Source organism: Bos javanicus, chromosome 19 (genome assembly GCF_032452875.1).
Source record: "Bos javanicus breed banteng chromosome 19, ARS-OSU_banteng_1.0, whole genome shotgun sequence".
NCBI classification, from domain to species: domain Eukaryota; kingdom Metazoa; phylum Chordata; class Mammalia; order Artiodactyla; family Bovidae; genus Bos; species Bos javanicus.
This window is the reverse complement of record NC_083886.1, coordinates 55,397,661-55,534,180: the sequence shown is the minus strand read 5'-3', so window position 1 is coordinate 55,534,180 and position 136,520 is coordinate 55,397,661. Positions and strand designations below refer to the sequence as shown.

At 54.1% G+C, this 136,520-nt stretch overlaps 8 protein-coding genes, 1 long non-coding RNA gene and 1 pseudogene across 26 annotated transcripts in view; 6 read left to right on the top strand and 4 right to left on the bottom strand.

The window, feature by feature from the left end:
• The window catches only part of TMC6 (transmembrane channel like 6), a 17,769-nt gene extending 519 nt beyond the window's left edge, over nucleotides 1–17,250 (bottom strand). Inside the window, exons 1-21 of one of the 9 annotated variants that reach the window (XM_061392682.1) lie at nucleotides 17,161–17,250; nucleotides 16,872–16,928; nucleotides 14,387–14,528; nucleotides 14,090–14,232; nucleotides 13,831–13,926; nucleotides 13,341–13,499; nucleotides 11,485–11,590; nucleotides 11,268–11,361; nucleotides 10,780–11,037; nucleotides 10,303–10,493; nucleotides 9,061–9,205; nucleotides 8,274–8,429; nucleotides 7,696–7,850; nucleotides 7,518–7,599; nucleotides 7,263–7,360; nucleotides 5,618–5,713; nucleotides 5,271–5,346; nucleotides 4,127–4,260; nucleotides 3,810–3,986; nucleotides 3,653–3,731; nucleotides 661–728 (exon numbers count right to left, since the gene is read on the bottom strand). In XM_061392682.1, coding sequence (XP_061248666.1) covers nucleotides 661–728; nucleotides 3,653–3,731; nucleotides 3,810–3,986; nucleotides 4,127–4,260; nucleotides 5,271–5,346; nucleotides 5,618–5,713; nucleotides 7,263–7,360; nucleotides 7,518–7,599; nucleotides 7,696–7,850; nucleotides 8,274–8,429; nucleotides 9,061–9,205; nucleotides 10,303–10,493; nucleotides 10,780–11,037; nucleotides 11,268–11,361; nucleotides 11,485–11,590; nucleotides 13,341–13,499; nucleotides 13,831–13,926; nucleotides 14,090–14,232; nucleotides 14,387–14,445 — 2,372 coding nt within the window. In that variant the 5' untranslated portion in view covers nucleotides 14,446–14,528; nucleotides 16,872–16,928; nucleotides 17,161–17,250. The other 8 variants (XM_061392681.1, XM_061392685.1, XM_061392686.1 and 5 more) reach the window with 8 other exon arrangements.
• Nucleotides 17,251–17,280: 30 nt separating this feature from the next.
• On the top strand, nucleotides 17,281–28,655 carry TMC8 (transmembrane channel like 8). Its single transcript, XM_061392691.1, has 17 exons — nucleotides 17,281–17,364; nucleotides 18,761–18,964; nucleotides 19,598–19,839; nucleotides 20,059–20,207; nucleotides 20,584–20,733; nucleotides 21,032–21,117; nucleotides 21,648–21,784; nucleotides 22,050–22,197; nucleotides 22,567–22,737; nucleotides 23,046–23,185; nucleotides 25,504–25,627; nucleotides 25,961–26,058; nucleotides 26,253–26,436; nucleotides 26,652–26,782; nucleotides 26,872–27,030; nucleotides 27,458–27,536; nucleotides 28,122–28,655. Exons 3-17 carry the CDS (start codon nucleotides 19,688–19,690, stop codon nucleotides 28,377–28,379), a joined length of 2,166 nt encoding a protein of 721 aa, XP_061248675.1. The 5' UTR covers nucleotides 17,281–17,364; nucleotides 18,761–18,964; nucleotides 19,598–19,687; the 3' UTR covers nucleotides 28,380–28,655.
• Nucleotides 28,656–30,592: 1,937 nt separating this feature from the next.
• Nucleotides 30,593–34,189, bottom strand: LOC133232815 (uncharacterized). Its single transcript, XR_009731473.1, has 2 exons — nucleotides 33,830–34,189; nucleotides 30,593–33,547 (listed from the first exon to the last, which is right to left on the bottom strand). It is a non-coding gene; the product is annotated as an uncharacterized LOC133232815 (long non-coding RNA).
• An 11,679-nt stretch (nucleotides 34,190–45,868) lies between these two features.
• On the top strand, nucleotides 45,869–49,694 carry SYNGR2 (synaptogyrin 2). The gene is made up of 4 exons (XM_061392703.1): nucleotides 45,869–46,030; nucleotides 47,876–48,113; nucleotides 48,460–48,599; nucleotides 48,690–49,694. Exons 1-4 carry the CDS (start codon nucleotides 45,932–45,934, stop codon nucleotides 48,885–48,887), a joined length of 675 nt encoding a protein of 224 aa, XP_061248687.1. The 5' UTR covers nucleotides 45,869–45,931; the 3' UTR covers nucleotides 48,888–49,694.
• Nucleotides 49,695–50,711: 1,017 nt separating this feature from the next.
• Nucleotides 50,712–64,198, bottom strand: TK1 (thymidine kinase 1). Its single transcript, XM_061392702.1, has 7 exons — nucleotides 64,003–64,198; nucleotides 63,858–63,889; nucleotides 62,701–62,811; nucleotides 59,747–59,840; nucleotides 52,315–52,404; nucleotides 51,899–52,018; nucleotides 50,712–51,653 (listed from the first exon to the last, which is right to left on the bottom strand). The coding sequence occupies exons 1-7, from the start codon at nucleotides 64,150–64,152 to the stop codon at nucleotides 51,450–51,452; spliced, it is 801 nt and encodes a 266-aa protein (XP_061248686.1). The 5' UTR covers nucleotides 64,153–64,198; the 3' UTR covers nucleotides 50,712–51,449.
• An 82-nt stretch (nucleotides 64,199–64,280) lies between these two features.
• On the top strand, nucleotides 64,281–87,843 carry AFMID (arylformamidase). 7 transcript variants are annotated; one of them, XR_009731470.1, is made up of 11 exons: nucleotides 64,281–64,532; nucleotides 66,372–66,462; nucleotides 78,636–78,740; nucleotides 78,822–78,870; nucleotides 80,169–80,420; nucleotides 80,607–80,704; nucleotides 80,956–81,034; nucleotides 81,144–81,285; nucleotides 81,504–81,608; nucleotides 84,945–85,172; nucleotides 86,473–87,843. XR_009731470.1 is itself a non-coding variant. In XM_061392698.1 (11 exons), the coding sequence occupies exons 1-11, from the start codon at nucleotides 64,446–64,448 to the stop codon at nucleotides 86,503–86,505; spliced, it is 948 nt and encodes a 315-aa protein (XP_061248682.1). In that variant the 5' UTR covers nucleotides 64,281–64,445; the 3' UTR covers nucleotides 86,506–87,843. The 7 variants fall into 7 exon arrangements, 6 of the variants coding, with proteins under 6 accessions (XP_061248682.1, XP_061248680.1, XP_061248681.1 ...); XM_061392698.1 differs by lacking the exon at nucleotides 84,945–85,172 and having other exon boundaries at nucleotides 80,169–80,254; nucleotides 80,348–80,420; XM_061392696.1 differs by lacking the exon at nucleotides 84,945–85,172.
• On the top strand, nucleotides 66,472–78,625 carry LOC133232811 (uncharacterized; annotated as a pseudogene).
• Nucleotides 87,844–93,936: 6,093 nt separating the features above from the next.
• On the top strand, nucleotides 93,937–101,234 carry BIRC5 (baculoviral IAP repeat containing 5). The gene is made up of 4 exons (XM_061392704.1): nucleotides 93,937–94,138; nucleotides 94,473–94,582; nucleotides 96,068–96,185; nucleotides 99,987–101,234. Exons 1-4 carry the CDS (start codon nucleotides 94,028–94,030, stop codon nucleotides 100,074–100,076), a joined length of 429 nt encoding a protein of 142 aa, XP_061248688.1. The 5' UTR covers nucleotides 93,937–94,027; the 3' UTR covers nucleotides 100,077–101,234.
• Nucleotides 101,235–108,283: 7,049 nt separating this feature from the next.
• Nucleotides 108,284–116,533, top strand: TMEM235 (transmembrane protein 235). The gene is given in 10 exon segments (XM_061389886.1): nucleotides 108,284–108,466; nucleotides 109,863–109,943; nucleotides 110,468–110,605; nucleotides 113,569–113,786; nucleotides 113,789–113,825; nucleotides 114,060–114,088; nucleotides 114,513–114,609; nucleotides 115,472–115,523; nucleotides 115,590–115,625; nucleotides 116,485–116,533. Coding segments are annotated over 10 exon segments (915 nt in total). The 5' UTR covers nucleotides 108,284–108,288.
• Nucleotides 116,534–116,987: 454 nt separating this feature from the next.
• Nucleotides 116,988–122,989, bottom strand: LOC133232809 (uncharacterized). 4 transcript variants are annotated; one of them, XM_061392695.1, is made up of 8 exons: nucleotides 122,095–122,638; nucleotides 120,988–121,071; nucleotides 120,195–120,283; nucleotides 119,573–119,758; nucleotides 118,792–118,929; nucleotides 118,382–118,574; nucleotides 117,335–117,439; nucleotides 116,988–117,213 (listed from the first exon to the last, which is right to left on the bottom strand). In XM_061392695.1, exons 1-8 carry the CDS (start codon nucleotides 122,222–122,224, stop codon nucleotides 116,996–116,998), a joined length of 1,143 nt encoding a protein of 380 aa, XP_061248679.1. In that variant the 5' UTR covers nucleotides 122,225–122,638; the 3' UTR covers nucleotides 116,988–116,995. The 4 variants fall into 4 exon arrangements, with proteins under 4 accessions (XP_061248679.1, XP_061248676.1, XP_061248678.1 ...); XM_061392694.1 differs by lacking the exon at nucleotides 122,095–122,638 and adding an exon at nucleotides 122,664–122,989 and having other exon boundaries at nucleotides 117,139–117,210; nucleotides 117,335–117,666; XM_061392693.1 differs by lacking the exon at nucleotides 122,095–122,638 and adding an exon at nucleotides 122,664–122,989 and having other exon boundaries at nucleotides 117,143–117,213; nucleotides 117,335–117,666.
• Nucleotides 122,990–136,520: the final 13,531 nt, after the last annotated feature.

Sequence of the window (136,520 nt, the reverse complement as noted above, 5' to 3'; positions counted from 1 at the left end):
ATGTCTTATTAGATGGCTCATTCTAGGGTGGGGGGACTCCTGCTGCCCAGGGTGGGGATGGGGAGCCCCAAGGGCTTCCACCTGCAGACCTCAGCCAGCCCCCCTGGCTGGGCGGGGGCTGGGGAAGGGGGTGTGTGCATCCCTGAGTGTGTCTGTCTGTCCAGGCGGCAGGAAGATGTCTGAGTGTGCCTCCCCATCCCCGGACTTAAGCACAGGCAACAGATGCAGGGTGAGATGTGCGGCCGTGGGAGCAGGCCCTGCACTCCTGATGCAGCAGCATCTGGGGGCAGGATGTTCACCCCATGGCGAGAAAGGGGTGGGGCCTGAGGAGAAGGCCAGCTAGACCGACCCCTGACTCATCAAGACAGGGGATGCAGAGAGGAGGAGGAAAAGGGTGTGAGAGACCCCAGCTCAACCCGGCCCCCTGCACACAGTTCACTTCCTTTTCTCCTTTCTCACCACACTTAAGTTCTCCTCCTGCCCCAAATGCCCCACACACCTGAGGAGAAAAGGTGGGGGAAGTGGACAGGGGAGTCCCAAGAAGTTAAGGGCCACCCGGGGAGGCCAGCAGCCACTCCCCACCCCTGACCCCTGGAAGGAAGGGGCCTCTGTCCATTCCCTGCTCCCCCACCCTGCAGACTCCCCTCCCAGGCCCCTCACCTGCTCCTCTCCTTCCTCTCGTAGACACGCTGAAGCTTGTTGATCAAGAAGATTTTGTCCTCCCCCTCCTAGAAACACCAGAACACAGAGAGCAGCTGTCCACTGCATGTCCATCCAGAAGTGGCCTGCTCCAGTATGGCACTCTGAGGGGCTCTCAAAGATTTGACCCCGTGAACACGAAAAGTTTAAAGAAAGGAGACAGAGGTACCAAGCAAGAACGAGGGAAAACCGAGAACCCTACAGTGGGCACACACACACACACACACACACACACACACAGCTTAGCCTCCTAGCAGCCAATGTGAAAAGGGAAATGTGCTGATTCACACAGCGAGGGCTGCCACCAGAAACAAGCCTGACTCAATATATAACTGGTCCTGCTACTTAGTAAGTCTGCCCTGGGGAAATTACCTCCTCTCTGACCTTGGTCACTGTGTGCTTGGGTCATGGGGTTTGTATGGGTTTTCTATCATTGCGCTAATCGATTACAGAAAGTTAGTGGCTTAAAGCAACACAAATTCAACACCTTTTGGTTCTAGAGATCAGAAGTCTACAATAGGGCTTCTCTGGTGGCTCAGTGGTAAAGAATCCGCCTGTCAATGCAGGAGACACAAGTTCAAGCCCTGGTCAGGGAAGACCTCACATGTCATGGAGCAACTAAGCCTGTGCACCACAGCTATCGAGCCTGCGCTCTAGAGCCCAAGAACCGCAACTACTGAGTCCAAGCACCACAACTACTGAAGCCCGAGCACCCTGGAGCCCGTGCTCCGCAGCAAGAGGAGCCACCACAAAGAGAAGCCCACGCTGCAGCTAGAGAAAAGCCCAGCAGCAACGAAGACCCAGCACAGCCAGACAGAAGGAAACAAAATTTTCTAAAGTCCACAGTGGTCTCACTGGGCTAAAATCAAGGAGTGAGGAGGGCTGGTTCCTTCTGGAGCCTCCAGGGAGAATCTGTCCTCGCCTTCTTCAGCTTCTGAGTCTGCCCACATCCCTGGGCTCACAGCCTCCTCCCATCTGCAGAGCCAGCAGCGTCCAGTCAAGTCCTTCTTACACCCTTTTCTCTGATACTGACTCTCCAACTTCCTTTTCTAAGGGCTTTATCATGCCCACCCAAATGATCCAGGACAATCTTCCCCACCTCCAGATCAGCGGATGGAATTACAGCAACTGTAATTCCATCTGCAATCCTGAACCCCCAACTCCAATGCCAGGTGACATGGCTCATTCACAGCTCCTGGGTTTAGGACAAGGACATCTTTGGGGCAGCGATCAACCAATACTTTGGCCACCAGATACGAAGAGCCAACTCATTGGAAAAGACCCTGATGATGGGAAAGATTGAGGGCAGGAGGAGAAGGGGGCGACAGAGGATGAGATGGTTGGATGGCATCACCGACTCAACAGATATGAGTTTAAGCAAACACTGGGAGATGGTGAAGGACAGGGAAGCTTGGCATGCTGCAGTCCATGGGGTCGCAAAGAGTTGGACGTGACTTAGCGACTAAACAACAACAACAAATCAGCCAACCCAGGGCTCTTTCGACAAATGACTGTGAAAAGTGCATAAAGGTTTAAAGTCGAGAACCGGGTTAAACACCCGGCAGACTTCAGGGCCCATGCAGCTCCAGGGTCAGACTGGGTTTCTGGTAGGGAGCCTTCACAAAGAGAAAACAGCAATTCTGCTCGAATGCGTCCTGGGTGCCGGGGACCCTGGCTCACCCAGGAAGATGCTGAGACAGACACACCTCCAAGATGGGTCCTCCCCATTTTCTCTCCACCGAGTTGGTGGGTACAGAGGGCCGTGCGCCTGAGTAAGCCGCCCTGCTCAGTCCCAGGAGAAGATGCTCCGAGTGCTGGCGGAGCTCAGACCAGCAGCCCCAGACTCAGAACCGGGCCCGTGCTCAGCCTTGGTGGGAGACGCTGCCCACCACGAGGGCCGCCTGGGGAACTGTCCTTCAGCTCCTAGAGGAACGGCAGGCGGAACAAGGTGAACCAGGGGTTCCCCTCTCAATGCCCCTGTGCATCCCGCCGGGCACCTCAGGTCCCGAAGATCGACACAGCAGAGCACGAGCCAGTTGGGAAAAACAACCCATTTCCAACAGCTGGGGCCAGGCAACCCCCCTCAGCCAAAACGCCCAGCCTGAGCCCTGCCTGCTGTTTGTAGAAGCATTGCATTGCTTACAACCCAATAAAAAGTGGAAGCAGTCCCCAGGGGATCCTCCCACTTGGAAAGACCTGACTCTGAGCCCCTGCACCAACCAGCCAGCAGCAGGCTCACACGAGCTGCAGCCCAGCCCGGTCCCGCCTTGGCTGACCCCCGGCAGTGGACCCTCAGGTCACTTCTAACGCAGGATGGCGGGGAGCTACCAGCCCTGATGTGACTGCCTGGGGGACACAGGCAGCAGCTGGCCCCAAGGCGGGCTCAAGCATTGAGTACACACGGGAGAAACCGGGAAGGAAAGGGAGAAAAGGAAAAAAAAATAGCAGTGGGGAGAGCGATGTCGGGGCCCTGGGGACAGGGCCAGAGCCCACTGAGTATTCAGGGAGAACTGCTGTCACTGACACGTGCTCCTGAGCAGCCAGCCCAGACCTGGGCAGGGTAAGGCCCAGGCGAAAGGCTCCTGCCGTCCAGGCAAACGCCAGCCCGAGTGACCCTGACTGTCAGGGCAGTGACTTGCCCCAAAGGTGATGGGAGGTCCAGTAACTGAGCAGGGAGGAGGGAGGGACAGCCCACGAGGCAGGGCTGGGCGACCTCTGGGGGACGGGGGGTGGGGGGGGCGGTCGTCGGAGAAGCACCTCTGGAGCCCTCCTCCCAGCGGGCTCTTTGCAGATGGGCAGCCTGGCTGCCTCCCATCTACAACTCTGATGAATACAAACTATGTATCTCAATTGATATAATTTGCTTAGCAAACAACCCCTTTCCACAGCCCAGATCCCAGGGAGGTGAAAAGCCTGGAGGGATCCTGGGTGGAGGGCTCAGAGGGGCACTCACGTTGCTGATTTGCTCCTTGAGGAGGCAGATGACCTTCCGCTGGCCCTTCACCACCTGGATGTTGAGGTAGATCACAGCCCTGCGGGAGACGGGTGGTCAGGCTGGGCCCCTCGCAGGAGCCCCGGGGGTGGCAGAAGCCAGGGACCCCGTCACTCACAGCAGCAGGGCTGACACCAGGTAGATGGGGAAGGTATCTTCCACCAGGTAGCGGTGGATCCAGGGCAGCCAGGAGACGCGGGGGCCCGCCTTCTCCAGGCGGCGCACCCACACCTTCCCCGCCTCATACATGGTGTCCAGGGTCCGGAAGGGGCCGCAGGTGCTTGAGGGCTTCACCCTGGGGGCAGAGGGTGGGCGGCGTGACCCCTGAGCCCGGGCAAAGGGCCGCTCCACACCACCCGAACCTCGGCCAGCAGTCAGAGCCTCGCCAGGCGGCCCTCCCCACACCCCAACCCCGGAGGCCAGGCGCCCACTCACTGCCAGACAGCGTAGCAGAGGAAAACGGCCGCGCCCAGGAAGGAGGGGAAGCAGAGCAGGGAGATGAAGACGGTGCTCATGTGGGACGCCTTCCAGGGCCTGCGGGGTGCCTGGCAGTTGGCCATCAGGCTGGCCTGGGGACAAAGGCTGCGTTCGGCCACCACCACCCTGCCGTCCACCACCCCCACTCCCAGGCCTGGTGGGGCCTCCCAGAGCGAACAGGACCGAGGCCCGCCGTGGGCTGAGGGGGTGCTGCGCTTCCAGCACCCTGAGCCCGGCTTCCAGCCTGAGCCAAGACCTCAGAACAGCCCGACAGAGAGGCAGACGCTTGAAATCCTAAGCCCGCAGGCTGGGGAGGGCCAGTGGGGCCACCTCCCCGTCTGCAGAGGGGAGACCAATGGACATGAGGGGATGCTTGGCCAGCTCACTTGTAAGCAGGAGGGATGCTACTCAAAGCCACCTCCATTGACTAAAGGTCTCCAGTGGGCCAGACCCACGCCCTGGGCTTTATAAACATCATCTCCAGCAGTGCCCCCTAGGGCACCATCCATGGGGTTTTTTTGTTTGTTTTATTGTTTAGTCACTAAAGCATGTCAGACTCTTTGTGACCCCACGGACTGTAGCCTGCCAGGCTCCTCTGTCCATGGGATCTCTCAGGTAAGGATACTGGAGTGGGTTCCCATTTCCTTCTCCAGGGGATCTTCCCGCCCCAGGGATCGAACCCATATCTCCCACTCAGCAGGTGGATTCTTTACCACTGAGTCACCTGGGCAGCCCATATCCCCTGTGTACAGATGAGGAAACACGGGGAGCAGAGGAGAGGAGGTGCTGGTTCTGAGCGCCTCTGAGCCCCCGGCTGGAAGCCCTGACCTGTACACACGGGCACGTGGCGACAACCATAGACCCTAACGGGATGCTGCCAGCCTGCCAAAGGCAGAGATTCGGGGCCGGAAATCAGCTGGGGTCTGTGCGACTGACCCCAGAGGGTGGCCCTGGGCTGCCAGCCACATACCACCCAGGCCAGGGAAGAGTTCTAATGTCCTAGGGCTCCGTGTTGCCGGCCCAGTGGCCACCCTGGCTGCACACGCTCCCCAGGCCTGCTGCCCCCCGCGCCCCCACCCCCAGGACCCAGCAACACCTTTACCTTCTTAATGTAGAAGAGGAGCAGCAGTTTAATGATCTGCATGGCGGGCAGGAGCGGGGAAAAGAGGACCCCCAGCCTGAGGAGGGCGTGGAGAAGAGAGGGCTGCAGTCCAGGGTCTGGGGTCCTGACCCCCAGGCTGCTCCCCAGGCCCAGAACTGTCCCCCCAGGCCTGGCTCAGGATCAGACCTCGAGGAAAGCCCAGCAAGGGGACTGGAGCCTGGGTCCACTGGGGGCTGAGGGGTCAGGTCACTCCAGAATCCCAGGACTGGACCTTGCTGGGGCCTTGAGGGGGAAGGGGTCAGCCTCCCCGGGGGCTGGGCAATGGGACACACAAGGGAGATGCTCACCAAGTCAGGGTCTGCCCGTAAATCAGCTCCAGAACATTTCCTGCAATGTCGAACTCAGGCTTCCCCTTCCTCTTAAGCTGCTTCTCAGAGAAAAGCCTGGGGCAGAAGAGCCCAGGGGTCACTAAGGAGGACCGATCCCCGAGACCAGCCCGAGGGACGCTGGGACCCCACCCTGACCTGCACGGCAAGCTGACGAGCCAGCCCACCCCTCCCAGTGCCCAGCGATGTTGAGGGGAGATGGCGGACTGGGGTCCCACACGGAGGGGTCTGCACTGCAGCTGACTTAGTCTCTGTCCATTTTCTAAGCACGTGCGATACACCCCAGTGCAAACATGCACGTTGGCATCAAAGGTGTTACTGCTTTTTAAAAATCTTATTCCCTGGTGGCTCAGACGGTGAAGAATCTGCCTGTGATGAGGGAGACCCAGGTTCGATCCCTGGGTCAAAAACTTCCCCTGGAGAAGGGAAAGTATTCTTGCCTGGAAAATTCCATGGACAGAGAAGCCTGGCAGGCTGCAGTCCGTGGGGTTGCAAAGAGTTGGACACGACTGAGCAACTTTCACTCCCTCCCTGGTGAAAGTGAATTGAAAGTCGCTCAGTCGTGTCTGACTCTTTGCGACCCCATGGACTATACAGTCCATGGAATTCTCCAGGCCAGAATACTGGAGTGGGTATCCCTTCTCCAGCGGATCTTCCTGACTCAGGAATTAAACCAAGGTCTCCTGAATTGCAGGAGGATTCTTTCCCAGCTGAGCTATCAGATATGGCATCCCTCTTGGTGGTTCAGTGGTAAAGAATCCACCTGCCAGTGCAGGAGACACAGTTTGATTCCTGGCCCCGGAAGATCCCACATGCCATGAGGCAATTAAACCCGTGCGCCCCGACTACTGAGCCTGTGCTCTAGAGCCCGGGAGCCACGACTACTGAACCCACATGCCACAATCACTGAAGCCCCAAACCCTAGAGCTCGTGTTCCACGGCAGAAGAAGCCGCTACAGCGAGAAGCCTGCACACAGCAACGAAGACCCAGCACAGCCAAGGAAAAAAAAGATTTTCTAAAAAAAAAATTTTTATTATTATTGAGGCCTCCCTGGTGGTCCAGTAGTTAAGACTCCACGTTTCCACTGCAGGGGGCAGGGGTTCGATCCCTGGTCGGGGAAGTTCTGCATGCCACGAGGTGCGGCCAAAAATAAAAATCAATCTTGAAAAAATTTTAAGTAAAAATCTTATTATTTTTAAATTCCAATGTTCTCAAAGAAAACACAAAAAAGAGGGAAATGACACCTGCCATGCTAGCACCCACAGCCAGGACAGCTGAACACATTCTTCCACTTTCTGTGCTTCCTCCCGACCCTTTTTTCCCTTGACGGATTAGACTACATGCATCATTTTGAAACCTGTTTTCCTTTCCGATCTAAAAATACGCTACATCCTGTTTTCTCAGGGTTTTTCTCAGTTTAACGATATTTTACAGAAGAGCTGTCATGGGTGGAAATTTGTGGTCCCAGTGTGGGGTCAGGTCCTGATTTTCAGAGGCCTGAGGACCGCCCAGGTGACCCCATCTCCACCACACATGCAGGGGAGGACGCTAGGAGCCCTTCTGCACGGGACGCCCAGGTGAGGGGACCCAGCCTGCGGGCCTCACCTCCACACCAGCTCCCCCAGAAGCGTGTCCAGCAGCGTGAAGATGAAGTCCATCACCATGAGCCGGTACAGCTCCTGGCCCACGAAGTTCTCCCAGCACTGAAACGGAGGCGGCCTCAGCCCCCACCCTCCCCTACCACCAGGGTGCCCCCAGGACGCTTGCGGACAGAGCCAGGGAAGGTCAGGCAAGGGCTGGCTGCTGTGAGGGGCCCGGGGAGCCCCAGGCCCCCACCAGCACCGCCCGGCCCACCCTCACCTGGTCCTTCAGGGTGCCCACCCTGCGGCCCAGCCAGTGGTAGCAAAGAATCCCCAAGGTGACCATCTTGAGGATGAGGTTCCTGCGGAAAAGGGTGGGTGCATGGGCTGAGGGCAGGGCGCCTGGGAGACAGAAGTCCCGCCCCAGAAACCCGCACCTGGCCCAGCTAGCCTCGCACCTGCAGATGGCCACGTACACCTCCAGCACTGGGGAGTCGTGCCGCTCCAGGGCAGCCAGGATGCGGAACAGGTAGGGGCCCCCCAGGTTGAGGAGGCAAACCACCAGGGGCAGGAGCAGCAGGACAGCCTCCCGCTCGGCGGACACTGGGCTCTGCTGGGGCGGGGCGGGGCGGGGCAGCGGTCCCCGGAGGGGCCCCAAGGACAGGGTCAGGTCCACTGCCGGGCCCGGCCGTGGGGGGGAAGGGGCTGCAGGGAGGGGTCTGGGGGGACAGAGCAGGTGCAGATGCAGGCACACCTCCCCCACCCCAGGCCCTGTGTTCAAACCGCACAGGAAGGGGGGCGGGAGGCGGAGAAGGGAGGATGGAACGCAGGTGTCGGAAAAAAAGTGAAAAGAGAAACCAAAAGACAAGAAAACAAAAGGACGTCATAATAGCGTTAGAACTAGAATGAGAACAAGGCCCGGGAGGAAAGGGTCCTCTGGAGGGGGCCGGGGCGGAGGGTGTGGGAGGCCAGGGGTCCCAGCTAATAAAGCGGGAGGCCCCGGCCTCCTCGGGGGCCGCCCGCGCCCTCTCCGCACCTTGATCATGAGCTCCGAGAATGTGTAGACAGCTAGGGTGCAGCCCAGAGTGGTGCCCAGACATAGCAGCCACACGAGCCCCAGCACAGCCACCCGTCGCAGCTGCCCGCATGCACTCCGGCGGTGCTGGCGTGACTGCCATTCAGCCAGCAGCTCCTGCAGGTGACAGCGAGCCTGTCCCCCAGGGCACAGACACGCGGGGACCTGCCCACGCGCACACCACACCCCGGGGGGGCGCACGGAGCCGACACACGGGGAGGCTTGGGGTCGGGGGCGGCCAGGGCTCACCTCCCGCCTGCCCCCGGTACCACGGCCTGTGGCTCCGTCAGAGGCCCCGTCTCCAGGGACATGGCCTGCCCCCCACCTGCCTACTGAGCCGTGCTGCCTGCAGACAGCTGTTCCCTCACCGACTAGGAGCCATGGGACGCTCCCTGAGGGCCCGACAGCTGGGTCAAAACTGAGCGCCCGTGACTCGAATCCCACAGCAGGGACCCCCAACAGCAGAGAATCTTCCAGGAGGCCCAGCTCAGCCACCCTCTGGCCCAAAGGGCCATGGGCAAGGGACTGAGACCTCACTGTTCTCACTTGTACCCCAGGGCTACCGGGGGGGCTGGGAGTGCGGGCCAGCTGGCACAGTGGAGGCCTCTTCCTGCCAGGGCCGGAGGACACGGGGCCTTCAAGAAGAGGAAGCCCTTCTCGAAGGCCCACTGCAGGGCCCCAACTGGTGTTCCCCTGGACACGGGGGTGGCAGACCGTGGCCCCAGGGGGCTGTGAGCCCCCACCTCACCTTCAGCTGGGTTCGGATGTTGTCGTGCTGAAGCCGGGTGGCCCATCTCTGGGTCACTTTGTAGTCCCAGGAACAGAAAACGGTGATGGCGTGGACCCCCGAGGTGCTGCCCACTCGGTAGCTCTCCCCGAAAGAGCGGGACATGCTGGGAGAAGCAGAGCCAGGCTTGGCAAAAGGCGAAGAGGCCGGGAGAAACAGATCTGACAAAGTGCACCGGCCACTCACAGGAGGCCCCCCACCCCCGGCCAGTGCTGATGGGCCTCCGGCCACTCTCCCTGCCCCTCCTCTAGCCCAGAGCTCTCAGCCTCCTGGGGTGGACCACCGCCCACCCTAGGTCAGACCTGTCCAGCAGGATGCCCAGCAGCCACAAAGGGCTAGAAATGGGGTCAGCTCCACTCCCCACCACCACGCCGGCTGCCTCCCACCCAGACGTGGCTAGAGAAGCTTCTGGCTTACCTCAGGACCTGTGCACTGCCTCTTCTGAGAACCAGAGTACCTTCCTCTGTCTTTCCCTGGCTGCCCTTATTTAACCTCCCTCTGTGGTACTAGGGCCACCCCCCTAGGAAGCTGGTCTGACTCCCATGCTCCATAACACCTGAGCAACGCAACAGTTTCCCAGCCTCTTCACTGGCCTGTCTTCTCCTGTACACAGCAAGCGTCTCAAGGATGTGCACCGAGCTCATTTATCTTCCTGCCCTGAGCAGAGCGCAGCAAATGTGTGTGGAGTGGATGGGTGTGTGGATGAAAGTATGGATGGAAGGAAGGATCTACGGACGCATGGTTGATAGATAGATGTATGGATAGAGTGATGATGGATGGATTGTTGTTGTTCAGACTCAGCTGTGTCCAACTTTGTGACCCCAAGGTGGACTGCAACAAGCCAAGCTTCCCAGTCCTTCTCTATCTCCCGGAGTTTGCTCAAACTCATGTCCCTACCATCCAACCATCTCATCCTGTGTTGCCCCCTTCTCCTCTTGCCTTCAATCTTTGGACGGATGAGTGGATGGGAAAATGGATGGGTGGGTAGCTAGATGGATGACTGGATGGGTGGCTGGATGGATGAAGAGATGATGAATGGATGGGTAGCCAGATGGATTAATGGATGGACAGATGAATGGATGAATGAACGGAGGGAGTGATGACGGATGGATAGGTAGACAGATGGATGAATGAATGAACAGATGGATGCATGGGTGGGTCAGTGATGCTCGGAACTGGGTTCACACGGCAGAGAGCCATTACCTGTAGACCAGAGTGATGCAGGTGATAAAGAAAGCTGCCCCCAGGGTGAAGAGGTAGGCCAGCGGCATGCTGTAGGGCAGGCTGCCCGCCTCGGGAGTGCACTGGCTGCCATCCAGTGGGGAGGCACAAGGCTGGTTCAACGTGGCGTTACTGTAGTAGCCGTAGTACATGACACTGTGGGTGAAGTAGCCCTGCGGAGAAAACGCCTGGCAGGGTCAGGGAGTCTGCCCTCCTGGCAGCTGACCCACCCTCAGGCTTGCAGGGCACCCAGAAGGCGGAGCGAGGAGAAAGGCACAAGGGGAAGGGCCAGAGAGCAAGCGGGGTGAGGGGAACACGGAGGTGAACGGAGGAGCGCGGCTGCCCTAGGGCTTCCAGGGTCCCAGGGAAAGCGAGGGAGCCAGAGCCACAGCAGGAGTTGGGGTGGGGGTGTAACAAGAGGGTGCCCCTGCTCGCCGCCCCCTCCCCGCCAAGCCTCACCCCGCCGGTGAGGAGCTCCAGGCCCGTGAAGGCAGGCACCGGGCCCGTGGGCGCAGGTGGGAAGGCGGCCTGCACGCCCACGATGAAGGCCAGCAGCGGCAGCAGCAGCAGGGTGTTGAAGGCCAGCAGGGTCTTGAGGAAGAGGAAGTAGGACAGGACGCTGGAGCCGAACCGGCCCCCGATCCGCTTCAGGGCGTAGTGCCAGGGCATCAGGGCCTGCAGCCCCGAGAGCAGCGCCAGCCCCAAGTTGTGCGAGGCCTGCAGGGACAGCGGCAGCACGGCTCTCAGGTGGGGCCGGGGCGGGGAGCCGGCCCCAACAGGACCGCAGTCCAGTCTGGGGCCCGGAGCGCAGGGGCGCCGTGAGGGGAGAAGGGAGGTCAGTCCCGGCCCGGAGCCAGGCTGGAGGCGTCACTTGGAGGGAGAAAGGACCCCCCCATCGCCCCCACTCCACTCCACCCCTTCCCTCCCGGGTACCCAGATGCTCCTACCAGGACACAGCTGTCACGGAGCTGGTCGCAGCAGGAGAGGAGCCCGCGGTGCCGCTGGGCTCTCTGCTTGCCCCTTGGGGGCCGGCTCTCCTCCCTGGGGGCAGAGGCAGCGTCTGGGGTCGGTCCACTCCCTCCCCACCGGGGACCGCCATCACCCCCTGCCCCGCCCACCCGAGGAAGGGCGTCTGGGGGCCACCCGAGGTGGAGGGGCACTGACCGCAGGCAGCGTTTCTCAGCCAGGCTTAGGGGCATCCCCCGAAGCATGTGGTCCCGCTGGGCCGCTGTCAGGCCCTGGAGCTCCTTCACCAGGAGGCCCCGCTTCTCTGCAGGGGGAAGGAGGCGAGCTGAGGTTCCTGCGGCACCCTGCCCTCCCTCCTGCCGTGCAGCTGTCCCCTGCCACCCAGGCCTCTGCCTCCGGGCCAGGCCCACATGCCTGCCGGCCGTCACCCTCTCTTACCTCCACCCCCGGGAGCCCAGGACACAATCAAGTTCCCCGCATCTTCCAAGGCCCAGCCCAGTGCCCCTCTCCTTGACCCAAACTCCCCTCCTGGGGCCCCTCGAGCATCTTGCTCTGATCCCCCATGAACCGGAGCCCTATATGCTCCCCCTACTCAGCAGCAATGGGGTCCCAGCCCCCCAGCCCCCCACCACTTCCCACTATGCCAAGCCCCGCTGGGGTCAGTAGAGGACGGCGGGGTCTGGAGATCTGGCCACCCCTCGGCCTCTCTCCTTTCATCCTCACACCCACCCTGGAAAGGGGATGCTATTTTAACTCCTCTTTCCAGATAAGAAATGACCGGAAAGCAGACACCCAGCCTGGTTCGCACAATAAAACTGGAACATTCACCCTGACCCCTGAGCTCACATCACCCTGCACTGCTCCATCACCTACCAGCTGGGGGCCTTGGGTAAACAGGGAGGGGAAACACAGGAGGGCCCCAGGAAGTGCCCAAGGCCCTGGGCGCTGCTGCCAGAGATCACTTGGTTGAAGACTGACCTGTGTGCTGAGCCCTGCTCCTTCCTACAGCTTTTCTCTCTTGTTCCCCAACTCCCCCACACCAGCCTCCCAGATGCTCAGGAAAGCCAGGAGGCTCCCACCCCGGGGCCTTTGCACATGCCCCCATCAGCTCTAGTGTCACGTCCTCCAGGAAGCCTCCCGGGATTCCTCTAGGCTAGATGGGCGCTGCAACGCTCTCCTGCCAGGCACTTTTCCTCAGCTGCCCTTGTCTGAGCTTTGTTGTTGCTGTTCAGTCACCGGGTTGTGTCCAGCTCTTTGTGACCCCATGGACTGCAACACGCCAGGCCTCCCTGTCCCTCACCGTCTCCCAAAGTATGCCCATGTTCATGTCCATTGCATCGGCTACACCATCCAGCCATCACATCTCATCTCAATCTGAGTTTTCAGTTCAGTTCAGTTCAGTTCAGTCGCTCAGTCGTGTCCGACTCTTTGCAACCCCATGAATCGCAGCACGCCAGGCCTCCCTGTCCATCACCAACTCCCAGAGTTCACTCAGACTCACGTCCATCGAGTCAGTGATGCCATCCAGCCATCTCATCCTCTGTCGTCCCCTTTTCCTCCTGTCCCCAATCCCTCCCAGCATCAGAGTCTTTTCCAATGAGTCAACTCTTCGCATGAGGTGGCCAAAGTACTGGAGTTTCAGCTTCAGCATCATTCCTTCCAAAGAAATCCCAGGGCTGATCTCCTTCAGAATGGACTGGTTGGATCTCCTTAACCATCGCTTATCCGTTTATTTGGTTCCTGTTTCACCAGATGATAAACTGCACGAGAACTGAATGGATATGCTCACCACCATCACATCCCAAAGCCAATACCAGCGTCTGTGACACTACAAACACTCGACAGACATTGTAGAGTGCCTGGCTGCTGAGTCAGATCCTGTGCAGCCGAAGAGGCCCATGCTTCTCTGTCCCAATGGCCGGGACACCAAGACCCTCCTGCACGCCTGCAAAGGGACCTCACTCCAGGGGACCTTCAGACAGCCCGCTGCACCCCAGCCCCCACCCCGCCAGCAGATGTCCTCCCCAGTGAGGTCCCGCCCCACCCCCACTCACCCTCCTCCTCCAGGACCGCAGAGTCCAGCTCCAGGTCGTACAGGCGGAGGCTGGGCCGGGCTGAGCGGCCCATGTCCCTGAGCTGCGGCCGGCCGGCCCTGCGACGCAGCTTCACCGTGCGGCTGTAGTACTGGGAGATGATGGCCCCACGGCTCCGGCCTGCAGAGGCCACTGGTCAGTGGAGGGATGCGGCCCCCTCACGTGGAGCAGGGACCACCACCCCCCACACACACACTGCTTCCCAGGACCCAGGAAAGTCCCTTCATAAGAGACCTCAAGCTCCACCGGTTCCCAAGAGCCTATTTTTATCCCCATGATGACTCTGGAGTCATTTTTTTAGAACCCAGCGAGGCTGCCTGGGGCTGGGCTGGGTCTCCAGGCAGCAGATAGGGTGAGGTGGGAGCAGAAGGGGCCCAGCTCTGGGATCTGTAGATCTTCAGCCAGAAACCCCAGCCCAGCCCAGGGTCCGAAGGGAAAGGGTCCCACTCACCAATGGTGCGACTGGGCATGCTGGCCAAGATGCGGAGCGTGGCCATGCTGTAGACGGGGGCACCCTCAGGCCCCAGCATGGTCTCGTGGTCGCTGCCTGTCCAGCAAAGTTAAGACTTGTCCAGAGGTTCTACGGATCCTGCCGGCTGGAGATCTCCCCGCCCAGCCCCCTCCCCAGGCCGCTAGGAGGGGCTTCCTCAGAGGGTGAGAGGCTCAGTGCCCTGCCCACCGCATCCCAGCACCTGGACAGGTGGGCTCACCTGAGGCCCCCAGGGTGCCAGTCTCCGGCTGCCTCTGCTGCAGCTCCAGCCCCTCCTCGGCCACCCAGCGGCTCTGCTCCTGGATGAGCTGGTGGAAGGAGTCATGCACTTCGCTCTCATCATAGGGGCTGGGCTCTTGGCTGCTGGATCCAGAACGGGGGATGTGGCGGGGAGGTCAGGCTGCTGCTGACCCAGTCCTCACCCCAGCAGCCTTCCCCCTCCAAAGGGCTGAGGTCCAGCCCACCTCTCCCTGGGGGTGACACATCCCGGCCCCCAGCCCCACCCCAGAGCACCTACCCCTCTGGGTCCTCTGGGGTCTCGAGGACATTGAGGACAAAGGCTGGCGACTGGGACATGTCTGCAGCCCACTGCCAGCAAGTCCACAGCCCTAGCGCAGTTCAGAGCCTGGACACGGCCTCCAGAGCCTCCCGCTGCCCATCTGATGAGACAGGAAGCGTTACAGCAAAGTGAGCCTGGCACCCAGCCCCGCCACCCACTCCCTGGGGACCGTGGGAGGTGCCGCTTCCAGCCTGGGCTGCCTGAGCCCCAACCCTGCCCCCATCTACAGACAAACACCAAACACACAGTCACACGGTCCAGTGTTGTTAGTCACTCAGTCGTTCCCACTCTTTGTGACCTCCATGGACCGTAGCCCACCAGGATCCTCTGTCCATGGAATTCTCCAGGCAAGAATACTGGGGTAGGTGGCCATTTCCTTCTCCAGGGGACTTTTCCCAACCCAGGGATGAAATCCGGGTCTCCCGCACTGCAGGCAGATTCTTTGCCATCTGAGCCACCAGACAAACCCAAAGAATACTGGAGTGGGTTACCATGCCCTCTTCCAGAGGATCTTCCCAGCCCAAGGATTGAACCTGCGTCTCTCAGGTCTCCTGCATTGGCAGGCAGGTTCTTTACCACTAGCGCCACCTGGGAAGCACCAGTGAGTGACCCGAGAAAAACCGCAGGCAGGAATGGACTGACAGGGAGACTCCTCCACCACCAGAGGGGAGGAGGGCGGTTAGGGAGGAAGGAAGGGAGGGGAGTCTGGGCAGTTCCCCACCGGTTTCCTCAGTGGCGCCATTCCTGCAAGAGGATGGGCAGGTGGGGGCCTGCGGATGCAGCTCTCCATTCCTAAGGTTCTGACCTGGGGAGTCCCCCTCTTGGGGAGAAAGGTCAGGACAGCTGGGGCCTTTCCTGTGCCCACCCGTGACCCCGCAGCACTTCCTCCTGCCAGAAATCTCACAGGATCCAGCGGCCTGGGCCCGCGCCCCTCACCCCTCACCAGCGCCGGACAGAACAGCAGACAGCATGGCTTCAGCTGCACCCCAGACTGCGTCCCCCCTCCACGGCGGTCACTCTGTGCCAAGCTGGGCACATCAAGGTCTCAGCCCTCCTGAGAGTTCCTTACATTCCATCACCTCGGGGCGGGCCTAGGCAGCTGGCTGGGGAGGGGGCTGGGCCTTAAACAGGCAGCCTTTGTCCAGCCTTTGTCCGGGCTCTGCCGTCACCCAGGACAACAGAACCAGGGTGGCCTTGTCCAGGCTCTCCACCCTGTGGGAGTAGGGCGGGGTGGGGGGGAGCGGGCTCCCAGCCACCAGCTGACGCCTGCAGGACTCTGCCCCAGCAAGACTGGGCCCAGCCCTCAGTCTGCCCTGTCCCCCACCCCCGCCCCTCTCCCCACCCTTAACGCCAGGGAGCTCAGCACTTAGGAAAGCTGGCTCAGCTCAAGGGGCTTCCTCAGGCGAGGCCGGGGTGCCCAGCCCACTAGGGCTGTGCCCAGACAGTGCCCCCGCTTGGGGGTGTCCAGTCTCAGAGCCCAGGCCCCACACAGCCCAAGCCCCCTCCCTTTCCTCCCACAGGAGCACAGTGTGGAGAAACCAGCAGAGGTCAGGGGTGGACTCTTGACTCGGCCTAAAAGGAAAAGTGGCTGGAGCCGGGGCTGAGAGTGCCCCCACAGTCTAGAGCGGGAATTCCTTCCAGGAAACACAGACCTTCCCAAGTTCTGAGCTACAGGCCTCTCCCACACACCCCTTCTCCAGGAGGGAGGAGCAGGGCGTGTGGGAGGTGCTCAGAGGCTGCGTGGGGGCTGGGGGCTCACCTGGGCACTGGCACCTGGGCACTGCTTTGGACTTCTGCCTGGGTGGTACCCAGGGCCCTGGTACCCTTGCCCAGGTGGGGACAAGTCGGGCAGGAGTTTCCGGGGCGCACCATTACTGAGCCCTGAGCTGGGTAGGGAGGTGCAGGGCCGGGCCCAGTCTCCAGAAACTCCACCCCAGCCGGAAGCGAGTCCTCTGGGGGCAGTTACCATCAAGGCAGAGTGGCAGCCACGCCTGCGAGCCCAGTGGCGGTGACAGCTCTGAGAGCCCCTGGACCCTCATCTGCCAGTCTCCCACCCCCTCACTTTCGATCAGTGGTACCTACGGGGGCCTCTACCCCTTCCCTTCCGGAGAAACAAAAACCGCTGCCCTCCCCCTGAAGCACCTGCAGGGGCGAGGGGGAGGGGCGGGTGGTGCAGTGGGATCAGCCGGTCCCCCAGCGGGACCCTCCGCAAAACTCAGGGAGATACAGAAGAACCGCGGGAGGGAACTCAGTGCCTAGTGGTCTCAGAGTCCCAAAGGAACTTGGAGGGGGTCTAGCTGGTGGCCTCAAGGGAACTGGATGGGGTTGGGAGGGGGCGGGGACCACCCCTAAGCCGCAGAGTTATCGCTCCGCCCCACCAGGGTCGCACATCCTGGCCGCTTACCTGGGGGGCGCTGGGGAGCGGGGACGGGCGGCGACTCACCTGTCCCCCGCCCCTGCCCAGCAAGGGCCGCCGGGAACTGTGTTCGGACTCCACCAACTGCGGGAGGGACCGAGAGGTCAGAGGGAGCGAGTGGACAACCCGAGACGAGGCAGACCTGGCGGAGCCACAGAACTGCACCGCCCAGCCCGGCCCACGTGGTGACCCGCCTCCGATAAGTCACGTGACCCGACGGCGGGGTTGGGGGGGGGCGCCCCGCTTCTCCTGCCCATCGAGCCCTCGACGAACTGTGCCCTCTCCCCGCCAGCTTTCGACCCTTATCCTCACCCACCCAGAGGTCTGAGCAGGATGAAGGCGGCCGAGTATCTAGAAGCCTTCTAGTCTCTGGTCGAAGCCAATTTCTGTGGGACTCAGTTTCCCCAAGTTTCAAACGGGGACAGTAATCGCAGACCTGCCCGCTTCTCAGAGCGATGATCAAAATAACACCAGGCAGCAAAACCACACGAATGGGGCCGGCCCTGCCACACCAGATTGGGTAACCCCTTCCTCCTGCACAGCCTCCGGCAACTCCCGCAAACTGTCTGGTGGAACCTGGGGCTTATCTCCGCCCCAGTCTGGGCGTGGCTTTTGCTGTTTCTCCCGCCGAGTTCCGGCACACTTCCTGTGTGCTAGATGGGGACTGTCCCCATTCCTATTTGCTCAGTTATTCCCCCACAAGGCAGGGTGGGGGGCACCGGTGACCCTAATTCAGAGATGAGGAAGCAGGCTGAGTGGTCAGTCAGCCTCCAGGGGGGTCATCCACCACGACCTGAATCTTGTCCACCCAGGAACTCTACCTAGAAAGCTGACCTCGGGAGAGTCCGGGAGAGGGCCAGAGGAGAGTCCCCTGGGTTTGAGAAAAGGGTGGCCTCTGGACAGTGGTGGGAGCCATTCTTGGCTGGGAGAAGCCTGGGAAGGTGGGCAGTGAAAGTGAGCTGGAAGGCAGAAAGGAAGGAGAGGGCCCTCCTGGAGGGGAGGACAGGTAGGCCAAGCCAGGATGTCCGCACAGAGTCTTTACCTCCGGCTGGGTCTTGGCGCAAGCACCTCAGCATGGAGAACAAGCCCTGCCTAGTCCCTGCCTCTCCCTGCCAACATTGTTCCCCGCCCTGCACGCCCATGCTCCAGCTTGTTGTATCTGCACGATCCCAGGCCCAACTTGAAAGTCACCTCTTCCATGGAGTCTTCTGGGATTGACCCCTGTTGGAGCATGTGGCACTTTCTATTGACATGTACATTTGCCAGTCCATTTCACAGCTCTCGGGCCCCTCTCTGTGCTCACTGTGTGCCCAGCACCAGCACGCAGCCTGGGGCATAGAGGAGGGGTCTGGAAAACCAGGAAGGGGACTGCTCAGAGAGGCAGGAAAACCTCTGAGCTCCTTAGAAATGACGGGGTCCTGAAGGAGGTGGAGAGGGAGAAAAAGCAAGGGCAGGATCGCGGGGCCTCCCACGGGGTCCCAGCAGAGAGAAAGGGGCCAAGAGGGCTCTGAAACAAGTCGCTGGGGCGGGGCGTGAGTGGAGCAGGGGCGTGAGTGGAGCCGGTTCCTGAGCGCTTCCTACAGGCCAGGCGCCGGGCCGACTCGGCTCAAGTGCCGATGATGGGAGGCGGGATGTTGAGAAATACCGCCAGGGCCGGCAGCTCCAAGTGATGGGACCCACCCACTAAGTTTTTGTACTCTTCGCGCCTTGCGAGCCCAGCACAGCCCGCCGGGGCTCCCGGCGGATAAGAGGCGGGGCTCGCAGCCCGCCACCCGCAGCCCTGCGGGGTCAAACCCTGGACCCAGACGCCGTGTCGCCAGCCCGGGTGCCCGGCGGGAAGGGGCAGGGCAGGACCCCAGCGCAGCGCTCAGCCGCGGCGCCTCTCACCTGCCCGCCCGCGCCCCTCGCCCCGGCAGGAAGTGCGGGCCTCGGTGCAGAGCGGGGAAACTGCCGGAGGTCGGGGAGAGAAGAGTACAGAGGGGAGAGGCGGCGACCAGAAGGTGGGGAGCTACGGTTCCTGTCATGTGACCCCGCTCCCCTCGACTCTCGCAACCCTGCCCGGCGTGGCGGGAGCCGGTCGGAGGACGGTCTCCTCCGGGCACTTGGTCTCTGGGGCCCAGGTGAGTGGGTGCAGAGTTGTGTGTGGGGGGTCAGGCGGATCGTCAGAGGAGTGGGAGAGAGAATTGAAGCCCAGAAGCTGCTGGTGGCTGGCCGGGGGAGGGGTGAGAACCGCAGCTGAGCAGCAGAGGGGCCCCTTCCTTCCTCCCTTTCCCACCGCTGATGCTGTAGCCACGCCCCCCCATCTGGGTTCCTTGGAGAACCCTGGTGGCCCAGACCCGGGAGCTGGACCACCAGATGGAAGACAGAGGAGGTCCCAGCAGGTCCAGATTCGAGGTGCTGCTGCAAATGCTGAATCCTGGGAACTGTTGGGGTTCGGGGCCGGAACTATTTCGGTCCCAGTGGGAGAATCAGCACGTGGAATTGTCTCTTGCCAAAGGGTGCTGGTGAAGGCCTGTGGCCCCTGGGAGCAGGTTGGAGTAGGGCAGAGCTGGCCTTGTGGCCCCACCGTGCTTAATGGTGGCCCCACCTGGCCTTAGCTTCCTTTGTGACGTCCCATCTTTCGGAGCCCTTTGGACTCCTTTCTCCCCATTTGATAGATGGGAACACTGAGGCCATATGTTGCTTTGAGACGTGGCTGGACACTGAGCCAGATCTCCTCCAACAGTATTTCTCTTCATTACTGACCATACCAGGGCCAAGACTGTGAGGCTCCCTCAACAACCACCCCACATCTCTCCCAGGAAGGGGCGCGTTGCCGCCCCAACTTCCACCCCACCGCAGAGATGCAGAGGCAGTGGTCGGTGCAGGCCCCGGGGGAGCCAGAAGCGGAGCCAGGGGGCGAGGAGCTATGTGAGCAGGAGATGAAGCGGCTGTGCCTCTCCCAGCAGCCGGTGCGGGTGCTGCCCTACGCCATGATGGACAAGCGCTTTATCCGGTGTGTGCGCTTTATCCGGTGTGTGCCGGAGAGCCCTGCCTAATACTGCGGAGGCCAAGCAGTGGGGGTGGGGGTGGTGGGGAAATGCACCTGTTGGACGGGCACGGGGTGGAAACATCAGCCCTGGAAAGACTTTGGCCCAGGGTGCTGCTCTGCCTGGCCAGGTGAGCATGCTGGCTGACTCAGGGCAACCCCCTCCCCATCACCACCCCATCCCAGGCAGCTACGGGAGCCCGAGGGGGTGAAGACCTCCTGCTGGCAGCAGTGGCGTCGCAGGCGGCAGACTGCGGGTCGGCGACTGGGGGAGGCAGCTCGGCGGCTGACCCGGGGCTGTGGGCTCTGGGAGGGGGCTCTCTACGAGATCGGCGGTACGACCTGAACCCCAACCCCCACCTTCCTCCTCCCCTCTCTGGAGTCTCAGCGTCTAGTTTAGAAACCAGAAGAGGGCATCACCCCCCTTTGCCGTTGCACCGTTTCCACCCCTCCACCAATCACCCCTCAATCACGTGGCTTTGAGGTCACACACCCGCCTCTGCCCCCAGAGCCAGTCCCCCAAAACGTTGGTGGACGATGGCGCGCCCTCGTGGCTGTTAGAGGTACTGCTAGGCAAGCCTGCGGAACTGGCCATTAAACTGAGGTCCTGGGGAGGCTAGTCACCCACACCCTCCCTGGGTTGGTCAGCCCTAGGATGACCAGTCGGGCCCACAGCTGGGCGCCTCCTGACTCCCCTGCTGTCCCCCGCAGGCCTCTTTGGCACTGGAATCCAGTCCTATTTCACCTTCCTTCGCTTCCTGCTGCTACTTAACCTGCTGACCCTGCTTCTGACCAGCAGCTTTGTCCTGCTGCCCCTGGTCTGGCTCCGGCCCCCTGACCCAGGACCGGCTCTGAACTTCAGTGAGTGCCCGGCCCATGGAGAGAACAGTTCCCCTGAGCCCACCTGAACCCTGGGGGCTGGTCCAGCATTCCCATGCTGGGACAGCCCCAATCCTCTGTGTCCCAACCCTGGGCATCAACCTGCTTGGGTCCAGCCCTGAGACTCTGCCTGACCTTACTATTTGCATGCCAGCCTCCTGACATGCCCTCAGGACCCTTCTCAGGCCTCCCGAGATTGGGGGCTATGGAGTGGGAGGGGCAGAGCCTCCCCTATGCCTTGGGGACCCTCCCCTATGGGACCTCTCTCCCTTCTTAACAGCTCTCCAGTGTCCTGGTAGTGGCCACCTACCCCAGACCGGTGTTTCCAAGTTCAACAATCTACTCTGGAATGTTTTTACCGGCAGGGTGAGTGAGTCTGTCCTGGCCAAGGATTAGGGAGGCTGGGAGACCTGAGGATATGGCCTCAGGAGACCCCAGTCCAAGATGACCCCCGACCCCTCCAAGGGCATGTTGGCTTCTAGGGGGACAATCCTTCCTAGACAGGCTGTCTGGGTCAGCAGCCGAGTCACGAGAGAGGCTGTGGCCACTGTGCACCATCCAGGCCTATGCATGTGCCCATAGCCCTCAGAGCCCAGGTGGGGTGGGGATACGAAGGACAAGAAGGGAAAAGTGTCCGGGCTTCTGGGATAAGCACCACCTTACCCTCATTCCTGGAAGCCACGGCGTGGTTCCTGTATGGGTTGCCGTGTTCCAGTTCTGGCTTTTTCTTCCAAGCTGTGTGTCCTTGGGCAAGTTGCCTAACCCCTCTGGGCCTCTGTGAAATGAGGATACTCTTATTCTCTACCTGATGGGGTTATTGTCAGGGTTACTGTGTTAATAGCAAGAAAACGCTCAGCACACAGCCTGGGTCTGTTATCGTTGTCTGACATCCACAGGCCTTCAACAACACCTATCTCTTTTACGGAGCGTACCGGGCGGGGCCCGAAAGCAGCTCGACATACAGTATCCGCCTGGCCTACCTCCTGAGCCCACTGGCCTGCCTGCTCCTTTGCTTCTGTGGGATTCTGCGGAGGTGAGAGCAGAGCCCCGGGTCTCCCCTGATCATTCCTCCTCAGTGTGGTACCCTCAAGCTGGTGGGGAGTCCCTGCCGGCAGACTCCAGGCCCGGAACTCTGCATTCCCAGCTGCAGAACTCAGGGGCAGAGCCACGACTCCTGTATCCCCACCCCACCCCCAGTCAGGCCAAGGTCCAAGCCTGCCCCTGGGGCTGCCCGGGGCTTCCCACCCCAGATCAGGGCTGAGCCAAGGCTGAGCCCTGCCCCCCACCGCCCCCTCCAGGATGGTGAAGGGGCTGCCACAGAAGATGTTCCTGGGCCAGGACTACCGGTCGCCTCTCAGTGCAAAGGTCTTCTCGTCCTGGGACTTCTGCATCCGGGGGCAGGAGGCCGCCACCATCAAGAGGCATGAGATCAGCAATGAATTCAAGGTGTGCATGAGGACGTGCATGAATGTGAGATGTGAGTGTAGGTGTGGATGAGTGTGAGAGCACATGGGACTTTGTGTATGAGTGTGTGGCTTGAGTGTGGGAGTGTAAGAGTGTGTGCACACAGGATTTTCCAGCTTGAGGGAAGTGGGGTGCTGGGCCATGTTGGGGTGTGAGCACGCACCTGCATGGTGCTGGAGTGGGGGGCTCTGGATAAAACCAACCCGTCTGTCCCCAGCCTACTATCACCCCAGCTTTGCCTAGGGCTTGCAGCCTGTCTCCCCACCCACACCAACCTGGGGCTGTTTGCTGGCCCCGCTGCCCTTCCACCTGGGCCAGCCCTAACCCGTGCCTGCCCTGCCCCCGTGACAGATGGAGCTGGAGGAGGGGCGTCACTTGCTGCTCCTGCAGCAGCAGACCCGGGCTCAGAGGGCCTGCCACCTGCTCACCTACCTTCGGGTCAACGTCCTCATCGGGCTCCTGGTGGTTGGAGCCATCAGCGCCATCTTCTGGGCCACCACGTACTCGCAGGACAACAAGGAGGTGCCAGGCGGCTGACATGCATTTATTTCATCCCAGCCAGATCTGGGGGAGGGGATGGGATGGCCCCACTCTGCAGGAGAAGAAACTGAGACTGCAAGAGGTTAAAGCAATTTGCCCAAGGTCACGACCAAGTCCGACTGGCTCTGCCTGTGGCTCTCCCCCCACCACCACGCTGTCACTGGGAATAGTCCAGGAGCTCCCAGATGCCCGCCCTGCCTCAGAGCAACACTTGAAGGGGTCGTAGGGCATGGGCGAGCTGCTGGGGGCCCTCCAGCCCACAGCACCCCCTTACCTGCTTCTCCCCACAGGAGTCCTTGTTTCTGCTGCTCCAGTACCTGCCCCCTGGGGTCATCGCCCTGGTCAACTTTCTGGGTCCCCTGCTGTTCGTTTTCCTGGTCCAGCTGGAGAACTACCCTCCCAACACTGAGGTCAACCTCACCCTTATCTGGTAAGTGCCACCTGGGGGGTGACAGGTGTGACAGTGTGTGGAGGGCAGGGGAACACTGTGTCCTGCCACCTGTCTTGATTATCGCCTAGTACTGGGGGCCCTGAGCAAGGGAAGGCAGGCAGCCACCCTCACACACAGTCTCGGGGGGCCCGTCTAAGGTTCTTCTGTCCCCACCATCCAAAGCAAGCCAGTGACTGTTTTTTCAGGGACACAGGGTACTACAGTCACCGCCCTAGGAACACAGCTCCCTCCCATGTGCCCTGAGGGTTTACAGGCCTCACCTTGATAGCCCTCCCATGACCTGTGAAGTTAAGACCATCCTCGCCACCACTGGATAGATGAGGACACTGAGGTTTGAAAGGGTCAAGTGCCTCAGTCAAGGGAATCTCCCCACGCCTGCTGAGTGCAGGTTCACTCAAGCCCACCTCCACCCCCAGGCTCTGCTCTGTCTCCCTCTTCAGGACTCAGGTCCTGCCTTGGACCCAGCCACCGCCTCCCTAGACCCCCCAGCTCCAGCTCAGGTTCTCTGCCACCCACCAGTCATTCAGCAGGGCCTGCTTTTCCTCAGCCTTCCCTGGCACAGAAGCTGTCCGCAGCCCATTCCGAGTCCCTCCAAGGTAGACTGTGTTTGGTTTGAAACTTTATTATTGGAACGGGTAATAACACGCACACATAGGTAATCAGTTCAGTTCGGTTCAGTCGCTCAGTCGTGTCCGACTCTTTGCGACCCCATGGACTGCAGCACTCCAGGCCTCCGTGTCCATCACCAACTCCCAGAGCTTACTCAAACTCATGTCCATCGAGTCAGTGATGCCATCCAACCATTTCATCCTGTCATCCCCTTCTCCTCCTGCCTTCAATCTTTCCCAGCATCAGGGTCTTTTCAAATGAGTCAGTTCTTTGCATGAGATGGCCAAAGTATTGGAGTTTCAGCTTCAGCATCAGTCCTTCCAATGAATATTCAGGACTGATTTCTTGGTTGGATCACCTTGCAGTCCAAGGGACTCTCAAGAGTCTTCTCCAACACCACAGTTCAAAAGTATCAATTCTTTGGTGCTCAGCTTTCTCTATAGTCCAACTCTCACATTCATACATGACTACGGAAAAAACTACAGCTTTGACTACAGATAGGTAATAGCACATGCAATTCAAAATGCTCAAAGGATGAAAGATAAAAATAAGCCCCTACCCACCTGTGCCTTCCTCGACAGGAGAACCACTGTTTCCACCAGCCTCTTGACATGCATCAGCATTCAAAGTCCACACTTTGTGAGACTTCCCCGGCGGTCCAGTGGTTAAGACTCCCTGCTTCCAAAGCAGGTGACGCAGGCTCAGTCACAGAATACAGAGAAAAAGTAAAAAAAGAAAGTGCACACTTGTATATAACATGCAGCGATGGTTCTGGGTTGGGCCACCCTACCTGTGTGATCAGTTATATATTATTCAGGAGCATGCATGCACTGGTTTGTGGTATATGGACAGTGTGAATAGTATGCTCAGTCGCGTCCAACTCTTTGCGACCCCATGGACTATAGTCCGATAGTCTCCTCTGTCCGTAGGATTCTCCAGGCAAGGATACTGGAGTGGATTGCCATTTACTTCTCCAGGGGATCTTCCTGACCCAGGGATTGAACCCGTGTCTCCTGCATTGCAGGCAGATTATTCGCCCACTAAGCCACCTGGGCGGAGAAGGCAATGGCACCCCACTCCAGTACTCTTGCCTGGAAAATCCCATGGATGGAGGAGCCTGGTGGGCTGCAGTCCATGGGGTCTCGAAGAGTTGGATACGACTGAGCGACTTCACTTTCACTTTTCACTTTCATGCATTGGAGAAGGAAATGGCAACCCACTCCAGTGTTCTTGCCTGGAGAATCCCAGGGACAGGGGAGCTTGGTGGGCTGCCGTCTATGGGGTCACACAGAGTTGGACACGACTGAAGTGACTTAGCAGCAGCAAGCCACCTGGGAATAGGTCTTAGAAGAATGATCTCACCTGCATTAATGACATAAAGGCCCATGTGTGCCTCCTGTGACTCTCCAAGCTGGGTGTTGTGGGAAGGATGGCTCGACTGTGCACTGTTTGCCATACTGATCTAAACAGAACCATTCTCCTGTGAGTCGTCTGGGGAACACACTTTGGGAAACACTGCCATGGATGGAGCAGGTTGGAAGGAAGCTGGGCCCTGGGTTTAGAGGGGGCTGGTCCCAGGAAAAAACTTGAGGTTGTGCAGATGTCAGCCACACCTGTGTCCTGGGTAGATGTGCCCTGTACCTGGGCTACTCCCCTGACACAGTCTCCGCCCCCACCCCAACCCCCAGGTGCGTGGTGCTTAAGCTGGCCAGCCTGGGAATGTTCTCCTTCTCGCTGGGCCAGACCGTGCTGTGCATTGGCAGAAACAAGACCAGCTGTGAGTCCTACGGCTACAACGCCTGTGACTACCAGGTGGCTGGTGGCTCCATCCGGGCCCCTCCCTTTGTCCTCTGCAAAGCCCCACCTCTTTGATCTCCTTGCCCCTCTCTGGTCTCACCTTTGTGAGAGGCTGTAGGCAGAGCTGTGCACTCAGCAGTCACCTCCAGGCAGTGCCATTCGCATCACACTGCCCTGTGCAGAGGAGGCAGCTCCAACTGGCTGCCCGTCTTATTCTCCAGGCCTGGATTTTAACTTAGCTAATCATATCAGACTCCAGGCATGGCTCCTATACTTCAGGGTCCCCCTATTGGGTGGGTAAGGGGTGGTTGGGGACCGAGGGTAGTGATAGATACCCCCTCTGATCAGTGCTGGGAGAATTCGGTAGGAGAGGAGCTGTACAAACTCAGCATCTTCAACTTCCTCCTCACGGTGGCCTTCGCCTTCCTTGTCAGCCTGCCTAGGAGGTGAGCCACGTGGGGACACCACGGGGGCGGCGTGGGTGTGTCTGGGGGGATGGCCAGTGGCTACGGCCAAGGCTGTGAGCAGTTCTACACTCGTGTGTCCTGTGTGAGTGCGTGTGTGCGAAGGTCCAGGGCCCGGACCAGTGAGGTTCACACACTCCTCTCGGGTGGTGGGAACCTGTTCCCTCCCTCCCCAGGATGTTGGTGGAGCGGTTTTCTGGCCGGTTCTGGGTTTGGCTGGACCGAGAGGAGTTCCTGGTGCCCAAGAACGTGCTGGACATCGTGGAGGGGCAGACAGTCACCTGGATGGGCCTCTTCTACTGCCCCCTGCTGCCCCTGCTCAACAGCATCTTCATTTTCCTCACCTTCTATATCAAGAAGGTGAGGACTCTGGGGCCAGCAGGGCGCAGGGGTGCACCTGCGTGGGCACCTTGAGCGCCATCGGCGGGGCAGCCCTCACATCCTGCGGCTGCCCTGCCAGCCACTTCCAATCTGCACACTGCACCTCTGGTCTGCAGACTGCGCTGACCAATCACTTCCAGTCTGCACACTGCGCTGAGGATGCCCCCCTGTGTCCTTTTTCCCTCTCCCCCCAGTACACTCTGCTGAGGAACTCCAGGGCGTCCCCTCGGCGATTCCGCGCCTCCAGCTCCATCTTCTTCTTCCAGCTGGTGCTCCTCCTGGGCCTGCTCCTGGCCGCCGTACCCCTGGGCTATGTGGTCAGCAGGTGAGCGGAGCAGAGGGCCCGAGGCAGCTGGGCCGGGGCTCCTCGCCTGGTCGCTGACCCTGGCCCTCCTCTGTCCATCTCTTTCCCAGCATCCGCTCCTCCTGGGACTGTGGCCTCTTTGCCAACTACTCGGCCCCCTGGCAGGTGGTCCCTGAGCTGGTGGCCCTCTGGCTCCCACCCCCCAGCCAGCGCATCCTCTACTACCTGGGTTCCCACGCCTTCAGCTTCCCGCTTCTCATCCTACTCAGGTGCCTTTCAGGGCAGCGGAGGGCCAAGGGAACGGGCACCTGGGAGGGGAGGATCCTTTTGTCCATGGGCACCCCAGCCAGTCTCAGGGGATCCAGGAGCCAGACAAGGACAGCCAGGGATGGAGAGGGGCCAGGTCTGGCGGCCTGGAGGTTCCCCGATGCCCCTGGGCAAGCGCCCTTACATCCTCACCTGTAAAAGCCCCTGAAATGACCACTGGAGCAGTATGGTGCCTGGTGCAGACGCACTGTGAGCCTGCCGTCCAGAGGAGAGGGGCTGAGCGACACGCGGGAGGAAGGAGAGGAGAAAGAAAGGCTGTGTCTGGGATCCTGGAAGAGAGAGGACCCCCAGGGGGTGTTTTCTAAGAGATTGAGGGGGGGAAGGAGGAAGTAGGGGGCTGACTGACCATACCTCCCCTTCTCTCCAAAGCCTTGTCCTGACCGTGTGCATCTCCCAGTCCCAGGCCAGTTCCAGAGCCATCCGGAGACTGCGGAAGCAGCTGGTGTGGGTAAGTATCCGCAGGACTGGGGCCAAGGGGACTGCTGGCGAGACCCTGTTGGGGCCGCGGGCCGCCGATAAAAGCAGGGAAGATGGAGAGAGGGAACCGGGACCTCAGGCTTGGCCTCAGGTCAGGCGGAGCCTGACAGAAACGTGGCTTTAGGCCTGGAGACCCGGTTTAACACGAGTGTGGGTTTGGCCTAATGTCAGGGAGGCGGGACTCTGGTGGGGGCGTGGTCTCATGCCCGGGCGGTGTGATGGGCGTGGCCTTGAGATAGGGCGGTGTCTGACGGGCGTGGTCTTTGAGAAGGGGCGGTATCTGGTAGTCGTGGTCTTGAGGGGCGGTGTCTTGGGTGGGCGTGGTCTCTACCGTACGTGGGCGGGTAGGGGCGGGACCTTGACGGGGCGGAGTCTAGCGTAGGGCGGGAGATTAGTAGGGCGAGGCCGCAGCCGGGCGGGGAAGCCGGGCTAGCTCCGGTTGGGGCGGGGCCTCAGAGCGGCTACTGCTAGCCGGGCTGCATCCTCCCCCGCCCGCCTGCGGGTGAGAGGAGTTGCGGCTCCTAACCGGCCTGCTCGCCCCCTGCCTCGGCCTCAGCAAGTCCAGGAGAAGTGGCACCTGGTGGATGACCTGTCGCGGCTGCTAGCGGAGCCGGGCTCCGGCGACTCTCTGGGGCCTGAGTCCCCTGTGTCCCGAGGATCACGCCCGAGATCCTTCTGCCCCGGATTTCCGTGCCCGGGCTCCCCGGGACCCAGGCCACGCAAGCCAGGACCCTCCCTTGAAGACCCCGCCGGGTTGCGCGGTGTCTCGGTCCCCGCCCATAGATTCCGCTTCCCCAGCGGTACGGAGCTGTAGCACTGACCCCCCGCCCCCGCCACCACGACCACCACTGCCCAGAACTTCACCAGGCCCCCACGTGCAGCACCCCAACCTCCTGCCCCCTCGCCCCACGTTCCTGATCCCTGGTTCCCTCAGTGGACCCTCCAACAGGGCGCCCTAAGGTGGGGTGCATACACCCAGGGGCAGCAGGAAGAAAATATGGGAACTTGTATTTATATTTTTATCTCTGTCCTTTAAAGTTTTCTATTTTTGTTAAAGTTTTATAAAATACATAATATATTAGCATAGCGACCCATGAACGTGCTTTATGAATACGCATCCACCGGGGGTGCTCAGGAGTTGTTTAGTGTGTGGAGTACCCTTATAAAGGCTCGGAGACCGCGGTCTGTCAGAAGGGAAAGGCCTGGCCGCAGTGAAAGCAGACCTGCAGACGCACTTGCCGTGCTCTGACTGCAGGCACCCGCACAGCCTCCTGTAACTCCTCCGTCACGTGTGGGGCCATTAAGACCCACAGTCGTTATGAGTCCCCAAGGGGCAGCACTCAGAACTGATCTGCACCCTGAGACGCAGAGTGTGGGCTCCAGGGAGGTAGAGGAGCCCCCTGCCCAGGCAGGCAGGGCCGTGTCCAAGATTCCCAAGCCTCCAGTGCTGAGGTTGCAGAGATTCTCAATCCATGGTTCTCAGCCTCAGAGAACACTTGAGAAGCCTGTCGAATGCTGGCTCTGTGCCAGCAATTCTGATGCCAATGATCCAGGTGCAACGAGCAGCCCAGCATCGGGACTTTCTCAAGTTCCCAGGTGACTGTCAACAGCAGCGAGGGTTGAGAACTGCTGGCCCAAAGACCCAGGAGGGAGGGTCAGGAGAAACCCCAGAACGTGCTTGACCAACCCAGCCTCTACTTCCAGCAGCAGGGGCCCAGTGCCTGGCTGGATTCTTGGCCTGGACACGGCGTCCAGGCGGCTCTGGCCTGGCGCCCTCAGTCCAGAGGCTTCCTGTGGTCACTGGAGGCTTGGCTGTTACAGCTCCTTCTGTCGCTGTCCCTCTCTCTCACCCAGCGTCACATGACCCATCCATCTGTCAACAAGTGCAGGGCCCTGTTCTGGGGCTGGTGATGAGACTGCAGGAGACACAGGGAGCTGTGTGCTCAGTCTGGAGAGGGCAACCAGCCTGGCCGCAAAGAAAGTGACACACACTGTGAGACACATCATCAACTAGCAGCTTAGGGTCAATGTGTGGTCCCCAACCACCAGCACCAACAGCTCCTGGGGACTTGTCAGAAAAGCCTATTCCCAGGCCCTACCCCACCTTCTCGAACAGAATGGAGCCCAGCCCTGTGGTTTAAGGAGTCCTGGGGGGTGGGGAGGTAATGCTGATGGCCACTAAGTGGGAGAACATCAAGGTCACCTTGAAACCTCACAGTCCTGATCACCTTCATGTGCCTTCAGAGAACCAGCCAAGTGCATCACCGAATGTGAGGGGGATGCGCTTTGGGACTTGGAGGAACTCAAACCCTGAGCCTCAGTTTGCTCAGCCAAAACCTGGGGATGACGCCACTCTCCTCCGTGTGGTTACTTGTATAGCGTCCTGATGGGTGTCCTGCCCTTCCTGGAAGAGCAGTTGAGGTCCTATTATAACATAGTCATTGGCCTAAAGGAAGTGGGAGAGGCAGGAAGTGGCCGTACGACCGTGCCCGCCCTGCAAGGCAACCTGGGGCTCAGCGGGGAGCCAGCAGGAGGGTTTTGTGGACCTGGGGGCCTTGGAGGAGAGAGGACGCAGGTGGGAGGTGAGGCAGAGGAGCAGGCTGAGCCATGGTGTGGGGATGGGCCAGGCGGGGTTTGGCTGCACGGAATGGGGATCTGAGGCCTCTACACTGGGCTTTGGGGCCCACGAGGACCGTCAGTGAAGATGGAACCAGTATGCCCGGGGCTGGGCTTGGAGAGTCAGGGGGCAGGTAACGACTTTGAGCCTCCCCACCAGTAGCAAAGAAAACATACGTGGGCAGGGGGAGGCCATGGGGTTACTGCAGTAGGTGAAGCCCGGGTGTCTCCAGGTGCAAGAGCCCAGTACAGATGCAGGAAGGCAGAAACCCCAGCACCTCCACCTTGGGGGCCCCAGACTCTCCCTGCCCAGCCCTGAAAGGGCTCCCAGCTACACCAGCCAAGGGAGTCCAGCACAGACTCCCACTCAGGGGACCCTCCCAGGAATGGGACGCGAGGCAAACAAGGAGATGCTGGTAAGGCCGTCTTTTATAGGCGAGATGCCCTCTGTGGGCAGAAATCACAAAATGTCAGTCCAGTGGATGACAGGAGAGCTCTGAGGACACCCCAACTCTGCTCCATCTGGGTGACCCGGGCTCACCTGGGGCGCCTGTTCAGTGCTGTCACACCTGCAGCCCGTAGCAAAGGGGCGCAGAACAGCCTCGGCCCCCATCTGAGGGGCACACAGGTGATGGCTGGAGAGGGGCACCCGGGGCGGGGCGAGAAAGATGGCCCTGGTTCCACCAAGGCCTGAGGGAAGTGTCCTTCGAGGCCACCCGCCGCTCTCTGCCCCGGCTCCTCAAATACATCGATAAAAGGGGGAGGCTTTTCATGAGCGGCCTCAGCTCGAACCCGATGCCTTGAGCACAATGTAGAGGAAAAACCTCTCAGCCTTCAGGCCACAGCCTGCCGGCAGCTGAGACCACCCCTCTGTCTGGAATCCTCAACTCCTTCCCCCACCCCTCTCATCAGAGTGAGAACAGACTCTGGGAGGGAATTCATTGGGAAGCTAAGAGACTGTTAGCTCTTGCTCCCCAAATGCAGAGACGTAGATGGGTCCCCAGGGCACGTCCCCAGGGGTACAAGTCAGGATTCTGAGTAGCAATTCTTGCCCACTGGGGACAAGGGACGACCAAGATGACAGATAAAGCTAGTCCCCAGGGGAGCTCCAGGACACTGTGTCCAGGTTCTAGTTCCCACCCCCGAACCCCCCACCCCACCCACATCCTTCCTGCTGCTGGCAGGTGGGCTGGGTCATCCTGCCAGACCAGCTTCCTGACACGCCCAGACCTCATGGGCCCCAGCGGCTGCTCCCGAGCCACACCCAGGGGCCCAGGCAAGGGTAGCTGGCCTTTCTTGGGTCAGGTGCCCCTTCCGGGGCTGTGCTGAGGTGCGAGTGTCATTGACCTGTGAGGTTCTGGATGAGAGAAGAGCCTGCAAGGAAAGCGAATGGTTCCCTGGCGTCAGGACATTGTCCTCGAGGAAGGCATCTGTGTACAGATCAAAGATCCACATTCCATGAGAGCAGAAGAAAAACGCATGCAACTACATCAGTGTATAACAGGGAGTGTTTCAGTAAAGTCATTTCATTCATTAAAAAAAAGCCTGGTTGGGGAGGTGCCCGTCCTCCTTGGGGACGCTGGTGCCACTGTGGGATTGGCTGGGTGCTGGCCCCCACCTCACCCGTTCCCTCCCTTCTCTCTGCCCTGAGCCCCCAGCCCTAAGGGGTCCATTCCTTCAAAAGGACCCTCATGATTCCATCAGGCTTCCCAAGTGGCTCAAGAATCTGCCTGCCAACGCAAGAGACACAGGAGACGCAGATTCAGTCCCTGGGTCAGGAAGATCCCCTGGAGAAGGAAATGGCCACCCACTCCAGTATTCTTGCCTGGAGAATCCCATGGACAGAGGAGCCTGGCGGGCACAACTGAGCACGCCAAGCACACAGCGTAATTATATCAGGCCCCCCTCGCTACTCTGGGATAATCCCCTCATCCCAAAACCAGCAGGTTAGCAAATGCCATCCCCCTGGCCAGCTACCAGAACGTACTCCAGGGTTAGGATGTGGGCATCTTCTTCCCAGGGTCCTAGAGTGGTGGCAACCGTGAGCCCTGGATTGGCTCTGAGCCCCTCCTAATGCCCTTGGGGTGTGGGGAGCATTGCTGTTCTGGGCCCAGCCCCGGGGTGCTGTGGTCTCCAGGTTATCTCCCCACTGCCGGCATGCACCCACCCAGGGAGCACCCAGGGGCTCTGGGTAGAGGGCTTCGATCAAGGAAACTCTTGCTTGCTGGGCGGAGGGCAGTCCGTCAGAGGCCTGAAGCTCCTGCTGCTGCTCTCTTTGGCGGCCCTAGGTGAGCTGCTCAGGGACATCGTGGGAGGGGCTGCTGCCAAGGCCTTGAAGTGGCAGGCTCAAGGTCCAGGGGTCTAGAGAGCACAGAAGAGGGGGACCCAAAGGCCCAGACAGCTCCAGAAGCGCAAGACAGAGAGGGGAGGATTTGGGCTCAAGTCACAGACCAGCCCCTTATTGAATGCAAGTTGGTTTAGTCACTAAGTTGTATCTGACTCTTGCAACCCCGTGGACCACAGCCCGCCAGGCTCCTCTGTCCATGGGATTCTCCAGGCAAGCATCCTGGAGTGGGTAGCCATTTCCTTCTTCTGGGGATCTTCCTGACCCAGGGATCAAACCCAGGTCTCCTGCACTGCAGGTGGATTCTTTACTGACTGAGCCAGCGGGGAAGCCCCTATTGCATGCATATGTACCCCAATTACTGCCATTCTGGGCCCACTCTTTACTCATCTGCAAAATGGGTTCGGGAGACAAAATGCTCTGGGCTTCAAAGAGCTTCTGTGAGCGAAGATGTTTGTGAGGTCCTGGGCCTCCTCTGAGCTCAGGACAAGGCTCTCTGGGCAGGCTCTGGCTGTCTCTCCTTCCTGGGTCCTCCTGACCACGCTCACCTCTCCTACAGCCACCAGCAGCTCCTCACAGGAGAGAGGAGAGTTACCCAGCACACTGCGGGGAGGAGTACCCCCAGCTGGAGACCCTGGAGTCAGGCCCCCACCCATGGTAGAGACCTTGGCTGGCAGGGTGAGAGGTTGTTGCTGGTGAGTGGCGTCTGCTACCAGACAGCTGGACAGTTCTGGAACCCCAACCTCAAGCCCTGCAGGGCCCTGGGGGGTCGGAGAAGAGACGGCTCAGCAGGAGGGTGTGGGCAGGGACAGCAGAGGATGGTGGGCACAGTGACATGGAGCCAGGAAAGTATATGCTTCCCCTTGGGCTGTGGGGGCATTGCCAGTGGCGGGGGGCAGAGGGAATGTCCCCCCGGGGGTATATCCAATCACTCTACCCCAGTGACTGACCTGTAACAGGAGTCCCTGTAGGTGGGGGTGACCCCAAGGCAGGCGTGGGGCATTCTGCTGGGGTCCCTTGGCCTAGGAGGAGGGCAGTGAGAGAATGAGGAAGTCTGGGCTCCCCACACCACACCCCCGCCCTGAGGTGCAGCAAAGGGGAAGCTGCCCGACTCTCGGAGGCAGCAGGAGGGTGTCAGCGCCCCCGCCACCCCACTCCCCACAAAGCTGCTTGATGGTACAAAGCCAGGGAGAGAAGATGCTCCTGGTGCCGCCTCCACCCCTCTGCTTTCCCCCTCCCTTCTCCTGCCATCTCCTATGCCCCCTTCTGTCCCTGTGACCCTTAAGGTCAAGGTGATCAGTCACCTGCTCCTCTCCATGTCTCCGAGCGGGGCTGCCCTCCTCTGGTGTCGACTGGCCCTGTCCCTTCTCCTGTCTCAGGGCTGTGGCCACAGCTGCCTCTGCTCCACTGAAGGGTGGGTCTCACTTGAATGCGGCAGAGGCTGAACTATCATTTCCTCATTTGCTTTAAAAACAAACACATCATGGTGTTTCCGATAAAATGAGAACAAATCTCAGCCCAGGCCTCTGGGTCTCTGGGAAGTACCTGGGTAGACCCAGTCCATCCCCCTCCAGCCCCTGACTTCTGCTCAGACTCTTGGCCACAAAGCCCTGCTAACTGAATTCCTAAGGGACCAACTGACAAATCACTCATTCAATCATTCAACAAGTACTGGTTGAGCCCTTTTGGTGCCAGGTGCTACTCGGGGCCCCAGGATGGATACACAAGGTGGGGAAACAAATCAGAGACCCCTTAAAACAAAAGAACGGATCCTTGCCCTCAAGTAGCTTACATTCTAGGGGGGCCGGGGGGACAGATGATAATAAAAATTAGCACATTTGGGACTTCCCTGGCAGTCCAGTGGTTAAGACTCCACTTTTCCACTGCAGGGGGCACGGGTTGGATTCCTGCTCAGGGAACTAAGATCCCACAAGCCTCTGGAGGTGCAGCTCCCTCCCCCTAAAAGCACATTCTACAGCGCTCTAGAATGTGGTGGGTCCCAGAGTACAGCAAGCCGGAAAGAGGGGAAGGGAGGGGTCGGGGAGGGAGGGTACCATCTACCGGGAAGTCATCTCTGAGAAGGGGACACACAGAAAGGACACGAAGGAGGTGGTGGCACAGTATGTGTCCAGACAAGGGCCTGCGTGGCCAGAGCCCAAAAAGCAGGAGGGGAGGGGAGGCAGTGGAGTGGTCGTGCTGAGTAGGGGCATGGCGTTGTGGGCAAAGTGTTGGGAGGATGTGTAGCAGAAGGCTTGACCTGATTTACTCTTCAGAGGGTCGTTCGGCTGCTGTGTTGAGAAGAGAGGGGATGTGGATCAAGGGTAGAATCCTAGAGAGTCATTAGACTGGTCCTGGGATCCAGAGGAGAGACTGGGTGATAGCCAGGAGGCCTGGCCAAGGGCTCAAGATGTATTCTGATGGTCAGGCCAACAGCCATTGCTGACGGATGGAAGCGGGTGGGAAAGAGGGAGCTGTGGAAGATGACTTCTGGGTTTTTGGTCTGAGCAACAGAAAGATTGGCGAAGTCAAGGGCAGCCTTACAATTACTGATTACTATCAGTGGGAGCAAGAGGTTGGGCCTGAAACATTGGATGTTAAGGAATGGAAGAGCCAAGATTTTGGAAAGGTTCTCTCTGTGTATTTGAATTCCCCAGGAATCATGGCAAGTGCAGTATGGAGTGTAGCAGGAACCAGCTGCAAGAGTCTTCAAGGGAGGGTGGGTGTTTTCTAGGTCATTGCAACTCAGAGGACAGGGTGCAGTATCTGAAGACACGGAGTTCCAAGCTGGTGTTTAGGGAGGGAGGGGGAGAGTGGTCCAGGAATGTGAGAGGATGCCCACCCTCGCCATCCACAGCCAGTGCGGGGAAGGCTATAGGTACGTGCAAGCACCGCCCAGGGAAGGGGAGGCTGGTCCATTCGGTGCAGAAGGTGAGACGTGGGAGGAAAGCTAAGGGATTTGATGCTGACTGCGCCTACCATCCTTCAAGAGGAGTGGTGGCATACAAAGGAGGACTTTCAGAGCCTTAGAAAGGGTGAGCCAGGAAAATGAGGGTGACCTGGGAGCCTGGAGTCTTCTGTGGGGCTGCCATGAACAGAGGACAATGTTTGGAGGCAGTCATCTGGTTGACGGACAGATGCAAACAGAGCACACACAAAGAAGTCTTGATGACTGTTCCTCCCCTCTCCACTCCTAAAACCCACTTTGAAATCCCCAGGGTGAGGCTCTAGACCATTCATAAGCATCACTTGGAAGGGGGCTGCTCTAAGGAAGCACAATGCAGAAAATGATTCTCTACTGGTTCTGGAGGCAGAAGTCTGAAGCCTTGCTTGTGGGGGCTGTGGTAGTCCTTGGCATCCCCTGGCTTGTGACAGCATTGCTCCAAATTCTGCCTCTGTGTTTACAAGACCTGTGCGTATGTGTCTTTGTCTGTTCTCTTGTGTGTGTGTGTTAGCTGCTCAGGCATGTCTGACTCTGTAACCACATGGATTGTAGCCCGCCAGGCTCCCCAGTCCATGGAATTCTCCAGGCAAGAATACTGGAATGGGTTGCCATTCCCTTCTCCAGGGGATCTTCCCCACCCAGGGAGCATTGCAGGTGGCTCTTTACTGCCTGAGCCACCAGGGAAGCCCCTTCTCTCATAAGGGCCCACCCTAAACCAGCATGGGTTACTGGAGTCCATCTATAAGGACCCCATTTCCAAATAAGGTCCCGTTCACAAGTACCTGGGGTTACAGCTTGAATACATCTTTTTTGGAGGACTCAGTTCAACTTTCAGCAGGTAGGCTGCCTATTCAAAATCAGATCCTTGGGCCCCAGCTCAGATCTAACGAATTGGGCCTCCAGGGTTAGGGCTTCAATCTCCAAGCATCTGGGTGATCACAGAAACAAGCAGGGTCCATCTCCAAGGCCTCTGAGCCTAGCTGGGCAGTAGCCCCGCTGCCCTGGCCTGGGCACAGCCCTGAGAGGGTCCTTCTTTCTTTAGCAACAGTGGGAGGCTCTGCAGAGCCACTCGATCAGCCCCGCCCTGGCCAGGCTCAACTTCCGGTCCCAGTCCCCAGGGAATCCTTGTCACTTGAGCAAATTCTGAGTGTGTCATCCTATCATTCAGATGTTCAGACACAGTTGGTGAATTTTTAATTAAATGATAGGCCACTCGTTATCTGTGGGGGTGGGCTAGATGCATTAACTAAATAATCAAAAGAGAAGAACGACACAAGCCTGGCCAGAATAAAAAGTGAAAGCTCTGCCCTGTAGGAAACGAAAATAGAAAGTGGCTCCTGTCTCTGAACTTATGTAAATCAGGCTTCTATTAATGGCCACCGAAATGGAAATGAAGCTGGGCCAGCTTTTTCTTTCCACTTTTGTCAAGTTAAGGTCATTTGCTCACAACGAAGGGGGCAAAAAATATCATCACCTTTAAGCCTGGTCCCACATTTCCCCAGGGAGGAAGATTCTGGCCCCAAGAGCATCTTTGGGCAGAGAGCCGTTGGCAGTTTGACCCCAGAGTCACATTGATGAAATTGTTGGTGGCAGTCGGTAAACTGGTGCCCCAGAGACTAGATTAAACTCTAGATAGCGCTTTACTTAACTCTTTCTTTGCACAAAAGAGTGTTTGAAAAAAAGTACGGAAAAAAATCCAGGGTTCTCATGAAGTTTAGAAAGAGCCTCAGATGGGAAAACATTTGTGATGACGGAGCAACCCTGGGCGAGGGGAGAATCCTGATTCAGCAAGCCTGTTGCTGGTGGTCTAGACCAGTTTCCCAGCGTTGACGTTATTGCCACTGGGGCTGGGTGGTTTTTTAATAGGGGCTGCCCTGTGCATCGTAGTGAGTTTAGCAACTTCCCTGGCCTCTCCCCAACTCGATGCCAGGAGCATCTTACCCCTCATTGGTGATAACCAAAACTGTCCCCAGACACAAAAATGTCCTTGGAGGCAGGATCACCCCAGGTTGAGAACCACTGGTGGAGAAAGAAATATACTTAGTGGTCAGAAACTTTAGGATCCCTAGAAAATGTCTCTGAAGAACATCATATTCTAGTTTCTTCCAATTTTCTGTTCAGTGAGTAGTTTTCTGATCACACCACTTCCAGAGCCAACGTTCCTGGCAGGACGAAGATGATGTATGAAGTATATATTTGGATTTCATACACCCATCTCTACCCCCTCCCGAGCACCCCCTCCACATTCTCCTCGAAAAGTCTGGTAGGTACCCACCATGCATCATTCAGCCCTCTCTCCCAAGCCCCCACTCAGAAGGCACCTTTGTTTAATCCTGATCACTGTCAGAGAATTCACTGTGGGCAAGCCCAGGTCAAAAGGAAGATCTTAGAGATGCTTGGATTTTGTGCTCAGTCATGTCCGACTCTTTGTGACCCCATGGACTGTAGTCCGCCAGGCTCCTCTGTTCATGAGGATTCTCCACGCAACATTACTAGAGTAGGTTGCCATGCCCTCCTCCAGGGGATCTTCCCAACCCAGGGATCGAACCCAGGCCTCCTGCATTGCAGGCGGATTCTTTTACCATCTGAGCCACCAGGGAAGCCCTGCATTGGGTCTTAGTTACAGCACATGGGATCTAGTTCCCTGACCAGGGATAGAACCCAGGCCCCCTCCACTGGGAGCCCAGAGTCTTAGCAACTAGCCGGGAAGTCCCAAGATGCTTGCTACATCAAAATCAACTTCAGGATCTACCTACAAAACACAAAATTACTCGCAAGCAGAGTCTGTGTGGATGGATGAATGCCTGCTGCCAGGAGCTGCAGGGTGGGTTTTTGTCCTGGGTCCAGGGAGGAGAGTTCTCTGGGTGCTGTGGGCATCTGCTTTCCCTGTGTTTCTGAAGTCCTCGCCTTTCCTAAAGTGGCCTGTTTCTCTAGTTCCGTCCCTCTTCTCTGAGTTTATGATCCCTCCACCATAGCATCTCCTGTGGTCTGGATCATACCCTCCTGCCTTCTGACTGTCCCTTTGAGTCAGATGTTGACCCTCTGGGAGCAGGAGCCTGGCCACCACCCCCACAGCCCATGTCCCCAGAGTAGGTGTGGTGGTGTCCAGTTATTTTTGCAGTAAACATCTTTGTCTTAGGCATCGTCACCACATACCTAATTAACTAGCTGGCCAGAAGGCAATTTTGCCATATGAATATAAAAAGTAAATAAAAGAGGGACATTTAAAAGGACACAGTGAACCATGAAAAATGAACTGAAAAAATAAAGACTTTGGTATGAAACAGAAAATATTTTAAGATATTTAAAACATATGTAGGAACTTCCCTGGTGGTTCAGTGGTTAAGACTCTGCACTTCTAATGCAGGGGGCAAGGATTCGATCCCTGGTTAGGGAACTAAGATCCCACATGCCATGTGGCAGCAAAACAATTTTTTTAAATGTGTGTAGATTCATGGCCTGGAGAAGGCAATGGCAACCCACTCCAGTATTCTTACCTGGAGAATCCCAGGGACGGAGGGGCCTGGTGGGCTGCCGTCTATGGTGTCACACAGAGTCGGACATGACTGATGTGACTTAGCAGCAGCAACTGCTTTGTTCAGCCAGCAGATAGTTAACTTTCTGGTCTCCTGCCTCAGTCCAGGGAGGCGGTGATATGCGGGACTGGCAGAGCACCTGGCCCCTGCAAGCGCGGACAAAACTGTTGACTCTAGAAGTTGAATCCAGTGTCAGCCCTCCCAACCTGCGTTCCAGATTTCTCCATGTTTCCTACTCATGTCCTCATTTCATTTCTGTAGCAATGTTTTGAGCAGAAAGAGTCTAAACCCAAGGGGTGGACTTTTTCTCCAGCAGTTTCGTTTTTCTTTAAAAAATTGAGGTGTTCACATGACACATTTTAAAGTAATAATTCAGTAGCATTTAGTCCATTTCCCAAAAGGAAACCCCATAACTACCAAATAGTCATTCCTCATTGCCCCTCCCCTGGCCCCTATTAACCACTAATCAGCTTTCTGACTCTGGGGATTTTTTATTATTTATTATAATAATAATAATTATTATTACTTTTTGCCACACTGTGTGGCACACAGGATCTTAGTTCCCTGACCAGGGATAGAACCTATGTCCCCTGCAGTGGAAGCACAGAGTCTTAAGCACTAAACCACCAGGAAATTCTCTGGGGATTTTTAAAGTTCTGGCTATTTCGCACAAATGGAATCATACACTATGCGGCCTCTTGGGTCTGACTTATTTCACTCAGTATAATGTTTTTAAGATTCATTCATAGTGTATTAATAGCAGGTGTCACTGCTTCATCCCTTTCTTATGACTGAATACCATTTCATCTTAGAGATGGGTCACATTGTGTTTATTCACCATCCATTGATGGACATCTGGGCTGTTCCCACCTTTCGGCTGTCGTGAGCAGTGCTGCTGTGAACGTGTGTGTGGAGAAGGCGATGGCACCCCACTCCAGTGCTCCTGCCTGGAAAATCCCATGGACGGAGGAGCCTGGTGGGCTGCAGTCCATGAGGTCGCTGAGAGTTGGACACGACTGAGCGACTTCACTTTCACTTCTCACTTTCATGCATTGGAGAAGGAAATGGCAACCCGCTCCAGTGTTCTTGCCTGGAGAATCCCAGGGACGGAAGAGCCTTAAAGGCTGCAATCCATGGGGTCGCCGAGGGCCAGACACAACTGAGCGACTTCACTTTCACTTTTCACTTTCATGCACTGAAGAAGGAAATGGCAACCCACTCCAGTGTTCTTGCCTGGAGAATCCCAGGGACGGGGGAGCCTGGTGGGCTGCCGTCTATGGGGTCGCACAGAGTCGGACAAGACTGAAGCGACTTAGCAGCAGCAGCAGCAGAACATGTGTGTACAAGTATCTGTTAGCGTCCTATTTTCAATTATTTTGATATATATCTTGGAGTGGAATTGCTGGGTCATATGGTAATTGGAGAAGGGCATGGCTACCCACTCCAGTATTCTTACCTGGAGAATCCCCATGGACAGAGAAGCCTGGCAGGCTACAGTCCATGGGGTCGCAAAGAGTTGGACACGACTGAGCGACTTTCACTTCTTCACTTCACTTCAAGGTAATTCTTTAATTTTTTGAGGAATTGCCAAACCAGCATTTTCTTGATAAACATTGGTTTCCTTCTTCCTCTTTGGACTGTCTCATCTCCCAGAAGTCATCTTGAAGAGACTTCCTAAATTTTACTCATTGTTAACCTGAAATTCAAAATTAACTGAGTGTCCTGCATTTTTCGTTGCTACATCTGGCAACGCAGGATATACTACACGAGCATAAAATCAAATACGAAATTGTATGGTATACACCACAAGTAGGGTAGAGCTCAGATACAGGATGGAGGGAGTAATCCAGAAGGCTGCCTGGAAGAGACAGTAACCAGTCCGGCCTCTGGGCTCATCATTGCTGTTTAGTCACTAAGTCGTGTCTTTGCGACCCCGGGGACCGTAGCCCACCAGGCTCCTCTGTCCATGGGATTTTCCCGGCAAGAATACTGGAGTGGAATTTCCTTCAACTGGCATTGCCATTTCCTTCTCCAGGGAATTTTTCCGACCCATGGATCAAACCCCCATCTCCTGCTTGGCAGGCGGATTCTTTACCACTGAGCCACCTGGGAAGACCTTCTAGGCTCATTAGGCATTGTGTAATGAGGCAATTTGCTGGGGAGAGGGTGTTAAAGTCTCCCAACCTCACCTGTGCTCCTGCCCTCTCCCACCTTGCCAGAGCCGGTGCCCCAGCTGCAGGCACCCTGCTGGACAGCGGACCAGGCCTCAGGGTAGAGGTGTTCTGCAGGCATCCTCGGGCAGCCCAGCTACAGACTGGTCAGGAGGGACAGGCTCACCCACACACTGCAGATTCTGAACCCGGGGGGAGTCTGCCAACTTCTCCTTCCCACCAAAGCAGACGTCGGACTAGTTCTGGTGCCAGGCTGAAAATGACATTGATGTCCAACACAGTCCCTTCACACTGGTACTTCCAGGTAAGAGGGCCCCTTGGTTTCTAGAAGGGCAGCTGCCACTTCTGGTAGGTCAATGGGAGGTGCCGAGAGCAGGGAAGCGTGCCCTGATGTGTCCATGCCTACCCTGGCCTGGCCTAACACAGGTCCAGCCCAGCTGCCCCCGCCTCCTTCACAGGAAAGCTGCACCAGGGACCCATCTTCATGCTGGTTGGCACCCTCATCTCCATCATAGCCTTCTTTTCTTGGACATTGATCTGGACCAAGCAAAGCAGCTAGGAAACAGGTGCTGGATGTGGGGGAGGAGTGAACTGCTGGTGGCCTGAGGGGACCCACAGGGGCCCTGGCTGGGCAGAGCTGGTGGGGGTTGGTAGGGCAGGACCCTCTGGGGCCTTCCTGGGACAGACCCCTCTCCCATCTGTACTCTGTTGTAGCTCCTCTCTGAAGTACCACATAACAGACATAGGAAACCCACATACGTTACCCAGATAACCCACATCTCAGACACAGAAATTTCTCAGATGCTAAAACCCACCACCAAATGGAAGAAATTAATTACTTGATGACCATGGGCTCATAACCCTGGGACCTTCTGGTGCCCAAGGATTGATAAGGCTAACCTCTGTGACACCAACCTGTTCCCTCAGCCTCACCAATCAGAGAACTGATCACATACCCTCCTGAGACTCTCTTCCTTCCCCTGGCCCATAATGTTTGCTGAAACTCTTTGAGGAGTTCAGGGTTTGAGGTGGGGTAGGGGGTGGAGGTGGGGGGCGTGAGCCCTCCTCCTCCCTGCTCCTTGCATGGCCCGGCAATAAACCTTTCTTTGCTCCAAACTCTGACATTTTGGTTTGGCCTCACTGTGTGATGGGCACACATGACACCATCAGGGCAACGAAAGGGCCATGTTGCCTAGGCGTGACTTGCCAAAGCTTACTGAGGGCTGAGCGTGTGTCAAGTGCCCATGAAGTGCATTGGCGGCTTTATCTGACCCTGATCATGCTCTAACCGCTTTACAGTGGGGTCTGCTGCCTCTGGTAGGGGCACTCTTCCATGTTCCCAACCATCTGAGGAGGATGAGGCCACCCGCGACCAGGGTGGGCCAGGGGCTTCTACCTTCCATGGGAACCCAGTCCGTCTATCCAGCTGGTGACTGGAGACAGGGGCTGGATTTCCTGGGGTCCTCTCTCCAAGGCCATGACTTCACTGACTTGTAAAGTTGTTGCAGGAAGGGGGACCCCCTCCAGGGCCCAAGGGTGGGCTCTTGTCTAACACTTGGAAATAAACTGTCCAAGGAGACACATGTGCTGACAAAGCAAGAGACTTTGCTGGGAAGTGGTGCCCGGGAAGAGGGCAGCAGGGCGAGGGAACCCAGGAGCACTGCTCTGCCACTGGGCTCCCAGTCTCGGGTTTTATAGTGATGGGGTTAGTTTCTGGGTTGTGTCTGGCTAATCCTTCTGACTCAGGGTCCTTCCTGGTGGCGTGTGGGTAACTCAGCCAAGACGGACGCCAGTGAGAAGGATGCTGGGAGGTTGGCAGGACATATGGACAATCGTCTCCTTTCTCCTTTTGACCTTTCCTGAATTCTTTGGGCTGGCGGTAACTTGTCAGTTTGGCATTCCTTACCGGGACCTCCTGTTGTAAGAAAACCCATGTAAATGACCATTGTGCTGTCCAACCCCAGGCGCTGCCGGTCTGTGTGCTCCACCTGCCTGGACTTTGGCAGTGGTCACCTCTGCCTCCTAAGCCTGTCGCCTCCAGTGGTTCCTAAGACACTGCTGCCTCCTGGTCCTCCTCCCCACTCCTGTGTTAGCAAGCCTGTCACCCTAGAATCACACCCCTGCCCCTCCCTCGAACATCAACCACCTAGTCTTATCTAAGTTTCAGGAGGAAGCGGCAAAGTAAAAAAAAAAAAAAAAAAAGAACCAGTTAACACCAACAAGACCCACGATGGGTTTTGAGGATTAGATTTCCAATAGATCTAGAGCTTATTATAAGCTCTATACATTACCTAGAAGACACACCCACCAGCGCTAGGATGGTTGACAGTCACCATGACGATAACTGGAAAAGCCCCTACAAGGACTGAAAAGGAGAGCTGCACCGGTTTCAGGTCCAAACCACGCCCCTGTTCTTGGATAAAATATTCCTCTTGCTCTTTCCAAGCCCTCCCTTTTACTCCAACCCTCCTATATATTTAGTGTCTCCCTCTGAATTGGCTTGAATTGATTTACAAACTAGGTTCCCACTTCTTCAGTCTTTGGCCATTGAATAAAGCTGGTGCTGTTCCAGTCACAGCATTGGTTTTGTTAGTGTCTGTGCAAACCCAATCAGAAAAAGAAGCTCCCCGGCTGCGATCGGGGGTCTCAGCCCAGGCTAGGACCCCCAGTGTGGACCTGGTTGACCAATTTGGTAATACTCGGTCAGCCTCTTCAGTGGGCTTTCTCCAGAAGTCTGTCCTTGAAACTCTCCTTGTCTTACCTCCAAGTCTCCTCTTCCGAAATCTCTGCTTTCCAGATGCCAGGCTCATGGGGGGGCCATGTTGGCTCTCTGAGCCTGTTTCCCCTTTTATAATGTGGGGTGTAGAGACCAGGGGCCAGTGCTTACTTTCCAGGTGATTCGGTGCCCCCCTTTATTTAGTATAGTGACTAAGCCTCCTGCCCCTCCTCCTGCCCAGGGCACTAATGCACTTGGCACCGATAAAATCTCTGGAGGCCTTGGGAAGGGGATGGCTGGGAGGTGTGCTAGCCTCACCTGGAGGCTCAGCCCCTTTGTCATCAAGGTTGGGACCAGAAGATGCGGGCTGGGTACAGCCCCAAGGAGAGAGAGCCCTGGGACTTGCTCCCTGTGGAATGACCCTCCATTTGAAGAAATGAAGAAAAGAATAATGGAAAAGCCCACCAGCCTAGATCTTGCAGCCCTGGGGTTCCTCATCAAACATACATGGTGCTAGTTTGAGGGTTTTAGGATGGGATGGGGGTGGTGGCAGGGGAAGGGAGGTTCAGGAGGAGCGGGCTCCGTAAGCCCCTGCCTCAGCTGCTTGTCACCCTCCATTCAGGTCTGGGAAGAGGGTGGGGTGGAATGTGAAGGCCCAGAGGCACCTACCCACTCAGGGCCACTGCCTCCCCACCCTCCTCTTCCCTGGAGTGGCGCCCCATCTCCTGGTGGCGTCTGGCCCCACCTCCCACCTCTGTCTGTCCAGCTCACCTGGAAGACTCCGGGCCCCACCTGGCCAGCACCCCCTCATTAAGCCTTACCTGCAACCAGGATGGCTGGAACTCCTCCCTGCCGAGTCAGCCTGAGGCCCCTGGAGAACTAGCCCCCAACCCCCAAACTCAACCCCCACTCCCCACCCACTCACCAGACAGTCATTCCAGTTTGGAAGCTCTGAGCCATTTCCGGAAAGAACTGGATTAAACTCTGCCCCCTGCCTGTCACCCTGGGAACTTCCTTTCTGTCCGCACACCAGCTTGGAGCCTGGTAGTTGGCCCACACAAAGCCCTCCCTACAAGGCCTCCAGGGTAGGCTGGGTCCGGGAAGATTGGGAGGGGCCGTGGTGTTGGAGAAGACTCTTGAGAGTCCTTTGGACTGCAAGGAGATCCAACCAGTCCATCCTAAAGGAAATCAGTCCTGAATATTCATTGGAAGGACTGATGTTGAAACTGAAACTCCAGTACTTTGGCCACGTGATGCGAAGAACTGACTCATTTGAAAAGACCCAGATGCTGGGAAAGATTGAAGGCAAGAGAAGGGGACAACAGAGAATGAGGTGGTTGGATGGCATCACTGACTCAATGTACATGAGTTTGAGTAAACTCCTGGAGTTGGTGATGTATAGGGAGGCCTGGTGTGCTGCGGTTCATGGGGTCGCAAAGAGTCGGACACGACTAAGCAAGTGAACTGAACTGTGGTCTCGACCCCCTCGCAGGCTTAGCTCCAGAGAGGAGGAAAGAGTGACAGGCCAGGCGGGGAGGGGTCCAGGCTGTGGCCCCAGGGCTGGGGTAGAACAGGGGAGAAGAAAGGGGGTGCATAAGAGCCTGGGCCGTAGACAGGTGGAACCCAGACGGGCGTCTAGCGGAACTTCCTGGAGGAGGAGGCGGGGATGCAAGGGCAAAGAGTGGCTGGAGCAGAGGGGCGAGCCCTCCTTGCGACCCTCTCTTCCCAGGGACTCTCTGAACCCTTTCCAGCAACTCTGCGGGCCAGCATCGCAGAGGGACGAGACCCCGGCCGAGACATGGGCTGGACAATGAGCCCGCGGCCGCTGGACTGATTTCGGTCGCTGGCAGCGCAGGCCAGGCCAGGCGGTCGGGGCCCTGCGGCCGCCTCGGCACCGCCGCTCGCCTTGGGCGGCACTTTGCCCTCGGTCCCTGGGGCGGCTCTGGCCACGCCCCCAGGGGAGGAGTCGAGTCGGGGGCGGGGAGGCCGCCTGGCTCCTCGGCGGTCCGCGGCGGCGGCGGCGGGGTGGCGGCGGCGGCGACATGGAGAGCGGGGCGTACGGCGCGCCCAGGGCGGGCGGCTCCTTCGACCTGCGACGCTTCCTGACGCAGCCGCAGGTGGTGGTGCGCGCCGTGTGCTTGGTGAGCCGGGGTGCGGGGCCGCGGGGACCCTACTTCGTCGCCAGGCCGGGGGCGGCGAGGGCGAGGGGGCCTCCGCGCGCCTGAGAGCGCGACAGGTGGCAGCGGCCGAGGCCCGGGTGTGGGAACGGCGCGCGGGGCGGGCGATCGGGGCCCGGGACCCTGCAGCCGCTCACCACCACCCCCACCCCGGGGCCCCGCCGGTCCCCCCACTCCGATCCCTGCCGCCTCCCACCCGGGGCCCTGCCACCCCCATCTCCCGGCCCGGGCACCGGGTGGCCCGGGAGGCGCCGCCGGGAGCAGGCCTATCGCCCTGCTGGCAATGGGAGGAGTTTGAGGCGGCTCCAGGACAGGTGGCCAGCGTGCCGCGACTCCCAGCCTGGGGGAATTCATCCGGAGGGGGGCTTTCCGAAGCCACGTGGGGTGCAGGGGGTTGCGGGGGAAGGCCTGGCCGCCCTGAAACAGAGCCTGTCTTCCACTCAAGAGCAGCCCATGGGTCTGCTTCCCCACCCAAGGTCAAGTGACCCTAGTCTGTGCCCCTCCGCCTGAGCTGGGTGAGCCGCTCCAGCACCAGGTTACTGGGGCAGGGGGTTGGTGGGAGGTCCCCTGCTCTTGGACAACCAGAGCTCAAAGCTGGACAAGGTGTTAGGAAGCGCGCAGGCAGAGGGCTGGGCCTAAGGTAGCCACACCACACCTGCCTGGGGCTGGAGCCCTGTGAGTTGCCCTGGTGACACCCTCATCCGCATTCTGCCTGACCTGTGGGGTCTGACCCCAGGAGCAGATGCCCATGTTTCGGGATGGCAGTGCCAGGAGTCAGGCTGGCACACTGCTCCCAGCATCCAGAGTTCCGGCTTCATCTCCAGCTGGGGGTGGGGCTTGTGACTCCAGCTCCGGAGCCTATTGAGAGGGCCTTGTGCAGACAGGCAGGGCAGGCGGGGGAGAGGCCTGGGCTAGTCCCAGAGGGAGCCAGGTGTCCAGACTCACATACGGCTGAGTTGGGCGGTAGCCTTTCAGTTTGAGGTGGAGACAGGTGATGTGAGGCTGTTCCCAAGGGCCTGGAGCCCCTCCCAGAGTTGTGGGTGCTGCACACTCTTGACCCCCCTACCCCAGTGCCTCCAGGGTCTGAGTACAGAGCTGTGTCGACGGGCCTGCTGGGCAGACCCACCTGAGGTGCCCTGTGTGGGTAGGACCAGCTATGGGCAGAAGCCAACAGGGATTCCCTGGGAGGCCAGGGGCCAGGATGCCAAAGAGCCCAGAATTCTTCGTAGGAGGAAGACTGGCCAAACTGGGGAGCCCAGCCTGAAGCAGGGAAGAGTCGGAGGGGGCCGTGGGAGTTGGCAGTCTGGGGACATGGTTTCAGTTCAGAGGCATGGTTTTCCTGAAGTGGAAGGAGTTCTCCATCACTGGGTTTTCAGGCAGAGGCTGGCGCTGTAGAGGTGACAGGCAGGTGGTGATCAGGGGGTGAGACTCCAAGCTTGGGTTACTCTGACTTTGTGAGCCATCCCGCTTAAAACTCACTACAAGTGGGAGTGGTCCAGCAGAGCCATCCCCCAGGCAGACAGCGGGGTGGGCCGTCACCTCCCAGGAGACCCCCCTGCACTCCCCACTGTCCTCAGTCCAGGAATCCCCAGGAATCCATGCCCCTTATAACGGGTGTCTGGAGAAGGGAGTGGGGAGGGGACTCGCTCCCCAAGTTCAGGAAGGGCTGGGTCACCAAGCTCCAGCAGGGGAAAAGCAGGATCGGGGAGGCCAGTGTCCCCTCCCATCAGGGTCCCACTCCGTGTGCCACCTGGGGGTGTGGCCCACAAGGGTGGCAGTCACTCAGCCCTTCCCCTGCCTCCTGCTCAGGTCTTTGCCTTGATCGTGTTCTCATGCATCTTCGGCGAGGGCTACAGCAACACCCACGATTCCCAGCAGCAGTACTGCGTGTTCAACCGCAACGAGGACGCCTGCCGCTACGGCAGCGCCATCGGGGTGCTGGCCTTCCTGGCCTCGGCTTTCTTCTTCGTGGTCGACATCTACTTCCCCCAGATCAGCAATGCCACTGACCGCAAGTACCTGGTCATCGGTGACCTGCTCTTCTCAGGTACCGGCCAGCTGGCTGCAGCTCCACTTGACCTTGGGGTGAACAGGAACAGCAGTGTTCCCAGAAGCTCTAGGGGGCTGTGACTGCAGGCTGGGGAGGGGTGGGAGCAGCCCTGGGTCTCCTGACCTCGCCCACGGTCAGGCTGGCACACAAGGATTTCTCAGTGTCTGCTGAAACCCCCTGGAGCTGAGTTGGGCTTGGAGCAGAGCCCTAGAGATGGCATCCTGTCCCCACCCCAGCTTCTGAATCAGCACCTCTACAGCCCTGGAGGCTTCTTGCTCCCAGGGGGCCCCTGTCCTCCTGCTGCTCTGTGGAGCTAACCCTCCCCTCTTGGCCTTCGCCCCAGCTCTCTGGACCTTCCTGTGGTTCGTTGGCTTCTGCTTCCTCACCAATCAGTGGGCGGCCACCAAGAAGAACGATGTGCATGTAGAAGCCGACTCAGCCCGGGCGGCCATCACCTTCAGCTTCTTCTCCATCTTCTCCTGGGTAAGTGGACCCAGGGCGGGACAGGGTCCTGGTGTCTCTGGTGAAGGGTGGTGCAGGGCTGAGTTACCCAAACCTCGGGGCTCCCTGCAGTGCGTGCTGGCCTTCCTGGCCTACCAGCGCTACAAGGCTGGAGTGGACGAATTCATCCAGAACTACGTGGACCCCACTCCGGACCCGAGCACGGCCTACGCCTCCTACCCAGGCGTGCCTGCGGACACCTACCAGCAGCCGCCCTTCACCCAGAACGCCGAGAGCACCGAGGGCTACCAGCCGCCCCCTGTGTACTGAGCTGCAGCCAGGATGGTATGGGGAGGGAGGAGGGTGCCTGGGGGCCTCCCCTCCTCCCCGGCTCCTCCCCCAAGGCTTGGCTCCTAGGGCCGCTGGCCCCTCTCGATGTCCGAACTGACACAGGGCCTGGAGAGAGAGCCCTGAAGTGCCTGTGCCCCAAGGGCTTCACCCACCACTCCTCGAGGGCATTTTTTAGGAAAGGGTTTTTGTTGCTTTTAATGACCGGCATCCCCACCGGGAATAGCTCCAGGCGCCCAATATGCTGTTTTGACAAGTGCCTTAGCTTCTCCCCAGCCCAGGAGCCGGGCCCACGTCCAGGCGCTGGTGGCTGCAGCCGTTTGGGGTTCTCTGCCAAAGACGAGGCTGCGGGGCTTCTCCTCGCTCCTGCTGCAGGCACTGGGCCGGGGCTCCTTCCCTCCTCACTCAGGTTTGTTCCGCCTCAGCCCCCTGCCTGCTCTTCGGGCAGCCAGCCATGCTCACTGCTGAAGTGTCTGCTCGCTTGGACCTGTGGTCACACTCTGTGCCAGTGCCTCTGGGTCACCTTCCTGGCAGCCGAGGGGCAGGGCTGGTGCCCACCCTTGGGAGACCCTGTCTCTGATCCCGCCCTGTGGCTGCAGGGAGGGGCTTTGCCTGACAACACCCAGCTTTATGTAAATATCCCAGGTCTGTCAGGAGGTGTGGGATGTACCCACAGCCCCCAGGCTGCTCTGAATGTATATTACAAAGCCTTGGGGGAAGGACACACAGCACCCTTGGATTCTGTTAGACTAATTCTGGAGATGGAATAAATGGTTTTCTCATTCATAATCTCCATTGTCATTGGTGGGGCCTCTCCTTAGGGCTGGAAGGAAGAGAAATTCCACAGGTGCAAGGTACAAGCTGCAGCTGAGGCCTTACGGAACCTAAGTTGTGGCAGCCTGCCCCTCCACTGTGCCCAGCAGCTCCCCCCACCCCCACCCCGCCTGGGGTCTCATGCCTCACACTGCCCTCCATCAGCATCTTAAAATAGCAACTGTGCTCAGCTTGTAAACAACATGGCTTTTCTGGGCCGCCTTGCCAGGGTCCTGGCGTGCCCCTGGAGGGGCAAGGGTCCTCTGCTTCCTGTAGACAGGGCTTGGAACCCCTGCAGCCCATCTCAGACCCTTGGGGAGCTGACCTAACTGCCCAGCCCATGCCTGGGAATGAGCTCCGCTCAGGCAGGAGGCCAGGGCCCCCGAGGCAACTCTGGACTTCCCCTTTCCAACAGTGAGAGGGAGCTGTCAAAAGAGGGCCCCAATAGTTTCAAAACCCCGAGTAAAAACTAACAGGGTTTGGGGATTATGGTCTGACTGTGGTACTGTACCTCTGTAACCAAGCCAGTGGGAGGGAGAAGCTGGGGTAAGGGTGGGGAACTGGGACCCCCCTCTGCATGGGGCACACCCACAGCCCAGGCCCACCCCACCCTCCCATAAGCTGCCCACTGCCCGTTTCCCAAGGCACGGCAGAGCTGGTCTTCCTGGCTCCTGAATTGTCAAGTGTCTGTTTCACAAAATAAAACCTGACCTCACAGCCCCAGCTGGCAGCACAAACCAAGGCTTCATCTTATCCAACCAAGCCCCAGGCTCCTGCATCCACTCATCTTGACCTGAAACCCTCCCAGACAGAAGAACAGGCAAACGTGCCTCTTAGAATACTTGATGCTCATCTCTCAGTTAAAAAAAAGATTTGTGGTTAAGGGGTCAGGAGTACTAGAAAAAGATTTGAAAGGAAATCCCCATACCTGAATCATGTCAGAGGTTGTCTATAGTGAGACCCGGGGAATCCCAGACAGTTAAAAGAGAAATATGCTTTTACCAACCAATAAATTTTAATATTAGTTATCAGTTCCACACACACACACAGCCCTCACCTCCTTAGAAGACAAGCCCATGGGAGCTGAGCCCCAGAGCAGGGTGAGTGCCACCCACGTGGAAGAAGCTGTAATTCCGGAGAAAATGATCGCCAGATCAGGAAGGGCTTTCAGCCCAAAAGGAAATAAGTCCAGCCATCCCCAGGGCAGCCGGGAGCCCTGTCCCAGGCAGAGGGACCAAGTCTTTGCGTGGGAGGAGGCCCACGCTGAGCCAGAGGTGCTGGGGTATGGACTTCCCAGTGAGAACAGAAACTCAACAGCAAATGCCACAAACTGGGAAGAAGCCGGCGACGCCGATGTCACAGCAGCTTGTGGCTTGGCCTCACCCCAAGAGGGATGGCTGCAGCGGCCAGATCCCGCCCTGCAGGGCGGCCAGCTCCGGCCTCGGGAGACTGTGATCGCCCCGCAGCCGGGATGGGAACTGAGAAAAGCTGGTGGGCAGGCGAGGAGGGAAGTGTGCAGTGCAGACCACCAGCCGCCTCCTTGGCCTGGGAAAGGGCACAGCAGCAGGGACTGCTGGTGGTGAAACTTCCACCTCCCCCCATGCCCCTCCCCCACCACTTCCTCCTCCAAGAAGGCTGGGCAGCTCGCGGGCATCCGCCAGGGGGCGACAGCGGGTGAGCTGGGGGGAGCAGGTGGTGGGTGAGCGCCTGCCATGGGGAGGGGCCAGGACCTCAGTTGGCCTGGCTGCACTGCCAGATCTGATGAGTGGCAAACAGCTTCCGGACTCCTGGGGCCTCCGCGGGCTTTCCCAGCGTCATTGGGCAGTTCTCCTTATTCTCTTCGCTGTCCAGCACGGCGGGCTGACCCGAGGCCTTCTTGAAGTAGCATAGGCGGCACACGGAGTGGTACTTGTCTGCTCCTCCGATGACCTCGACCTGACCGTGCGACAGGAAGCGCCTGGATTGAGCGGGGTGGGGGGCGCAGCGCCCCATCCCTCGCCCTTGGGAGAAGGCAGAGGGCGGCTACTTCCTTCTCCACACCCAGCCTCTTGGTGTAGGCGCCCCTGCCTGCCCCCCACCCACCCATCCCTTGGAGAAGGCAGGGGGCAGCTACCTCCTCCTCCACACCCAGCCTCTAGGTGTAGGCGCCCCACCCCTGGGAGAAGGCAGGGAGTAGCTACCTCCTTCTCCACGCCCAGCCTCTTGGTGTAGGCGGCCTCTCGGAAGCACTCCATGCACACTGCCGTCAGCTTGACCACGCTCTCTGCCAGGGGCACCAGGTTCAGGATGGTCCCAAAAGCCTGTACAATCCACAGAAAGACGAGTGCACACTCATTTCGCCGGGTGGGCTTTTCCTGGAGACCCTGACTCACAGCCCTGAAGCCAGGAAAACTAAGCCTGGACCTCGCCTTCCCCCAGAGCACCTGCCCTAGGCGGGTGGAGTCGGGGCACCCCAGGGAGCTGGGACTGGTTGGCCCGAGTGCCTGGGCTTGGGCATGGTGTGGGCATCCAGGGCACGCTGGGCTGTCCATTTCTGTGCACTGCCCAGGCCCCTTGGTCCCCGGACCCACCCTAAGACCTGGACCAGACACTTCACCTTCCTCTGAAAGGTCCCATCCAGCGCAGCCACAATGACAGTCTTCCCCGAGTTGGCCATGTTCTCGCAGAACTCCACAATGTCAGGGAACTGGAGGAAAGGGTGAGAGGAGGAGGAGGAGTGAGCTTCTGCCCTGGGCAGCAGCTTCCGGGAGCTGCGGACACGCTGCCAGGCCCAGAAGCTCCACTACCCGCATCCAGGTGGAGCTGAGAACAGGGCCACCCCAGCTCTCCCACCCACAGCTTCCCAACTTGCTCCCCCATGGCACCAACTTTCCACAGCAGAGCCAGGCCGCACTCCAGGCTAGGCGCCTGGGCCTGCCACCAGGGTGATGCAACCCAGGTGGAGAGGCTGTCTGCCACTGCAGTGGACCAAAGCTCAGATCTGACGCTGCCTCGGGCTTGAACCAGGTTCTCCACTGGCTGTGACACTGGCAATGACTTCACGTTCCTGAGCCCAGGAAAAGGCAAGGAAGGCCCCTGGTGATGTTTAAGGATTAAGGACACACAAATAATTTATTACATATGCTATTTGGCTGAGAGGCAGGCTCTGTGTGTTTGCTTTTATTTTCTTCTTTTAAACATAATGTACCATGTGATGCCTGGAGAAGGGGCAGGAGTTCCACTGGCCACTTACAGAGCAGGATGGCTCAACACACCACCTGCGGAAAGTCTTTACTTGGTAAATAAAATTTCATTTCAAGTGGCCCAAGGGGCCACTACTTAAACGAATCTTTTTGTGACCTTTCACTGGTCAATCATCTATCTGGTCTGTGGGTTGGGTGAAGTGGGGAGTTCCAGTGTTTGGGCAGAGGGTCTCTCTCCAAGCTACTTGTGGAGGTGTGTAGTTACAAGACCCGAGGGCTCACCCAGACGAGGACCAGGACAGGGCTTAGAGAACCCAAACCAGTTCCAGTGGGATTCACCAAAGCCAGATCTGACTGCCCTCTGCAGGGTTTGCCGAGCCTGCACTATGGAAATGGCACCTCCCACCCCTAGGCTCCAGCCTGGCTCCAGGTGAGGCCCCTCCTTTTCTCTAAAGGACATGTCACAGGTCACAGAAATGCAGCCCCCAGCCTGCAAGGACCTGTCAGCCAGTGCCCCCCACCCCGATCCCTGTTGTCACAAACAAAACCGTTTCTAGACACTGCCAGAAATCCACGGGGAAGGTGGAGAGCAGAGCCACCCTGGAAGGAGCACCTTCTTCATCTTACCCTCCCTGTCCAGTCATGGTCCCTCCACACCAGGGTTTGGGGACCGCGAGGGGTCCTCCACCCTGCCTGCTACAGTGATGCCCGCGGTCAGAGAGCTTAGTTCTTCCACCTGAACTTTGTGCCCTGCTCACATGCCATCCCACTCTCTGCCCAAACACTGAACCCGGGGCCCCCAGAAGGGGGTCCTGAATGATCCAAGGTACAGTCAGAGCTGCCCAGGTTGTCTGCAGCATCCCCGAAGGCCCACTGGTAACCAACCACGTTACTGACGTTTGTTTCTATCGCCACTCATTTTTTTAGGTTATGGTACGGGCTGACTTGGGAACCCTCCCACCCCCCCAATCCTTATGCTGAAACCCTGACCCACAATACCTCAGAATGTGACCTTATTTGGACAGAGGGTCTTTGCAGAGGTCATCCAGTTAAAGCAGGTGTGTAGGGTGGGCTTCACTCCAGTAGGAATGGTGTCCTCGCAAAAAGGGGAAATGTGGACCCAGGGACAGACAGAGGAGCAGACGAATGTGAAGAGGCAGGGAGCAGATGGCCACCTGCATGCCGAGGGGACCGGCCTGGGACAGACTCTCCCTCACGGCCTTGGGGGAACCTGCCCTGCCCACACCCTGATCTTGGGCTCCCAGCCTCCAGAGCTATAGAAAATGAATGTCTGTGGTTTAAACCACCTGGTCTGCAGTGCATGTTACAGCAGCCAAAGACCCCAATACAAGTTACATTTAAAGCGGGGCTTCAGAGGACCTAGCCAACGCAGAATTTTCTTGGGAGACAAAAATGATCACCACAGGGGATCCAGCAAGAAAAGCAACAGGTAGGGTTTCTTGACAGTGACAAGCCTGCCCGTGTGGTTCATCTGCTTGCCCAGCACCAGGGCTGACCTGCCGAGAGCCGCTTCCTGAACAAGGTATGATGGGGGCGGGGAGGACCGAAAGCGGTGGAAGCGGAGGTCAGGCAGCCAGGAAGGAGATCCGCCCTTGTCGTCATGTTGCCCAGTGGTCGCAGCCTCGTGATGCTCGACGGAAGCACCCCGGCCCTGCCCAGGCGGAGACCTCGCTTCCTAGCAGCCCGGCTGGCGTTGAAGGTTGCAGAGACCACAGGAGGGGACAGGGCGAAGGATGTGACAGTGAAGGATTCAGCCGCTCCACCACGAATGGTAAAGACTAAATGAGATGCCCAGACCAAATCCAGAGGCAAATAAACCAGGAAGAAATATTTACAGAATGTAACAAAGTGGCGCTGGCTATATCACATGACCCAGAGGAAAGACAAACCAAGAGGAGGCTCTTTATAAAAGGAGAAAACAGGGACAACGTCAGCCACCCAGTAAGAAAAGAGAAAGGCAGTCAGAACAGAATATGTGTGCGCAGCCACCGCCGCCTGCCCTCCACGGGGGATGTCTGCAGACCCGGCAGTCCCCGCCCCCCTCCTGCAAGCCATCCATGCCCCTCCAGCAGAGGACCGTCCTGGGCGGCTTCCAGGCTCTCCCAGGGTGAACGCTGAAGTCCTTCCTGCTGACCAGGCCAAAGCCCCTGATCTGGAGCACACTCCTGCCTGGGAACTTCACCCCACTTTCCTTCCAGCCCCTTTCTGACCGTCCTCATAAAGCATGATCCCCACCGGGGCTCCACCTACTCACATGGCTTTTCTCTTCCCTAGTTGCCAAAACTTTTACATATCTCTTTCCCCCAGCTAGAATGGAAGCGCAAGGGCGAGACCCTGGCTGTACCCCCAACACCTAGAACACTGCCGCCATACGGCTCAAGCTCAGAAAACACTGCATGAACAAATCCGACCCCTTGGCCAGTGATTCCAATACACCAGATAAACCCCAATACACCAGATGACAGCCCAATGTCCACCCACACGTCCATCATAGCCTTTAAGTGCCATACCCAAGGGGCCGGGTCATGCAAGACACGGTACATTCACAAGGATAGGTGTCTGTTGATGTGGAAAGATGGTCACAACACATGATATGAACCCAATCTATAAATAGATATATATGTACGGAGACTAGAAGGATGCAGACAAAATGTTCTGTGATTTTTGTTTTGTTTTTCTGGGCAGCGAAAGAGAAGGGCAGGCCAGCGGCAGGAGCTGCCTGCGCTCACAGTGGGCCTTGGGGTTGCTGTGCTGAACAGAATTAATTTCATACAACTAATTTCATAGAGTTAATTTCATGAGCTTCTGGCCCGGTCACACAGGGCAAAACCAGACCCCTTCTAGGGAATACCCTGGGGGTCCAGTGGTTAGGATTCAGAGCTCTCACTCCCGTAGACCCAGGTTCAATCCCTAGTCCAGGAACTAAGATCCCACACGTTGTGTGGCATGGTCAAAACAAACAAACCAGACCCTTCCCTAAGCATGTCTGAGCACGGACAGAACGTAAGTAAGCATCACCTAGGCTATGGGGTACCAAATGTCCCCCCTCCTGGCTAAAGGAGTGACCCCTGCTGCTTCGGCCTCCTGGTCCACCCTCCCTACAGGTGACGTTTAAGATGCTGGCAGAATCATCGCTCTTCCAAGGACACCAAATCAAGAGCCAAACCGGCCTCCAAAACCCTCCCAGGAATGACCTGACACCGCCCCCATTTCCTAATAACCAAGCCCTCACCCACACCCCCCAGTTCTCATGCCAGTGTCTCCCTGCAACTACAATCCCCAGTTGTTCAGTTCTGGGGCTATTCCTGGTGGTCTCTGGACAGAAGACATTAGTAGTCAATTATGGACTTTCTTCTTAGATATAGCCCTTCCTGACTTTTCCCAGATGAGCCCCCTTCGTACTTGTGGTAAAACAGAGATAAGACGGGCACTCAGGGTGACACCGTGAGGCTGGCGTGCCCAGGAGCCAGCTGCCCAGCCATCACTGTACCCTCAGCTGATAGCTTGGGGACTTCAGACACACCCCTCCCTGACACCTCGTCTGCATAGGAAGGATGAAGGAAGGAAGGGGCAGTCCTTTTGTCCGGCCCCACGTAGAGAGGCAGCCTCCAGACTTCTTGCTAAGCAAGACCCGCAGGGGTGAGGATCGAACAGAAGACTGGCGATGTTTCTATAGGGCGTTTAATAAATACTTGTGATGGAAACTCAACTGTGACTTGCTGGCCAGAGAGGAAGCAGCCATACAAACAGAACAGAACTGGGGGTCCAGTGGCCCACCAGCTCCCGAACCAGGGCACTTGGCTCTCAACCAAGGAGGTGTCAGAAGAGGAAGGTCCCTGCCAGGGTGTCCAGCTCAGCCCTGAGAAGACGCTTTACCTACAGCCAGGGAGCAGAGTGGTTAACGGGCACACACCGGGCCTGAAGGATGGGAGAGCTTCCCCAAAGCTCTCATTCCTTGTTCTGAGAGCCACCCCCCAAAACTGACCCAGGCTCCCCAGAGCCTTCTGGAGCTCAGAGTCTAGGAGAGAAAGGGAAGAGCTGCAGCCCTGTTCTCCCCTGAAGCCCCTCTTACCCCAAGTCCCTCCACCATGAAGCCACAAAAGAAAACCTAAGTGTACGTGTGTGTGTGCATGAAGAGGCCAGCTACGACACAGCTGTGTTCAGAAGCAAGCTGACCATCTCTGAGGTCAGAGATAGAGTGGTCACAACAAGGTGGGTGCATAGACGGATGCAGCCTGGCTCCCGGAGCAGGTCCGGGCAGCCAGCAGTCCATCTCCAGAGGGCACACACCGAAAGATACACCCAGTGTGGGGACAGAGGATCCCCAGTCTCAGGTGGGAGGGAAGCATGGAGCTGTGATCACCATAACAGAGCCTGAGACATCCCTGGAGGACATTACAGCCCATTACAGCCCGAGCCACTAGCTCCACCCTGCCCTGGGACCTGGAAGGCAGGGCAGGCAGAATGCCAACCACTCACCTAACAAAGAAAAGTATTTCCTTAATTTTCTATTTCCTCTTCCTCCAGGGCACAGCACTGGACCAAATGCACAGATAAGGGAGTGAAGTGAAGTCGCTCAGTCGTGTCGACTCTTTGCGACCCCGTGGGCTGTAGCCCACCAGGCTCCTCTGTCCATGGGGTTCTCCAGGCAAGAAAACTGGAGTGGGTTGCCATTTCCTTCTCCAGGGGATCTTCCTGACCCAGGGATTGAACCCAGGTCTCCCGCACTGCAGGTAGACGCTTTAACCTCTGCGCCACCAGGGAAGTCCACAGATAAGGGAAGCGTATGCCAAAACTCCAGTGGCGAGAAGGCAGCGGAGGCACGGCACACGTGCGGACCCTGGCATATGAAACCACCCAGGGACCCACCCAGGGACCCTGGCATATGGAAACCACCCAGGGACCACTGGGTTCTAGGGACCTCTGGGTTGTCGCCTCTCTACCGTCAGCATGCAGCCACCTGGACTGATCTTGGAAGTCACATGTGAAGACAGGGGCCTCGTTGGCAGGCCATCCCACCACTGATGACTTGGAATACCTTTCTTTCATGGTAAGCTACTGAAAATTAGGGTTTATTTGTCACAGGAGCCACATTACCCTAACGTAATGGGTGGAGGTGGGGGGTTGAAGTAAAGTCCCTCGGGAGTTTTAGTTTCATCCATTCAAGACACATTTGAAGAAATAAAACACTGCAAAAACGCTGGAGAGAAACTAAGATCACAAGAGACAACCCACAAGCTCAGCCAGAGAGCATGCTCCTAATGACCCGGATGCAGAGTGAGCTGGAGACAACTTTAAAAAGAGGTTTCCAGAAAGACAACAGAAGGAACAGAATTGATGCTTGATTCTTAAACAAGGGTATCTAAATGTCCATCAACAGATGAATGGATAAAAAAGATGCAGTACATATATACAATGGAATACTACTCAGCCATTAAAAAAGAACGAAATAATGCCACTTGCCGCAACATGAACGGACCTGGAGTGAGTCAGAGAAAGATATCATATAATATCACTTATATGTGAAGTCTAAAAAAAAGGTACAAATGAACTTTTTTACAAAACAAAAACAGAGTCACAGATGTAGAAAACAAATTTATGGTTACCAGGGGCATGAGGTGGGCGAGGATAAATTAGGAGATTGGGGTTGACATACACACACTACTATATATAAAACAGATAACTAATGAGGACCTACTGCATAGCACAGGGAACTCCACTCAATATTCTGTAATGCCCATATGGAAAAAGAACCAATAACAAAGAGTGGATGTGTGTATACGTATAACTGATTCACTTTGCTGTACGCTTGGAACTAATTCACTGTCAATCGACTGTACTCCAATACAGCAGAAACAAACGAAAACCCCAAGAGCAGACTGTTAAATAAGCCACAGCCAGTATAAAACAGGATAAATAAAAACAAGACGCCCCTGGACCACACTGCTCTGAGAGAGAACAGACGGGCTCCCTGCCCAGGAAAGGGATCAGAGAGGCCTTCTCCTGAGCTCTAAGGCACGCGTCTGCTGCTTTTCCAAAGCAGCAAGGGGAAACACTGGCCACGTGCAACCCCGCTAACTAGAAAACAAAACAAAGCCATCTTCACATCAAGACGGACAGCTTCCCACCGACACAGCCTGGCTGTAAGAACTACTAAAGGGTGTATTTCAGCAGGAGGAAAAATAAACCCATAAAGAACAAGCAAGAGGGACTTCCCCAGTGGTCCAGCGGCTAAGACTCTATGCTCCCAACGCAGGGGGCCCGGGTTCAGTCCCTGGTCAGGAAACTAGATCCCACATGCTGCAACTAAGACGTGGCACCGCCAAATGAATAAAAACAAACAAACAAAAAAAACAAGCAAGAAGTATCAATGAGCCAAACCAAACCAAACCCTTCCTTCTGGTATTGAGAAATCCAACTTTTTTGTTCATTGTAAATTTTTTTTTTTAAAGGTACAATAAATTCCATGTAACGGTAACACAGAGGGGAATTTCCTGGTGGTCCAGTGGCTAAGAGTCTGTGCTCCCAATGGAGGGGGCCCAGGTTTGATCCCTGGTCAGGAAGCTAGATCCCCCATGCTGCAATGAAGACTGAATGAGACCCAAGCAGCCAAATAAATACATATTTTTAAAAAAAACAACTCAGAAACACAGAAAGCAGTAAGGGAAATTCAAAGGGTTTTCAGATACTAGTTAAAGCAAATTAACTTAACAATATTTACCTACTTAAAGATCAGAATAGAACCAATAACCTCCAAACCAGCAGAGGAAAAAGGGGGACTTAAGGGGTTCACAGGAAGAGCAATGTCAGGACAAGTCAACTTACAAACTGCCCTTCGTCGATGCCTATGACAGCCACCCTCTGCGCATCCTGGATCACGTCCCGGAGCAGACAGGCTGGCAGGGCCTCCATGGTGTTCCTGGGGACAGAAAGCCAGAGTGTGGGCAAGGCAGGGGAGTGCCCTCACGACCACCCCTTCCTTGAAAGCAGGTCAAGCCATCTGCCCAGAGCTTTGAGAAGTTAGTGCCCTTGGGAAGGCATCTGGGAAGGATAGTAAAGGTCTTTCTTCAGAAAACCAGCTATTCAACATGAGCTATTTCACTTTATGCTTTGGACTGGAAATTAGCCATGCCCAATGTAAAGGTCAACCTGGATGCCAAGCTCTTCTCTGCTGTGTGTGTAAGGGGAGGGGAGGGGCCGGGGCACAGAAGGGGTTAATTCATGAGCTACAGTGTCCAGGGCCCATGACGCTTTGGGGATGAATGAAATGTTTTAAATTCTCTTAAAAATCAGAATAAGGGGCTTCCCTGGTGGCTCAGTGGTAAAGAGTCTGCCTGCCAGTGGAGGAGGCACAGGTTCAAGCTCTGATCCTGGATCCCGCTCGCTGCACAGCAAGGAAGCCCAGGCGCCACAGCTACTAAGCCTGTGCTCTAGAGCCAAGAGCTACAGCGACTGGAGCCCGTGTGCCCAAGAGAAGCCACCCCAGTGAAAAGCCTGCTCACCGCAACTCCAGTAGCCCTCGCTCGCCTCACCTAGAGAAAAACCTGAACAGCACGGGAGATCCAGCCCCAAAAAATAAAAATAAATCACTAAAATTATTTTTTAAAAAACCAGAATGTAACTCTGTCTGAATTATTTTTGTCTTTCTAGCAATGTACTCATAGAGTATAATTTTTTTCTTCTGATAGAGGAAGGGGCCCATGAAAGTCTTACCATGGCCCTGGGTAGACCATTAGCACCAGAATCTAAGACTTGCAGCCCCGTGCGCTGGCAGAGATAAGCTGGGAACGCCAATCAGCAGGGCAGTGACCTAGAATTCCCTCCTGTGGACTCCTCTGGCTGATCACAGGATTTCTTACAGACCATAGAGCTATTAACAGGCAGAGTCGGCATTCAAATCCACATTCATGCTGCTGCCTCGTATGTCCTAAAGGCAGATTCCCACCCAGCAGAGTATGAAAGCGAAAGGCAGCATGTGGGAATGTTCCAGTGCATTAAATGACTCAGTGAATCCTGCCCTGCCCCCACAGCCAGGCCTTCTGGAAAAGGAAAGCTAGTTCTTTGTCTTCTTTTTAAAAAGTTTCTGTTTTTCTACAATGTTATTTTCTCCTGTCTCCATTTCTGCCTGCTCCTCTGAACTAGCCTTGCAAGGGGCTAGGAGCTTCCTGAAGGTTCTGCAGTTTACAGCTAGAGTGCCTCAGACCATAAAGAATCTGCCTGCAAGGCAGGAGACCTGGGTTCAATCCCTGGCAACCCACTCCAGTATTCTTGCCAGGAAAACTCCCACAGACAGAGGGGTGGCAAAGAGTTGGACACGACTGAGCAACTTTTACTTCACTTTTAAAACGATGCCGTAGTGATTATCTTACAGTTACTTTACGGTCATCCTGCTTCAAGCTCTGGGAAGAGTGTGAAACTACTTCCTGCATTTTAAACCCCCCACCCTTCCCCAAATAAAGAAAACCAGAGAGCAGGCAAGGCAGTAAGCTGGTTCCATCTCTAGCAAGAGCAGCGTCTCTGGAGCTTTGTCACCCTGCCAAGCGCTCGGCCTCTGCTGGGGCTTGTCCAGGCCTCTAGAGCCCATGTCAGAAAGGGTTTGTGACCCTGGGGCAGGGCTCGGATTTCACGCCATTGAACAGACTCCAGAAGCTGCCCTTCTGTTTGCTGCAGTGTTGCCTCTACTGCCTCACTGTCCTCCCCTGATGCTCCCCGAGTCCCATGCGGCAGAGGCCTATGTTTTAGGGATGAGAAGGCAAATTTGGAGATGTAAATGACCTGCCTGCAACAGACAGCAGGTCAGGGAAATGTCACTCAATGTTTAACTTAACTCGGAGTCCAGGGCCCTCTAAGCCTCAGCACCTGCCCGCCTTCAGAACCCCACTCGTTAGCCTATGAAATCACCCAGCCTGTAAAAACTAACCATGCCGTATGTTGAGGCCACTCTCTCCTTCTGAGATGGGCCACACTCTGTCTGTGGTGTATGTTTCTCTCTAAATAAATCCACCTCTTACTTTAAAAAGAAAAAAAAAAAGCTCCCACCCTGAAACCACTCACAGCATGGCCTTGCTGCTGGGGGCTCAGGTGGACAAGTCTGGAAGACAACAACAGTGTCTCAGGCTCCAAAGTATGAGGACCCAGTCTGCTGCACGGAATGGCAGGAATGGTACTAAATTTCACCTCCAACCTCAGGCAGTGGACTGAAATGTCCACAGGGCGCAGGCAGATAGACGTAAAAGGGGGATGCTCGAAGGCCACGAGATGACGGGAAGTCGAGGACAAGCCAACTACAAATTTAAATAAAATTCACTCTGCAGCCAACAAAACCAGCCTGCATCCTCCATGGAGGTCAAGAGCAGGAGGTCAAGAGTAGTATCCTTAGTCAGATACTACTGACATTTGGGGCTGGATCATTCTTTGTCATGAGGCGGTCTATGCATCATAGAATGTTTAGTGGTATTCCTCTACCGACTAGTTGCCATCATGCCCTTATCTCCTCCTGTGGTTAAAAACTAAAAAGATCTCCAGACATTACAAATAGACTCTAGAAGGCAAAATCACCTCCACTGGGTTAAGAACCACTGGGCTAGAGTCCCAAGAAAGGCCAAGTTGTAGGGTACCATGCCAAGCAACTAGGAAAGTTTGCAGATTTAAACGGTTCCTTGTCAGGCATCAGCATTATTAACCATCCACTCTAAAGAACTCTGACAGTATGTTCTGTGAATTTACACCGGGCTTCTCACAAAAGGTGTGGGGACAGGATGGAAGAGGTAGGGACTGACCGGTCATGTGTGGAGAAGAGGCTGCTGTAACGCGTGTCTTTGGCATATTTGATCACCAGGCACTTGTACTGGGCAACCTGGAAGCGACGGACCCGTCTCATCAGCTCAGTACTGCAAGGTAAGGCCCAAGCGTTAATGTGGGCGAGGAAGACCCCATCAGCTCAAGCTGGGTTCCCCACCGCCTTCTGGGGGTCTACAGCCTGAGTCCCACCCATGGAGGGGAAGGTTGCAGGGCAGGGTGTGGGAAAGACCTGTGAGGACAGAGAGGGCCCCAGCACAGAGTTTCAGTCTAGACCCAAGAAGGAAGAGCATGTCTGGGCAGGAAGTCATTCTCTACGGGGAGGGTGTCAAGGAGGAGCCCTCAGGTGGTCCAGGGAAGGGCTGGAGGAGTGATTCTGTTAGGAGCACAGGTGGTGTGGGCAAAGGAAAAGACCACATGCAGGGGAGAGGGGTCCAGATTCCATTCCAAAATCATCTCACCCCACAGTCCTTCACCTAACCTGAACTAACAGAACTTTTTGGTGCAACAAGGAGAGCATGGAGTCTGTGTCCATGAGCCCACCCTGAGCCTCACCATCGTGGGCAAGGGCTTTGAGCTGGAGGGCTCTCCCCCAGGGCCATATAGGAAGGGGTCAGGGGAGTTACTGGGAGCTCGCTGGCGCCACCTCGGTCTGGGATTCCGTCTATCACTTCAAGGAAGCAAAGTTGCCAGTGGCTTGACTCTGCAGTGTTCAGAGTGACTACCTTCCTGGGCCGTCTAAGGAAACAGTCACACTGGAAGGAAGCGACAAACACCGCAGGGCGCTCAGGGCCCGGCCACCGTGCACACGCCCTTCAGGTGGGGCTTTAAAGGGTCTTAACGACGACCAGCTCCCGGAAGGATGGGTGGTTGCAAGGCCCCAAGCGGAGGAGGGTCTGACGGAAATGGGAGGAGCGCCTCCTCCGCGAGGTATTCCACGGAGGAGAGACGTTCTGGGCGGGAAAGCGGGGGTCGGACAGCGGGAGATGTTCTGGGGGGGCCAGTGTTCTGAGAGGGGCCGCAGGTTCGGGGCGGGGTGGGGGGCGTCAGGGGTGGATGGCGTTCCGGGGGGGCTGGAGGAGGAGCAGGGAAGCAGGGGAGGAGGTCCTGGGCCACCCCCGTCCCGCAAGGCCATTACCTTTTTCCTGAGAACATGGGTCCGAGAATCACCTAGGAGAAAAGGAGAGGTCACTTCGGGCCCCGGGGCGCATGGATATCCAGGGACCTCCCCCCTACCAGTCACGACTCCGACCCTGACCCCGACCCCTCCCCGGCGCCCGCACCTGGATCTGCCCCCGGGTCTTGCTGGGGGAGCCTGGCAGCACGTTGGGCAGGTTGATGCAGCTCATGGCACCTTCAGGGAGCTGGCAAACCAAGCACTCTGCGCCGCTGCCGCCGCCTTGCAGGCTCCCGCCGGTTCCCGCGCAGGGCATGTTATCCCCGGCGAGCAGGCCAATCGGAAGCCGGGGCCGCCATCCCGGAACCAATCACCGCGCGGCCGCGGGATTGGAGGGAGATTTGGCCTCAGCCCGCCCCCTCGTGGGAGGGACCAGAAACGCGCGTACCAGGCTCTGTCCCCGGAAGGTGGGCGTGGCTCCTCCGGGATGGGGCCTGGTCTGTCACCAGAGAGGTGAGCGTAGTTCATCAGGGCCTGGTAGGAGCCCTGCCCACCTGCTATAAAAAGGCTGGGTCGCGCGCACACGCGGTACATGTGGCACTGTGGTACATGTGCGTCTGGTGGTACAAAGCGGGGATGGACGTCTCCGGTGGAAATCACAGGCACGAGGCTCCCTGGAAGAGGATGTCTAAAGAGGTAGGAGAATCACAGGGAGAGAGGCTGGGGCTAGGAGTGTAGCTCAGACATTACATGAGAGTTAAGAGAAAAGTTTAGAATCATTCCTGTGGGGGCTGTTGGTACAGTGTAGCAGGTCCCCAAAGCTTTAGCACTCGGATTTATTTTACTTCTCTCCACAGACAGGCTTTTGCTAGCCTGATTTTAAGGGTAGAATATGGAAGCCCTGGCTATATTAATATTTATAAATATTAACCCCAGAGGAGGTTGGGGCCGAAGTTCCTAACCTTAATCTGAGGTTATGCAATGTGCAGAGAATGTGCCAGACCTAAAGGAAGCAGAAAGGCTGGTATTACTGCAGGATGGTCGTGAGGGTTAGAAACCTCATGTGTGGGGCGCAGTTCTTGATCCGCTAGCCTCCTGTGTTCCCCCTTTGCCTGGCAAGGAAATAAAGCCACTCTTTCTCTCTCCTTCATTAAAAAAGAAAGAAACCACATATGCAAAACACTCCTTATGATTATCATTCAATTTCCGGATTACTTTTCCTGCATTTTAAGCAGCAGTTCTTTCTCAGATCATGGACACATCTAAGAATGTGATGACAGTTATGGATACTGCCCCCAAGAGATTCCATCCTCTGTGTGTGTGTGTGTGTGTCTCTCTGTCTCTCTCTTGTCTTTCTTTTTTCTCACACAAACCCCTACAATATGAGAGCGCTCTCAGAACCCATTGCATTTACCATTCTTATAAGTAAATAATAGCAAAAAGGACGATGATAGCAATCACAGAGTGTGCCAGGTATGGCTGCAAACATCCTATGACCACAGACGGTACAGACCCAAACACCACTGGCCAAGAGCCCTGTTCAGTGGGACGAGGAGGAAACCCACATCTGAGTGCTTAGCTTTACTTCATGTACATGCCTTATAGCTTTCAGCCTCACCAGGCTAACCGTGCTGAAAGCTATAGGGTGTGTACATGAAGTGAAGTACTGTTGTTTTGCTCATTATACAAATGACGGAACTGACTGTAAGAAAGTCGTCCAGGGTAAAAGAGCCTGCAAGTGTTGAAGCTTGGATGGCACCCAGCCCATCTGACTGTAGAGCCTAAGACCTTTCCGTGAGGCCACCCTTTCTTCAAATTTCCCAGTCCAGCCTTTGCCCATTTTTTGTTTGCTTTCTTTATTTGTTTTGTGGTGGTTGTTGTGTGTCTGAGTGCTTTCTCCAAAACCTGGTTCCTTACGACTTTCTGATTAAGTCTGAACGTCTTAGCTTGACATCCAAGACTCACTCTCCACCCTCCAGCCCCGCTTCCTCTGCGTTTCAGCAATTGAGGCTGGTCAGCATTTCCAATCATCTGACCTTTGATTCCTTCCTCTTCACCTCTGGGTCACTGATTCTGCTGTGACCTTCAGTCAGCTTCATGTCCTGTCAGGGAAGATCAACTTCACGTCACTGTCTGTGCAATGACTACCCCAGCTCTCTAGCTTCCTGTGATCTTTGCTGTAGAAGTGGTGCCCATGGCGGCATTCACTGGGACACCTTTGTGGGTCCTCATTTCCCTTTAAGGCTGTTCTGCTGGTTAAAGGCAAGGCACTGCCCTCACTGCAAGTGTCTGACAGCACTTGCAATCTTGTTTCTGTTGTATCTGAAACATCTAGTTAATTAGTGGGGGGACAGTGGGGCCTGGGTTGCCAGGCTGGAGGCTGGAGGAGCTTGAAGGAAGCTAAGGGCATCTATAAGAGATATCAGGGAAGGGGCTTCTCCAGGCAGAGAAGAGCATCCAGGCACGTGGAGGGGCGGGGGCAGGGTCTGCATGGAGGTCAGAGGTCTTACAGAACCTTGTGTCTGTGTCCCACAGGAGCTGGATAACCAGTACTCCCCCAGCAGATGGGTTGTCAGACTGGGAGCAGAGGAGGCCATGAGGACCTATTCACAGATTGGAAACGAAGGTACTGGGGGACCTCTCTGTGGCCGCTTTGGGTGGACTTTAGCATGTGGCAGTGGTTCAAGATGCTGGGGCAGGGAGGAGGAGCCTCATAGCCCCAGCCTCTCCGGACAGTTCCCAAAGTCCAGGCATCTCATCTGCTTGGGGAGCCCTGGCTGCAGGACTGCCAGAGGGAGGGAGGCTCAGAGACTGTGTTCCACATCCCTGCCTGATCAGCCAACCAGCCAGCTATGCCCAGGCCTTAAGGCTACAGTGGCCCAGAGAAGTAGAGTGAAAAAAGGAAGGTCTCCCACGCAGCTGCTGAAAGTGGAATGTTGTTGCTATTTACCAAGTCAAAGAAGCTTTTTTTCTTTTTAATGAAATCAGGGCTTGGGAATCTGTAAGCTAGTGAAGTCTCAAGGTTGATTCCCATCTCAGTCCTGGGTCTCCAGAGTGTGTGCTGCCACCTTTTGAGCTGGGCCGGGCAGGCAGGTTCCACAGGGAATGTGTGGGCGAGGAAGCAGCCAGCCCCTCCTGCAAGTCGGAAAATTGGAGGTTGGCAAAGGCACTTTGTTCCAGCAGGCCAGATGGAGCTCCCGGGATCGATGTTCTCTACACCGAGATAACCCAGCTGGAGGGACAGGCTAGTGGGGGTTTATTCCAGCACATTTCAGCACCTTCCCTCTCCTGATAGAGCTGGAGCTGTGTCCTGGGCTCTCCAGAGTTCCCTACCATGCCTAGCTCGGCACCAAATATGTCTCTATAGACTCAGTATATATTTGAGTGCGCAGTGACACCTATGTGAGCAGGTAGCAAACCTGTTTGTCTACCGTAATTGTCTTGAGGGAAAAAAGAGCTGACCCTTTAGAGAAAGGGAGTCTCTCATAAGAAGCAAGGGCTAAGAAGAGACTCTGAGACTCCAAAGTAAGCCCTCGGAGACTGTGTTTAGCCATCCCTCCCGAGAAGCCCTGTGGACAGCTTTACATTTACATCCCACCTCCCTTCCTGTTTTCGATGCTCCAGCTGGCCTAGAGGTGCCGCCAGCGCATCTGCCCCATTTCATTGGTGAAGAAGGTGAGTGTGATGATGGGGCATTCAGGCCAGGTGAGTGAGAAGAGCCATGCATGCAAGGGTTGGAGCCTGTCTCTATTGGAAATGTTGACATTTTGTTCGTCATCGACTTCTTTGGCATAAATTTTGATTTTAAAAAATACTGCATTTACAGATTATCTGTCTTTGTATTGGTCAGCTCAGGTTGCATAACAAAATGCCACGGGCTGGGTGGCTTAAACAATAGGAATCTCTTTCTCCCAGGGCTGGAGGCTGAGAAGTCCAAGGTCAAGGTGCCAGCTGATTTTGTCCCCTGGTGAGGGTCTCTTCATGGCTTGCAGATAGACCTCTTCCCCCTGCATCCTCACATGGCAGAAAGAAGAGAAAGAAATGCTCACCTTTCTTCTTATAAGGCCACTAATCCCACCACGAGGGCTCCATCCTCATGACCTCAGCTAAACCTAAGTACCTCCCCAAGGCATCACCACATTGTTGTCGTTCAGTCGCTGACTCTTTGCGACTCTGTGAACTGCAGCCTGCCAGGCTCCTCTATCCGTGGGATTTCCTAGGAAAGAATACTGGAGTGGGTGGCCGTGCCCTCCTCCAGGGGATCTTCCCAACTCAGGGATGGAACCCAGGTCTCCCGTATTGCAGGCAGATTCTTTACCATCTGAGCCACCAGGGAAGCCCATCTGCTACCCTAGTCCCTCCTAAATCCACCTAGTCATTAGGCTGGCCATCTGAGTTTGCAAATTGTCATTATCCAGAGGAAAACAAAAAATCCACATATCCTTATGACAAAAAATGGCTTTGCAAGTTGTAGCTGGATGGGTATTGGAATTAGGATCCTGTCCTCCCATGGATTATATTGCTGATAATACATTTCAAAGAGATAGCTCCCAAGAACTCCCCTGGTAGTCCGGTGGTTAAGACTTCATCCTCCAATTCAGGGGGTTCATGTTTGATCCCTGGTCAGGGAGCCCACATGCCTCACAGTCAAAAAACAAAAACAGAAAATAGAAACAGTATTGTAAAAAATTCAATAAAAAACTTTAAAAATGGTCCACATCAATAAAAACCCAAAGAGCTCCCAGGTCTTTGAGAAAAACATTCCTAAGTTGTAAAACTGGCAAGAGAATCATTTAGCTTTAAAAAATATTTACATGCATTCCCGAAGGGTTGTAGAGAAAGGATTTATGATGATGTCTCCTAAAAATAAATTCTCCAAGAAAAGGGAGGGAGGTAAACTCCCTTTTCCTTTTTTGCACCAGGAAGGACATTGTTTTTCTTTTGATCTACTCCATCCTAACATCTTCCACCAGTAACTTGCGGTGGGCACTGTTCTCTTCCAATGAGTAGGTCATGTTTATTCTCCCCCAAGACCTGGCCTCTCCCAGGCTAGGTGAACACAGGCAGAGGGAAGTTGGAAGAACTGTGTCCTCTACCAGTAGCTATTAAATTTGTTTAATAAAACTCTCAGTAAAAATGTTTTAGAAGCCGTGGCGACGGAAAGAGATTACAACACTGGGAGATGCAGAACAACAGGGTTTATCCAGCACCGGCATGAATCGCCTCCAGTGTCTGAGCCCCCGGGCTTTATTCTGGGTATCTTTTATATGTGTGGGCTTCCGGGTCCTAGTGACTTTCCAGCCTACGCAGTTTGGTTGAAGCCATAAGCAGGCCGGTTCACAGAAGCAGAGGTGGTGAGCATCAATAAGCAGGCCACTTTCTAGAAGTGGAAGCAGTGAGCATAGCAGTAAATTTCAGTTCAGTTCAGTCTCTCAGTTGTGTCCGACTCTTTGTGACCCCATGGACTGCAGCATGCCAGGCCTCCCTGTCCATCATCAACTCCTGGAGTTGACTCAAACTCATGTCCATTGAGTCCGTGATGCCATCCAACCATCTCATCCTCTGTTGTCCCTTTCTCCTGCCTTCAATCTTTCCCAGCATCAGGGTCTTTTCAAATGAGTTGCAGTAGACTTAAGCAACTATTTTAGTTTCTTTTTTTTTTCCTCTTCAAAAATGCATTGTTCAGTTCAGTTCAGTTCAGTTGCTCAGTCATGTCCGACTCTTTGTGACCCCATGAATCGCAGCACGCCAGGCCTCCCTGTCCATCACCAACTCCCGGAGTTCACTCAAACTAATGTCCATCGAGGCGGTGATGCCATCCAGCCATCTCATCCTCTGTCGTCCCCTTCTCCTCCTGCCCCAAATCCCTCCCAGCATCAGAGTCTTTTCCAATGAGTCAACTCTTCGCATGAGGTGGCCAAAGTACTGGAGTTTCAGCTTCAGCATCATTCCTCAAAGAAATCCCAGGGCTGATCTCCTTCAGAATGGATTGGTTGGATCTCCTTGCAGTCCAAGGGACTCTCAAGAGTCTTCTCCAACACCACAGTTTAAAAGCATCAATTCTTCGGCGCTCAGCTTTTTTCACAGTCCAACTCTCACATCCATACATGACCACTGGAAAAACCATAGCCTTGACTAGACGGACCTTTGTTGGCAAAGTAATATCTCTGCTTTTGAATATGCTATCTAGGTTGGTCATAACTTTCCTTCCAAGGAGTAATTTCATGGCTGCAGTCACCATCTGCAGTGATTTTGGAGCCCCCAAAAATAAAGTCTGACACTGTTTCCACTGTTTCCCCATCTATTTCCCATGAAATGATGGGACCAGATGCCATGATCTTCGTTTTCTGAATGTTGAGCTTTAAGCCAACTTTTTCATTCATCAGGAGGCTTTTTAGTTCCTCTTCACTTTCTGCCATAAGGGTGGTGTCATCTGCATATCTGAGGTTATTGATATTTCTCCCAGCAGTCTTGATTTCAGCTTGTGTTTCTTCCAACCCAGCGTTTCTCATTGTACAAGAAACTAATTTCAAAAATACATTGTACAAGAAACTAAATAAGGTGTGTGTGTAACCAGGCTGGGGGCACATTTCCAAACTCCCTGTCCCTCAAGCCACGCCTCGCCCTAGGAGAGCCAATCACCAGCGAGGTGGGTGGGGGCCTCGTGATTGACAGCTTCTGCAACTGACAGCCTCTCCGAGGGATCCTCCTACTTTTTAAGGCTGAGTTGGCTCTTTTTCCTTTCCACCAGATAAAACCAAAGGGCCCACTTTTGTTTATCTGTGATAGGATACACCTAACTTAAAATGTACCATTTTAACCATTTTACAGTGTACAAGTCAGCGGCATTCAGTACATTCACGTTGTTGTATCATTTCCTCTGTGTGGTTCCAAAACATTTTTCATCACCCTGGAAGGATACCTCCCTACCCGTTAGGCAGGCCCTGGCAACAAATGACTGCTTTCTATCTCTATGGATTTTCCTATTCTGGATGTTTCCTATAAATGGAATCCTACAAGATGTGATCTTTTGTGTCTGGCCGCTTTCCCTTAGCACAAGGTTTTGGAGGTCCGTCCTTGTTATAGCCTGCCCGGGCTTCATTCCTATTTATGGACGAATAATTTTCCGTTGTGTGGATGGACCACGTTTTGTTTATCCATTCATCCGCTGATGGACATTTGGGCTATTTCCCCCTTTTGGCGATTGTGAAAAGTGCGGCTGTGAACATTCACGTACAAGTTATTTGAAAGCCCAAATTTCTTAGTCCTAATTTCAATAGAAACAGCCATTCTGCCAAACTGCATATATTAATATATAAATGTTTACCAACACCTGCATCATGGGCCAGTAGCAAACATTATGGGGCACCCATTGTTCACAGACCACATTGTAATAGCCCCGCCCTGCACTATCTGAGGCTGGCCATTTTTAGGCAACAATTGTTTTCTGATTACAAAAGGAGCATTTGCTTACTGAAAAGGATTTTGGAAAATAAAGCCATCAATAATTCTGCCACCCATTGTTCACATTGTAATGCGGTTTCTTATAGTCTCTTTTTATTTTCTCCTGGAAGAAAACGTTCTGTATTAATAGGGTGCAATCCTGGTTTGTTGTGGATTTTTTGTGTGTGTGGTTTTTTTTTTTGGCTGAGCTGCAGGGCTTGCAGGATCTTAGTTACCTGACCAAGAATTTCACCGCCATGGCGGTGAAATCTACAAGTCCTAACCAATGGACCACAAGGTAGCTCCCTGCAATCTTTTTTTTTTTCTTTTGATAGTATGAACAGTGTTAAAAATTCTTTCTAAAAGAGATAGAAAATACTATGTGTAAAATAGATAAGCAACAAGGATATATTATTGTACAGCAGAGGGAAATACAGCCATTATTTTGTAATAACTTTAAATGGACTATAATCTATAAAATGTTGAATCACTGTGTCATATACCTGAAACTAATGTAATGTAATAAGTCAACAATAGTTCAGTTAAAAAATTCTAACCCCAAATAATTGAAAATAAGTACTCAAATACATGTACACACATGTTCATAGCAGCATTATTCACAATTGCCAAAAGGTGGGAAAAGTCCAAATTCATCCACAGATGACTGGATAAACAAAGTGTGATATGTCCATGCAATGGAATTATTTTGGGCACAAGAAAGGAATGAACTACTGATGCATACTAGAACATGATGGACACTGAAACACAGTGCTCACTGAAAGAAGGAAGGCACAAAAGGTCACATTTATATGTATGATTATTATTTATATGTACGATTCCATTTATGTGAAGCATCCAGAACAGGGCAATCTGTAGAGACACAAAGCTGTGATTACAGGGGCTGCTTAATGGGTATCCCTCTGAGATGAAAAAAAATGTTTTGTTGTTTAGTCACTAAGTCATGTCTGACTCTTTGTGACCCCATGGACTGTAGTCCACCATGCTCCTCTGTCCATAGGATTTCTCAGGCAAGAATACTGGAGAGGGTTGCCATTTTCTTCTCCAGGCAATCTTCTGGACCCAGGGATTGAACTCGCATCTCCTGCATTGGCAGGCAGATTCTTTTACCACTGAGCCACCAGGGAACCCCTGAAACAAATGTTCAGGAACTAGATAGAGGTGATGGTTGCAAAGTGTTGTGAATGTGCTAAGTGCCACTGAATTGTTCACTTTTTTCTTTTTAATAACACCATCAATTTTGACTTGTTCACTTTAAAATGGTTGGGACTTCTTCGGCAGTCCAGTGGTTAAGATCTCAGGCTTCCACTGCAGGGGCCTCAGTTTGATCCCTGGTTGAGGAACTAAGATCCCGTATGTGGAGAATCAGAAGGAAAGTTGCTTTTTCTCTGACTTTGGACTAAACATGACTGAACCCCAGAAACCCCCACTACCCCACAACCTCCCAGAGCTTCTCCAGCTTGTCCACTCGTCTTGCCAGATACTCCCTCCCTATTTGTGTTCACAGACAGACTTAAAAATCCTGTATTTGACTATTCTTCCCTCCCTCCCACCCCCCCCAGCCCCCAGAAGCCACTGATCTTTTCACTGTTTCCATTGTTTTACTTCTCCCAGAATAGTTGGAATCACACAGTGTGTGGTCTTTTCAGATCTGGCTCATTTCTATAGAACATGTTGCTACCTGACAGTTACAACTGCTTGTCCCCCTCTTTAAGGGGTAAGCCACATATGATTGGGATTTTTTTTTTTCCTATTTTATCACTGCAAAATTCCAAAATGGGCACAAGATCGCTGCTTATATAAATATTTGTTTTCTAAGTGAATTAAAAGACTGAGAGGGAAGAGTTCTGAAACTAGATGAGGGGACTTCCCTGATGGTCATGTGGTTAAGGCCCCATGCTTCCAACACAGGGGGCGCAGATTCAATCCCTGGTCGGGGAACTACGATCTCACATACTGTGTGACCAGGCCAAAAAAAAAAAAAAGAGTGTACAGAAAATAAATTTAAAAAAAGGCTGGTGGACCCTAACCACTTCTTAAATTGCTCCCACAGCACCTGATAAACTCTTGATCTTCAGCTTTCTGACACCATCTGATGGGTCTCCCCGCCCCACGCCTGCATTAGTCTCTAGGGATTCTGGCCCCTACCTCTCCTAATTGCTCTCACACAGTGCTCAGTTGGGTCTGGAGAAGGGTAGTTTCTCTCTGTCAGAGCTGTGACACTTTGGACTGTAAGCAATAGAAAATGAATTTTTGCTTTCTCAAAAAAGGAAGTTTGTAATTGGGTTTATCCTGGAGCGTCTTGTTGAAGCCCCCCAGTGTCCCTGCCTGTAGATGCAGCACCTGGAGGGCTGGCAGTATTCAGGCTCTGGGGGGAGACAGTGAGTCACCCTAGTCTCTGTCCCTGCACCCAGCTGCCTGCCATCAACCCATCACGCCACTTCCTGGAGAGAGGCAGTTTCTCTGTGTCAGGCTCAGCTGGGTTTTTTAATATCAGAGGGAGACTTTTTTTAACGCGTGACAACGAATCTTGACAGCTGCCTGGTTTTAATTGCTCTTCAACTTAGAGCATACGTTTCATTACCTTTTTCTTCGTTTTGGCACAACATAAATCTCATGGGTGCACGTGTACTTCCAGAACTCTTGTGTTAATTAAATCGCTCCCCTTTGCTGAACCTGCGGTATGAGGAGTTTGTCCAGAACAAACACCTTCACACCTGGAGGGAAGGTGGTTGGCAGACCTCTCAGGGAAGGTGAGCAGGGGAGCTCTGGGGCTTTTGGGAGGGAGTGTGGGGCTGTCATGGACTGAAAAATTCATGTGTTGAAGGGACTTCCCTGGAGGTCCAGTGGTTAAGACTCCAAGCTTCCACTGAAGGGGCAGGGGTTCGACTCCTGGTTGGGGAACTAAGATATGCTGCACAGCACAACCAAAGAAAAGAATAGGAGAAAAAACTGTCTTCCCTTAGAATAATTACTTGGGACTTCCCTGGTGGTTAAGAATCTGCCTTCCAATACAGGCAACGCAGGTTTGCTCCCTGCTTAGAGAACTAAGGTCACATGTGCCGAGGAGCAACTAAGCCTGAGTGCTGCAACTGAGACCTGATGCAGCCAAATAAATAAATAAATATTTAAAAAATAATAATTATTATTATTAAAAACCTCACACGTTGAACTCCTAGCTCCTAGTGGGGCTGTGTTTAGAGAGGGGGCCTCTAAGGAAGAAAAAAGTTAAATGAGGTCAGAAGGATGGAGTCCTGATCCAGTAGGATTGTTTGAAGAGACACAGAGGGTTCGTCTCCCTAGAGAGAGGGAGAGCTGCTCCCAAACCCAAAGAGGCCACGGGAGCCCCCAGCCAGAAAGCCCTCTGCCATCCCGGGGAGGACCCTCGCCAGACACCTCCCCTGCCGGCACCTTGATCCTCCCTTCCAGGGTCTTGTTGTCGAAGCCCCTGAGTGTATGTATGACATTTTGTTAGGGCAGCCCCAGCAACAGACAGGAACCTCAGATCAATGGGATGTGATGTAAGTTACACCTGGCTCACACTTGCAGGGCTGCAGGGAGCCCTGGTGAAAACGGGGGAGAGGTGAGGGGGGTCCAGGGTGGTCTCAGTGGGCGCAGGGAGAAATTCAGGATTCAGGATAAACAGAGAGGGAGCCAAGAGACTTTCCTGATGATCTGGTGAGGTTTGCTTTGGCCTAAAAACTGGCACAACCAGTTAAATAAATTAAGGTGCAGCCATAGGACGGAATAGCAAGTTACCTATTTATTAAAAAAGAAAGAAAAGAATGAGGAAGCTGTCTATGTACTGATTAGGAAAGCTCTCCAAGACATATTAAGTGAAACAGGCAGAAATGCATTTCATATGCTGCCATTTGGATTTAGGGGAGAGAGATTCCATATCCATGACAGTCACCTTGTCAGGGGTATTTCATGGAAATGGCTGCTGTATATTTTTATAAGCCGATTATTATTTCTTCAAAAGAAAAAGTAAGTAATGGCATCTCACTTAATGCTCAGATAGCTCATAACTTTCACAGGTACCTGCCCGTCAACTTTTCAACACAGTTTACAAAATATGATGACATTCTTAAAAGACATTTCAAGTTAGGGCTTCCCTGGTGGTCCAGTGATTAAGAATCTGCCTCGCTCTTTCCCTTCAGCACCCCATTTAAGATCCTAGTCTCACCATGGGTTGCCGCCCCACCTGGTGTTACTGGTATTGTCAGAACAAACTGAACCCGAAGTCTGACTTCTGCCAAGGTGTCCCTGATGCTAAGATCTGCATCTTTGACCTGGAGCAGAAGAAGGCAAAAGTGGATGGGTTCCCACTCCGTGGCCACACGGTGTCAGACGAGTGTGAGCAACTCTCCTCCAAAGCCCTGGAGCCTGCCTGGGTTTGTGCCAACAAGTCCATGGTGAAAACAGGGCAAAGATGGTTTTCACATCCAAGTGGGGCGCCACCCCTTCCATGTCATCCGCATCAACAAGATGTATCCATCCTCACCAAGCTGCAGAACAAGGAGCATGTGACTGAGGCCCTGCGCAGGGCCAGGTTCAAGTTCCCTGGCCACCAGAAGTGGGAATTTGCCAAAGTTTAATTTGGATAAATTTGAAACATGTGAGCAGAGTAATAGTTCATGCCAGATGGCTGTGGGGCCAACACAGCCTGATAGTGTTCCCTTGGACAAATGGTGGGCCCTGCACCCATGAGAGCCTTGGCGTTGTCTCTTCTTTACTCACGTCCACCAATAAATCCTACTTTCGTGTCAAAGCAAACAAAAAAAGGATCCACCTTGCAATGCCGGGGACACCAGTTCGATCCCTAATCCTGGAACATCCCACATGCCACGAAGCAACTAAGCCCAAGGACCAGAACTACTTAGGCCACACACCGGAACTGCTGAAGCCCTTGCGTCTAGAGCCTGTGGTCTGCAACAAGAGAAGCCACGGCCCATGCACCGCAGTGAAGGATCTAGAGATCCCTGCAGCATCTAGAGAAAGCCTGTGTGCAGCAAAGAAGGCCCAGCACAGCCAAAAATAAAACAAATAAAAATATTTTTAAAAATACATTTCAAATTATTATCATAAATGCAATGCCAAATAATAAATAAAAATAAATATTAAAAAACATATCATTAAAAAGCAACATAAAAATAAAAGGTTTATTGTCTTTGCTCTTATATTTAAAGCTGTAGTCTATCTGGAACTGATCTGATATGGTATGAGATAGGGATCGAAAAACTTTTTTTTCCCATTCAATTGACCCAACACTGTGTATTGAAATATTTATTCATTGCATAACTTGTGGGATCTTCGTTCCAGACCAGGGATTGAACTCGAGCTGTCGGCAGTGAAAGCACAGAGTCCTAACCATTGGACTGCTGGGGAATTCCCTACACAATTTTATTTTAAGTGGTTTTGATGTACCCGGTTCTGTTGTACAGAGGTGGGCAAAGCAAAGCCCTTGTTGTCACAGAGCTTATGGTCTAGTGAGGGTGACAGTAAATAAAAATATTTGAAGGATGGATGAATGCTGAGGTCAAAAATAAAGGAGAGAAAGGGGATATACCATAATGTATTTGGCCAGTTTTCTGTTGTAGGTCCCCTGGGCTGTGTTTAAAATGTTTCAGTGTCATAAATAGCATTAGTGTGAACATCTTTAAAGCAAGTCCTTAAAAATATTTCTGATTACTTCTTATAATAATGGATGGATAAGGTCTTATGCATCAAGGAATATGATTTTCTTGGGCTTTAGTACCTATTTCCAAGTTGCCCCACAGGAAGAACTTACCAGTTTACACTCCCTGGTGCCCAGTGCTGGCGGGAGCTGAGCTGCCCGGGTTTCAGTGATGAAAGTGGGGCCTTTGGGGGACATTGAAAGTCCATGAACTTAGAGAGTCCCTTCCTCTTCATGAAAGTGGGGCCCAGCTGGCTGCTCGCCTCTCAAAAGCCAATAAAGAGGCCAGGTTGGTGGGAATGAAAATTTGCTTTATTTTGGATGCCAGCAACTCAGCAGGCAAGGGTGAGGCAGACACCTGTTCAAATGCTGACTTGCCCCCTGGGCAAGAGCTTTTATAGACAGAGGGAGGGAGCTACAGGCAGAAACAGCACAGTCAGCTCTGACAATCATCTTGAAATTGGTCACCAGTGGTCTGACCAGCATCATCTTAATTATTTTAGGTACAGTTAATCTTGAGTTCCACAGTCGGCTTGTTTCCATTTCTCTGAGGCCAATTCTTACAATTGTGGCAGATTGCATCATCTGGCTATAATCTAGTCATCCTGTAGTTAAATTTTTCCACATGGTGTGGGCTTTATCTGTAAGACAGCTCAGAATATAATCTATAGCCCTTGAGAAGGAACTAAAAGTCCTTGCCTATGTTTTATGACATTATTATTATTATTTGGTCTTTGACTGTTTTCCTTCGTTTCTGCATTTTCTCACTTCTCTGATTAAACTTATTCTTTGGCTAATGTTCCACAGACAAAAGGCAGCAGATGACATGGGGGACAAGGACCATAGAGTCCTGCTGTGTTTCACTCCCACCTCTACGCCTTCGCCTTTGATATTTAATTTATTTACAGTCCCTTTCCTCCTTTCTCTCAACCCCAGTCCTAAGCCAATTTTCACATCACTCTGACCTCTGCCATCATGGCACTCAATTATGTATTCATAGTGTTTTATAGTACTTTTGCCTGGGAAATCCCATGGGCGGAGGAGCCTGGTAGGCTGCAGTCCATGGGGTCACTAAGAGTCGGACATGACTGAGCGGCTTCACTTTCACATTTCACTTTCATGCATCAGAGAAGAAATAGCAACCCACTGCAGTGTTCTTGCCTGGAGAATCCCAGGGATGGCGGAGCCTGGTGGGCTGGCGTCTGTGGGGTCACACAGAGTCGGACACGACTGAAGTGACTTAGCAGTAGCAGTGTTTTATTATCTATTTGTTTCAAGTGATTTTATATCTTAGTTTCTAGAAGATTATTTTTTCAAATACTTGGACAAGTTTATACTTCCAGGAGCATGTAGCCAAGGGTAACACTCATAATAAACATGTAATAGAGTAGAGGTAGAAATGGTGCCGGTCAACTGCCAGCTCACCAGAGACAGACATTGAAGATAGTACTGCCTCCACCCAGATGGGCCAGTCTGATGTCTTTTTAACTATGCATCTGGGGGAATGCTTCAGACCCCAGGCCCAATTACCATATGGACTTGGGGAAGCACTGACCTCTGGAGCCAACTGGTCAACCCAAAGGGGCTTTCGGCAAAATAATAACAGAACGTGCTGCTGCCTGAGGTTGTACTGACAGTGATTTGTCCATTTCCGGAGACAGTCACCAAGAGGGCCCGGGCCACCGGGAGGAGCCTGCTCAATGTCCCCTACGGAGACGGCGACGGAGAGAAATTGGACATCTACCTTCCCGAGGCAGTATCTGAAGGTAACTGGGGGCTGGTGGTTGCCCTCGGATCTCAGCTGGGAGCCCTGCCTTGGCCCACACGCCCTTTGTTTTGTCCTACAGCTATGCCTTTCCTGGTGTTTTTTCACGGAGGATACTGGCAGAGCGGAAGGTGAGCCAGGGAATGGGGATGAATGGAGAAAAGAGGAGATTCGTCTTTGCCTGGCCTCTTCCTTTCCTGGGACTGCTGCAACAACTTACTGCAAACGTGGGGGCTTCCTAGGACAGAAATGTCTTCTCTCACAGTCCTGGAGGCCAGGAGTCTGAAATCAAGGTGTGGGCAGGGCGGCGCTCCCTCCGAAGGCTCCAGCTTCTGGGGCTCCAAGCTTTTCTCACCTTGTGGCTGCATCACTTCAAACTGAGCTTTGATCTTCACATGGTCTTCGTGTGTCTGCATCTCCATCCTTCCTCTCATTTCTGTTACAACATCACCAGTTATTGGGTTTAGGGCCCATCCTAAATCCAGGATGATCCCGTCTCAAGATTCTTAATTATGTCTGCATTGTGTGCGTGCTCAGTCGCTTCAGTCGTGTCTGACTCTTTGTGACCCTATGGACTGTAGCCCACCAGGCTCCTCTGTTCATGGGGTTCTCCAGGCAAGAATACTGGAGTGGGATGCCATGCCCTGCCCCAGGGGATCTTCCTGACCCAGGGATTGAACCCACATATCCTGAGTCTCCTGCATTGCAGGTGGAGTCTTTACCCACTGAACCCCCTGCGAAGCCCATACCTGCATAGACCCTATTGCAAATGAGGTCACATTTACAGGTACCAGGGTTTAGGATTTGGACATGTCTTTTGAGGAAAGACACTGTTGAACCCACTATATTCAGTGAAAAGCATGTTCAGTCTACTCTCCAATCATGGAGAACCACAGTGACTAACCATCCCATTTTGCTCAGAACTGAGTGGTTTCCCGGGGGTTGGGGCCTTTAGCAGTAAAAAAAGAAAGAGTCCCAGGCAAACTGGGATTGGCCCCAGTGGGTACCCTAAGATAAGCAGAGGGGTATTTGGATTTTCACGGACACTGTTGTTCCCTAGGATCATACTAAGGAGTTGCTTATTATAGGATCTACTGCCCTTCAACCACAGCATTTTAATGTTGCACTTATTGCATTTTTACCCTTTGCCTTGTGAGGCTCCCTGCATGTCTGATCTTCAGTTCTCAGAAACAGCATCTGAAGAGAAAGAACATAATTATCTCTATTTCACAGAGGAAGAAACCGGGCTTAGAGATTAAATATAGTCTCTAGGGCGCCACAGCTAGCATGTGATGTGATAAGGACAGAGCCTCACTTCTTCCCTTACTGCCCTGGGTCAGAGAGGGGCAGGGCTCCGGGTGGACCAGACACTGAAGCAGTCTAGTGGCCAAGTGGCCTCCAGTTGTTATGTCTTTGTCTCCTTCTGCAGCAAGGACACATCAGCCTTCATGGTCAACCCACTGACAGCACAGGGAGTGGCCGTGGTGATAGTGGCTTATGACATTGCCCCCAAAGGTAACGAGTGGTCTTGCAGGTACAAGGGCCACTGGGATTTGGAGGGGAGAGAGCCCCTGATGGAGCCTGACACAGCTCCTGCCCTCTGCACAGGCACCCTGGACCAGATGGTAGACCAGGTGACCCAGAGCATCGTGTTTGTCCAGAAGCAGTATCCAGGCAACCAGTGGGTACCACTGCAAACTTTCCTTTTGTCAGACTGGGTGGGAGGACAGTGGATTCATCTCCTTGGATGCAGCCCAGCCATCCCTTCTGGCTTTGGAGCAGAAGGCAAATGGGATCCCCTCGATACTGGGCTGTGGCTTTGATTACACTGAAGGCAAACCCTGCTCTCTGCTCTGACCCACTGAAGGGGAATTTACCTGTGTGGACACTCTGCTGGGGCCCACCTCGCTGCCATGATGCTCCTGGCCGACTGGACCAAGCATGGAGTCACGCCCAACCTCAAAGGTTTCCACGGAGAATGAGTCTGACTAGGCAGCCTTCACCCTGCCCTGATGGGCCTGAGGGTCTATACCAGTTGCTTGAAATCTCAACAGCTGTGAGTGGCTTGACCTGGGGGCTTTGGGCCCAGGGAGCAGGGCCTGCTTTGCTTCTTCTCTGCCGCTTCCCTTGTCTTGCCCCTCTGACCCTGGAGGCAGGTTGGCCCCATCTTGCCCCATCCAGCAGCCTGGCTCAGTGACTGTTCTCTACCTTCACAGGCTTCTTCCTGCTGAGTGGAGTCTACGACCTGGAGCCCATCATGCACACCTCTGAGAATGCCCCCCTCCTCCCAGCCCTGTAAGTCACTTGTCCCCTCATCCCCCTCAGCTGGCCTGCAGCCAGTGAGGAGGGCCGGGGGTGCAGCAAATGCTTTCCTCTGTCCTGACCACACCTACCCCCACACCAGGGAGGATGCTCAGAGGAACAGCCCGCTGTGGCAGCTGGAGACGGCCCCCACCCAGCCCGCGGATCCAGCCTGCCGCATCCTGGTGACTGTGGGCCAACACGACAGCCCGGAATTCCACCGACAGTCCAGGGAGTTTTATCAGGTACCCCGGGCACCCCTCTTTTGGCTTGAGGTTGAGGGTCGTCCAATCTTATTATTTTCCTGTTTATTTCACCCAAATGGACCCTATGATACCAGTCATTTCTTCAACAAATACTTAGTGGGCAGCTGGTAAGCAGGTGAGAGAGCCCTTCTCCAGCTCCACCCGCCCTCCCGGCCAACGAGCCTCATGTTTCCTCTTCCCTCATTTCTCTTACACAGACATTGTGCCAAGGAGGGTGGAAAGCCTCCTTTGAAGAGCTCCACGATATGGACCACTTTGAAATCCTTTGGAACCTAACCCAGGAGGACTACGTGCTCACCCAGGTAGGGTGCATCCCTTCACTGTGACAGAATGTGTCTTGCCACAGCCCTTACACGTGAGGCAGGGTGGGCAGGCAGATGGTACAGGGAGTCCCCTTGCTGGTTCTTTGGCATCCTGGCATCCAAGGGACCTGACGATAAGGATGGAGGGCCACTCTTGCTTCCTGAACTTCACCTCCCTCTGAAACAGCCCCAGGTGATCTGCAGAGGCTGGTCCTGGGCACACCAATGGGATCTTCATGGGGCCAGGCAGGTATGAAAAGTATTAGCCTGCTTGTGTGTAAGCACAGACAGAACACCAGCTCCATGGGGATAGGTTGGATGGATTTGACCACATGAATGTTTAGTACAAATTTAATGTGGTGAACCCTTTTAAAAGTGTAAGGATAATAATAAAAAAAGTCTGAGGATAAAAAGGAACTCTCCTACACTGTTGATGGAATGTAAATTGGCGCAGCCACTATGGAGAACCGCATGGAGGTTCCTTAAAAAACTAAAATTAGAGTTACCATATGATCCAGCAATGCAACGATTCCGCTCCTGACTTATGTCCAGGACTGGAATTTTTGTTTTGTCCAGAAAAGACAAAACTCTAATTCGAAAAGATACACGCACCCCAGTGTTCATAGAAGCACTATTTATAATAGCTTAAATGTCCACCCATAGATGAATGGATAAAGAAGATGTGTTTTATACAAACACACACAAACACTGGAATTTTACTCAGCCATAAAAGGAATGATATAATGCCTTTTGCAGCAATATAAATGGACCTAGAGATTATTATACTAAGTGAGGCCAAAGACACGTATCATCTGATTTCACTTATATGTGGAATCTTAAAAACAATACAGGTGAATTTATTTATAAGACCAAAATAACTCACAGACAAGAAAGCAAACTTGCAGTTACCGAAAGGAAGGAGGGGGATAAATTAGGAATTCGGAATTAACAGACATGTAAAATAAACAGCAAGGACCTACTACCATATAGCAGAGGGAACTATATTCAGTATTTTGTAATAACCTATAACGGAAAAGAACTTGAAAAAGAGTAAAGTTATATATATATATAACTTAATCACTTTGCTATATACCTGAAACATTGTAAATCACCTATACTTCAATTTAAAAAATTATTTTAAAAAAATCAAAGGATAGACTGGGGAAAATATTTTCCATGGACCCAGAAAATATACAGTTACTACTTTCTCTTTTCTTTTTCTCAGAAAGTGGGTACCTGATTAGCCGTACTTTTTTTTTTTTAATATTTACTTTTTCCCTCCAGTTTCATCGAGTTAAAATTGACACACAGAGCTGTGTAAGTTTAAGGTGTACAGTATAGTGATTTGACTTACAAACATCATGAAATGAACCATGGTAGTTTTAGTGAACATCTACCATCTCATAGATGCAAAAGAAAAGAAAAAGAAAAATTTTCCCTTGTAATGAGAATTCTTAGGATTTATTCTGTTAACAGCTTTCATATATAACATATAGCAGTGTTAATTAAATTGATCACACTGTACATCATATCCCTAGTGCTTATTTATCTTATAATTTATCTTATAACTGAAGGTTTGTACCTTTCACCACCTTCCTCCAATTCCCCCTCCCTCCAGCCCTGATTAGCTGCCACCACAATAGGACTTTGATAGCATTCAGACTTTTGGTTTTGTTTGGTTTGGTTTGGCTGCTTCGGGATCTTAGTTCCCCAACCAGTGATTGAACCCTGGCCCTCCGAAGTGAAAGTCCAGAGTCCTAACCACTGGACTGCCAGAGAACTCCCCATAGCATTCAGTTTTAATTAACATAGTTAATATCCTTACCACACAAAGAGCACTTTCAAATCAGTTGCAGTTTAGTCGCCAAGTCATGTCCAGCTCTTTTGCAACCCCTTAAACTGTAGCCCACCGGCTTCTCTGTCCATGGGATTTCCCAGGCAAAAATACTGAAGTGGGTGGCCATTTTCCTCCTCCAGGAGATCTTCCCTACCCAGGAATCGAACCCATGTCTCCTGCATTAGCAGGTGGATTCTTTACCACTGAGCCACCAGGGAAGTCCTTCAAATCAATAAAATGGTTCTTTTTCTTTTTTTAACTGAAATTAAGTGATTTGCAATAGTATGTGTAACATAGTGATACAATATTTCTATAAAGCTTATTCTCCATTGAAAGTTATAAAAATTGGCTATATTTCATGCAGTGTACAATATTACCTTGTAGCTTATTTATTTTATATATAGTAGTTTGTACCTCTTATTAAGTGTAATAAGAGCAGGTCTTATTCCTCTTTAAGAACAGAAATAAATAGAAAAAATGGACAAAGAATTAGTGATAATTAAAAAATAAATATAGATGGCCAGTACAATGGTGGAAGATTAAAATGCACTATTGATCATAGGGCTTCCCTTGTGGCTCAGCTGGTAAAGAATCTACCTGCAAAGCGGGAGACCTGGGTTCAATCCCTGGGTTGGAAAGATCCCCTGGAGAAGGAAAAGGCTACCCACTCCAGTACTCTGGCCTGGAGAATTCCATGGACTGTATGTATAGTCCATGGGGTTGAAAAGAGTCAGACACAACTGAGCGACTTTCACTTTCACTTCACATTGATCATAGAAATGTGACTGAAAATGAGTCCTCTCCCACCTCTCGATGGAAATGTTCTAGTATGATTATGTCCAGTGCTGATGAGAATGTGGTGAAGTGGGGGAGGCTTCCTTGGTCCTTCTGGTGGAAACACATGTTGACTTGATGTTTCTGGGGTACAGCTTGGCAAAATAGATGCAAGTCTGCTGACCCAGTAATTCTGATGCTTGGAATTTGTTTTCAGGATAATCAGAGAAACACTGAAAAATAGTCTCTACAACATTATTAATGTTCAAAACTTGGAAACAACCTAAATATCTAGTGAGGTTAGTTGCTGATATAATCAGGTAATAGATTGAAGTTTGTGAAAATTTCTTAGGATATATTAAATTGATTCAAAAGTAAGAGCAAAAACACAAAAAATAACTAACCTAGCATCTCCCTAGTTTCATGATACTTATACAGCCAGACCCTTCAGTTCAGTTCAGTCGCTCAGTCATGTCCAACTCTTTGCGACCCCATGAATCGCAGCACGCCAGGCCTCCCTGTATATCACCATCTCCCGGAATTCACTCAAACTCATGTCCATCAAGTCAGTGATGCCATCCAGCCATCTCATCCTCTGTCGTCCCCTTTTCCTCCAACTCCCGGAATTCACTCAAACTAACGTCCATCGAGTCGGTGATGCCATCCAGTCATCTTATTCTCTGTCATCCCCTTCTCCTTCTGCCCCCAATCCCTCCCAACATCAGAGTCTTTTCCAATGAGTCAACTCTTCGCATGAGGTGGCCAAAGTACTGGAGTTTCAGCTTTAGCAACATTCCTTCCAAAGAACACCCAGGACTGATCTCCTTCAGAATGGACCGGTTGGATCTCCTTGCAGTCCAAGGGACTCTCAAGAGTCTTCTCCAACACCACAGTTCAAAAGCATCAATTCTTCGGCACACAGCCTTCTTCACAGTTGGTCTGTGAAGACATATGTATGTATGCATCCATACATCCATACATGACCACTGGAAAAACCATAGCCTTGACTAGACAGACCTTTGTTGGCAAAGTAATGTCTCTGCTTTTCAATATGCTATCTAGGTTGGTTATAACTTTTCTTCCAAGGAGTAAGCATCTTTTAATTTCATGGTTGCAGTCACCATCTGCAGTGATTTTGGAGCCCTTAGAGGCATGTATATGCATCTGAAAAAACCATTTACCAGTGGTATCGCAAGTGCTTTAAAAAAAAAAATTGATTTCCATATTTTCTACCGTGAACATGTGTTACTTTTTAAAATGAATACTCCTTGTTTAATTAATTTAATTTATTTATTTTGCCATGCTATGTAGCATGTGGAATCTTAATTCCCCAGCCAGGGATCAAACACCATGCTCCCTGCATTGGAAGCATGGAGTCTGAGCCACTGGACCACCAGGGACACATCCCTTGTATTACTTTTTTAACTGAGGAAAAAAACAAGCATTCATAAATGTGTATACATATGCGCTTGGATGGGTCTGACTAGGGGATCTTCCAAACCCGGGATCTTCCAAACCCAGTGATCCAACATGCATTGTCTGCATTGGCAGGCAGGTTGTTTAACACTGAGCCACCTTAGCCATAAATGACATCTGTTTTTTAAAAACCTAATAAATATTTTAGATTTGGGAAGCCATATGGTCTCTGACAAAACTACCCAACTCTTGCCATTGCTACTCAAAAGCTGCCTCGTGGGCTTCCCTGGTGGCTCAGTGGTAGGGAATCTGCCTGCCAATGCAGGAGACTTAGGAGATCCAGGTTGGATCCCTGGGTTAGGAAGATCCCCTGGAGGAGGAAATGCCAACCCGCTCCAGTATTCTTGACTGGAGAATCCCATGGAGGAGCCTGGTGGGCTACAGTCCACAGGGTCACAAAGAGTCAGACACAGCTGAAGCTACTTAGCACACACATGCTCCAATAAAACTATTTATGGATGCAGAAATTTGAATGTTATGTAATTTTTACATGTCACAAAAAATATCCTCCTTTCGATTCTTTTCCCCAACCGTTTAAAAACGTCAAGCCATTCTTAGCTCATGGTTCATACAGAAACAGGCAGCGAGCCGAGGCGGAGGGAAGTGTATGTTTGGTTCATGGAAACATTTCAAATGAGAGATGGAAAGGAGCTCATTTAAGTTACATTTCTGTGACCACAAAGGCAGCCTGTTTCTTTAATCAAATTCCTTCCCAAGAGATCCTCCCAAGAGCCTCTCCAACTCCAGAGCTATTGTATTTTTTCCTTCCTGCTGCAGATTATTTTGAAAACAATCTTCCAAGAGTCCTGATGACACCTGAACCCTGCCACTGCCAGCGTGTATCCCGACTGGGAAGCTTTTCTGGGAGCCCCCCTGCTTCCCTCTCCTGCTGGCCTCAGCTCTACCTGACCCCGGAGCGCCTCTGTTTGTTCACTCGTCCCCTGACCCCACCCCGCCCCGTGCCCCCCGGCCAGAATCAATTCTTCATGCTGCTCTGAAGCTGAGTACAGATCTCCATGGCCCTCCCCCCGCCTGGATCAGGTGGGCTCGGGGAAGGTCTGGCCCAGGTCCACGCCATGTGTGTCGCCCAGAGCACCCCTCCGGCTGAGAAGGTGAAGAAGAAATGACAACTTGCAGCCAACGTGAAGGGAAAGAGCTCTCTAAACCAGTTTTTGTTCCTTTTTTTGTTTTTGTTTTGCCAAACCACACGGCATGTGGGATCTCAGTCCCCAGACCTGGGATTGAACCACAAAAGCCCCTGCACTGGGAGTGTGGAGTCTTAACCACTGGACCGCCCAGTGGTTCAGGGAAGTCCCTGTCCCTTTTATTTATTGATTTTGCTCCACTTTTTCATGTCTGCTCGGTCCTGGGCTCCACCTGACGTCTGGCTTCATCCCAGAAAGCCCTGGGATGTTATCTTTGGAACTAACACTTTGACCAAATTAGCCCTTGTGGCTCAGTGGTAAAGAATCTGCCTGCCAATGCAGGAGACGTGGGTTTGATCCCTGATCCAGGAAGATTCCACATACTGTGGAAAAGCTAAGCCCGTGCTCCATAGCTATCGAGCCTGTGCTCTGGAGCCCGGGAGCCACAGCTACTGAGCTCATGTGCTGCAGCTCCTGAAGCCTGCACAGTGTAGAGCCTGTGCTCCACAAGAGGCCACTGCAGTGAGAGGCCCTCGTGCCCCAACTGGAGAGTAGCCCCTGCTTCCCACCACTAGAGAAAAGCCCGCACTGCCATGAAGACCCAGCAGAGCCAAAAATAAATAAATAAATAAAATAAAAACCCAAATAAGCTACAAGGATTTGTTGTACAGCACAGGGAAAATAGCCGATACAACTGTATATGGAGTATAATGTTTAAAAATTGTAAATCACTTTGTATACATGAAAGTTAATTTATATAATATTGTCAATCAGCCATGCCTCAAGAAAATCTCAAAAAATGGCTCAGATTAAAAAATATATACATATATGTGTATATGAGTGTGTTATGTGTGTGTGTGTTAGAGAGAGAAAGGAAGAGAGTGAGAATGATAATACACATCTGCAAAATGTAAACAATATCTGAGTAAAGGGTACATGATTATTCCTTGTACTATTATTGCAACTTTAAAATGATATAAATAAAAGTCACCAAAAAGTGGAATTTCCCTGGCGGTCCAGAGGCTAAGACTCCACACTCCCAGTTCAGGGGGCCCAGGTTCGATCCCTGGTCAGGGAACTAGATCCTACAAGACAGAACTAAAAGATCTACAGGCCGCAGCTAAGACCTGGCACAACCAAATACATAAGCAAAATAAATATTTTAAAAAATTCAGATGTTAAAAAATGGACCCCAGACATAGGAGGTCAAAGGCTCAAAATGGTAGAACCTGGTTTTAATAAAATTTGATACAGCCAAAAGCTAATCCATGAATTTAAAATTTTGCTACAAAACCCTACAGAAATTGTTAATAGATAAAGTTTCAGTTGGGGAAGATGAAAGAAAATGTTCTGGGGGTGGATGGTGGTGATGGTTGCATGGCAAAGTGAATGTACTTAATGCCACTGAGCTGTACGCTTAAAAATGGTTGAAATGGTGGCGATTGTTTTGTAATGAGTTAGAACATTAAATCAATATGTTGTGCAGCTGGAACAAGCATACAGTTGTAGGTCAGTTATACTTCAATTTAAAAAAATGGCTAAAACTAAATTTTATACTATGTATATTTTACCATATATAATTGTGTGTGTGTGTATATCAGATCAGATCAGATCAGATCAGTCGCTCAGTCGTGTCCGACTCTTTGCGACCCCATGTGTATATATAATAGAATGATAGAGGGAAAAAATGCAGATATTCTGAATTCTTCCACTTAATTATACCTCTTTCAGTTGGCATAGAAATGAAAAGTAACCAAAACCCAAAATGTTGAGATTTCTCTGTATATGCAGTGTTATCACATACAGCAACTTTACATCTTATTTACATCTTATTCATGTTATATATGTTATTCTTATTGTGATAAAAATACAAGTAATAATTTTTTAAAAAAACCTTATAGAAAAGACTAAGCAGCTGAAGTTTTCAGTAAAATAAAATTTTAAATGGAAAATAAGTTGGAACATGTTGGTGCTAAATAGAAAATGAATCACAGAAATACATTGACTTGATGGTGTTTGTCCAGAAGATGTATATTTTTATTTATTTTTAAAATTGTATATATTTTTTGGCTACACCACGCAGTTCGTGGGATTTTAGTTTCTCAAACAGACTAAACCTGTGCTCTTGGCAGTGAAAGTGCCAAGTCTTAACCACTGAACTGCCAGGGAATTCTCTGTAAGATATATATTTTTAAACAGATGCCATCAATATTGGTAGAACTCTGATTAAAATAGGCAGGATGAAAAAGGCAGACAAGATTGCAAAGCAAACCGTGTCCCACTCTGATGACTGAGAGGGCAAGTTGGCTGTAATGAAAAATGCTGAAGGCACATACACACTGCCGGAAATCTTGCTTGCTGATGTTTATGCTCCAGGCATATTTGGATGTGTGTGTGTCTGTTGGCGGCAGTATCGATACAGTTCATAATAGCAACAACAACAAAACTGGAGCTACCCAATGGGAAACTGGCTGGTTGGAATTAGAGTAGATCAGTAGACCATCTAATATACACCACGCAGATTCTACAAAATGTTAGATAGTTGCAATCTCTGGGTGCTGATAAAGCTGAGATGTGCTGTTACCTGAAAACACAGGACACCAACTGATACACACACACACACACCACCCCTAGAAGTACATGTAGAAACTGCTGAAAAGTTTCCTTCTGCTAGAGGTCTTGGGGGAGAGAAAGACTTCCTATTGTGAAGGAGGAAACAGGCAAAGCTGGACTCCATCTTAGGCCAGGCTGCGAACATTAGGCTACACGCATGGTCACCCTCCCAATGGACTCTGAACTTTGTGCCCGGTGTCTAGAGAAATGGCATACCAATGGAAAACCAGACCCCCCAATAAAAGAGCCTCAGGACTTGGATTCTCCATTGCCTAAAAGAATATGCTAATTATCTCTGTAACAGAACAAAGTGGTAAATCCCATTATGTTTATCGGGATATGATCACAGGCCTATTGATAAATATTCACTGTTTATCTAGTCTTGTGGCACATGAATCATGGGTTAACTTTGATCGTATCTCTCTTTACCTTGTCCAGACTAGTTTCAAGGAATTTGGGGAGGTGGGTTTGAGCAAGTACACTTAGGGTATATAAGGTTTTCACAAAAACTGGTCAGGGTCCTTGGCTAAGAGGAGACTCTGCCTTGGACCTGCCGGTGCAGTAACCTGCACTCCACTATCTGCATTGTCCTTCTGAGGGAGTTTGTTTCCCAGAACGCGTGGCTGCAACAATTGCATGGTTTTTGCTTTTACAGCATTGATGTGTCACTCTTACAACAGAGGAAAAACATGTTCACAAAAGGTTTGGTGAGACTAGATGGCCATAAGGTAATATCTAGCACTGATGATTTACAATCTCAAAATTGCTTTGTTGGATCATCACAGTGTCCACCAGGATTTGTTGCCAACTATTTAAAAATCCAGAGAGTTTACATAGAAAATTTGCCTCTGTGATAAATAGATGTTTGGTCTTTGTGCCTGATTCTTGGCACACAGCTCCTAAAAAACCTTTGGAATCTCTCAAGTGATAGGAGAGTCTCTTGTAATGAGCAGTTCTTGGCAGGCCACTAGACAGTGGCCAGAAAGACCAAACCTTTAGACGCCAGGAGGTTTCAGCCCCACCTTCCAAATCTTCAGAAGTGGAGAGGAACTGGTGACTCAGTCACCAAAGGCAAATGATTCAATCAACCAAGCTTGTGAAACCTCCATAAAAACCTCTCAAAAGAGGATGTTCAGAGAGTTGGAAGGCTGGGGCCTCTGCCTGAGGCTGGGTACCAGCTACACAGGCCTTCTCTGAACCCAATCTGGTTGAGCCTACAGGCAGATGCCTGCTCCCTGGGCGATCATTTCTATTATGCAGGCGTACTGTCCTGGGCTGTTCACTTCCTTGAATCACATTCCTATCCCCTCCCACCTCTCTGAGAGGACACCAGGTCTCCTGGAGGGAGGGCAGTGGGCATTATTTCTTTTAACACAAGGCTTCACCTCTGTTTACTGTTCATGGGGTTCTCAAGGCAAGAATACTGAAGTGGTTTGCCATTCCCATCTCCAGTGGACTACATTCTGTCAGATCTCTCCACCATGACCCGCCCATCTTGGGTTGCCCTACGGGCATGGCTTAGTTTCGTTGAGTTAGACAAGGCTGTGGTCCTAGTGTGATTAGATTGACTAGTTTTCTGTGAGTATGGTTTCAGTTTGTTTGCCCTCTGATACCCTCTTGCAACACCTACTTGGGTTTCTCTTACCTTGGGCATGGGGTATCTCTTCACGGCTGCTCCAGCAAAGCGCAGCCATTGCTCCTTACCTTGGACGAGGGGTATATCCTCATCACCGCCCTTCCTGACCTTCAACGTGGGACAGCTCCTCTAGGCCCAAGTGAGAAATAGATTTAAGGGCCTAGATCTGATAGATGGAGTGCCTGATGAACTATGGAATGAGGTTCGAGACATTGTACAGGAGATAGGGATCAAGACCATCCCCATGGAAAAGAAATGCAAAAAAGCAAAATGGCTGTCTAGGGAGGCCTTACAAATAGCTGTGAAAAGAAGAGAAGCGAAAAGCAAAGGAGAAAAGGAAAGATATAAACACCTGAATGCAGAGTTCCAAAGACTAGCAAGAAGAGATAAGAAAGCCTTCTTCAGCGATCAATGCAAAGAAATAGAGAAAAACAACAGAATGGGAAAGACTAGAGATCTCTTCAAGAAAATCAGAGATACCAAAGGAACATTTCATGCAAAGATGGGCTCGATAAAGGACAGAGATGGTACGGACCTAACAGAAGCAGAAGATATTAAGAAGAGATGGCAAGAATACACAGAGATCAGATCAAATCAGTCGCTCAGTCGTGTCCGACTCTTTGCGACCCCATGAATCGCAGCACGCCAGGCATCCCTGTCCATCACCAACTCCCGGAGTTCACCCAGACTCACATCCATCGAGTCAGTGATGCCATCCAGCCATCTCATCCTCTGTCGTCCCCTTCTCCTCCTGCCCCAAATCCCTCCCAGCATCAGAGTCTTTTCCAATGAGTCAACTCTTCACACGCGGTGGCCAAAGTACTGGAGTTTCAGCTTCAGCATCATTCCTTCCAAAGAAATCCCAGAGCTGATCTTCTTCAGAATGGACTGGTTGGATCTCCTTGCAGTTCAAGGGACTCTCAAGAGTCTTCTCCAACACCACAGTTCAAAAGCATCAATTCTTCAGTGCTCAGCCTTCTTCACAGTCCAACTCTCACATCCATACATGACCACAGGAAAAACCATAGCCTTGACTAGACGAACCTTTGTTGGCTAAGTAATGTCTCTGCTTTTGAATATGCTATCTAGGTTGGTCATAACCTTCCTTCCAAGGAGTAAGCGTCTTTTAATTTCATGGCTGTAATCACCATCTGTAGTGATTTTGGAGCCCAGAAAAATAAAGTCTGACACTGTTTCCACTGTTTTCCCATCTATTTCCCATGAAGTGGTGGGACCGGATGCCATGATCTTCGTTTTCTGAATGTTGAGCTTTAAGCCAACTTGTTCACTTTCCACTTTCACTTTCATCAAGAGGCTTTTGAGTTCCTCTTCACTTTCTGCCATAAGGGTGGTGTCATCTGCATATCTGAGGTTATTGATATTTCTCCCGGCAATCTTGATTCCAGCTTGTGTTTCTTCCGGTCCAGCATTTCTCATGATGTACTCTGCATATAAGTTAAATAAACAGGGTGACAGTATACAGCCTTGACGAACTCCTTTTCCTATTTGAAAGCAGTCTGTTGTTCCATGTCCAGTTCTAACTGTTGCTTCCTGACCTGCATACAAATTTGTCAAGAGGCAGATCAGGTGGTCTGCTATTCCCATCTCTTGAAGAATTTTCCACAGTTTATTGTGATCCACACAGTCAAAGGCTTTGGCATAGTCAATAAAGCAGAAATAGATGTTTTTCTGGAACTCTCTTGCTTTTTCTATGATCCAGCGGATGTTGGCAATTTGATCTCTGGTTGCTCTGCCTTTTCTAAAACCAGCTTGAACATCAGGAAGTTCACGGTTCACATATTGCTGAAGCCTGGCTTGGAGAATTCTGAGCATTACTTTACTAGCGTGTGAGATGAGTGCAATTGTGAGGTAGTTTGAGCATTCTTTGGCATTGCCTTTCTTTGGGATTGGAATGAAAACTGACCTTTTCCAGTCCTGTGGCCACTGCTGAGTTTTCCAAATTTGCTGGCATATTGAGTGCAGCACTTTCACAGCATCATCTTTCAGGATTTGGAATAGTTCAACTGGAATTCCATCACCTCCACTAGCTTTGTTCGTAGTGATGCTTTCTAAGGCCCACTTGACTTCACATTCCATGATGTCTGGCTCTAGGTCAGTGATCACACCATCGTGATTATCTGGGTCGTGAAGATCTTTTTTGTACAGTTCTTCTGTGTATTCTTGCCACCTCTTCTTAATATCTTCTGCTTCTGTTAGGTCCATACCATTTCTGTCCTTTATCGAGCTCATCTTTGCATAAAATGTTCCTTTGGTATCTCTGATTTTCTTGAAGAGAGAAGAACTGTCCTCAGGACTTAGAAGAGATATCTAACTCCTGAGGAATTCTGGTGGAAAGGGAAGAACAAAGTGACAAGGATCAATTTCTGGATCTCCAAGAAGTCAATGAAAAGATTCGATAAAAGACTTGATAAAAGAGTGAACAGCTCACTCCAGCAAGGGTGGAGGTTAAGCTGTAGACTTCATCTATGTGACTGTCACCTTTTCCCCGGATGATGCATGCCTTCTAGATGGACGGGCCTCAGCACATATTCCAATCTGGCCAGTACAACGCCTGGGGAAGCTAGCACTAATGGTTTCAGGAATGGGGTACCCACAAAACCAATAGAGTTTGCAGGCTGAAAGAGCTTAATCCATTCGTGCTCGCAGGGGCCACTCCCTGAAACTATCACGGAGGCTTCAGCACATCCCCAGCTTCTATTCCCACCACTCTTAGCAAGTAGTAAGTGCGGGGCGTGGTTCGCTCGGTGGCGAATGAGCAGCTGCGGAGTCACGCCGCGAGAGGACTACGACTCCCAGCATGCCCCGCGCCACACAGCTTCCCACTTCCCAGAAGGCAGCGGGAGGCGCGTTCCCGACATGCCTCGCGGAGGCCGTCAACCGCTGGATTTGAATCGCGGCACCGCTCGGCGGCGGCGGGATGGGTGCCCAGTCTTTGCCTCCGGCCTGGCAGCTCTACCTCAAGGACCACCGCGTCTCCACGTTTAAGAACTGGCCTTTCTTAGAGGGCTGCGCCTGCACCCCGGAGCGGGTAAGACCTCCCTGAGTCCCCAGGTCCTCCCCGCCCCAAGAGTCCCGCCCCCGTCCTGAGGCGACCGGTCCCGCGGACTTCAACCCTTCCGTGGCTTTTGGGCCCGGGGCGACGTTTCCGTCGGACTCCAATCCTTCTGTGGGCTTCTGGGCTGTGAGTGACCTCTCCCTCGGGCTCCGGCCTTTCTGTGGACTTCCGGGCCCGGGGCGACCTCTCCCTCGGGTCCCAACCCTGCTGTGGGCTTCCAGGCCCGGGACGACCTCTCCCGCGGGCTCCGGGCCCTCTGTGGGCTCCCTCCTCCGCGCTGGGGCCTGAGCTGAGTTCTCCCTTGCAGATGGCCGCGGCAGGCTTCATCCACTGTCCCACTGAGAACGAGCCCGACTTGGCTCAGTGTTTCTTCTGCTTCAAGGAGTTGGAAGGCTGGGAACCAGATGACGACCCTATGTAAGTCCCGCAGGCCGGCCTCACTGGGCTTCGTGGGTGCCTCAGTTCCATCGGGACCTTTTGTTTTGTGTTGGGCTCCTCCAAAAAAAAAAAAAAAACCATTAATTTTGAAGGATTAGTGAAAGAGCGTCAGCTTTCCAACCTCCTTTGTGCCCTAAACAGTTATTGTCATGGATGAGTCTGCTGCTGGCACTTTGGTGATGCTTTCAACCTAATCCAACCCGATTTGGCGGAATATCCTTCTGGGTGGATGTTAAAGAAAGGCATTTTCCTGTGGGTTCTTGATACCTTTTAAGTTAGAATGCTGGAGCAGATCCTGCTGTGACCTAGAGCTGTCCAGGTGCCTTTCCTGTTTTAGAGTTTTTAAATCTGAAGCTTTATTATCTGGACTATCATTCATACAGCAGAAAAACCACTCTTAAAGTGTACACTCTGTTGTTTTGGATTTTGTTCTTCGCGTCTAGTTTATGTGTGTGTGCCTGCGGGTGTGCATATATTCATACAGACAGCAGCTGTCTTCCTGTAATGTAATACCCCATTTTTCCCCTCCCATTTTTTTCCCCCATCAGAATCAGTAGCTTCCACAACTTGAATTTTTTTGCCCTAGAGAATCTCTTGGAGTTGTTTGTCGTCTTGGCAGGAAGAGTATTACTGTTTTTTTAGTAACGTGTTTGCTCTTGTGACCCGGTATTGACTGGGATGGCATGGTGATCATACCAGGGATCAGTGGAGAAATACTGGTTGTATTCTTGGGAGTGGATTTCCAAGTGCTGTAATGTTTTCAGATTATATAGTTACTATTGGCTGTCCTCTTGGAATTTGTGTGGCTGTGTGTTTCTTCCAGATTGTTCTGGGTTGTTGTTGTGGTTGTTTGTTCTTTTTGGCTTCATCAAGTAGCTTGTGGGATCTTAAGTTCCCTAATGAGGAATTGAACCTGGGCCCTCAGCAATGAAAGTGCAGAGTCCTAACCACTGGACCACCAGGAAGTCCCCAGACTGTTCTGGTTCTAGTGCAGTCTGCTATGCAGGGATAATTCCCACTGGGGAGAATGGTAGTATAGGCACAAGAATTCCCTGGAGAAACCAGGCCAGTAGTGCCCTTTCTCTGAACCAATAGATTATGTAATAAGTCCAATAAAATGAGATAACTGCAAACGGTTCCTGGATGATTTTTAAGGGCTTTAACATGTGGTACCTTTAGATTTACACCCTGTAATGCTTTTCCTACTGCTTGCTAAAGGACTCCAGATAGAATATAACAGCCATAGGAGGGGAATGGGGGGTGTCCACAGACCAAGAAGATGCTGAGATGAGGTATGTGGGAATGTGGGTCTGGGCACTGGTTCCATCCACTTCAGAATTCATACTCTGCTCCTGAAGCAGAGCAGCGTGTGTCTCTGAGGTGGGGAGGGAGACTGGTGGTAATGAACTCTTCTCCCTTTACTTCACTGTCTCTGTTGACATGCTCGTGTATTGTTTTTTCTAGAGAAGAACATAAAAAGCATTCATCTGGTTGTGCTTTCCTTTCTGTCAAGAAGCAGTTTGAAGAATTAACCCTCAGTGAATTTTTGAAACTGGATAAAGAAAGAACCAAGAACAAAATCGTATGTATCACTGGAAATAAGAACCAAGAGCAAACCCTGTTCAGCATCTTTAGTACTGAACTCCTGGTCCCTCACAGACACTGCATAGATGCTTTTCCTCAGCACTTTCTAAACCCCTCAGACATGTGTGTGAAGATATAAAGGGACAGAAAAGCATACGACCTAGACTGTCACCTTGGGGTTGTACAATCAGAAAAAAATGCATGCCCTGAGTAGAGGTGCCCTCAGTGTGTGGTTACCTCTGGTGGTGGGACATGTGAGGACTAGGCTGGCATTCCTGCCTTCAGTGACAACTCAGATGGCAGCTCCTTTATACAGAGTGTGTTCATGTGTTAGCAGAGGTGAGAACAGAGGGTTTGGAGACACAGAGTAGAGAGTGTGTCAGGAAGGGGCGTTATGTGTATTGGGAGAAAACAGTGCCAGTCCTACTGGACCTTGAAGGGATCTTTGCAGGCAAACTTTGACTCTTGCACAGGTAAACTAGGTTATTGGGAGAGTGAAACCATGAGTTAAAGAAGCAGCTCCCAAACAGCCTGGGCTGTAGAGAAGTAAGGTTGCCAGAGAAAACCAGGACTCCCAGTTAAGTCTGAATTTCAGGTACACAAGGAATAATTTTTTAATATATCTCACATTTTATGTGGGTGTTTACTAAAAAATTACTTGTTTATAAGATGTTCACATTTAACTGAGCATCCTCTCTCTTTATGTGCTAAATCTGGTAGCTTTATGAAGAATAAATATTCAGGTATTTAATTTCTTTTTAGCAAAGCCCTGGGCAGGGAGTCCAGACATAACACTTGCCTCTGCCACTCACAGACTTTGTGAATTTAGACCAGTCTTGATCATAGTTTCCTGCCTATAAAATGGAGGATAGACCCCCATGGTTTCTGAGATCCTTTTCAACTTGAAAATCATGTTCTTTTTTAGAGATCAATATACATAATTCTGTCTAATATGGTACTTTTTAAATGCTAAGGACAAAATCGAAAAGTTTTTCAAGAAGCGAGAAGTCAGTGGTCAGTAAAGCTATGTATTCAGTGAAGGTTTTGGGAACTGCTGTGTTGGAATTAGGAGGAGGGCTAGAGAGGGCCTTTGAGGTTAGGGGTCAGTTCATTTTCTGTGAAGTGCCACAGATGTTAAGTGTTTAGCCATCATGGGCCACAGAGTTTCTGTTAGATATTCCTTTTTTAAAAAAATACTTACTTACTTATTTTACTTTGTGGCCGTGGTGAGCCTTGTTGCTGCACTCGGGCTCTTCCCAGCCGCAGGAGGTGAAGGCTACTCTGTGGTTGTGGTGCAGGGGCCTCTCGCTGCAGGGGCTTGTGGAGCCAGGCTCTAGGTCCGGTCATTGTGGCCCGTGGGCTTAGTTACTCCTCAGCATGTGGGGTCTTCTGGGACCAGGAAGCGAACTGGTGTCCCTTGCAGGGTGGATTCTTAACCACTAGACTGCCAGGGAAGCCCTAGAAATTATTCTTTGTTCGTTTTTTCCCCACAAATATTTAAAAACATAAAGCATTCTTAGCACTGGGTTAAGAACAGGCCATGGGCTGATTGGATGTGTCCCACAGGGCATATTTTGCCAGCCCTGTTCAAAGTGAAAGAAAGACCAGCTTGTGTACTTTGAGAACAGTTGTTGGAAAGCTATGTCTGTGCGCATGGGAGGAATGTTAAGGAGAGTACAGTGAGATTGCAGCCAGATTGTGCATCTCTGAGAAAGACAAAGATGTTTTGGTAGGCCAAACAAATAGGAAGACAGACACTACAGTTGTCACAGTCCAGTCCTAGAAAATTGAGTGCTTGTGATCCTGTAATCTGATGGAAGAAGGTAGTTAACCTATTGAGGAAGGTGGCTTAGGAGGACTGGAGGAGGAGACCCAGGAGATGCTGGGCCTCCCTTATCTTGGTGTCAGCAGTGGGGGCAGAACCAGATTAGAACCAGGTGTAAACACCCAGGAGAAAAGTGGGGAGATTGGAAGAAAATGGTTTGCTTCTATTTTGCAACTGCTTTTTTGTTCACCTGAAGTCAAAATACTTTAAAGTCTATGCATTTGTTTTTATTACCTTGATTAATTATAAAGTAATAAACTATCAGTATAAAATATAAAGCTTTTGTAAGGAAGAACCAAAAGCTTCACCCCCATGCCGATGGAAACCACCATTAACTGGTGTATTTCCTTCCAGATCATTTTTAAATGTGTATATTTGGGGAAATTCCCTATTGGTCCAGTGGTTAGGACTCTGCACTTCTACTGCAAGGGGCACAGATTTGATATCTGGGCAGGGAACTAAGGTCCTGCTAGTCTTGTGGTGCAGCCAATAAAAAGAAAATCAAATAAAATTCAGTTTCACTAGTGGCATTTTATCTGCTCAGTAGCTACATATGGCCAGTGATTACTTTATTGAACTGTGCAGACAATTGAACATTTTCATCATTGCAAAAAATTCTGTTGGATAGGGCTGCTCTAGTGACACCCAGTTGTGAGGTTTGTTGCAAATAATATATCCCTGATACAAAAATTCAGGTCCTCTTGTTTCCTTATGGGCATATGCTTGTGAGTGGATGTGGACAGTAAGGTTTGGGGTCAGAGCCAAGTGCAGGGAATGAGTGTAACCAGAGGCCCATCTGCTTCCTGCTAGAGCTCCAGGATGAACCATCTAGAGTACATCGCTCCTGGAGGTGGGCTGGCATGCAGACCTTGTCTGTTCTCTGATAGGAAATAAGGTTGGGAGCTGATCTTTTAAACCATTTACTAAATTAGCAATGGGATTGCAGTGCACAGTTTTAAGACAGACATTTATCCAGGTAAGATAATTACATGTTGCAGTTTACAAATACTGAAAACAAGGAACAAGTGTTGTCTGTCGTGATGCTCTGAATTAATGAGACCCTATATTTAATTGAGATGCTGCCGGTCAGTTTGAAGGACCACTGACTGGTCAGGCAGCCACGTGGGTGCTGGCTGGTGTGCGGCCAAGGAAGAGCTGGGGCTTGGGGTCTGACCCGGTAGCACACCGTGTGCTCTGTGCTCCTGCTGCTGCATCCACCACCCTCCTTTGAAAAAAGTTACCTCTGTTGTTTTTCTTATTTAACCCAATAAAAACCTATTGTTTGTTTTTTAATATGGCAGAGAAATCAAGTAGAATGAATTTGGGAAAGAGCTTTCTGGATTTGCTGACGTGATTGTCATTTGTCCCTGTGGAGAGAGCGCTTGGCAGAATGAAAGATTGGAAGCCAGATTCAAAGAGCAACTTCAGGTGGCAGATTTTCTGTTTTAGGAGAAAGCTGATGCTTGCCAGGGAGGAGAGGAGAGCTGTGGACTTTTCTGTGGAAGCTTCAGAAGCAATGTAGGGTAGTGGGGAAGAGTAGGGCTCTGCCACAGACTAGCGGGTAACCCTGAGCTGAATGGTACTCTGGACCTCGGCTTCCTCTTCTGTATAATGGAGATAAAGGTGGCGTCTACCTCATGGGACATGGAGCGGTAAGTAAGCTAGCGTGTGTGGAGCAGGTAGAATGGTACAGTACAAGCGAAGCTATCGATCAGTGTCTTCTGTTATAATTATTGTGAGGCAGCTCAGATGAGAAGAGGCATTTGAGGGGAATTCCCTGGCAGTCTGATGGTTAGGCCTGGGAGCCAGGATTTGATCCCTGTTGGGGAACCAAGATCCCTGGTTGCATGGTGTAGCCAAAAAAAAAAAAAAGAGGCCTTTGAAGTGAATGAGAATATTTACCCCATATAGCTGGGCATCCCTATCCAAGCATGCCTAGAGCTTCAGTTTCACGTGTGTATTCTTTATTTCCAGGCAAAAGAAACCAACAATAAGCAGAAAGAATTTGAAGAAACTGCAAAGAAAGTCCGCTGTGCCATTGAGCAGCTGGCTGCCTTGGAGTGACACCTCCCGTCACTGCTGCACGGCGACACAGACACGTCGTTTCCAGGGCACACCCCTCAGCGTTACCAGTTTTTCTCTGGGGCCTCTTAACTGTGCCTTAGGAAAGCAGAACATCAACATTTTGAAATGAGAATATTTAAACTATTTTTTATTTTTTTCTTGAAGTTGATGCCAGGGTCTACTTCTGTTATATAGCTGGAGCTAAGTACAGTAACTGACCTGTCTTTTCTCTTTGGTAGTTTTCGTTTTATTGCTTCCTGGACTTAGCAGGGTGAGGGAAGACGTTTGCTCACGTGGGTAGAGCTCTTTTACAGCAACGCGTTTGGGCTTCACGAAGCTGGTGACTGGCTGTCCAGCTGAGATGTGATGCCTGAATGTGATCATAGGTCCACTATGACTGGACAAACAGGATTAAGAATGCCATTTTAAGTTTCACTTGCATAATAATGTGCACTTATGTTCCAGGTGTTCTACATTATCTCACATTGATGTCTGCAGATCCTGTGACCATCTCTTACCCCATCAGATCTGTGGTGTCACAGCAGCTCCCTTCCTCCCAGACAGATTGTACGGCCCATCCCTGCCATGCCTCTGAAAGTGCCCTGTATGTTAGGGGTTCCTTGCCATCCCATCTTGTGATTTTCAGTTTCACAGGGGTAGCCATGGGATTAGACCCCAGGCTCTGCCTCTGGACTTGATCTGTGTCAGAGTCCTTTCTGTGACTGCAGTATGTGTGACTTGGTGAGGGGGATGCAGAAGGACTGATGTCTTGAGAGTAGAGCTGGCCTCATGCTTTGTGGTCAGCTTGAAGATACTTCTGCCATGGCTCCTGGCAAGGTTGCAACATTTTTCTACAATAGACAAGGAGGTCTTTGATGCAGAAAAGCAGTGTTTCAGAGGCCTGGCTCACTGCTTCTGGATAGCAGAGCACACAGTCAGAGTGGATTCTTCCTGGGGAGTCCCGCTGTGGACCAGCTGTCATCCATTGGGCGGGGCACACAGGGTCAGGATGAAAAATCTGAGGAAGGAGTTCATGGACTTAATTACTAATACTCTTCAAATACCTACTTCCCATTAATGATGTGCATTAGGCAACTGATAATTCTCCTGTCTTTCCAATGTGAATCTTCCTAAAGGAATAAATTAATTTAAAAAATAGATTGCAAAACCTCGTTGGGAAAAACTTTAAAAAAAAAGAAAAGCATGTTTTTTTATGTTGTTTTCAGTCTTGCAAGATCATAAATGCAATGATGTATGAGTTTCAGCCCCAGCACAGACTAAGCAAAGAGTTGGAGCAAAAAAAGCATATGGAACACCCACTCCAGCCCCAAACTGCCCTCTAACAGGATGCTTGCCTTGTGGGCTTGGGCTTGGGCCTGGCGCCTATTGAATTGGAGCTGCAGTTTCCTCACCAGTCATGCGGGGATCCTAGAAGCTGTTCAGCCTCAGCTGGCTTTTGTGTGTGTGTGTGTGGCAACAGGATTTCATGTAAAGAGGAATTGGGACAAAGCCCTCAGCCAATCCTAAGATTCTGTAGTGTTGTTTTCTTATCTTGTTTGAATTATTTTGCATAACAGGATAAACTACAGTTAAAAGTGAGCACAAAGCCTTTCTTAGTCACTGGGGACACCAGTGTGAACTTTAGGTGGATTTGGAGACAAAGTAAGATAACAGGAAATATCTGGCAGAAACTGTCATGAAATTGCTGCATGGTTAGCCAGCCCTGGTGAGCTGGAGGGCGCACACTGGCTGCTCCTCTGCGAGAACAATGCAGTGGCCTGAATCCCTTCTAAACGACTTGGCTCAGAGCTATGGGGACTTGGTGCGCTGTGCAGATGATCTGTCAGCCCTGATTGGCTGTGTCTCCATTGCTCCACATCTGCGCCATGTTCACAGCATCGCCTCCGCAGCAGTCCCCTCCTCTCCTCCCCGAGGCCGGCTCACACAGGGCTGAGGCCTGATCTTCAGATGATAGATTTTATTTCACCATCCTTCATGAAGTAAAGCTGCAGGGTGGATTGTTACTGTCCTGTTGGAACCTCTGGGGGTCATCTGGGTAGTTGCTGAAGAATAAAAACTACTTCATTTCAAACACTGCAGACCCTACTGGGTTTCTTAAATATTTTTGGCTTTTCGTGGCAGTCCCTTAGCTTGCCAATTGATCAATCCCGCCCCAGTGCTTGGGGAGGGATGTCCTTGCAGAGTGACAGCCAGCCTTGGGCTCCTGCAAGAGCCACTTGAGACAAGAGCCATTTGTGTCATCTGGACTCATTGCATGTGTGAACCAGCTGTGAAAAACGCACCTCAGACATGTTTTCTGCCACATCTCAGTAAATTGAATTTTTTCCTCCAAGTTTGGAAAATATTGCAGTGGTTTTTGTTATGGGGAAAAAAAGCATTTCAGCCTTTATATTCATCTCAGCCGCTTATTTTTTATATTTGTGCCAATCTTCAAATGAATAATAACTGATCCTTACAAACTGGCATTGCATAGAAGCTGAGAAAATGTTTTTGCTCTTTCTTTTGCACGATGGGTAATGCTGCAGTTTGTGTTGTCAGGTTGTGCTGTGGGGCAAGGCTAAGCTGGCACTGACCCCTCAGACCATCTTACAGATTTCCTCTTCTAGAAATTTATATTCTTAAAAAAAACATATCACTGGGCTTTAATGGCTGCCAATGTCCGGAAAGTTTACCAGACATCCATTAATGAAGCTTTAGGCCCTTACTAAGGGCAACAGCCTCAACTTTCTCAAATATGTGTCTGCCTCTCTGATTCTTCCAAGTCAGTGCGATTCTGGAAGGGTTGTAACTGGTGGTGAGAGCTGTCAGGTATGGCGAGATCAGAGCCAGTGGACAGCCTGGGGAATTGGGATCCTCCATCCTCAGCGCTATGAAAGATGGAGCACCAGCCAGCCATTCCCTGCAAGTTGGCACTCCTTTGGGATGTGGACCATTTGCAGGTTGTACTCACTTAAAAAAAAATCAACAATTGCCAGTGAAGTCTATTGGGATCTTAACTACATTTTTTGGATGCAAAAGTGGAGATTTATAAATAGATGAAATAGCTTGTCCAAGATCAGGTAAGTAAGAAAGCATTCAGGTTGGGTTTGAATCCAGGCAGTCTGACCCCAGAGCTGGCCCCTCACTCACTAGTGACACTGCCCAGCCTTGGGGGCTGGGGTATGGGCAACAGCCTGGCCCCAGGGGGCTAGTGCGGTAAACCATCCCCATTCCTTTTTTCAGACAACTTTGTTTTAAAGGTTCTCAGTACATATATGAACTGATACCTTTCTCTGGAGTATTGCATTGATCCTCACTGTACCAGACTTTAGCTTGATATTTTGAACTAAGGTTCACAGGAAGTTGTAAAGCTAAAACAGGTTCTGTGTACTCTTCACCTAGATTTCCCAACTGTAACTGGTAAAATGTCTGGACTTGCTTCCAGCACCTAGGGTCTGAGCTGAGAGGTGAGCAGTGCAACCCAGCAAGCTCTGAGCCAGGCTTTCCATTGCAGGGGAGTTCCTGTCTTGCCCTGGGTGAGTCTGGCCTTAAAGCAGAGTCAGTCAACTGAGCTGTAGGTTTCCTCTGCACTGGCTCAGCTTCCAGCATTTCAGCCAATTTTCAGCTGACTGGGACCAAACTGGGACCTAGGTTTCTGTGGCGACTCCACTTGAGGCCCAGGGTGGTGACATTTATCCATCCATTTGCTTGAGTACTTAGTTTTCCGGGTGCTGCATCCAGGGAGCTCACGAGCTCCTTGTTCTCTGAATGGTGGGAAGACAGGCCACCTAGTATCCATATGAGTGCACCCAAGGGAGCAGCAAGAAGAAGACAAGGAACTCTGGGAGCATTCTGCTTGTCCAGGAATGAGGACGAAGCTGCCAGATGGATAAGGAAGGAACAGATGTGCCCTGTGAAGGACGGGAGTGTCCATTCTGGGGACAGCAAGTGCATTCTGTGATGAGGGGAAGTGGTGGCTTCCTTCCGTTTACTCTTAGTCACTGGACAGATGCTTGTGCATCCAAGGTGACCATAATAAGCCCTTCTTAGGCCTGTGAGTCCTGGGAGACGAGAGTGGCCAGTCACGTGGCTCCCAACCTGCGTGTCAGCGCTACCCAGCTGTGACCCCAGTCATTTGAGAGCCCTTTAGAAGGGTTGACTTTGACTAGAATGGTGTCTTGAGAGCCTCCCAGGATGAATTCACTTCATAATGCATGCTGAGTGGAGGAGTTGACGTGTAGGGAAGGACGATTTAGGGAGGTTCATTTTCTGTTGGAGGATGTTTGCCAAATGCAGTGAGATTAGTTGTAGTGTAGCTGATGCTGAGCTACTCTGAGAGTAATTTCACCACTGGTTTCAGCTGCTTCCCAGTCCATTGCTGGAAGCTATTTATGGCATCATCACCCTGGAGCAGGAAGTTCATCCCTGGTCTCAGGCATCCTGTTCTTTCAGCCACTGTAAGTCAGTTCAGTGTAAATTTAAAGAGGCCTGGAGACGTCCCTGGTGGTCCAGTGGCTAAGACTCCGTGCTCCCCATGCACAGGGACCCCGGGTTTGATCCCTGGTCAGACAACCAGATCCTGCAGTTCAATTCAGTCACTCAGTCGTGTCGACTCATTTCGACCCCATGAATCACAGCACGCCAGGCTTCCCTGTCTATCACCAACTCCCGGAGTTCACCCAGACTCACGTCCATCGAGTCAGCAGCCATCTCATCCTCTGTCGTCCCCTTCTCCTCCTGTCCCCAATCTCTCCCAGCATCAGAGTCTTTTCCAATGAGTCAACTCTTCGCATGAGGTGGCCAAAGTACTGGAGTTTCAGCTTCAGCATCATTCCTTCCAAAGAAATCCCAGAGCTGATCTCCTTCAGAATGGACTGGTTGGATCTCCTTGCAGTCCAAGGGACTCTCAAGAGTCTTCTCCAACACTACAGTTCAAAAGTATCAATTCTTCGGTGCTCAGCCTTCTTCACAGTCCAACTCTCACATCCATACATGACCACTGGAAAAACCATAGCCTTGACTAGACGGACCTTTTTTGGCAAAGTAATGTCTCTGCTTTTGAATACGCTATCTAGGTTGGTCATAACCTTCCATCCAAGGAGTAAGCGTCTTTTAATTTTATGGCTGCGGTCACCATCTGCAGTGATTTTGGAGCCCCAAAAAATAAAAGTCTGACACTGTTTCCACTGTTTCCCCATCTATTTCCCATAAAGTGATGGGACCAAATGCCATGATCTTCATTTTCTGAATGTTGAGCTTTAAGCCAACTTTTTCACTCTCCTCTTTCATCAAGAGGCTTTTGAGTTCCTCTTCACTTTCTGCCATAAGGGTGGTGTCATCTACATATCTGAGGTTATTGATATTTCTCCCGGCAATCTTGATTCCAGCTTGTGTTTCTTCCAGTCCAGCATTTCTCATGAAGTACTCTGCATTTAAGTTAAATAAGCAGGGTGACAATATACAGCCTTGACATACTCCTTTTCCTATTTGGAATCAGTCTGTCATTCCATGTCCTGTTCTAACTGTTGCTTCCTGACCTGTATACAAATTTCTCAAGAGGCAGGTCAGGTGGTCTGGTATTCCCATCTCTTTCAGAATTTTCCACAGTTTATTGTGATCCACACAGTCAAAGGCTTTGGCATAGTCAATAAATCAGAAATAGATGTTTTTCTGGAACATCTGCATTCCAGATCCTGCATGCTATAGCTAAAAAGTCCCACATGCTGCAAAGACGATAGAAGATCCCTCGTGTGGCAACTAAAACCTGGCACAGCCAAATAAAAAAAATATTAAGAGCAAGAAGAGGCTTGGCTGCAGCCCTGTTGCTCTGTCACACATAATTGGGATTTCTTCCATTAAAGTTCTCATCTGCCCCTGATTTCAGTGGAAGTGGTCGATGCTGGCTTTGAAGAGGCCTCAGCAGCCTGGTGACAGGCTTGGTGCTCACAAGTTCGGGGTTGCAAGTTGATGAAAGGAGGATGAATAATGAAAAATAATGGATCATTCTAAGAGGTGCCTTTTCAGAACTGGGCTAGGGTATAATTTAAGTCCATTTCAAGGGAAGTAGACTGGCGGAATTCATCAGAGTAGCCCCTCAAGGACTGATACCAATTGTCTGGAGACAGTCCAATCAGTCACTGGCACATCTGGGGTTGAAACCCTGAACCAAAGCTTTGAAGCGATGGGGTGTAGACTGCTCACCTGGCCATCTACACTGCAACAGGAATGGGATACATGTCTGTTCCTCTATCGAGAGGCGGGCTCTGGAGGTACAGTGGCCTCAAACAGCATTCAACACGCCTTGACAGGGGATGCAAACGAGACCTTTTCAAACAAGCTCAGGCGAAAGGCGGGGAGGAAGTGTGTGGAGTGTGCAGCCACAGGGCTCCTCTAGTTCTCCCTAAAATAAACACTGTCTCTCAGGACTTGCCTTGCAATGCAGGGGACGTGGATTTGATCCCTGGTCAGAAAACTAATAAGATCCCACATGCTGCAGAGCAACTATGCCTGCAATACTGAAGCCGGTGTGGTCTGCAGCCAGTGGACAGCAACGACAGCCTGAGAGTCCATGTGACTGAGGAGGATTCCATGGGCCACAACTGAGGCCTGATACAGCCAGGTAAATATTCAGAAGAACAACAACAAAACGCCATCTCTCAATTGTAGCTTAAACACACAGAAGTGGCGTCCCTCTTTGTCACGTTTGGGTCATTACCTTCTTTCCCAGCTCCACCCCCACTCTCCCCTGGTCCCCCAGTCCCTCCCCCCATCCCCAATTTTGTAGACTGCTGCTGCTCCCAAGCACCTGCTTTTCTCTGTCTGCCTGCTGGATTCTTTTACCCTCCAGGCCCAATGCCCCCTGAGAGAGGAGGGCCTCTGGCTGGCACCCAATTTCCAGGGCGGGGGTTGGGGGAGGGCTGTCAGGTAAGAGGGTACAGAAACTGCCGCAGCCAGGATTACCCCACCCTATCCCCACCATGTGCCCCAACCCAGTCTTGAGTGTGGTGTGAGAAAGATGCGTGGCTGGCAGGATACCGGACAATTCTAGCCACTGTGTCTGAATGCCCCCTGAAGGATTATTTCAATAAGTTTGTTGGGACTACTTCTACTTCCTGATGATATTGCTCAAACCTAGAGAAAAGGGGGCCAAAGTAAGCACACACTTGGAAATGAGAGCCCTGGCATGACCCTAAGTGGAGACGCTGCCGGTGGTCTGAGAAGGAGCACCCTCAGTGAGACCTCTGACCCCATCTTTGCCCTGCACTGGTGGAAGGGGCAGCAGTGGAGAGTCCAGGGACCTGGAGTGGAGGACCTCCCATCGCCCAAAACTAAACTCCCAACAGCCTCACCGTGACAGCCCTCCCTCTGCCAGTGGGGCCCCTTTGTGGCTCCTCTGCCTCCTGCCCCACCAGCACCTGCCCCTGTCCTCGGAGAAGCTTTGCTAATGGTTGTGAGCGAGTGATGGACAGGCAGAGGCTAGCCTCCCAGGGCATTAGTAATTGCAACTAATAGGAAGCCAGGCTCCCTTCTGTAGCCCCTCACAAGCCCACCCGCTTTATCAGGAACCTCTGGTGGTTGATCCTGGAGACTGATTAAGACCCACACAGCTGGGCCAACCAGCAGCCAAGTGCTCCAGTGTAAGGGCTGGAGGTTGAGGGGGGAGCTGCCTCCCACCATTCAAGCTTCCTGCTGAGTCTCCACCAGGGCTTTTCTGGCCCCACCCTCCCGCCTCAGCTTGGCTATTTGGGAGCTGAAGAAGCCGAGGTTTAGAGAAATTAAGGCTTTTGCCCAGGGACCCGCAGCCAGGGACGCTGGGATTTGAACACAGCGCTGCGCCAGCCCTGCTTCCTCCTCCTTCCCCTGGGAGGTAGCTTGGCGATCACAGACAGGTGGGAGTTACTTGTGCACCCGAGGGGCACCATACCCGGAAGAGCCCACCTGCTGCTCCTGCTCCCCATTCCCGGGCCCCCTTCCCGGCCCCGCTCCCCAAACCCCCGCCCACCCCCACCACACCCAGTGCCCCTTCGGTAGACCTACTGCCTCAGGATCCCTGAACCCCCTCTCTTGAGACTCTCTCGGGTCTCTCCAGTCCCTAAGTCCCGGCTTCCTGCGCTGCCCCCACACCCCAGCCCCCAGCTGCCCCTCACCTCCTGGCTCCCTTGGCTCTCCTACATCCCACTCCGCTCGGCTCTGGTCCTGGTATCCTGACCGCATGGCGCGGCTGGGTGCACTGCTCCTGGCTGCTGCCTTGGGCGCGCTGCTCAGCTTTGCGCTGCTGGCGGCCGCCGTGGCCAGCGACTACTGGTACCTCCTGGAGGTGGCGGACGCCGGCAACCACAGCGGCTACGGGCAGCTCTCCTCCCACTCGGGGCTCTGGCGCATCTGCGAAGGTACCGGCTGTCCCTCCCCCATACAACCCTTCCCCTCAGACTTAGGGGGCCGCACCCCTCCGCAGAGCAGCGCTGAGAAGACACCCCCTCCCCCGCCTGTCTGCCCTCAAGGGTACATACCCCTTCCCCCCAACTCTCTCCCTGACAGTCTGGCTGGAGGAGGGCTCAACTCCCACAGTCCAAGGATAGGAAGTGAAAAGGAGGGGCCCAGGGTGGCCCCAGAAGGACCCCAAGAACTTTCCAGAGCAGGCTTCCTCCACAGTCCCGTGCCCTCACCCTTTGGGGGCCGGTCTTGTGTTCCAAGCGATGGCACGTCACTTGGCAGGTGGCAGGACATCGAGGGGTGACCTGGGACCTTGTCCCTCAGCCTCGTTGGTCAGACGGGGAGAAAATGAGGCCTCTGGAGATGCGGGAGTTGGGGTGGGAGGAATGGGGACGGGGGAGGCACGGGCAGGCCTGGCACCCAGGGGCGCTCAGCACTGTGCTTGTCACTCATCTGCAGGGTCCCTGGGCTGAGGTAGGAGCCCGTGTGTCAGGGGGAGGCCCGAGTGTGGGGAGCTGGGGCCCTGGCAAGACCAGGGTTCCTCATCCCAGTGACCTGGAGTTGTGTCTTCATTTCTGTCCAGGGCTCAGTCTGGTCCCTGCTCCCTGTCAGGCTCAGCCAGGGCTGTGGCGCGGGGCCCCTGTTCCCCACACCCCCCGGCCTGGCACAGGGAAGAAAACAGGAGCGCCACATGGCTTCAGACCTGAATGCAGAGAGGCAAGGGCTCTGTCCCGTTTAGGGAGGGGTGGGCTTCCACACGCTCCTCAGCTGGGGGCCTCACCAAGCTGGGACCAGCCTGGGGGCTTCCCCTGCGCAGGACATGCCCAGGGTGGCAGGGATGTGTGAGAGCATGTGTAAACGTGTGTGTGTGTGAGAGAGAGAGACAGAGCCTTCCTCAGAGCTACCGGGGAGGAAGGAGAGCGCAGTTGATTCCACCGCCCCACAGACAGCCTAAGGCTCCAGGCGTTCCCGACTTGTGCATGTGTGTGCGCCCTAGTGTGCGAGAGCCGGAAAGCCCATATTGCATGCCCCTTTCTCATGCAGGCATAGCCTGGCCTCCATGTGTGAGCAGGCCCAAGGGGGGCCTGAGGGCATTCTCTTTGCAGTGTTTGATATTTTTCTACAGGCCTCCATGTAGATATTATTTGCACATCATATAAGCAAAATGAAAGGTCTTGAGCCCTCCAAACCCATTTGAGCCCCAACTCTGAGTTCCAGGGGAGAAACTGAGGGCCCTTGGCCCGGTGGAGGGTGGTGAGAGTCGGCAGCCCACCCATCTCTGAGAAGCACGGGGGGTGGGGTATACCCAGCAATATCCAGCCCATCAGTCTGTGTGTTCTTTCCACTTTTTAGGGCACAACAGCTGCATCCCCCTGATCGACCCTTTTGCCAGTGAGAGCCTGGACGCCTCTACTTCGGTGCAGCACCTCATCTGTGAGTGCTGGGGTGGGAGTCACGCCCTCCTTCCTTGACCTCCAGGCAAGGCTCAGAATCCCTCCTCCTAGACCCACAGAACTGCTTCCAGATAGACCCTGTGTTGCCCAGAGGACATTTCCATAGTTGCTTGAGAACTTCTCCTGACTGGCCTTGGCCCCCCCAGGCTCTGCTGTTAGCTTATAACCACAGATGCTGGACCCCCAGCCTGTCTCGCCCTCCCTGCACATCTTCTGGATTCTCTTTTATGTTCCCAAATGGGTCTACTCAGTGGGCATCTCCCACCTGGTGAGTTGAGGGGCATGTGTCTGCTGCCCCTGTGCCAGGGAGGGTCGGGTGGTTACCATGGAGACATCACAGGGAATCAGATGGCCCAGCTCCTCCTCCAGCCAGGGCCAGAACAGTCCCACGTGTCCTACGAAGGAGGACGTCCAGGCACACAGGGCTCTGAAGTGCTCTGCTGAACCTCCCTTGGGGGCCCGGTCTGGTTCCCTGCCTGTTCCCTGAGCCCCCTCTCCTGGCAGCGCTGCACCGAGCCGTCTTGGTGGTCCTGCCTGTGAGCCTCGTCCTCATTGTGTGTGGCTGGATCTGTGGCCTCCTCAGCTCCCTGGCCCAGAGCATCCGTCTGCTGCTCTTCACTGGCTGCTACTTCTTGCTGGGGGGTGAGTCGGGGGGCTGTGGGGCTGCAGGTCCTGGGAGTGGGGTGTTGCCTGTCTCACTGCCCCAACCCCTGGCTGCTCTGAGCCTAGGCCTACCCTGGGGATTGAGCTGCAGCAGGTGAGGTGCCCTGGGTGGCACTGGGGCCTTTGGAGGGGCAGGGATGCTGGGGCCAGAGCCAGGGACGGGGGTCAGGAGCCCTGAGTTGAGCTGCCGGGAGCAGGAGGCACAAGGATCTCTGAGGTGAGCCCAGGACGTACCCTGCTGGACCTGCATGAGGGGGGTGGGACCAGCCCCCATCCATTCCCCTTTCCTTCCAAGACCGTCCCGGGGAGGGGGCAACATGGGTAGGGGTTTGGCATCAGCCAGGCAGGGCTGAGCATTAAGACAGGGTGACACAGGGGCTTGGATTCCTTGGCAGTGACCCCCAACCGAGCCAGGTCCAGACTTTGACTAGTAACTGCGCAATCACTGACATTCATGTAGCCTGCAGGCACTGGGCCCAGCCCTCCCTCAGGGATGCAGTGGCAGACGCAGGCCCTCGGGTCACAGCTTCCTGCTGAGATGTCTGGGGATTCCCCGAGCTCAGCAGGAAGCTGGTCCTGAGATCCTCATCGCTGCCTTTCGGGGCCACCTGTCCCAGCCAGCCACCTGCTGTCCCCAGCTGCCCAAGGCTGGCCGTCATTGACCGTGGGCTGGAGGCTCCTCGGGTCAGTCCTCAGTAGCCCCTCCTGTCCAGGGCCGAGGCCTGAGCCGAGGCTGGCATCCTGGGCTGGCTCTCCTGCCAGGGCTGCGGCAGGAGGACCAGACCACACTGGCCGGGGCTCCCTCCTGGGCAGGCCTGCTTCCTCCCCAGGGGCTGCTGGGCCCTTTGGGAGGCTTGGTCAGGAGGGAGTAGGTGCCATCTGCCAGGGGGCCGAGCCGCCTAGGTGTGTGGTTCAGAGAATGAGAACAGGAAGAATCAAAACATCGGCCCTAGCCTGACCCCAGAGACTGTGTGTGTCCAAAATCCAATTAAGAGGACCTTGGGAAGCTACTGAGAGGAGTAATTGGGTGGGATTGTAACCAGGAAACCTGGCGGGGACAGGAATCCTCAGCATTGCCCTGGGACCCAAGGCACCGGGCCAGCAGGCAGAGGGAGAGCCTGGAGGCAGCGCCAGGGCCACTCCCCTGCTCCAGGGAGGGCAGGCAGTGGGCCGGGTTCCAGGACCACCCCGTCTGCTCCCCTGCGCTGGGGCTGGACTGGCCGCACCTCTGCTTTCCTTGCATGGCAGGCTCCTGGTTGAAACAGATCCCCTGGTGTCACTGTCAGGAGCCTGCCTGGGGGGCTGCAGTGGGGCCAGGGCCCCAGCTTTGGGGGCTCGGAGTCAGGACTGTCACACCAAGGGGACCTTCATGAGGCCAGATCACCCCAATCCCCCCCATTGTCACTGCAGAAGAGGGAGGGACACGGAGGGTTCTAGGTCGCCGCTGGCTGGGCCCTGAGCTAGGGGCCTGGGGGCACATGGAGCCTGGGGTGATGAGTCCCATGGCCATCACCCAGCTCAAGGCTCCAGAGCCAGCCAGGGGAGAGGCCTGAGTCATCTCAGGAAGTCTGAGGTTCAGAGCAGTCTGGCAGGAGGCAGACCTGGGCGCCTCAGTCCCCAGGAAGAGTCAGGTGTTCCAGGTCGGGGTCCAGCTTGGGAGCTTACTCTGGCAGAGCAGCGGGTCCTGCCCAGAGCCAGGCTGGACGGAAGTAGCTGGCAGCTTGAAGAGGCGTGCTCAGCTGGTGGGGCAGCCTGGGTGGGGGTGGTGGGGGTGGGACAGGGGAACTTGGCTGGGAGCTCTGACTGCTGTAGGCTGAGACAGAACTTCTGTTTCTGGGGCCTCAGCTGCACAGAGTTCCCTGAAGAAGCCTGAGAGATGTGTTCAGCGTCCCCACCCCAGCTGGGCACTGACCCCAGTCCCAAAGCCCTGCAGTTGATTTGGCTTCACAGCTTCCCACAGCCCTAGGCTGGTGGAGGCCAGTCCGTCCTTCCCATCTTTGGTCAAGTGAGGAATCCCAGAGGACCTGAGTAAGGGGCAGGCAGTGTGGGGAGCCCAGGGTCTGCCCCTTCTCTGGGTCCCAGTGAGATGCAGACCTAGCCCCGAAGGTCTGCCTCGGGCCTTAACTGGGCAGTGTCCAGAGGGAGCACCATGCACCCAGGATGTGCCTTTGGAGGTCCCAGGACCCCACCTACATTCCCTGCAGCTGGCACCAAGGGCAGGCCTTGACATCAGCCTGCAGCGGTGGGACAGAGGGCGGCTCTCTGGGCTGGTCCCCCCGAACCTGGGTGGACAGGCAGATGTCCCAGTGCCCGGCTCTTTGCTTGCCCCGGCCCTCCAGGGTCACCATGCACTAGGTGCAAGCCAGTCTTCTCCCTGCAGAGATGCAGGGTGGGAGGGAGGAGGGTGTCCTCGCTTGGGGACAGACCGGGGTCATGGGATCTGTAGGAAGGGCCTGAAACTCAGACCTGGAAAGGGGACAGGGCCTCTGGAAGAGGGACTGAGCAATGGTCAGGGGGGAGGCTGTGGGCCAGTGAAGTGGGGAGGGGAACTGCAAGGAGGACGGGGCCAGAGGTGCAGGTCAGGGGCCTGGCTCAGGATGTCTGGCCAGAGCCCCAGAGCTTCCCACGCTTCCCGGCTGCCAGTAGAGGCCACTGGCTCTGTGTGTGTGTGTATATAACTCCAGGGGCGATTGGAGGGGGCTGTGTATTCGGGGGCATTTATGTGAGTAGGGACTACCTATTGGGGGTGTAGGTAGTGCTGTTTGCAAGGGGTTTTTGTAGGATAAGGCCCTGAGGTTTCAGGACTGAATTGGAACCTCCATCCTCCCAAAGGCCAGTGGGCACAGGCCATGTCTACAGGACCACCGTGCCAGGGTCCCAGGTAGGGCAGGTGCCCTCAGCAGGCAGATGCACTGAGTGGTCACTCTGCACCCCCTCCCCAGGCGCCCTGACCCTGGCTGGGGTCATCATCTACATCAGCTACTCACAGCTGGCCTTTGCGGAGACGGCCCGCCAGTATGGCCCCCAGCACATGCAGGACGTCCGCATCAGCTTCGGCTGGTCCCTGGCCCTGGCCTGGGGCTCCTGCGCTGCGGAGTCACTCAGCGGCGCCCTCCTGCTCACAGCGGCCCGAGGCCTCAGCCTGGGCGGGCAGCCGGGCGCCCCCCACTCTGTGGTCATCTGAGTCCCAGGCAGGCAGGTTGGGGGAGAGAGGCTCCATTTCCCTTTGCACCTCCTGGGGTTTGGGGTGGCCGAGGCTGAGAGGCCATGGGAAGGAGGCTTGGAGCCCTGTTCTGACTGTTCTGCTGGGCTGGAGTCCTGGCTGGTAGTGGGCCCTAGGGTGCGTGCAGGGTGGGGGGTGCAGGGTAGAGCTGAGAATCCAGGCTCCTGTTGCTTGATGTTCGGGGGGCTCCCCTGCCCATTGTGCCTTCAGGGACTAATTGGTTTGGCCTCTTCTTAGAGGTGAGAAAGGCAAGACCCAGAAAGTGGGAGCAAAGGGACCAGGGACGGCTGTGGTGGTGTGGGGGCGGGGCGCTGCAGGCTCTTGGCTGTTCAGCGGGTCCCCTTGCTTCTCGAGGCTGTGGCCTGTGCCCGCCCCTCCCCACCCGTCCTGGTGGGCCACAGCTGGCCCCAGTCCTAGGGACCTGCGTCAGGCGGAAAAGCTGCCCCAGTCCTTGGAGGGGGCAGTTCAAGGGAGAAGCCGATATCCGTCAAACACTCTATGCCAGGCCCTCACCAGGCCTTCCATGCCATGTTCTGTCCTCCCCCCGCCCCTCCCCAGGGCAGCTGTTGGTGGGGAGGAGACTGAGGACTGGGGGGCCTCTTGGATTTCCAGGTGCAGGGAGGGCAGAGGGGGTTGGGCATATCTCCGCCCCCTTGTTTTCAGGTCTTCCTTGTCCTGGGGCAGGTGCTCCGGGACCCCACTCTCGTCTATAGTTCCCAGAGGGATATCTGTGATCCCATGTGGGCCCCTGGGCAAGCAGGTGTGGAAGTCCTGTGGGGTGGGGGAGCCATGCCAGGATGGAGAGTGAGGGGCTTCTCTACCAGGCGGGGCGGCTGCCCGGGGCAACAGAGGCCAGAGCCTGGAGTTTTGGCTGCAGGCTTGTTGAATGGAGGCAGACCCAGACCCAGTGTGCCTCTAAGGGCCAGACAGACAGGAAGGTGGGTGGCCTGCCCTTGACACGTGGGTGTCATCGTGGTCTGTGAAGGCTGAGGCTGCTTCCACTCTGGGCAGGACCTGAAGACCTACTCAGCGTTTGTTTCAGGCTCAGGGCCCTCTTGAGTCTGAGGTATGTGTGAGGGTCCATGGCAGCCTCTCTTACCTTGGTCTTTCCCCTTCCCCAGTCTCCCTTTATGGCTGGAGGCAGGGTGGTTACAGGAAGCTTGGGACCATCAGGGGCTGGTACCATCTGGGGAGTCCCCCTGAGGGACAAAGAGCGGGGACGGGGGTGGGAAGAGGGTGTTAAATGCGGGCTTCCCTTCCTACCTGTGTTTTAGCGTTTAACATTGTGCCAATGTGTCCATAAATAAATCAGCTTGTTCTGTGTGCGGTTAAACCTTTATTCATTCAGATAACACATGCCCATGGCTTCCAAACAGTGCAGGGGAAGCCTGTCACCAGGTCTGTGTGTGCGTCCGTCCATCCAGAGACATCCTGTGCATGCTGTGTGTGTCCGTCCGTCCGGAGTCGTCTTCGGCAGACTCGGTCAGCTCTTTCTCATTTCTGGCCGGCACAGGCAGGGAGGACCCCCGGGGCCTCTCGTTGGTTCCAGGGGCTGGCTCTGTGGGCAGGCCCTCTCAGCTTGGGAGGCTCTCCCCTGACCTCTCCCTCCTCTCTCACCGCAGCTGGGGCTCAGCAGTGTGAGGGTTTAACCCTGGGTGGACCAGACACACATGGGTGAACCTCAGATCCCAGAATTCCCTAGGGTTGGGGGAGGGGGGCACTTGCCCCTTCCCTCTCTAGAACGGACCTGGCCCTGATTCAGAGACGCCAGCCCAGGTGAGCCTGTCTCGGGCTGGTGAAAGTCCACAGTGGGTGCCTCACACTGGCCGTGAACCCTAGTCCGGTCTCCACTGCAGCCTCCTGAGAAGCTCCCGGAACTCCTCTCCCTAATTCCTGGACCACAGAAACCAAATGATAATAAAAGGATTATCGCTGTGGGGGAGTAATTTGTTACTAAGCGATGGATTACCGTTCAGTTCAGTTCAGTTGACTACTATTACAGTGCACGGCTTCCCCGGTGGCTCAGACAGTAAAGCGTCTGTCTACAGTGCGGGAGACCCAGGTTCGAGCCCTGGGTTGGGAAGATCCCCTGGAGAAGGAAATGGCAATCCACTCCAGGACTATTGCCTGGAGAATCCCATGGACAGAGGAGCCTGGTAGGCTACAGTCCATGAGGCTGCAAAGAGTCGGACACGACCGAGCGACTTCACTCACGCAGACTGCACATTTGCAGGGCAGGGCAGGGGACACTGCAGAGGTTTAGAGGTGCTGATTTTCTTCGGATTCTCTGTTACGGTCACCTTCTCACACAGGAGAATGATTCTGGGGCCTTGGGGAGTCCCGGATGCTGCATTTCCCAGAGTATAGCCACATCTAGATTCTTCTAAGGAGGGAGGCAGGGACCTCCCTGATGGTCCAGTGATTAAGACTCCACGCTTCTACGGCAGGGGGCCTGGGTTCATTTCCCTGGTCAAGGAACTAAGATCCCACATGCCACGCGCTATGGCCAATAAATAAATAAATAAAAATAAGGGAGGGAGGCAAAGAAGGCCGGTCCTCAGCTTCAGGCTTCCTTGGCCCACCATGGATGCCTTTTCTCCTGTGGCTCACACCCACCTCCATGCCTCCCGTCCAGGTCCTCTCCTAAGCGCCACGCCTACACTTCTGCTTCTGGCAGCTTCTAACTACTCGTGCATGGGACTGAAACAACGTTCTTAAACTGAAGTATCCCCTACCCTCACAAAGCTATTCCTCCTCCTACGATTCCTGTTAAGGGTTTTCTAAAGCACTGACCTGATGGCCTATCTCCCCTATTTTAAAAAATCCACATGCAGCTTCATATAAATGTATATATACATACATACATATCCAGAATGAAATATGCAAGAAAATAGTAATAGTGGTTATTCTTAGGTGGTTTTTGAAAGTATATTTTGCCCAGCTCTTCTGGTTAACCTCGCAGGAGCGTGGTGTAGATATATTCTTTTTATTTTGTATTGGCATGTAGCCAATGTGGTGGTTTCAGGTGGACAGCAGAGGGACTCAGAGGAAGGTGGTCTTAACCACCGAGTCCCTAGAAAGGAAATCCAGTCCAAAATTATGTGCTGTAATGACATTATTTTGTAAGCAAAAAGATAGTTATTGTTTTAAAAGGTAAATTTATTGTTTAACAAGTCAGACGATTGCAAGGTAAAGCCCCAGCCCCCCACCAGGCCACCCGACGCCGGCGTCCCTTTCCGTGTCCTCTCGTCCTTCCTCCTGCTGGTCCCCGAAATGCTCTCATGCCCCCCGGGCTGTGGTGGGTGTCCCACCTGTCCCGGCACGCTTGGGCCCCCATCCCAGACACAGCAGCATGCAGGGTCTGCTGAATGAACAGGGGGAAGGCATCACCCCATGTGTCACAGGAGTGAGGGGGTCCCAGGAGACCAGCAGATAACGGGGGTGTCATTTTACTGCCTCTCCTTCCGCCTCCTCGCTGGAGATACCTGCCCTCATCACCTCCATCCATCCTAGCCAAGGCACAGGGTCCGTCACCCCGTCCGCAGGGTCCTCAGCACGAATGCCCCCTTTCCCAGTGCCAGCTCCGTGTCCTGCGCAGAGACGCCCCGGTGCCACACAGCGCGCACTGACCGCTCAGTCCAGGGGAAGAGCAGCACGCACACCGCGCGGCCGGTCTGGGCTACCTCGTCCGCGCTCACGGCCTGCAGGCGCCGGCACAGCTCCTCCGGCGGCAGCCCGTCCACCCTCACCATCACCATGTTGGTCTCCACGGCAGTGGGATCCACGGAGCAGACAGGGGACGCCAGTTCCTGGAGCCCTGGGCCCGAGTCCTGTGGTGAGTTGAGCCCAACCCCAGGATTCTATGGCTACCCCTACCACCCTGGCCTTGTCACCCAGGAAAGGCAGAGGGCAGCCCAACTGTAGAGGGAAGAAAGGAGGGAGCCTTAGTCCTGACCTGGGCAGACTTGGCCCTGCTACTTTTTAGCTGTGACCTTAGACACATTAGTGGTGGCTCAGATGGTAAAGAATCTGCCTGCAATGTGGGAGACTTGGGTTCAGTCTCTGAGTTGGGAAGGTCCCCTGGAGAAGGGAATGGCAACCCACGCCAGTATTCTTGCCTGGAGAATTCCATGGACAGAGGAGCCTGGTGGGCTACAGTCCATGGGGTCGCAGAGTTGGACACAACAGAGTGACTAACGCTTTCTTTAGACAAATCAATTAACCTCTCGGTTTCCTCATCTTTAAGGGGGGACATTGTGGGGTTGTGAGGATTCAACCTAGGTTCAAGGCTACATTCTGCTGGATCCTGCAGAGAGTTACTGACCCCTACTGGGTGCCGACTAGTCCAGGCCCTGCACTGGGTGTGGTCTGGTAAAGTCCTCGTTCCCTGGATCCCACCCCTCCTGGTTTGGTGACTGACCTTCACCTACTTGAGTTGGAGGGATGCACACCTGCTGGGGACTTGGGCCCTGCTACAGGGGACCCCCAAGGACCACCCTGGGGCCAAAGGGAAGTGGCGGGGTATCAGGCACCTCTGGCGAATCTCTGGGCATTCTGGTGGTCCCTCTGCAGCATCTCCTCGGCGTCAGCCAGTCCCACCAGGGCAGCTGCGGCCAGCACCCCTGCCTGGCGCATGCCTCCACCCAGGGCTTTCCGGAGGCGCCAGGCTTCTTCAATGAAGTCCTTGGGTCCCCCAACCAGGGCCCCCACTGGTGCACCGAGGCCCTGAAGGAAGAGAGGAGTCCTGCCCGCCTACCCGTGGGTGTGCATCTCTGTTCTCAGGGCTCTGGAGGGCACAAGAGGGATGTGGAGGGGCAGACACTGTGGCCTCATTAGGGGAGAGGGTTAGAGGACCCAGGGTGAGCACCTGCCTGCCCAGCAGCCCCAGGACACAGCTCAGCCTCTTGCAGTGGGCACCTCCACCCTTCTGTAGCTTCCCTACCTTGGAAAAACAGAGAGACACAGAGTCGCAGTGCTCCACGATGCAGGCAGGGGGCACGCCCAGAGCCACCGCGGCGTTCATCAACCGCGCCCCGTCCAGGTGGACGCGGACCCCATAGCGTCGGGCCAGCAAGTGCACCTGCGGGCAAGACGCAGGTGGGGTCAGAGGGGCTGAGCCGGGGGGAGGATGGGTCTCCAAAAGGTCACTAGAAAGTCACTGGGCTTGTCTCCTGGAGGAAGGACGAAGGGTCTGCATGGTTGGTGACCAGCTTGGCCATCTGGAACCTGAGCAGTCACTCTGGGTCTGGGCCTGGGCCGTCCTCTATGAAAGGGGGTCGACGATAAGGGCTTTATCTCCTGTTTATGGCGGGCTCACTGCAGGCCAGACCACGGATGCTTCGTCCTGTCTAAGCAGCACCACAGCGCCATTGGAGGGGAGCCCTCAGCCCTGTTTCCCAGGTGAGGGCGAGCTGGCCCTCAGGCCATTGCACGGAGAGTGCCAGCGCTCAGGCCTCGCACGCTGGCCATAAGACCTGGCCAAGCTGGTGCTGCCCGGGGACTCGCCCCCAAGGGTGGGTCTCTGCTCTTTGGAGGAAGGTTGGGGCCCTGGGGGGTTCTACACTGGGCCATCATCCCCTTTGCAGCTGCACCTAGAATCACACCCGTGTCTCCCAGAGCAGTTCTGGCCACTGATGGGCACACAGACATGTTTCAGAGGAGACTAAACCCCAAGAGGGGACCCAGGGCTAGTGCTGGGGGCACAGCGGTGGGGCTGGGCCTACCTGGCGTAGGTATTCCATGGGGAGGACCCGGCCCCCCGAGCTGCTGTGGGTGTTCTCCAGGCAAATGAGCTCACAGACCGGGTGGTAGGGGCTCCCAAGGCCCCGTGTGACCAGCCTCTCCAGCTCAGCCAGGTCCAGGGTGCCGTGGGGCAGGTCTGGGAGGGGGTGGGAGTGCACCCCTGCGATCTGCAGGGGGCAGAGGATAAGGTCCAGGGGTCCAAAAGTACCTCCTACCCCTGTCTTGTCTGCTCCTCCCCAGCTCTGGGCCATGGAGGCTTCCACCTGAGCTGTAGCCATGGGCACAGACATCCCAGCCAGGGGGGATGGAAGACACCATGTTTGCCTGAGAGGTTGGCGTCCCTCCGGCCTGAGCGCCCAGTGCACTGAGCGCCCACTAGGGGGCAGCAGGCATACAGCCAGCATACAAGCTGCAGGACTGAGCCTAGCCTGCCGCTGCGTGGTCAATCTGGGAATGGCTCTCCTTCCTGCCTCCCCCAGAGAGGCCACCGGCCCAGCCATTTCTTCCTCTGCAGGTCCCAGCCTGGTGCCGGGGAAGCAGGTTCCCACCACAAGTGTTGAGCATCCTGTGCTGGCCCCAGGGTGAGAGGTGCTGGGTGCTTACCTGAGCCACCCCGCCCTGCTCATAGACATGGAGGTGGCATTCGTGCCCCAGGAGGAGCTGGGAGCCCCGGCGCCGGCAGTGACACATCACTAAGGTAGATGGGGTGGGGGCAGTGTTGGCATCAAGTGTTGGCAGATTGCACCTGCCAGCTGCAGCCTGTGGTCTCGGTGGCCGCACATGCGGGTCCAGGGGCCCTCAGTCAACCCTCTGAACCCCACCTCCTCCTGGGCCATGTCCTCCCCGCATCTGTCCCCACCCAGCTCAGCCAGTCTGACCCTCAGGGCCACAGGCAGCTCCCAAGTGCCTTATGCCAATTAGGAGAGAGCGCCCCTTTAAGACACCTTCCTGCCATGTGCTGGAAAGCATCCTACTAAGTCCACAAGTCTAGGCCTGTGGATCGTTGGGCCCTGCACATTCTGTTCCTCCTCCCGATTCTCGGCAGCCCCCCTGCAGAGTACCTCCTGCAAGGGGTGGCCAGCCACAGTGCTCCCCTTTGAGGGCTCAGTAGCCCAGGGCACAGCATCAGTCAGGTGCCAGAGGAAACAGAGGGCACCAACTGGGAAACCAGACTGCTTGATAAAGAGGCAATTTACAAAGGTGTGGCAGCCTGCAGGGAAGTCACGAGGTTCGAGGTTCGGGGGCAAGACCCCCAGGCAGGAAGGGGTGAGAGAAGGGTGTGGCTATGGGTTCCAGATGGCTCAGAGCGCCACTGATGTTGTCACAGCCCCCTCTACAAAAGGGAGAAGTGTGGAAGGAGGGCCTGGAGGGCAAGTGAAGGTCGCCCTGCGCTCACCAGAGATGAGGTTGGCCATGGTGTTTGTGGGCACGAACAGGGTCCGCTCCACCCCAAGCAGCTCTGCAGCTGTGGCCTGCAGCTCTGAAGTGGGAAGGGATGGGGGTAGGGGCCCCATTAACAATGGCACTTTTCAAAGTCCTCTCCTAACTGACCCCATGAGCCCCTTGTCCGCATAAGGACATCTTGCCCAAGGCTGTGGTGAGTGGCCAGTCGGGACGCCAGCCCGCCTTCCAGCTGCAGTCTGTGGTCTTGGTGGCTGCACATCTGGGTTCAGGGGCCCCTCAGTCAACCCTCTGACCGCCTTCCACCCCACCCCCGCCTCCTCCTGGGCCATGTTCTCCACCCCTCCCCCCCCAACATTGAAACTCTGTGGTTTGAACCCTCCTGTCCCACCCAGACCTCACACCTGTCTGACTTCCTTTCCCATCAGTCCCTTGCAGGTGGGGCCCTGTGGTTTCTCTGCTGACTTCCTCTCCCAGAACACAAGGACAGGAGCCCTCAGAAGGAGACTCTGGGGGGCTGGAAGGGGGCGGGGCTTCCGGCTCCTGCTTTAAAGCTCCCCTCCCTTTGCCATGACATTCAAGACCAATGGGATCTGGCCTCTGCCTCCCCTCCAGGAACAAGGGTGCTGTCCTACACCCCAGCTCCAGCCACATTCCCCATCCATATCCTGAACACCTTTCTCACCACTATGCTTCTGCCCTGGTGAGCCAGCACTCTCTTCCATGCCCGGGACTAGGGGTAGAGCATCTCATTCATCTTTGAAGAGGTTCCTCCACAAAGTCCCCCTTTCCTGTGAGTCCCATGTTTCTCCTCACCCACCCCTAGTCTCCAAGGCACTCTCTGTGGATGCTTTAACCCCAGCACCTCCCTCACCCAGGGGGATGACTGTCTATGCGTCAGACTGCCTGATGAGCAGTGGGTCAACATCTTTGAAGTTCCAGGCCAACAGTGGGTGTCTGCTGGACGCTTGATCAGCCCCATCATTACCTGACCCCACATCCAGGCCCTCAGGGCTAAAGTCATGACCCCGCGACTTGCCCCTGGCACAGCTGACGGTTTATACACACCCCAGCAATAGTAATGGCTCACTATGGCACCTACCCTCAAACCAGGGTGGGTGGCAGCAACTTTCAACCATCTTGAAAACACTTTTGAGGTTTCTAGAACTCACTCCTCTGGAGGAGCAGCCTATGGAGAAACCCTTTCTAGATGGGTTTTCTGTTGTCTTCATGTGGGAAGGTGGTGGGTGCAGGACAATAGCCAAGGGTTCCAGAGTGAGAAGACCTGAGTTCGAGTCCTGATTTGCCGTTTACTCGACATGGGACTTAGAGCACCTGGCCTAGCTTCTCAAAGCCCTTCTCTGCAAGATGAGATAACACCCACTCTCATCGTGTCTTGGGGCCGCACTTCAATGAGCACACAGATCGCCCGGCGATCCTGTTAACTTGCAGATTCTGGCTCCGGAGGTCCGGTGTGGGACCCGAGACTCTGCATTTCTAACAGGCTCTAGAGTGATGGGTCAGACTGAGCTGCAACGAAACCGAGCGCAATGCACGGCCTGCAGCTGAGCCGCCACCCCGAGCCCCGGGCCTCCGCTCCCGCCAGCACCACGGACAGCGCCCTGGGGTCGCCGCGAGGACCCCCGGCTCCGGCCTGCACGCCGGGCTCACCGCGGACGGTGGGGTCCTCGCCGTAGTCGTCGTCTCCCACTACGGCCTCGGCCATGGCGCGCCTCATGGCCGGCCCGGGCTTGGTCACCGTGTCGCTGCGCAGGTCCACCACGTACGTCGGAACCCCCGCCAGGCTCCCAGACCTCCGCGCCCAGAAGACCCGCTGCTGCGGGGTCGCGGCCCGGGTCAGTCTGCGGAGCATGGCGGGGATAGTGCCGGGCCCTCCAGCCCCTATCTTCCTCGGCCGGATCGGAGTGGCAGGGCTTTCCAGACTTCGGCCGCGATTGACCCGGGCTGGCCGGAGGGCCCGGCGGCATGCTGGGAGTTGTAGTTCAGCTTTCGTCGCGGCGGACGCTGAGCGCACTCCCGAGGCATCCTGGGAGTTGTAGTTCCGCTTTCGTCGCGTTCGGCTCCGAGCGAACTTGGGCTGAGGGAGAGGAAGGGTTGGCGCTTACCCGTGAAGAAACAAAGCCCAGGCAAGTTTCTATTGAGCAGACGCTCATGTGCGTTTTTACCGTGTGTCCAGGACTGTCCCAGACACTTTACAAGTGTTAAAACAGTTAAGCCTCCCAACAGCTGTCCGTTGACAAGCGTTATTATCACCCCATTTTACAGATGGGGAAACTGAGACGCACAGAGGCAATGAACGTGCCTAAGGTCGCTTGGCCGGGAGCGTCCAGCTCTAACTGGACTGTGCTATGTTGCCCCTAAAAAAGTAGCTTCCCATCATCTACTTTTTTCAATACAGATTTATTGTGCACCTTTTGCCAGGCAGAGGGATACAAAGATGATCCCGAAGTCTGAGCATCCGACTTCAGGGGCATAATGGAGGTGGAATTAGGGGGGTGACAGAGTCCCCTCCTCCGTACCCACTGGCCCTTGGTGGGGGAGAGGGTGCTGCTTCCACCCCGGGCCAGTGTCGGGTTGAGGGGTGGGGAGTGGTGAAGGGCCCTGACTGACTCAAGTCCCCACTTAGCAGGTGGGTGGTTTTGGACAAGTCAATTAACCTCTCTGCACCTCAGTCTCCTTAAATGCAAAATGGGCTGTTTTCAGAATTTGATGACTTAAGGGTTTTTTTGTGCTGAGTCTGGCGCCTGGCTGGTAGTAAATGCCACAGATGAGTGTTTTCTGTCTTACTTCTGCTGTTTGATTGTGGTTACTGGTCACAGCCCAGGGCACTGGGGTTTGGTGCTGCTCTGTGGGGTGCAGCCCGACTCCGCCTGGACTGGGGCTCCTACAGGGTTGACCATCCCTCGGCCGGGGAGGACAGGCCTCTCTCTGGGCGCCCCGCTCCACTTGCAGCTCCCCTTCCCCAAGTGTGGGCCACAGATGTCTCTTCCTCATGGGAGGAGACTGGACCCTAAGGGCTGAACATGACCAGAAGAGGCACCCACAGCTCTGATCAGGGCAGCCCTCAGCAAAGAGGACTCTGACACTGACCTTCATCAGAGCTCTGACATGTGTCTGCTCCAGGTCAGGTCTGGGGATAGAGGAGAGCAAAGTAGCTTGCCCTTGAAGTTCTTTGGGATGGGGACAGGATGCTGCCTGTTGGCTCTGGGAAAAGTTGCAACAGGCCTGGCTGAAGCATCAGGGCAGGCTTCCTGGAGGAAGCAGTGATTGGCTGAGCTTTGAAGGCAGAGCAAGGTGTTAATCAGACAAAGGGAGAGGGAGAGTGGCAGTGGGAACAGCTTCAGCAAAGGCTTGCGGTCAGAGGCAGCTGGAACATTTGAGGCCTGAAAGAGAAGGGAGCGGGGGTGGAGATGGAGTCCTCTCCCCTGTGCCTGCAGAGCCATCGTGAGAGGGCAGAAATCGCAAGTCCCTGTAGGATCTGGGGCCCCAAGGACACCCATCTAAAGGAAAGGCCCGCTCTGCCCTCCCCAACTCCCCCCTTGGTGCCCTGCGGCCCTGACCCACAATCTCCACTGAATTCCGGGCCCTGAGAAAACAAGCCCCTTATCTCAGTGTCTGGCTCCAGCCCTTCTGCTGGGAAGTAGGGGGGGGTGGCGGGGAGTAGAGGCCTCTGTGGGAAGGAAGGGAGGGGCTGGGGCAGTGATGGTGGCTTTAGGGGGAGCAGGGAGAAGGGGGCAAACAGCTGGATCCGCAGGCACCTCCCACCATGGAAGAGCCACAGAATGGCCTTATGTTTGCGGGCATTTCACCTTCCCTGCTAATCCTCACCGCCACGCTGTGGGAGAGGGATTAGGCGTGGGCCTCAGGGCTACCCGAAAATGCCACCACGGTGAAACAGCTGGTCACCAAACTGGGCCTTTCTTCTCCCAGGGCAGAGCTGTTTCCTCAGCAAGCTGGGCGCTTCCTGGGGAAAGTTGGCCCCAACAAAAGTTGCTTCTGCCAGGTGGCTGCTTATCACCGCCTATCTTGTCCCAGGACACCTGGGCCACCACCCCCTCCTTGCCCAGTGGTGGCTTCTCCAGCGTGAAGGGAGCAGGAAGCTTGGGCTATCATGGGAGAAGGCTGGGGGCCCTCCATAGCCTGTTTCTGAGGCCTCATCATGGGGGCTTGCTGTTGTTCAGTTGTTAAGTTGTGTCCGACTCTTTGCAACCCCATGGACTGCAGCATGCCAGGCTTCCCTGTCCTTCACCATCTCCCAGAGTTTGCTCAAACTTGTGTCCATTGAGTCGGTGATGCCATCCAACCATCTCATCCTCTGTCTCCCCCTTCTCTTGCCCTCAATCTTTCCCAGCATCAGGTTCTTTTCCAGTGAGTCGGCTCTTTGCATCAGGTGGCCAGAGTATTGGTGCTTCAGAGACCCTCTGACCAAGACTTGGTCTCAGAGAGTTGTGTAGGCACACGCATGTGTGTGAATGTGTCTACGTATGTATGTATATATGTATATGTGTATACGTTTGTGTGTGCATGCATGTTGGCATGCCCACCCAGGTATGTGTGCACTGTGCACATGTGTGTATACTCGTGGGTGTATGTCACTGTACTAGTATTTCTTATGCACGTGTATAAGCACACCTCAAGAGATATTGCCGGTTTGCTTCCAGACCACTGCAATTAGGTATCGCAAAGTGTGTCACATGAATGTTTTGGTTTCCCAATGCCCATAAGTTATGCTTACATTACACTGTAGTCTTTTAAGTGTGCAATAGCATTATGTCTAAAAACAATGTACATACCTTAATTAAAAATATTTTATTGCTAAAATTGCTAACCATCATCTGAGCCTTCAATGAGTTATAATCTTTTTTTTCTTTTTCTTGGCTGCACCGCATGCAGGATCTTAGTTTCCGATCAGGGACTGAACCTGTAGTGGTTAATTAAGACTCCACTTAATTGGACCGCCAGGGAAGTCCTAGTGAGTTGTAGTATTTTTGTTGGACAATTTGAAACATTTCGAGAATTACCCAAATGTGACGCTGAGACGCAAAGTGAGAGTGTGCTCTTGGAACAGTGGTGCTAATAGACCTGCTCGATGCAGGGTTGCTGCAAACCTTCAATTTGTTAAAAAAAAAAGGTGAGATGAAAGCAATATCTTCGAAGCTCCGTGAAACAAGGCGTACCTGTCCATATGTGTGCATGTTTGTGTGTGGGCATGTGTGTGAGTATGGGTATCCCAGGTGGCGCTAGTGGTGAAGAAACTCTCTGCCACTGTCAGAGACACAGATTTGATCCCTGCGTCTGGAAGACCCCATGGAGGAGGGCATGGCAACCCACTCCAGTATTCTTGCCTGGAGAATCCCATCGACAGAGGAGCCTGGCTGGCTACGGTCCATAGGGTCTCAAAGACTCGGACACGACTGAAGCAACTTAGCATGCACACCCATGTGTGCCCATGTGTGTGTACTGGTGTATACATATATATGTCTGTGTGCATGTATATATGTGTGTGTCCCTGGAGTGTGTGAGGTCCAGTCACCCCGTTGGTAAGCCAAGGACAGTCCACAGCTCCCAGACTAGGATGAGAAGCCAGAAACCCGTGGTGCAGCCAGCATTGCTCGTCCCTCCCCAGTACCCCAGGTCACTGGGCTGATCCCCTTCTCTCCTCCTCAGCCCCCTCCCCGACTGTGAACCTGGAGGCCTGGGGTCCTCTCCTGCCTCCATGCAGACCCACCCACTCCATAGCTACTGCCCTAGGTCAGGCCACATTGGGCTCCTGCCCCTGCCTCCACCCCCGGGATGCAGCCCGCGCTGCCCACCCCCAGCCCCCCTCACCCCACCCCCCACCCCGTCGCATCCTCACAGCTGTCTCCCTCACAGTGCTGCAGCCCTTTCTGATTCCCCGAATGCACTGGCCTCACTCTCACCCCGAGATCTTTGCACCTGCATGCCTTCTGCCCGGAAACCACCCCCCGCCCCCCAGCCAGTGGCACGTGTCTCTGGTTACCACCGTCTCTGTTTTCTTGTCTCAGCTGAGACGCTCCTTCTGGGAAGCACCCTGACCCCCTTCCAGCAGGGAAGGGAGGTGGCTCTCCTCTGGGGTGTCAGTAGGGTCTCTTCTCACTGCCTGCAGGTTTGGGGAGAGGTCGGGACGCTCTTGGCCTTCCAAGTGTCCTGTGTGCCCAGACCAGCAGCAGCCCCCCAGTACTCCGTGATTTCAGTTGAATGGATGATGAGGGGGCAATGGCCCAACTTCCCTGACCCCGGGGACCCCCATGCAGTATGGACACTGTCGTGGGAGGCAGGGAGCCCTGTCGGGAACTCTGACCGTGGAGGGCTACAGGGCCCCTGTGCAGGAGGAGGCAAGAGTGGGTGAGGAACACATGCTGGGGAAAGCTGGGGGTCTCCGAGGTAGCCCTTCCTGGCCTTCTGGAGGTGTCTGTCCCGCGAGCAGGGTGAGGATGGTGGGCAGGTTTTCAGGGGAGTGAGATATGAGTCCTGGGGTGGCTGCCTCTTGAGGCACCCCCAGGCCCCCTGGCTCCTCTCCAGGGACAGGCTCTCTGGGGTGTGGGCGCACACTTGTGCACACACACACACACATGCACGTGAGCCAAGTTCAGTGTGCATATTCCTGTAACACTGGGTCGCTGGCAGGAAGTGAGCAGTGGGGAGGCTGCTGCTGGGAACCTGGGGCTGGCCCCGCTGAGATAAAGGGAGGCCGCAGATTGGAGCTGGAGATAGCGGCCGGGGCCTGTAAACAGGTTGGGGAGATGTCCTTCCCATCTCATCCCCTTGGCCCTGAGCCTGCAGGATCCATAGGGCGCTGGCCTGGGTCCAGCCCCACAGCCTGGGAGTCGAGGGAAGGCTCTTTGTACCATCATCTCTGAAGACTGGGGGGGGGTGACAAGGGACAGAGCGCTGGGCCTGGGAGCCAAGGTCATGTTTGCTCTTGGGAGGGAGGGTAGGGGGGTGGGAGGAGCCAGTTCAAGCCCTGTGCCTCCCCTTCTGGGGAAGGAAACGTGACATGCATTGGAGGGGTCGCCTTCAGAGCTGTCTCTGCATTTCCGAACAGGGTGGGGGACCAGGAGAGAATGGGAGCCATGGGAGGCTGCACCCTACCAGTCAGCAGGCGGGCTCAGCCGACCGCCCACAGTGAGCTTGAGGTTATGGTAGCCGGGAGACCCCGCGCTCTGCTGGCCAAGGGGAAACCATAGAACTTGCATCCTCATTCCATGAACTCCTGGACCATGAGCGCCAGGAACAGGGCTGGGTGCAAGTCTGTGTGAGGAGTCCCAGTGCCTGACACAGTGGGTGCTCAGATACACTTGTGTTTTTGAAAAAATAATGAGCTGCCCACACAACCTAATACAGAAAAGTGCACGAAGCATATATGCACAGTTTTACAAATACATATAAAATGATCTCTCATATCATTGCCACTCAGATCAAGAAATAGAACATAGCCAGGATTCCAGAAGCTTCCTTGCCATGCACAACCCATTCCCTCTGCCAGAAGCTTTGCTGCAGCCTGACTTTTATGCTCATTACCTGCTTTGCTCTATCGTTTTGCCATCACCCTATTTCCTTAGTTAATAGCTAGCACTGCTAGCTTTTGGATTTGCTGTGAATTTTGGGTAATGTATGCCTTAAATCCCTGGAGATGGGATAGGCTACCCACTCCCATATTCTTGGGCTTCCCTGGTGGCTCAGATGGTAAAGAATCTGCCTGTAATACGGGAGACCTGGGTTTGATCCCTGCGTTGGGAAGATCCCCTGGAGGAAGGTATGGTAACCCACTCCAGTATTCTTGCCTGGAGAATCCCCATGGACAGAGGAGCCTGGAGGGCTACAGTCCATGGGGTCACACAGAGCCGGACACAACTGAGTGACTGAGCATGCATGAGTGCCTTTTTCGATGCTCCAACTGTCAGATTCATCCGTGTTGCAGCTGTAGCTCACTCTTGCCACAGCTGTGTGGTTTTTCCACTGTGTGCCACAGTTGATTTCTCCACTCTGCCATTTGGGGACCTTTGGCTGTTTTCAGACGTGGTTTCCAGACAGCCCTGCTGTGAGCAGGCACATTCACCCTGGTGTTGCTTGGGGCACAAATGCGCACATTTCTGTTGGACACACGCCTGGGGAGGAACTGCTGAGGCTGTGATCCTTATCTCCTCACTAGACCCTCCTGAGCCTTCCCCAAAGTGGCCAACGTGATTTACATGCATTGTTCTCGTTGCTTGCTGTTCTCGCCATCCTCCGCATCATCAGACTTCAAAACTTTAGTCATTCTGGTGGACATGTGGCGGTTTCTTGTGATTTTAATCTGCTCTTTCTGATAAGTGACGAACTTGAGCACCTTTTCTTAGGTCTTAACCATTCAGATTCCGCTCCTATGAGGAGCTTGATAAAGTTCTCTAGTTGCTTCATCAGAGTTATTTCCATATGCTGGGTACTAACCCTTGTTAGTTATATGTATGGGAAAAAAAAGTCTCCCTTTTATGGCCTGTCTTTTCACTTTTATGGAATTCTTGCTAGATCACAGGCTCTTTGTTTTCTGTAGTTAAATCCACCCCGCAACCTTATGATTGATGTCTTGTTTAAGATCGCTTTCCTTTCCTCAAGGTCGTGATGACACTCTCCTCACTGTCCTCTGAAATATGGGAGTTCTGCTGTCTCATTAAGTTTAACCACTTGCTGGTGCCATGGTGTGAAAACTGCACTTCGGAGAGAAGGTGCCTGTGTGACACGGGGCTCCGTCCTCTCCACCCCGGGGTGGCCTAGGCTGGCAGTAGGGGGCTACCCAGGTCAGGGCGGGAATCAGAGTGTCCTGACTGGGGGAGGCTGGGGAAGGTCTTGGTCAGAAGTGAAAGAAAGGATGGGAGGCATGTGCCACGAAGGCTTTGGGAACAGAGGTGTCCTTGGACAGGCCTTTCAGCTCTGTGACCCTCGTGGGGGTGGGAGGCCTCTGCTGCCTCTCGGGCCCCCCCAGAGTGTGCAAAGTTGGGGGCTCAGCCTTTTGGGATTGGAGGTGCTGGGTCGGCATCTGACCCCTTCCACAGAAGCACCCACGCTGTGGGATCCCGGGGTCAGGCCACAGGGAACTCTGGGTCTTAAGGGCTCTTCAGGGGTCTGGGGAGTCTATGTGGTTGGGGGCAGAACAGCCCAGGGTGAAGCCTGGCAGGTGGACGGGCAGAACGCTGGAGTCCAGGGAAATCCACTGGGACGGTATACCCAGGGTGCCCTCCATTCTGCGAGGAAGCAGCCAGCCTTCCAGGAATCGCTTTGGGGTGGGGAGCAGGGAGGATTGTAGGGGGGGCCAAGCAAGCCCAGGGCTGGGTCCCCACTTCAAGTGTCTCTCCTGGTGGGGGATGGGGCTGGGTGTATGCAGGCAGTAGGGGCAGGAGACATGGGGGCAGCGGGGGACATAGCCTTGGAGACCTTCTGAATTTCAGGCTCTACCAGCTGGGGCCAGGGTACCCTCTGGGCACCCCACCTTCCCAGGCTGCCCCAGCTCTGGCTTCAACGAGAGCAGACCCTTACACTTTCTGCCCCACCTGCCTGCCCCAGGCCCCAGCTGGGCCCCATCAGCCATGTCAGGCCAGCGTTGAGGGCCTGGCATTATTTACTGCGGCAGCTTCCTCCTCCTTCCAGTAACTTATCCTCCAGCTCCAGGCAGCTTCTGATCAGGCAGCAGACCTCTAATCTCTCGAATCTGCTCTCTTACCGGCATCAGCCTCTCGCTTCCTGTTACTCAGCCCCGGCTGAGGCGTGGGGTCAGCTTTGAGCTGGCCGGGCCCCGGCTGTTCCCAGGGCCTCTGCCCAGGCCCCTCAGTCCACCTGGCAGGGAGCACACAGGGGTCATATGCCAGGCATGGGCTTGGCGAGCCATCTGGGGTGGGACCAGCTCTGCAGATGCTGACCCTGTGCTGGGGGTAGAGGACCCCAGGATGTGGGGGGCATGGGCTCCGAGGCTGCAGCTCTGGGTCCTGCACAGTGGGTGGCTGAGGCTCCTCCACTTGCCCTCTGCTGGGCAGAGTATCCACGAAGGGTGCCCTTCCCCTCTGACCTCCTCTGCCTCCCGGTCCCCTGTGCCTGCACTGGGGCCCGAGCCTGTGTGAGAAGGGAGGGCACACGAGGTTCTGGAGAGCAGACCTGGAAGGAACACACAGGGACAGAAGGAATCGGGGCTTCAGCCTTATCTGCAGGGGCAAGAGCTTCCGCTGCAGAATTCCAGGGTTATGCACCTTGGGTGGGCCTCCCTAGCTACCAGAGGAATGGCAAGCTCTCAGGGTAAGGTGGGGGCAGCAAAGGCTGCCCTGCCTCCACTGGGCTCTGAACACGGGAACAGACATCAGGCACCCTGGGCATGGATCCTACCTTGTCTAGGAAAGGTATTCCTAGTGATGGCGCATCTGTCCTCGAGCCCTAGCTTCTGCATCAGTCATGTAGCCAGATTGGAACCAGGTATCTAGTCCTGAACAGCGCCTCCCTCTGTGCCCAGCTGCAGGAATTTTGTCTTATAAGGAACCCTACCTAATCCTTCTTTAGGCTTCCAGGTGGTGCTAGTGGTAAAGAACCCGCCTGCCAATGCAGGAGACATAAGAGACGTGTGTTCAATCCCTGGGTTGGGAAGATCCCCTGGAGGAGGGCATGGTCAACCTACTCCAGTATTCTTGCCTGGAAAATCCCATGGACAGAGGAGCCTGGCGGGCTACAGTCCATAGGGTTACAAAGAGTCAGACACAACTGAAGCCACTTAGCACAACAGTCCTTTATTTTGTCCGCAGTGGGCCTGTTCCTATCCTCTGTGCCACAGACTCATCTCATTTCTCTTCCCCTGGCAGTCCTGCAGAGGATAGGAGATGCTCATTTTTTTTTGGGGGGGGTGGTCCCAGGACACCTTGGGCTTGACTTCCCAGCTGCTGACCAGACGGCTGGTGTCAGAGAAAGCAGGTCTTCACGGTGGCAGAGTTCAGAGGGGATCTTTGGGAAGGAAGAAGGTCAGAGTCTGAGGCTGGGGAATGGGCCAAAGTAGGGGATCTGCCAGGGACCCCATCCTAGCTGGGGAGGCCAAGGGATCTGACTGGGCCCCAAACACAGAATAATCCCCTAGGGTGGGGAGGAGACTTTTATGCTTAGTATTTACATTTCATCCTTTTAAATGTCTCTCTTTTGTGAATATTTTATAATGCAAGTAATAGATTCATACAGTCATGGAAACTGAAGTCTATAAATAACTATGCATATATAGTTATGAGTTCATATGGAGTTATGAGCTCAAGCGTTTCTTATGAGAGAGTGCATGACCCACGCGGTGAGAGGGTTTGAAGGTCACTCTTTCTTAGCGCTTGTGATTTTTTTTTTAAATCCTGGGCACCTTCCTACTGAGTTTGAAATCCAGGATGGCAGGATGAAGGAAGGTCCCACATTCAGGCACTTGAAGGTCTGGCATCAGCAAAAAGTCTTGAGCTGGCTTGACGGGGATGATGGAGGGGTCTAAGGACCCGCAGGTGACACGGGCATAGATGGGGCTCCGGGCTGTCTCTGGTGGGCACCTGCTCTCATCGGGAGAGAGGCAAGACTGAGCTCACCCTGGCGTGGGGTGAGAGAGAGGCAGCCATGGCTGGGCCTCTGGTCAGGAACCCAAGATCCCCTTGCTCAGGGTTGAAGACAGCACCCAGGACTGGCACCTTCTGAGCACACCCACCTGTCTCTCCAGTCCTGGGTCCCTGGGAGGAGCTTTGTTACTGGAGCGTTTAACTCCACAAAGTATTTGTCATGCTCCTGTGGGGCCCCGGGGAGGGACAGGACACAACTTGTGCCATCACGCACCTGGTCAGGTGGGCAGGCAGCGGTACAAGATGCCAGCGATCCGAGGTGGGAGTACATTTCCAGAGTCCTGGGTGAGCAGAGGCTAGTGCTCCCTGTCGGGGTTTGTTGCTCCCGGGAAAGGAAGCTCAGCAAGAAAACGCCAAGTCGTCAGTCCATCTACCAGTCAGTATCCACCGGGCACCTATCAGGTTTAACCAGCCAGTTCTGGGTGCTGGGGTAGGGGGCTTTGTCTCCCACAGAGGACGGAGGGCCCAGGATGGATCACAAGGAGCTCTGCACGGCAGGACCCTGATCCCCATTTTACAGATAAGGAAACTGAGGTCCGGGAAGTAGACTAACTTGAGGGTAAATAGAAGAGTCTGGATTGGAACCCATACCTCCCAGGTCTGGCAGTGAGAGCCACAGGTGTGTGGACAGCCAGCAGGGGGCAGTGCTGGAAGAGCCTGGAGGCACCGCCCAGCCTTGCTCTCCTGCGGTTGGAGGAATCCTGTGTATCAGGAGTTTAGCTCGCCTCCTCCTCCAGGAAGCTTTCCATGATACCCAGCCCCCAACACTCTGCCAAGACACACCCTTTCCCTCTCTCCCCTCTGCACCTGGCTCACCTCAGAGCAGCCCTTGACACCAGCCACTTGGGCTCCCTCTCACTGGGCTGCGGGCCACTTGAGGGCAAGACCTGTGTCCTTTGTTCTCAGCATCCTAGCATCCTTCCGGCTTAGGACATGGTAGCTGTTAAGGGAATAACCGAATGAATGAGGAAAGCAAGAGTAGAGGGTGCGAGGGCCTTCCTTCCAAAGATGGGACGTGGCTCTGGAGAGAGGAGCAGGATTTGCATGCACTGGCGGGAGAGTCTGCCAGGGGACGACTCCAGCCTAGGCATCAGACAGCACTGCCAGGTGGGAGCCCTGGCAGGTTCTTGAGCAGGGGCTCGGAAGGGCAAGCCTCCCCTTATCCCTGTGCATCCCATGCTGACCCTCCTGCAGTGGGGAGGGGCAGGAGCTGCACTCTCCAGGCCTAGGACCTGACTCCTTCTGGAAGTTCTTCCAGCCTTCTCACCTAAGGCCCTCAAGCTGCACCTGGGAAAGGCGTCTGCCAGCGGCTGGTCGGGAATGCTGGGCGACGAGCTAGTCTAATTTCCCTTCCCCTGGCATTCCTGCAGAGGATGGGAGTTGGCCCTTTTTTGGGGGGGGCGCCTGGGCACCCTGGGCTTGACTCCCCAGCAGCTGACAGGACGCTGGCATCAGGGAAAGCAGGTCTTCACGGTGGCAGAGCTGAGGGCAACACTCCCCTGGAGCCCGGGATCAGTTCCTTCGTTGGCTCATTCGTGTGTTTATTCAGTAAATGTTTATTGGGCACTCCTGGGTGCCTAGACCCTGCTCGGTCTTGGGGTTGGTGGACTGTGGCCTCTGGGGATGTGTGAGGGCCATTCTCATGGTGGTGCCAGTCCCCCTCACTGCACAGGTGGGCTCCTCTGCCACCCTTTCCCCACCCACTCTGGGCCAAGCAGGGAGACAGTCCCCCTGGGGTGGGGGAAGGGGCTCTGGGGGTGGCGAGCCCCTGGCAGACCCTCCCCAAGTAGCAAGCAGGGTGGGGTAGGGGCCTCCGGCAGCCCTGCCCGGCCCCACACAGAAAGCTGTTCCCGGAATGGGGGTTTTAAACTTTTTTTTTGTTGGCGCATATGCATGTGGTCTTAATTATTTATACGCAGCACTTATCTCCCCCAAATGTTTTATCGGGATTCGGCAGATCCGAGAGATGGAAGCCCCGGGGCAGGAGCGGGGGTGCGGGGAGGGGACTGTAGGGGAAGCAGTAGGGAGCCGGGGGGTGAAGGGAGCTAGTTTAGGCGTCCCCTAAATCAGCCCGGGGGTGAGGGAAGGAAGGACCCCAATCGCGGTGGGTCGGTTTAAGTCTTTCAGGCCCTGATGGAAGTTGGGAAACCGCAGCGGGTATCCGGCCTGCCTAGTTAACACCTGGGGCGGCTTTGCTTAACCTCTCTGGGCGCTGGCCTGTGTGGGTCCCGCCGACAGGGGGCGCCACGCCGCGGGCCACTTCTCCCCCACAAGCGTCCCTGGTGGATGCGAAGGAGGATGAAGAACCACATCTGGCAGCAGCAACCCAGGAAGCCTTGAGAAGGGTCCCTGCTCTTTCCTGGTGGAAGTGGCCAGAGGAGAGATCGGGCCTGACCTTGGGATCCCTCACCTGTTAACGTGCAGGGGCGTTATGTCTTCTTTATGCTCACCACCCCCAGGAGACATTTCCTGCCCATTTTACAGAGCAGGAAACTGAGGTTCAGGAGAGTCAACGGTCTAAGGACCTCCAGCAGAGCAGGGATTGGTGCCCATGTGGACTCAGGCAGGTGGTCTTTCCTGGAGCAAGGGGAGGGTACTGGGCCGGGCCTGCCCCCTCACTTGGCCCCCAGAATTCCAACGTCCCCCAAGCTGCATATGCCCTGTATATGCCCTCTTTTCCTGGACGTTTGGGCAGCGCGGGCGGGAGATTCCTGGAAGCGCCTCCCAGGCACACACCCCTCCTTGCACCCGCCCACCCTGTGCTTGCAGGATTTGCAGGGGGGCTCTGAAATCCTGGGGTAGGGGGCCAGGAACCTGAGCCTGGAGGGCCCAGGAGTCCCCCACTCCTCTTACCGGCAGTGCTCAGCGCGCTCTGGCCTAACCCCTGTCCTGCCCGCACCCAGGAGGCCTTCTGGGGCCCAGAGCTGAATTGGCGCCCGGGGAAGGCGCGCAGAGTGTCCCACCGGGAGGTCTGACTGGGGATAGGGGGCCCCGCGATGGGGTGGGGCATGGGGCACTGGGTGGGCTCTACCCCAGCTGCCTGGAATTCACAGGGACAGAGACTTAGAGGTGCACCCAGGAGCCTCCTAGCCCGCGGCCGCCTTCCCCCTCCCCACCGGGGTCTTCCGGGGAGTGGGGGGGCTAGCCCCTTGCTGGGAGAGTGTGCATGTTTGTGCTGGGGGTGGGGAGGACTTCCTTGAATTTGCCGCTGCGGGCGGAATCTTCCTGGTTGGGGCTGGGTGGGGGCCGGGTTGGGGCAAGCTCTTGGGCCCCCTGGAATCTAGATTCCCTTGGTTGGGGCAGGGCCAGAGAGGGGGGGTGTCTCACCCCAGGTCATGGAGTCGAGGCTCTCTCTTTGAATGGGAGATTCCCGAGAGCTCCGGACGGCCCTGGGTAATCGGTTCATCGATTAACAGCTTGGGTGTGGGGGGTGCTTCAACAGGGGGCGGGGCTGCTGAGTCTGGGGCCCAGCCCAGCGAAGTGTTGCCGGTGGGAGGCGGGGAAGGCGGTAATTCCAGGTTGGGGAGGGTCTCTGCGCTTCCGTAAGACTCTGAGGATCCTCCGAGGGGCCCCCCGGGTGCCAAGCGCCAGCTGGGCCCCCTTGGGCCGCTGGAAGAATTGGTTCCCACCAGCCAACCTGTTCCCATAGCCAGAAGTTGCCATGGTGACCCCCTCCCACCTTCAGCTACAGCTTTTCCAGTAAAACCACTGCAGAAATCCATACTTCCCGACAGGCACGCCCCCGGCCCCCCACCCCCCACTCTGCGCGGTAGGGAGCGGCCAGGAGTTAACCCTCTGCCTGCCGGCTGGCCGGAAATATTGGGGGAAGTCAGGGGAGTGAGAGCTGGCCGTGGGGGACCTGGGGCTGGAAAGGAGAAAGTGAACAGGGTAGGGC

Coding starts and splice junctions, on each gene's coding strand:
- TMC8 (XM_061392691.1), top strand. CDS start 19,688: ATGCAGAGGCAGTGGTCGGTGCAGGCCCCGGGGGAGCCAGAAGCGGAG. Junction 21,785..22,049: donor TTCTGTGGGATTCTGCGGAG/GTGAGAGCAGAG, acceptor CGCCCCCTCCAG/GATGGTGAAGGGGCTGCCAC. Junction 27,537..28,121: donor TGCGGAAGCAGCTGGTGTGG/GTAAGTATCCGC, acceptor CCTCGGCCTCAG/CAAGTCCAGGAGAAGTGGCA.
- SYNGR2 (XM_061392703.1), top strand. CDS start 45,932: ATGGAGAGCGGGGCGTACGGCGCGCCCAGGGCGGGCGGCTCCTTCGAC. Junction 46,031..47,875: donor TGGTGCGCGCCGTGTGCTTG/GTGAGCCGGGGT, acceptor CCTCCTGCTCAG/GTCTTTGCCTTGATCGTGTT. Junction 48,114..48,459: donor CGGTGACCTGCTCTTCTCAG/GTACCGGCCAGC, acceptor CCTTCGCCCCAG/CTCTCTGGACCTTCCTGTGG.
- TK1 (XM_061392702.1), bottom strand. CDS start 64,152: ATGCCCTGCGCGGGAACCGGCGGGAGCCTGCAAGGCGGCGGCAGCGGC. Junction 59,841..62,700: donor CTCTTCTCCACACATGACCG/GTCAGTCCCTAC, acceptor TTCTGTCCCCAG/GAACACCATGGAGGCCCTGC. Junction 52,019..52,314: donor ATGGGACCTTTCAGAGGAAG/GTGAAGTGTCTG, acceptor TGGATTGTACAG/GCTTTTGGGACCATCCTGAA.
- AFMID (XM_061392696.1), top strand. CDS start 64,446: ATGTGCGTCTGGTGGTACAAAGCGGGGATGGACGTCTCCGGTGGAAAT. Junction 64,533..66,371: donor GGAAGAGGATGTCTAAAGAG/GTAGGAGAATCA, acceptor TGTGTCCCACAG/GAGCTGGATAACCAGTACTC. Junction 81,609..86,472: donor AGGACTACGTGCTCACCCAG/GTAGGGTGCATC, acceptor TTCCTGCTGCAG/ATTATTTTGAAAACAATCTT.
- BIRC5 (XM_061392704.1), top strand. CDS start 94,028: ATGGGTGCCCAGTCTTTGCCTCCGGCCTGGCAGCTCTACCTCAAGGAC. Junction 94,583..96,067: donor GAACCAGATGACGACCCTAT/GTAAGTCCCGCA, acceptor TGTTTTTTCTAG/AGAAGAACATAAAAAGCATT. Junction 96,186..99,986: donor AAAGAACCAAGAACAAAATC/GTATGTATCACT, acceptor CTTTATTTCCAG/GCAAAAGAAACCAACAATAA.
- LOC133232809 (XM_061392692.1), bottom strand. CDS start 122,865: ATGCTCCGCAGACTGACCCGGGCCGCGACCCCGCAGCAGCGGGTCTTC. Junction 118,575..118,791: donor TGTCTCTCTGTTTTTCCAAG/GTAGGGAAGCTA, acceptor CTCTTCCTTCAG/GGCCTCGGTGCACCAGTGGG. Junction 117,667..118,381: donor TGCCCAGAGATTCGCCAGAG/GTGCCTGATACC, acceptor ACTCGGGCCCAG/GGCTCCAGGAACTGGCGTCC.